This window comes from Lygodium microphyllum, chromosome 16, assembly GCF_053477565.2.
Source record: "Lygodium microphyllum isolate KBCC chromosome 16, Lygodium_microphyllum_v1.1.10, whole genome shotgun sequence".
NCBI lineage: Eukaryota > Viridiplantae > Streptophyta > Polypodiopsida > Schizaeales > Lygodiaceae > Lygodium > Lygodium microphyllum.
In genome coordinates, this window is record NC_141150.1 from 52,487,106 (window position 1) to 52,631,284 (window position 144,179).

At 41.0% G+C, this 144,179-nt stretch overlaps 1 protein-coding gene across 4 annotated transcripts; it reads left to right on the forward strand.

Moving 5' to 3' along the window:
• Positions 1-48,528: 48,528 nt before the first annotated feature.
• On the forward strand, positions 48,529-108,763 carry LOC148022825 (uncharacterized). 4 transcript variants are annotated; one of them, XM_087695748.1, is made up of 12 exons: positions 48,530-48,976; positions 53,148-53,277; positions 55,385-55,540; positions 55,688-55,834; positions 56,040-56,183; positions 80,054-80,239; positions 80,901-80,996; positions 81,095-81,250; positions 84,346-84,468; positions 84,570-84,725; positions 107,558-107,663; positions 107,794-108,760. In XM_087695748.1, exons 1-12 carry the CDS (start codon positions 48,690-48,692, stop codon positions 107,802-107,804), a joined length of 1,698 nt encoding a protein of 565 aa, XP_087551874.1. In that variant the 5' UTR covers positions 48,530-48,689; the 3' UTR covers positions 107,805-108,760. The 4 variants fall into 4 exon arrangements, with proteins under 4 accessions (XP_087551875.1, XP_087551874.1, XP_087551877.1 ...); XM_087695751.1 differs by having other exon boundaries at positions 48,863-48,976; positions 53,209-53,277; positions 55,368-55,540; positions 107,794-108,761; XM_087695750.1 differs by having other exon boundaries at positions 48,863-48,976; positions 53,209-53,277; positions 107,794-108,761.
• Positions 108,764-144,179: the final 35,416 nt, after the last annotated feature.

Here is a 144,179-nt window from a genome sequence, read left to right on the forward strand (position 1 = left end):
CATCTTCCAATATAGGCTTATCATCCTTCAAGTGCTCTTGGGCTTTTTTCACCCACTCCTTGACCTTTTTGATGGCCTCGAATTGGTGTTTCAAGTTGGTGGCCGACCTTAACACTCCCCTTCTCGGCCATCTTTGGAGCTAGCATTTTTGCCTCTGCATTTGTTCCTTTTTTCCAGTAGGTAGCATCGTGCCACTCTCTATTTTTAGCAGGACCTTTGCGTCAGCTTTCTTTCTCCTTTGCCTCTAACTTTTCTTTCTGATTGAGGCTGCATCTAACTTGCTAGGTCCAAGTAGTGATATGTTGGTATGCTTTGTTTGCACACAAGTCATGACATGCAGCGGGATGGGTGTGTCCTCTCTATTAAATGTCTAAACTCCAAATAGCCCCAATGGTAAGATGGCTTATTTGCCACAATAGAGGATGTTCTTTGTCTCTAGCATTTAGCAAACAAGTGAGTGATTCCACACTCTGGGAAGCTAAGGTCGGCCTTTCCCCGATGACTAGGCTACTCCCGTTCAAGACAATGTGAAAAGATATGTCATGGGTGTCCACAAGTCCTTGGTTCTTAGGTTTGCCCTCCAAAGCCTCTGCCTCTACCTCTACTACCTAATGCCATCATCGGTACACGTCAGTAATCCATAAGTGTTAACCCTAAGACGAACAAGGTGGAAAATCGGGAAAACCTAAAGTAGAAGATAAGGTCAAGTGGGAGACAAAGGCACGCCAGGAGAAATATGGAAACACAAGAAGTGCAAAAAAGTCCTGAATCAAGGAGAAAGGCACACAAGAAAAAGCGCAAGTCAATGCTTTTGTAAAAGAATGCAAGATGCCCCATGATTTATGTTAAGAGTGCATGTGCAAAATGTAAAGATAGATGGACGATAGAAAGGAAGCTAAGAAGATAGGAGGACAATGGAAAAAAGGGCCTAGCCTATGGCCGGCCATGTAAAAAAGGGATGACCGCCCAAATGGGATTTAGGGCTTTGTATATAAAGTTCAAAAGATGAATGAGAAGCTCACTCTTGTGTGTGGCCAAAAGTAGCTCTCTTCTTCTACTTGTTCTTGCTTGCTTGAGCTTGTGCTTGAGAGAGGAAGTGTGAGGGTGTGTGGGAGTGAGTGTGTGAGGGTGAGGGACCGTGGTGGAGAAGCTCTCCATCTTCTCCTCCCTTCTTCTCTTCTCTTCTCTTATCTTCTCTTCTCTTCTCTTCTCTTCTCTTCTCTTCTCTTCTCTTGCTCGTGGCAATGGAGCTTGGAGCATGGGGCTTGAGGATGGAGTTTACTTTAAGCTTGCACTTGGATCATGGAGCTACTAGAGTGCTCGAGAGAGGAGACAACTCAATTAGGCATGGAGGTAAGCTCACTACACCCATAGAGATGGATAGCGCGTCAGCTATGTGAAAGGTAGCCATTAGTGCTCGGCTTGGAATGCTTGAAACAATAAGCAGTCCATGCGTCTTGGTGGTTGATCGCCCCTCCATTTTGGTTCCGTTGTGCCAAGACCAACGGATTCAAGCCTTGAGCACTTGCCCGCTTCAAATCAAGCATTGAAGTAGGGTTTTCCCGAACCGATGCTTGAGGTAGATAGGAGATTTAGGCGTATTAATCATCGAAAACAAGTAAGTAATTTTGGGTTTGGATGTGTGGATGAGTAGGCTAAAGAAGCATGAATGCTATATGGTTATTTTTTTATTGCATTAGGTAGGATAGGATTAAAAGAGTGTGAGCACACATTAGGGTTTTTCTGTTGTATTAACAGGCTAAAACAAGGAAAAGAAGGGCAAAAAAAAAAACACTGGGTTAAACATTGGTAAGAGGAGCTAGATTAAGGTGAATGTAGACCTAGGCAACAAGGCAATAAGAGGCCAAGAATGGCAAGGAAGACCTCATTTTGCATTGGAGAGAGAGAAAGAGAGACCTGTTGATCACAAAGGAGATCACACACTTTGATTTCTTTGTTTTCGACAAATCCAGGTACGTAAGGATCTTCTTTATATGCTATTGATGTGATCTGGAAGGTATGACAAGAGGCCATGATGAGTGCTAGGAGAAATCGGGCAAAAATCATCATGTTGCCCCGTTAGGTTCTCGTAGTCAGACCACCATGTCCTGGTCCGACTCCAAGAGTCGGTCAATCAAGCCAACTCAAAGTCAAACCACTCGGACAAACCTACTTGGTCCGATCGGACACCCTGTCAGATTTTGAAAATCGGGTAACCCATAATCGGACACGCAACCCGTCCGACCCATCCGATCACAACGCTCGGACCACAGAGTCAAACCAACCCATCTTGTTCGATTGAACACACCCTGTCCAATTTTGAAAATCATGCATTCCATAATCGGACCATCTAGAATAAGAGGACTCAAAAGCAGACACCTATCAAATCAAATGTCCGATACTTGGAATCGGATGCACAAAAATCATACCAAAAACTGCAATCAAACCACACGAATAGTTGAACCACCTTTCAAGATCGGACCAAACCAGTATACCACCTAGGATCGGACCGTCTGATTCTGGGAATCAAAACAATTGGGCAGAAGACAAGGGCAAGAGATAGACAAACTAGGAGTAGGACCACCCCCGGGGCAAGACCTATTGGGACACATTTCCGAACACCTCAAGAAACCCACCCTAGCTCACCAAAGCTAGGAACTAGAGGAAACCGTGACTATGCCTCTTAGAGGTGGACTCTAGGAGCCTGGTGGCATAGCCAACTAGGCTTGTAGGCCAAGGATTGGCTTCTAGACTGTAACCCAGCCTTGATAGAGCATAGAGGGAGCAGCATAGACCCCGTACAACCCTCAAGGGCGACCGCGTGCAGAGCCATATTAGGTCGTAGATACGAAAGGGGGATAGCTAGAATTGTATAATCATGTCACAGATGCACCCCACACAGTGATTTCTTCCACAAAAGTGCACTGGAAAAGGACAGAAAGCTGGATTTTTCACCATACACAATGGAACACCCATCATTGAGTGTACATAAGTTGAGGATTGTTTTCAATAACAAGGAATGCAGTCAGACGACTTAATAACTTAAGGAACACACCAATAGGAGAGGACCTCATAACATAGTCATATGATTTGGAGCCCCATCAATAGGACCCTCAAAAATGGCGGTGGGACCAAAAGGACAACAAAACTGAGGAAAAAGCACTACCAGAGCTGCTAGGACTAATTGCTAACATCGTGGAGTGAGAAGCAGGAATGATGTCACTAGCGAACGCAGACCAGGGAGGCGACCAACTGGACCTTGTGTGGTAAATTCCTGATCGCAGTCCAAGACATGGTCAACAAGTATGACATGCTAACCAAGACAATAATCCATGGTAGGCCGGTAGAGGAGGTAGTGACAAGCCTGGAGAAAGAGAGGAACACAGTTAGGAGAGCACTGCAGGGCATAGCTACCTACAACCACGAGCAGAGAACTAGGAAGCTACAACAAGACATGAATTTTCATAAGGCTTGACATGTGCTAGCCTTAGCCGGCAAAAACAATGAAGGACCAACTACGGAGAAAGAGAAAGCACTGGAGGCAAATCTCACTCTGAGCAAGCTTGTGACCAAGCGCCTCATCGACAACACAGCTCTGCTGAACAGAGTATGGCAGCATTAGCGACCACACTACTCTCTGGCCTAAGAATTACTCAAGGGGTGAAGAGCCAATCAAAAATCCCTACAATAGCTAAGCAGATGGCCTAGTAGTGACCCATACAATTTCATGGAGCAATTTGAGCAAGTTTGCAAGGCCAACGATCTCATGGACCTAGCACAATGTTCCCAAGAATTTGGGCTCTACTTAGGCAATAAAGGTAAGACATGGTACATCAGCTTGGATATGGCAGAGCGAGCAAACTTTGCCCGACTAAAAGATCTCTTCATTAAGAGATTCTTAGAAGCAGGATACTCTAACAACCTCATAGTCCAACTGATGAACATGAGTCAAAAGGACAATAAGGATATAAGAGACTACGTCACTCATATATGCATAGCCCCTTCAAGAGAATCCCCACAAATGAGCAACCAAATGAAAGAGCAGTCTCCACCGTGTTCATGAACGGAATCCACAGTGAGGAGTTGTACAAGGCTTTGGCAAGCAACTCTAGTTTGCAATGAGACATGTTAGCTAGGGTCTTTGATGAAGCGATTAGGGTGGATAACTAGCTGAGAGAGAGAAGCTCTCGAAGCTCAAACTGCGATAGCTCCAGTCAGAGGACCACAACCTCAAGCAAGGGATCAACCCCTAGCATGCAGGATAGGGGGAAGAATGTAGATGAGGGCCAGGATCTCACCGAGGTGAGAATGGAGCTAGCACGGCTACAGGAATTGGTGAGGAAACCAAGGCGATTGCATGTCCAACGTGTGCATTGTGGCAGCAACCACCTCCCAGCCAAGTGCTAAGATCCTAGGTCTAGGCCTTGCATGAATTGTGGTAGATTCAGCCACAATGCCATGCATTGTAGGTTGCCTAAGAGATTCCCCTATGTTCATTAGTACAACCCACCATACTTGGGGAACAGGCCGTCAAATTTCCTTGGAAGAGGAGCCCAGCTACCACTTCCAGCACCAAATGATCCAAAGCCCATCATCCCTAAAATGGAGATCAACCTGGCATGCATATCGTAGCCACCATGAAGGAGAATATGACAATGTCTGCTCATTTGAGCCAGTTCCATGCCATTCTCAAGAACTTGACTTCATAAGGCATTACATTCAATGATGAGGTTACTCCATTGTTTTTGCTTGGGAATCTGAGTGAGTCATGGGATGTACTCCGCACTGCCTTATGTGCTCGTGCTACTATTCTGAACTTGCCTAATGTAGAGAGTGCTCTTCTGCAAGAAGAGATCAACCGTAAGAACTTGGATGCTTCTCATGTGTTGCATGCTTTGACTCTTAGAGGTAGAGATGGTAATGGAAAGAATGACCGTGGGAATGGCCGTGGCAGAGACTTGTAGAAGTCTAGGTCTAAGTCATGTGGTAAGTCATGCAGCAAGTCTCTTGGGAGAAATGCTGATATGACATGTCATCATTGCGGCAACAAGGGTCGCATGCACCCACAATGTCATCAGTTGCACAATGAGAAGTGCAAAGAGAGGGAAAGACAAAGTACAAGAAAATTCCTCTGATCGCAACATGGTACCTGTGAAATCTAGTGTGAAAATCAAGGAAATAAATGTCATGCAAATTGATGACTCTAATGGGGAGTACATACTAACAACTATTCATGTGATGCTACATCATTGAGAGCAAGGTTCACTCTACATATGCGCAATGCTAGATTTTGGATTCTGGTGCTTCATTTCATGTTATACCATGCCATGAGTGGTTTCATTCCTACCACACTCGTTCAGTTCGCTTGGATGATGACAAGTCACTTGCTATTTTTGGTCTTGAAGATGTACGATTGCAGTTCTCTACTGGCAATACTTTTCTGTTACAAGATGTATGTCATGTACATGCGCTTACACACAATCTTATGTCTCCAGGGCAGCTTGATGATGCTGGATTTCATATTTCATTTGGGGATTTTGCTTGGAAGATCACCCATATGGCAGACTTGTGCTTGCTAGAGGTGCCAAGGCTGGTAGCCTCTATCCTCTTGTAGTTGATGGGTCCTCTGTTGACCATGATTTTTTAGTCAATTCCATCCCACATTTATCTCTTTGGCATGCCCATTTGGGCCATATGTCCTTGAAGGGGATGAAAATGCTTTCTAGTTTGCAATAATTACCGCCCCTTGACTATGCATGTTTTGATTCATATGATCATTGTCTTTATGGCAAATAGACTAGGAATATGCAGCATAAGAAGTTTGGTAGGACACACATGAGTGAGCCCCTGGCTTTGGTACATTTGGATGTCTATGGGCCCATGCCCTATCATTCTATGGGTGGTGCAAAGTATTTTGTGACATTTATTGACGATTTTTCGCGTAAAGTCTGGGCTTACCCCATTAAGCTTAAGTCTGATGTACTGGATGTGTTTCAGAGATGGCTCGCATTTGTTGAGAATCAGACTAGGCATTGGTGACTGAAATGCCTTATGACTGACAATGGGGAAGAATATATGTCACGTGCCTTTGAGCAGCTATGTGATGAGAGAGGCATTAAGCATCAGTTGATCGCCCCCTATACCCCACCCCAAAATGGTTTTGCTGAGCGGATGAATAGAACCATCTAGGAGCTTGTATATAGTATGATTAGCCATGCATGCCTACCACAGAGCTTTTGGGCTGAGGCAGTCAGTATTGTTGTGCATGTCATCAATCGATCACCTTCCAGTGGTTTGGATTTCCAGGTTCTAGAGGAGGTATGGACTAGGAAACCTCCTGTCTTATGCGCATATATGTATCTTTGGATGTGAGGAATTCTGCCACGTGCCCAAAGATAAGAGGACTAAGTTGGATCCTAAGAGTGTCAAATGCATTTTCCTTGGCTATGGAGATGCAGGCGAGATGGGTTACTGCCTCTGGGATCCGCAAGTATAGAAAGTCATCCGTAGCCATGATATAGTCTTCCATGAAGATAAGATGCATAGACAGCTTGAGAAGGTGGTAGAGATGCGTAGGGTTATATTCCAGGAGGAGCCACGTGCTCCTGCACATCCAGTTAGACAACTTGTAGCAGCAGTTGGTACACATGGCTAGGGTGTTGGACAGGATGCTAGACATGCAGTAGAGCTTGCAGTGAGATGGTCTACTAGAGCTAGATATCCACCTGATAGATTTGAGCTGTCGATGCATTATGTCTTCATTACAGATGCACGAGAGCCTCTCACCTATGATGAGGCTATGTGTAGGGGTGGTAGTCACTCCTGGGAGAGGGCTATGTAGTCTAAGATGGACTCCTTGTATAAGAATATGATTTGGGATTTGGTTTCCTTGTCTGCTGGCAAGAAGGCTCTGCCATGCAAGTGGGTATACAAGCTGAAAAGTACCCCTAGACACCCCAAGCTGGCTTATAAGGCAAGACTTGTTGCTAAGGGTTTTAAGCAGAAGCATAGAGTTGACTTTGATGAAGTATTTTCTCATTTGGTCAAGGTGAACACCCTACTCTTGGTTTTGGCCTTAGTCGCACGGCTTAACTTGGACATGTATCAAATGGATGTCAAGACTGCATTCTTGCATGGGGATTTGCATGATGAGATATACATGGAGCAATCTAAGGGCTTTGCAAAACCTAGTAGGGAGCACCTAGTGTGTAAGTTGAAGAAAAGTCTTTATGGCTTGATGCAGACACCTAGGGACTGGTATCATAAGTTTGATGTCTTTATGCAGTCACAGGGCTACAGTAGGAGTGCTATGGATCCGTGTCTTTATATGAAGAAAGCTTGTGATGGCTCATTGCTTATTTTGGTACTTTATGTGGATAATATGCTGATAGTAGGGAAAGCTCATGATGAGTTGAATGTGTTAGAATATCAAGCTCCCGCTACTCTTGAGTTAGTCTATCTTTATGTGTGTGACTAGCTAGATATAGTTGTACACGTGTGTGACATTTCGGTGTAGTCAGTGACTTAACCACAATTAGTCTTGGTTAGTCATACCTATGTGTGTAAGTCTCTTTCAGTTAGTATGATGGAAAAATAATGGAAGAAGAACAATAATGAGCTAAGGCTCATCTTCTGCTCCACTCTTCTCTCTTACTCTCTTCCAACATGGTATCAAAGCTTGAATGCCTAAAACTTGAAGGCTTGGCAATGGCCATTTGGCATCAAGACATCAAATCTGAAGAAAACATCATCAAAGAAGATTGTGCATGTAGCCCTTTTTTTTTGCATAAGCTATATCTTGCTGCGAAAATGGTTTTTGGAGAAACGGCCCCAAAATTCCTAACCGTTTAGATGTGGTCTACAACTTTGCTGACGAAACTTTTTTCAAATTCCTCACAAATTTTGAGATAGCATCATTGCTTGACTGATAGCATCATTGCTTGACTGAGAGCTTGATTGAGAGCTCATCTAGGAGCTCGAAGAACTGATTACAGATCTAAAATAACAATGGTCTCATGTATACCAACAACCTACATCATGTATGCACCTCTAACATAAGCTTGGAACTCTCAAACCTATTCAAGAGTATCATTCAAGCATAGATATATGCTAGGAAGTCATATGGACTTGATGTCATGCATTAGAGACGGGATTTTATGCCAAAAAATATTCAAATCTAGAATTTCTTAATGGCTGAAAATTGTCACTAAATGTAGGTAACAAGGATTGTCTCTTACTGAAGCATTACATGTCATTTTGGAGCTCCTTGTCATTTGTATGACCTAACATATGTATGTTGAATGTTTGGAAGACTAAAGAGAGTATTGGATGCAATTAAGGATTGAAATCTAAAGATGAAACAAATGCCTTGACATCTACTTGGCTGGTCATTTACAATAAAAATACAGTATATGGCATTGCCTCTCTACACTCCTAAAGAAAATAGCATCATTTATCACTCAAGATCTCAAAGGAGTTGATTTCCTAAATGTCAGGAAGATACCTGAATGTTAGGTTGCAGGTTTTAGACTGTATATTCTCTTCACTGCAGTAAGAATACATGAGACAGAGATACAGTACTTGCACAATCTATGTATTGACTAAAACACTTATAGGTTATCCCACATGCTTGTGGATGTTTTTGAGGTTGTAAAGGGCTGAAATACCCTGTTTCTTTGGTGCATAAAATAACTGAAGGAAAATTGTTCCTAAATTGCAGGAAAACTGCTCTTGAACCGCAAGAAAACTGTCCTAAATTGTAGAAAACCATCCTGGTCTTCAGGAAACTATCTTGACTCTATAGAAAAACTGTCCTGAATTGAAACTGTCTTGAATTGCAAGAAATTGTTTTGAATAGCATGAAATTGGTCTTGAACTATAGGAAAATGAGTCAGATACTTACAGGTTATATATATCACTGAATACCTAAGTTGCAACTATAGCAAATGCTCAAGGCACTGACAATATCACTCAAATTGTGGGAGAAAAGCTAGACAACAAAAATTTTGCTTTATGGAAGCTCCATATGAAGGATTTTTTGGTTGGCAAAGGTTATTAGGACTTATGTACAAGTGATGAGGCTGAACCTGAAATGCATGAAAGGAATCTATCAAAAAATGGCTCATAAGCTATGGACTGAGAGAGCATGCAAGGTGTTACATTGGTTTTCCTTATGTATATCAGATGCTATGGTTATACAAATTACTGGATGCACAGGACATACTCATGAAGAATTATGGAAATGTAACACATGCAAGAAAGATTCAGCTGAAGTAATTGTTCAATAACATGTCTAGGAATGGAAGAAGCATTTAGGCCTACACTATAGAGATCAAGAACATAGTGGATCAGCTTGCCACCATTGGATCTTCAATGTCTGAGGATGATATGATTGCAGTGACATTAAATGGACTTGGCAAATAGTATAAAGCATTTGATACATCTATTTTTGTGAGAGCTCAATCCCCTGATTGGGATGAGCCGATTGCTTTGCTGCTGCATGAGGAAGTTAAGCTTGGGCTGAGTATAGGTTCTAGTACATCTCAAAGCAAAGACACTGTTCTTTACTCTAGCCAACGTGGCAGAGGCGGCAAAGGCCATGGCTCTTTTTGAGGTCGAGGAGACACTCAAAACACTTATGGACAGCATTAGTAGAATGCCTAGCATGGCACAAATACACAAGGCCAACGTGGATCTGGAAGCTTTAGAGGCAGGAGGAGATCACCCCATGATAGAGGTGGTGGATCTGGTTCATGGAAGTCAAATGATTAGTCAAACAGAGATAAAGATTGTCATTATTGCAGTAGATATGGACACATTACAAAGGATTGTCATAAGAAGCAGGCTGACATGAAAGCCAAGGGTAGATAGCATGGAAATTATGCTTTATCTAGCGGAGTTCCTGATGATCAGGGTGACAAGTTGTTTGCCATGCAGCATGTATCTAAGAATGCATCTAGGTAGAACAGAGATGAGAGATGGTACATTGATTCAGGGACTTCAAATCATATGACACCCCATGGAGAATAGTTTGATGAGATAGTTGTAGGTTCACATGGACATGTTTGTATTGGGGATGACACCCAACATACTATTCAGCATAAAGAAGTTGTACCTTTGTTGATGCTTGACGGTAAGAAAAAGAGCCTACATGATGTACTACATGTACCTACAATAATCAAGAATCTTTTGTCAATTGGACAGATGATAGAACAGAATCTATAAGTGAGATTTAATAGAGATGGATGCTTTGTTGAAGAATATGGTAGTGGCTACAAATTGATTGCTAGAGGTCGAAGAGATGGCAAAATGTTTACTCTTGATGCATCAATTCCAGAATTGAAAGCACCCATGTTTGCACATGATGATGATGCTATACGGGATGTTGAGATATGGCATAAGCGGATTGGCCATGTGAATGTATAAAAGCTGAAATCTATGCAGCAGAAGGAGATTGTGCAGATTGCCTAAGTTCAAGTATCTTGAATTTTGACATGTATTTGATGCATGTCAATTTGGAAAGCAAGCACTGTTTTCATTTATGAGACATGTACGGAATAGCTCGCGACCCTTGTAGTTGGTACATTCAGATGTATGGGATTCATCCCATAATACTTTGTTTGGTGGTGCTTGTTACTATGTATCTTTCATTGATGATTTCAAAAGGTACACTTCGCTTTACATGCTGAAACATAAGGATGATGTGTTTGATGCATTTAAAGACTTCAAGAAGCATGTTGAAAATGAGTTGAGCTATAAAAATTAATGTCTTAGATCAGATGGAGGTGGAGAATATGTCTCTAATTACTTTGATAGGTACCTTGCTAAATATGGAATTAGAAGACAGTTAACTTGTAGCTATACACTGCAGCAAAATGGTGTAGCAGAAAGGAAAAATAGGGTACTGATGGAATCAGAAAAAGCTATGCTAAATGAGAAGAGTTTTCCAAATGGTTATTGAAGCAATAGTGATTGCTGTCTATGTGCTGAATAGAATCCCTATAGCAAGGATTCATGATGTAACTCCATATGAGAGGTTGTATGGTCATAATCCCAACATTTCACACTTGAAGGTATTTGGCAACATTGCATATGTGCATGTTCCTGATGAAAAGAGGAAGAATCCTAAAGCTGTCAAGAGTGTGTTCCTTGATTATGCACAAGACCGGAAAGCTTACAAGTGTTATGTACCATCTACACATGAGACATTGATTACAGAGATGTTATTTTTTATGAGCTGGCATTGTGGTATGGTAATCCTGTTGCAGTGGCTATTGATGGATCAGTCAGCACTAGTAATGCTGAAAATACACCTATAGTGAGGACATCTACAAGTGGTCCTATAGATGATGGGTCACTGGTGCGCAGATCGGTCGCAGATAGCTCACGTGGTGAATCCCGGAAGGTCCCCAAGAACAAAGTACTCTACTTTTTAGCACAAAAACCCATGTAAAAGCAAGCACGACATGAGACAAGAGACAAATTGGGTTTAATCTCCCCCATGCCTTGTGTGAGCGCTTCACAAAGCATGTATTTAATATATATTTCCAATCTTTATGCTCAAAAATAGCCCAATTACAAAAATATGACAAGCTTTTAGCTTTTGAGTTTGCTTTCTACCAAAAATATGAAAATAAAGCTAATGGACGGTGCCCATAGAGTTTGGCACGCCCAATCTCAATGTCCAAATAGAAATAACATATCCAGGCGCATAAGCGCATACAAAATAATAATAAATAATCGATGTCTCTATAGACATAACAAAATATAGGCGTGGCGCCTATCAAAATCTAATCCAAAGTCGAAAACCCGCTAGACTCCAATGCTTTCCTCCGCCACTGCTGCTATCTCTACACATCAACTGAAGCATTCACAATTGTTAGTAAAATAACACAATTAAACCGACAAAAGTGAATACCTAGCAGTCTTCAGCTACATAAATAAATCAACTGGTTAGAAATAAATCCTAACCTTAATTTATTACGAGTGCGCACTCTAAACTCATAAACGCTTATTAATTTAATATGCATTTTGCGGAATCACCCGCTATGGAATCACCCATGTACACACTAAATTAATGAAACGCCCGAAAAGGACAGCTGTCCCCATCAACTTCTCGCACAAAGAATCCTCTTTGCGTATGAGCCCCGGTCATCTAAGTTTACGGAATCCACCGTAAAACCTCACGGAATCCACCGTGGAATATGCCTCCTGGCATCATACCCCTGGGGTGGGATAGCAATTGACCTCAATTGCTATTAGCTCAATGTGGAGCTAACAGAGTGGGGAAAGCATTTAGGTCTCTAGCGTGCACCCATTGTGCTTCCTCTACAGGATGGTTCTTAAATTTTACTAGATATCTAGAATACCTTCGGCCAATTCTAGTGGTCATGTAGTCAGTGTCTATAATGGCTTCTGGTTCAAGTATTTCAGTCTCTTCTTCTATTAAAGGTGGGTTTTCATAGACAGGGTGAATAGGTAATTGTCCTCTAAATGGTCTCAATAAACTAATATGAAATGTATTATGAATTTTCCAATGGGATGGGAGTTCTAACTTGAATGCATTGTCATTAATCTTATGAATGATTCTAAATGGTTGGTAGAATCTAGGGGCTAATTTGACAACTGGATGTCTATCTACACTTTGTAGTCTACGCTTTTCTATTCTAAGCCAAACATAATCATCAACTTTGAAATTCATGGCTTGTCTTTTCTTGTTGGCTTGTTTGGTATATGATTGTTGGTCTTTAGCAATCATATCCTTGACCTCATCAAAAATAGTGTTATGCATAACGGCAATATCATCGGCACTTTGTATTTTATTAGACAAAGAGGCAACAGGTGTAGATAATCTATGTCCATAAATAACTTCAAAAGGTGCTTTCTTTGTAGATGTGTGCGGTGTATTATTGTAAGCAAACTGTAATAAATGCAAATGAGTATCCCATGTCTGAGGTTTAGAGATAGTGTATGCATGTAAAAGATCTAGAATAGTGCTATTTGTGGCTTCTGTTTGTCCATTTGTTTCTGGATGAAATGCAGATGAGAAATCAATCTTTGTGCCTAGATTTGCAAACAGTGTAATCCAAAAATTATTACAAAATCTAGAATCTCTATCTGAAATAATCATTTTCGGCAATCCATGGTTAGTAAAAATAGTTTTCAAAAATAACTGTGCTGCTTGTGATACTGTTAAAGTTTTCTTACATGCAATGAAATATGCTTGCTTACTAAATCTATCTACAATTGTCCAAATCATGTCATGGTTAGATTTAGTATTTGGTAAACCAGTAATGAAATCCATAGATATATGTTCCCAAGGTTTAGATGGAATAGATAAAGGCATTAATAATCCGTACTATTTACCATGATGTCTTTTTATTCTTTGACAAATCAAACATTCAGAAACAAAATTAGATACATCTGCATCCATATGCGGCCAATAAAAATCTTCAGTTAACATGCGTAATGTAGAAATGATACCTCTATGACCTTGATATGGGGGACAATGAATTTCATTCAAAACAAAAGATCGGAATGGAATAGTAACACACAGTCTCTTTTCAAAGAACATGAATCCATCATTATATGATAATGAATCAACAGGAATGAAATTATTTTGAAGTAATTTTTGCCAATCAGAATGAAAAGTAATATCCTGGTGATATGTGTCTTTCATAGCAATTAAAGAATCAAAAGATATGATAGATATATTATGAATTGCAGGTCTTCTACTCAATGCATCAGCAACTACATTTTCTTTTTCAGGTTGGTATTGAATAATAGGATGGAAACTTTGAATGAATGAAGCCCATTTGATATGACGGTCAGAAATTTGGGGTTGGCTAAGTAGATGTCTAATGCTTTGCTGGTCAGTCTTTATCATGAATTCTGAACCCATTAAATAATGCTTCCATTGTTTTAATGCTTGGACAACTGCTAAGAGTTCCTTGTCATAAGTGGAATATTTGAGCTCAGAGGGTTTCAGCTTAGAACTAGAATATGCTATTGGATGGTTGTCTTGCATAAGCACGGCTCCTATTCCTGATCCGCTAGCATCGGTCACAACTAGAAAGAATGGTCTGTTAAAGTCAGGCAATTGTAGAACAGGGGCATTGGTCAATGCACGTTTGAGTAAATCAAAGGATTTCTGCTGGTTTTCAGTCCATTGATAAACAATGCCTTTCTTAAGAAGTTTGGTCAATGGTAAAGCAAGTAAGGAGAAATTACGTACAAACTTCCTATAGAAACTAGCAAGACCAAGGAATGAGCGTAGTTCATGTACATTTTTAGGAATAGGCCAATGCAATATTGCATCAATTTTCTTAGGATCAACTTTAATTCCTTCTTTTGATACAATATGACCTAGATATTCTATTTCTGTCTTAAAGAATTCACTCTTGTCAGGATTTGCAAACAATTGATTTTCTTTCAGTAATTGAAAAACTAATGATAAATGCTCATAATGCTCTTTTTCACTTTGACTGAACACTAAAATATCATCAAAGAAAACAATCACACAATATTGATATTTTAGAAAAATACGGTTCATCATTCTACTGAAAGTAGCAGGTGCATTAGTTAACCCAAATGGCATAACTAAGAATTCGTAATGGCCAAATTGTGTCCTGAATGCAGTCTTAAATATGTCGGATCTCTCTAGCCTCACCTGATGATATCCAGATTTAAGGTCAATTTTACTAAATATAAAAGATCCTTGCAGTTTGTCCATAAGGTCATCAACTCTAGGTATAGGATACCTATTCTTTACAGTTATCTTGTTTAATGCTCGGTAGTCAATACACATCCGATAAGTATTATTCTTTTTCTTGACTAAGAGCACAGGTGCACCGAATGGAGAACTGCTAGGTCGAATTAAGCCTCTATTTAGTAATTCTTCTACTTGACTCTGGATTTCTTTTTGCTCTATTTGATTGTGCCTATATGGGGCTTTGCAAGGTGGTTGTGTGCCAGGTATTAGGTCAATCTTATGGTCTTCTGGACGTGATGGAGGTAAACCTGGTGGTAGGTCTTCTGCAAAATAATCCTTAAAATATGCGAGAAATTCCTTATGCCTAGGGTGCATATGAGTTTATTTTGCATGCAATTCATTCACCCAAATGAGATATGATTTAGTGTTCTTGCATAGTGCACGTTTTGCTTGAGTATGCGAAAGCAGTGGAAACATATGAGATGCATGCATACCAAATAATGTAATAGATTTTCCTTGAAAATTAATATTCATTGTGTGTGTGGAATAATCTATATTGGGATTATGTTGGTGTCTCCATGGCATTCCTAGAATAATGTCGTTAGACTGTAATGGGACAACTAAGAAATTTCTTCTTTCAATATATGGACCAATTTGAATTTCTAAATCTTGAACTTCTTGTGTGCCATTGTACCTAGTGCCTAAAAATGCAGCTTTTATGCGATAGTGCGTAGGTACTGTATGCAGTTTCAATTCCTTTACCAATTTTGCTGAAATAAAGTCATGCGTACTACCGTCATCATGCAGTATAGTTCTTTCTTTTCCATGCACCATACATTTCATAGTCAACAATGAATGTGAAGTAGGCATACTTGGTAAAGTGTCGGAAGTAGTAGTAGGATCATCTTCTTCTTCAGTGAAATCTGGCATATCCTCATGCTCGTCTTCGTCCATAGCTCCAAGGTAGTTTATATGTGCTGATGGCTTCTTTGAATGACAATTTGCTGCGAGATGCCCTGGCTGGTGACACTTGTAGCATACGATGGGCTTGGTTTTGGTCACATTATTTGCAATGGCTGGGAGTCTGGGTATATTTGGATTTGCTTGTTGGATAGGCTTAGGATTTGGATTGACAGTAGATGGTAATGCAGGTGGTTTAGGCCAATTCTTGCGGAAAGATGGTGATGAAAAACGACCTGGATTAAACCTTCTGAAATTGGAATTGAATTGTTTAGATCCATAATTACCGTTTGCTTGGAATGGCTGTGGTCGTCGATCTCTTCCGCGTAACTTATCTTCAGTGTCATGAGCTAAGGAGATGGCGTCTTCAAGGGTAGCAGGCTTGAACATATTCACTTCAGCATAGTAATGTCCAAGAAGTCCAGACATGTACTTCCGCTTATGGGTCGTCTCTGGTACGTCTTCAAGCATGCGTAGCTGTAGGAGCGCATTCCAAAAACGCTCTGTATACTGTGGAATAGGCTCACGGTCGCGCTGTTGAAGTAAATCCCATTGCTTGATAGCCTTCTCATGAAATTGCGGTGGAAGGAAGTTTTGCATGAACTTCTTCTTGAAATCTTCCCATGTAGCAGGACATTCTATGCTCTTGCGGACTACAGTCCACCAAAGTGATGCTCTGTCTATCAGATGATTAGTAACACACTTGATTTTATCTTTCTCTGGATAAGTTTCCTCATGGAAATAGTCATCAAACTGGCTAATGAATGATAAAACAGTCTTTCCTTCTCTTATGCCATTGAAAGTGCGAAACTTGAAACTTCGTTTACTTATCTTGGATTCCTTGTGAATGGTTTGTGCTTCAAGAGTGGCATCGATGGTACGGCGAATCAGATCTTCAGCTTGAGGTTCTTCTTTGTCAGTGGACGCTCCTTGTAGCTTTGTCAATTGCACTTGCAAGGCTTGCCTAGCTCTTCGCTCTTCTTCCAATTGCAGCATGATAAGATCCAGTTTTTGTTCCATGGTAGGCTCGGGTAGATCGTCTTCAGCCATAGGATCATCCATATGTGGGGTAGTCATCCTGTAAAACTCAACAAACCTTTCTCACTCAAAATCAGTTAGCGGGATGAGCGTAGCTCAAATTGGGGGTTACAAGGCTATGTATTTTTGGGTATTTTCTTCTTCAATTTTCAGAAATTCTGAAATATTTCTGTCTTCGTTTGCTGAAAGTACTTTAACAAACTTGTAGATAGGTAAAACAGCTTGCTGCGAACAACTTTCCAGTTCAGAGTTTTTGCATACGAACAAGTCTTCTATGAGTTTTAAGCGTTAGTCAGTTCTGATTTAGTCTGACTTGCAGAGTTGCAGACTTAGCAGACTTGCAGGGTTGTTGACTTGCTGGACTTAGCCGATTTGCAGGACTTGATTCCAAGTGACTTACTGAACTTGACTTCTGTAGTGCGAGACCCGGAGTATTTTGACTTCTCTGCCCTGTGTAACTTGCAGAGATTTGTATGATTTAGCTTAATTAGTCTTAGTGATTAAGCTTAAGAGCTTAATGGTGGAATAGCAGGCCGCCGTTTTTGATCGTGAGGGGGGGGGGCCGTTTTTCTCCACGCGGATTTTTCGGACTTCTCCTCTTGCTAATCGATTTGACGATTTGAAGCTTTATGAGCTTCTTAAGCTTAAGACTAAGCTTTAAGGTCAAACTAAACTTGATTAAGAAGAAATATTATCTCTGTTTGCAACGACTTGATGAAGAACATGTATGAGTGGTCCTCCGCCGACAGAGATTGGTCCTTCGCGATCTGACAGTGGAAATAGGGGTTCTTGATCGCCAGAAATCTGCCTGTATCGACGGTTCGCGACGAGATTGACTGTAGAGGCCGTTTGTTCCTGGAGCTCCGCCTTCGCCCGAGATTGGTAGCGATTGGAAGCCCTTGATCTCTGCTCCGCTCTGATACCACTAGTGCGCAGATCGGTCGCAGATAGCTCACGTGGTGAATCCCGGAAGGTCCCCAAGAACAAAGTACTCTACTTTTTAGCACAAAAACCCATGTAAAAGCAAGCACGACATGAGACAAGAGACAAATTGGGTTTAATCTCCCCCATGCCTTGTGTGAGCGCTTCACAAAGCATGTATTTAATATATATTTCCAATCTTTATGCTCAAAAATAGCCCAATTACAAAAATATGACAAGCTTTTAGCTTTTGAGTTTGCTTTCTACCAAAAATAGGAAAATAAAGCTAATGGACGGTGCCCATAGAGTTTGGCACGCCCAATCTCAATGTCCAAATAGAAATAACATATCCAGGCGCATAAGCGCATACAAAATAATAATAAATAATCGATGTCTCTATAGACATAACAAAATATAGGCGTGGCGCCTATCAAAATCTAATCCAAAGTCGAAAACCCGCTAGACTCCAATGCTTTCCTCCGCCACTGCTGCTATCTCTACACATCAACTGAAGCATTCACAATTGTTAGTAAAATAACACAATTAAACCGACAAAAGTGAATACCTAGCAGTCTTCAGCTACATAAATAAATCAACTGGTTAGAAATAAATCCTAACCTTAATTTATTACGAGTGCGCACTCTAAACTCATAAACGCTTATTAATTTAATATGCATTTTGCGGAATCACCCGCTATGGAATCACCCATGTACACACTAAATTAATGAAACGCCCGAAAAGGACAGCTGTCCCCATCAACTTCTCGCACAAAGAATCCTCTTTGCGTATGAGCCCCGGTCATCTAAGTTTACGGAATCCACCGTAAAACCTCACGGAATCCACCGTGGAATATGCCTCCTGGCATCAGTCACCTACAGTAAGTCCTTGGTCAGGACACTTGCGGAGTCGTACTCCTACATCAACTGACACAAATATGTCAGTGAGGGGGAGATTGGATAAAGGAAAAGAATATATGCTTGAGGATGTGATAGGTCCACTTACAACAGGTTATGAGTCATCCAGCAATGATAGTTTGGATAGTGATTTGGCCATTCCATCTGTTATGACACCTGGAGCAAGGCAAAGATGTTATTTACCGCCTCATGAGAGGCAAGTTCAGAGTGAGCCACAGTTACGGAGATCTAAGAGAGTCAAAAAACCAATTGATAGGTTTACATACACTTATTATTCAACGTGCCATTATGCATATATGGCTAGTGTGATAGGTTACAAAGAACCTACAAATTTTTATGATGCAGTTATAGATGATAAATGGTGTGCTGCCATGGATGAGGAGTATGCAGCCTTGGCTGAAAATGAGACATGGAAATTGGTTGAGTTGCTTGAAAGGAAAGTCCCCATTGGTTGGAAATGGGTGTACAAGGTTAAGTGCAAGTCAGATGGTTCAATAGAATGCTATAAGATCATGTTGGTTGCAAAAGGGTATGCACAATAGTATGGCCTTGACTATGTTCAGTTTTGTGGCTAAAATGGCAACAATCAGAACTGTCATTGCTTTGGCAGCATGCAAAGGCTAGAAATTATAGCAAATGGACATCAAGAATGCTTTCTTGAACAGTGATTTGGTTGAGGAAGTATATATGGAGCAGCCTGAAGGCTATGTTCACCCGAACTTTCCTACACATGTATGTAAGCTGAAAAGGGCCTTATATGGACTAAAACAAGCACCTACAGCATGGAATGCTCAGATCAGTAGTTACTTAGAGCAACATGGATTTAGATTGGGTGATGCAAATCACAGTCTGTTCACGAAGAAGACAGATCATGGATATGTGTTTCTAGTGGTTTATGTAGATTATCTTATCATCACTGGAGATGATGAAGAGGGCATTGCTAAAATTAAATCATGTTTACATGCTGAATTTAGAGTCAAAGACCTTGGTGAGCTAAGGTATTTTCTTGGAATTGAGGTAGTCTCTATGCCTCAAGGTATATGACTGCTACATAAGCAATATGCTCATGACATGTTACAGAAGTATGGTATGGCTGAATGCAAGCCTATGGAGACAACTCTTGATCAGAATGTCAAGCTGCAGATTGATGTTGGAATGACATAGAGAATGTGACCATGTATCGACAGATGGTGGGCAGCTTGATATACTTGACTATTATCCATCTTGACTTATGTTATGCAGTGGGGCTGATTAGTCAATTCATGTAGAAGCCTTGCAAACCACATTTAGATGCAGCCAGGAGGATCATAAGATATGTAAAGGGTACTACTGATTATGGGGTATTTTATGCATATGGACAATCCCTTGACTTAACAGGGTTTATTGATGTTGAGATTGGGTTGTGTGTGCCTATGATAGGAGGTCAACCAATGGTTATGCATTTGGATTGGGCAGCAATATGATCAGTTGGCAGAGTAAGAAACAGCCTATTGTTGCATTGTCTAGTAAAGCAGCTGAGTACAAAGGAGCTGCCTTAGCAACTTGCGAAGCGGTTTGGTTTATGAAACTGCTTAAAGACTTGGGAATACAACTGGAAAGTAGAATGAGATTGCATTGTGATAAACTCAGCAGTTTTATGTTGGCTAGCAATCATGTCTACCATGCTAGGTCCAAACATATTGAGGTTCACTACCATTTCATCAGAGAAATGGTTCTTACAGGACAGATTGACTTGATTCATGTGAAGACTGAAGACCAGGTAGCATATATATTTACCATGTCTCTTAGTAAAGAAAAGTTCATATACTTAAGACAACTACTTGGAGTTTATCAGATGGTATGAGCTTGAGGGGGAGTGTTAGAATATCAAGCTCCCGCCACTCTTCAGTCAATCTATCTTTATGTGTGTGACCGACATTAGCTTGATACAATGTACACTTGTGTGACATTCAATAAGTCAGTGTAGTCAGTGACTTAACCACAGTTAGTCTTGGTTAGTCATACCTATGTGTGTAAGTCTCTTTCAATTAATATGATGGAAGAATAATGGAAGAACAACAACAATGAGCTAAGGCTCATCTTCTGCTCCACTCTGTCTCTCTCCCTCTCTTCCAACAGGATGCTCTTAAATCTCAGCTGAAGGAGAGCTTTGAGATGAAGGATTTGGGACAGGCCTCTCACATTCTTGGTATACGCATTAAGCATGACATGCATCATGGACTACTCTACCTCTCACAAAGGGAGTACATTCAATGAGTGTTTTTACATGTAGGATGTGAAGCCTATTGGCTGTCCATTACCTTCTTATGTGAAGGTCTCATAGGCCAATTGTCTGCAAACACTTGAGTAGAGAGCCAAGATGGCCAAGATCCCTTATGCATCAGCCATGGGCAGTTTGATGTATGCCATGATAGCCACTCATCTAGATATTGCCTTTACAGTTGGTATTGTGGCACGCTGTATGGCTACACCTGGCAAGAAACATTGGGATGTCATGAAGGGTATCATGAGATACTTGAAGGGCAAAACAGATATGTGTATTTGCTATGGTAACTAGGCTACAGGAGTTGTGGGCTATACAAACTCCGATTATGCAGGACATGCAGATAGTAGGAAGTCCACTTCTAGCTATGTATTCACCTATGCTGGAGGTGTTGTCTCTTGGATGTCCAAGGTTCAGAAATGTACGGCTCTCTCTACCACTAAGGCCGAGTATGTTGTAACTACTGAGGCTTGCAAGGAGGTCATATGGTTGGGCTATTTGGTTCATGACCTTGGGATTGATACCACCTACACTACATTTAGATTCTATGAGTGCTATTCAGTTAGCCAAGAATTTGGTCTTCCATGCGAAGACGAAACACATTGAGGTGAGGTATCACTTCATACGTGGGATCGTGGAGGACAAGCCTGTTGACCTTGTCAAGATCTCCATTTACGAAAATCCTACAGATCTACTCACAAAAAGCCTCACTACTGAGGGCTTTGCCTTCCTCAGGAGATTGATGGGCGTTGGATGAGATGATGTTTTTCCTCATCTTATTGTACATGTGTACATTGTACTGTCTTTTCATTTTCTTTTCACTCCTCACTCGGGCACATTCGCCTTTAAGTGGGAGGTTGTTGGGGGTAAAGGCCCCTCCGCCTAGCCACCCATGTATTACTACACTGATAGTACCCACCACTTCACACTACAGGTGGCGGGCGCCCGTCACCGTCATTTATTCTTTATTCTTTTAGTGACAGTTTGAATAAAGAAAGGCCCGATCACACATTGTGACTGTCGGAGTCCCCATTTGGTCTCTCTCTCTTTCTTGCTCTTACTCTCCCGCCAAAGCTCTTCCAAGCAAGCTTCAATCCTTCTCACCTTTCAAAAGAAAACCAAAAAATATAATGATATAATAATTTCCTGCAAAACACGAAAAACCCGCAAGTTGTGATTTTATAAAAATAATGAAATTTGGAATTTTCGTTGAGTGTTTTGGGTTCATATGAGATGAAAATAAATATGGAAATAATGTTGAGTATACTTGATCAAGAAAAACCAATAACTTTGAAATAACACATTTTTATGAAGAAATAAATGGAAAAAAATAGAAAAAATAAGAAAATCTTTAATTTTTTCATCTAAAAAATTAGAGAAAAATGCATTTTATATTTTTGAACGTATAGCAAGGCTGGAGCATGAGGATTAAGCCCCAATCAAGCCTTATTTCCATGTTATAGTATGTTGTCATAGATTTTTATATAAAAAATTACATAAAAATTAACCCTACACCTACCCAACGAATGCAAAACCTAAACGGTAGGAGGGAAGAGGGTTTGTGAAAGTGGTTAGTTGCTAAAAATGATTCAAATTTTGATCTATTTGGCTATGCATAACCATATCGATCTGCATACCAAACATAGTGACTAGTACACTACTGAATAGTGATCTTCTGGCAAACATATTGTTCAGCTACAATACCTTGAATATATGCTAAATACATTCGATATCCTCTACTTCTAGAGCTATTCATTACTTAGGAGTGGAGGTGCTAGCTCCCTCACAAGCATCAGGTAATACTCTCAACCTCTGCTGTGTTGAACCTGATTGAGCCCAAACTGGAAAGCATCAAGGTAAAGCTGCAATAACTGAGGATGGTCTGCCAAGTCATCCTCCTCCATCCATTTGGCATCCATTTGTGAATAATTTTGAAACTTCACCAAGTACCTTTTGGAACCCTTGCCCCTGATCTTCCTCTCTTTGTGTGGCAAAATCTGCTCTGGTACCAGTATTTCATTGAGCTCTTTAACCTCTGGCTGAATTTCAGCAAATACATCCACTGGCACATCTCCATGAAAAGGTCTAAGCAAGCTCACATGAAAGGCATTGTGTCTTCGCCAGTGTGGAGGCAATTTTAGCCTATAGCATGCATCACTGATCCTCTCCAACACTTGAAATGGCCCATAGATCCAAAAGATATACATCAATATTTGCTTGCAAGGGTTCAAGGGATGTAAGTTGATTATGAAGATCTTTGGACTTTGGTTTATGGATACCTCAATGAAGATCTGAACACCATAATTTGCTTTGTGATAGACTTGATAAGAGATGGGCTCATCATGTAGGCATATGATGTATTGCAATTGGAACTTGATAATGGTAGAGTGAAACAATGGTGAGAGAAAAGAATAAGATATCGCATTTGTAGATGGAGAGATTATCTCAATGTGACTAGATGCCATAGTAAGAGAGAGATTGATAAGATGCTTGTGCCTTGATATTTTGAAAGGTTGTTGAATAGTACAAAGGTGTAAAATAGCAAGTGATTGACAAGGAATTTCAAGCATGTTTTCTTTAAGAGGACTCCAAGAGTTGTGCGTAATATCTTCAATAGTGTGCTCATTTATCCATACAAAGTAATTTATCCAAATGTGCTCATGTGTTATTTTGTACTTTATCCATTCATTTTTTCCCCTTTGGAAATTCCAGATAGTTGGACGATTTGAGAAAGATATAATTTGTAGGTGATGATTTGAGTAAGATAAGTGGTAGAACATTTCATAATGATATTGAGAAAAAAAAAGGAATAGAAAGTACTTGTGATTGTTGATGAGGTGGTTGCTATGTAAGGTAGAATGATGATTGAGGTTTGGGTATACAACTAGAGCAAGATGATTGTAGAAGGAAGATAACTATACAGATGGTTGGATAGGATATGATAGAAAGAAATTATGATTTTATGGAATGGGGTTGATGGGAGATAAATAAGCATAATGTGAATGGAATGTGATGGTAGGATAAGGTCATATGTCAGGATTTAGGATTGCACATTAAGAAGTAGTGATGTGATATAAGGTACGAAGGGCATCCCCTTCTTCAATTGTTGTTCCAATTGAGATTATGATGGAGTCTTCTATTTCAGGATTTAAGAGGAGAAAATGAAAAGGGTGAGAATCATTGTAGTATTGAAAGTGACCAAAAGAGCTAGAACATGCTTGGATGGATGAGCTGAGAGCATGAGAGCACAAAATGGAAGAGTCATGTGAGAGAGATGGATGTGAGAGGCCTTCATTTGGTAGAGAATTGGGGTTCTCCATCAAAGAATTTTCTATATAGTCCATTAGGTTACAGGAGAGAGTGAACAATGGACTTAATAAGGATACAAGGATGGAACATATATGTTGCATGATGTGATAGAAATTTCTTATGATGATAGATGATATGAGAGAAAGACTGTAGATAAGAGAGAATAGTTGAAGTTTAACAAAAGAGGAGAGAGTAATAGAATAGTGTATGTGAGTGATGATAAGATTAGAGATAAGGCTTATAGATAGATGTAGATAAGGCTCAAATAGGAGGTGGGGATAAATGAGGCTAATGAGAAGCCACAAAGGGGAGATAGTATTAATGGAGGATATGATTGGGATTCTATTCAATAGAGGAAAAGTGGTGGGATTAAGTTCTAAAGGTTAGTAAACCTTTAAATACTTATCTACTCTATTGATCCTCCCAATGAGTTGTACTAGTCATGTTGGTTCCTTGATTGTGCTAGTAGATGTTGGATTGGTGAGCTTTACATGTGATTGTCAAGCTAGAGTCTAAACAGATGTTGCTGACTAGAGTATGGCGTATTAATGCTGACGTGAAGTGTTACTAGTTGAAGTGTCAATAGAGAGTTAGAGATTTGATCCAGATCATGACAAGCTAGTTGTTATGATTACTTTTGTTTTATATTGGTTTGGTAGGTAAGGCCTTAAATCTTGCCCAAAATGTCAATAAATGGAGCTCACTTGTTGAGATTGAAGCCTTGTAAGGCCTTAATAAAGTAAAAATAATCTCTCTCTCTCTCTCTCTCTCTCTCTCTCTCTCTCTCTCTCTCTCTCTCTCTCTCTCTCTCTCTCTCTCTCTCACCTGCTATTAGCAACTTCGACGACTGCTACTACATCCCAAGATAGTATATCTCCCTGCATCTGTTACATATACACATTGCACCACTTTATCACAGCCGACAGTTGTTCCCCTATCACAGCCGACATTTGTTCCCCTTTTGTAGCCATTATCTGGAGTACCAGAGCTACATACGCACATACACATATACGACACTTATCACACTCACAGCACCGTATTTTCAGTTTCCAGTTTTTAGTTTTTCATTCACACTTTTATTTTGGATAGCTTGACCTCATCAGTTGTATCACAGTTTGTCTCATAGGCCAGTTTTGGTCTTTAGAAGACGTTAATATAACTCTCTCTCTCTCTCTCTCTCTCTCTCTCTCTCTCTCTCTCTCTCTCTCTCTCTCTCTCTCTCTCTCTCTCTCTCTCTCTCTCTCTCTCTCTCTCTCTCTCTCTCTCTCTCTCTCTCTCTCTCTCTCTCTCTCTCTCTCTCTCTCTCTCTCTCTCACACACACAATAAAGGAATAAGGCAAGATAGGAGAGAAGAAGGAGGAGAGAGAAAATAAAAAGGATAAAAATAGGTAAAGAAGTAGGTGGATATGATAAGAATGAGCTCAACATAATGAGGGTCTGTCTCTCTCCTCCAACCTTGTCACTAATCTACATGTCCATCTCTCTCCTTCCTCCAACCTACATTTATCTCTCTCCATCCATCTCTCTTTGTCTCTCTCATTCAACCTACATTTGTCTCTCTCTGTCCATCTCTCTTCGTCTCTCTCCATCCATCTCTCTTTGTCTCTCTCCATCCATCTCTCTTCTTCCTAATATGTCACTAACATCACTATTCCTTCCTAATATATCAATAATCCATCGTTAATTTGTCACTAATAATTCCTAATCACTTTTTCCTCCTCTCTCATTTGTTCCTAATCTTTGTTTTTGCTCTCTAGACTTCTTTTTCAAGCTCATAATAGCCTCCTACTATTGCTCATTAGCATGCTACAACATGACACATAAGTTACTAATCTCTAATCTAAGTTTTCATTTAGTAGTATTAAAATTTTGAGTTTTACTTCTGTTCAAAGCAACAAGCTAGAAGAACTTACTTGGTTAGAGAGAGTGTGTCTTTATGATAACATAGAATTGGGATTATATTGTGAAACCTCCACACTATATGACTAGCTTTTAGGCAATCACAACTAGTACCCTTACACTTTTAAGTGAGGCTTGGGAGTTTCAACCTCTCTATACTAGCTCAAACTCACAAGTATTATTCTTTATTAAGGTAACATAAACCAAAAAGTGAGGTTCAATATCAAGTGAGGCTTGAGCCTATGTATGAGCCTCAATAATAAATTGTACCTATTAAGATATCAGATTAACCCTAAAACCTAACTTTGAATCTACCAATCCCAACTAGTTTATGATTGCAAGTTGGGCTCGGAGCTTTAAGTTTGAGCCTCATTCCATGTAATAGTAAAACCCTAGTAAGTTTGAGCCTCATTCCATGTAATAGTAAAACCCTAGTAAGTGAGCTAGAAAGTTAGCCTTGATCAAGGGCAGAGCTAGAAAGTTAGCCTTGATAGAGCATTCCCTTCATGTGCTAATGTAGCTCTCTCACCTCCCTCTGCTAGTGTAGAGGAAGCAATTCAAGCTCAAGAGCCTCACCTCTATATTCTAACACAAAGCTATCAAGTGAGTCTCACACTTAAGATTGAGCCTTACCTCCATATGCTAGTGTAGTAGTAGCAAGTGAGGCTTAAACTTAAGTGAGCATTGCATTCATGGTCAAGGGTAGAGCTAGAAAGGGAGCCTCCATAGAGTATTCTCTTTATGTGCTTGTGTTTCTCTAGCAATTGAACCATGAACTTAAGTTTGGGCCTCATCTCCCTCCACAAGTGCGGTTTGAGCTTAAGTTTGAGCCTCAACTCCATGTGCTACACTAGAGCTTCCAAGTGAGGCTCAAATGTGAGTTTGAACCTTGCCTTTGGATGCTAGTGTAGAAGTAGCAAGTAAGGCTCAAACTTAGGTTTGAGCCTCATCTTCATGTGCAAGGGTAGAACTAGAAAGCTAGGCTAAAGCTTAATACAAGCTAAACCTACATGCTTACGATTCTCACGAGATGTAGTCTCCATTGAAGTTGTCCATTTTGAGATTTTTGATTCAATTAGAGAGTTGTTGTAGCCAATATTATTAAGTGTTAGGGGTGTAAATCCCTAGGCGCCTTGAATTCCATTTATGACCTTAATCTCTTACTTTTCATATAAGGATATAATGGTTTGAGATCAGCCTATGTGATTGTGCCTTTAAATGTCATAGGACAAGATATCTGTATTTCAAGTGCGCTGCTTTTGGTATGCAGGTGGTTGTATTTTCTTGAAAAGAGTTGCATGATTTCAATATACAAAGAGAGTCAACACCAAGTCTTCATGGTCGCTACAGGCTATTCTCAACCTTTTTGTCATGCTCTTTAAGTATTTGAATCTCTATTTATGTATTCTAGAACCATAAATGATTTCTGGTTATGGGGGCTGAAGTTTATGTAGAGAATATGTCTATGTTTGTGTTCTTCATTCTAGTGCCATGGTGTGTTTATGTATTCTTTGCTTCCTTCTTGTAAATGTCCAAAACACTTTGGCAATCCCTGCCAGTTTCAGGGAACTAATCTCTTGATTTAGGCACAGATTTGGAATTAATCTCTAGGAAATTCAGTGGCATGATCAAGCGGTAGGAATGCTAATGGCATTGGCAATGTATCAGGTGCATCCTATGGGTAGCATTTATGTCAGACAATTATCCTTATTTATCCAATCCCATCCTTACTAGGAGTAGATCGCGAGAATTAAGGGAGGCATTGGCACGACCACAGCAACATGAAGGTTTTCATAATGATGCAGAGGTAGTTGCAGCATTAGGTAGGCTGGATGAAGAACAAGATATACCTGATAGTCAGGGAGATCAGGATGTGGGTCCCTTTGGCGGTACAACAACTATTTATAATTCTCCTGCTGATTTTGAAGAGTCTTTTCCAACTCCTTCAATCTCACCTAATGTTTCAAAATATGAGGAACCATTACCACCACCCTAAAGATTAGGAAACTCCTCCTAAGCAGGCACTGGAGAGGCTGCAACATATAGTGCTTGGGAGATCAGTTTTACTAAGAAGTACAGCATTTCGAGTTAAGAAGTCTTTAAAATTTAATCCATTACCATCGTTGCATAGGCCTCATAAGCCAAACATAATGAATCCCAATCAGCTTGTCAACCCAAAGGTTAGAGCTTCTAAGTTTTCAGGAAAGAAAAAAGAAGACCCTAATTGTCATGTAGCCCAGTTTGAAACTAGGTGGATATAAGTGGGTTTAACCAGATGCATGGTAATCAAGTTAAGGAGCAGCAATTTGCAGCCACATTTCAAGGAAAAGCTATGGATTGGTTTAGTAGTTATGGAATGGGAGCATTCAATACATAGGATGCACTGAAAATTGCATTTTTAAGCAGCTTTAGAAAATGATAAAACTCCTAGAAAAGATCAAGAAGATTAAGCAAAAGAGTATGCTGGTTGAGGATTATGCTCAGAAGTTTAAAAATCTCCTTAACAAGTTGGATGTTGTTGATGTACTATCCATAGAAATGCATATTACTTACTTTATCAAGGGTCTTAGAAGTTAGGTGAGGAACCCTATAGTCAATTTGGAACTTGGTTAGAATGATACTTTGGATACTATGATTAGAGCTACTATGAGAGTGGAAAAGAGGTTGGGCACTTCTAAGTCAAAGTCCTGGAAATATGATTCTTTAGATACAGACTCAGATTCAGATTCAGATTTGGATTCAAGAGCAAAGATGACACGGGAGAAGAGGAAAGTGATTTTAATTTGGATTCAGAATATGATTTCAGTGATTCAAAGGATGAGGATGATTCAAAAAAAAAGAAGTATAAGAAAAAGAAATCCCTTTCAATTAAAAGTAAAGGTAAGAAAGCAAAAGACAAAATAAAAGCAAAGGTTATGGAAAGTAAAGTAGACAAGAAGATTAAACATAAGCTACAATATTTGGGTCTTTTTAATATTAAGAAGAAAGACAAGTATTGTGATATTTGCCAGAGAAATGGCCATGAGACTTGGAATTGCTGGTATAATCCTAATGTCAATGTAGCACAGTAGGTTCCAATGATGCAGCCTAGGCCTAGACCTATGTAGCCAGCTATAGTTAATCTGATTATGTCTAATATAGTACCTCAAAGACCTTTTAGGGGACCCAAAAGAATGCAGGCAAGACAACCTTGGGGAAATTTTCAGGCATAGCAACAACCTGCACAAATGGGGGCATGCCATTATTGTGGTGGCCAAGGGCATTTTGTTGGACCCAATTGTGAACTTTGGGCAAGGCATAGGACTGAGAGAGGAATGCTAGTAGCAAGGTCATGCAATGACAGAAGACTTGCGGGAGCACCTCATCCATAGCAACCACCTGCCTCGGTCGCAATAGTTCTCATAGAGCTTTCTGACCAACTAGAGCAAAGGCAACCTTTGGAAGATTCAAATGTTGTTGGTTATGAGGAAAGGTATCCTAAAACAGTTCCCAAAGGGTCATAAAATGGGTCAAGAATATCAAACACTATAAGTTTACATGTTGAATGTGATTGTTCTAATTGCATTCAAGTGGAAGAATGTCCTGATGAAGCATTGGTACTAGCAGTCACTAGAGTCAAGTAGGCCCAAAGTTGGACTGGCAGGAACAAGAGAATACAAGAAAAAAATCCATAAAGCAAGTTAAAAAGTTTCAAAAGCTTGCTGAAAAGTCTCAATTGGATCAGTTGGATGATAGTAGAGGTTTTGAAATGTAGTCTCGTGAACTGCAGGAACAATGTTGTGAACTGCAGGCACACTCTCCTGAATTGCAGGAACAGTCTCCTGAATTGCAAGAGTAGTTTCTTGAACTGCATGAGCACTGCCCTAAATATCATGAACAATTTTCTAAAGGCTTAGTTTTTGAAAAGTCACAGCAAGATGGCTCTAAGGAGTTATTTCATGCTTTAGCAAAGTGTTCCTTGGACTTAACCCTAGAACAAATCTTGGATTTAATTCCTGGTTTTAAGGAAAAGCTATTGTTGAAGCTCAAACAAAAACATGAATGATAGTACAGTAGTGCATGATCAAGAATTTCTTGATTGTCAAGCAGTTATTCCAATTCAACAAGAGGTGATGGACTATCGAGTTCCTACAATTCAGGTGGAATATTCTAGAAGAAATCTTGAAGATGTATTGATGGATGGTGGTTTGGGAGTGAATATACTACCTGAGCATACATATTTGGCAACAACAAAGCAAGAGCAATTGCTACCAGCACCATTTCAGGTTAGAATGGCAGATCAGAGAAGACTATAACCTTTGGGTATTCTACGAAATCAATTGATCAAAGTGGCAGGCTTGAAGTCCAAAGTAAGCTTTGTCGTTCTAAGAATGTAAAAAATAGGAGATTCTTACAAGATGTTTTTGGGTAGACCTTGGTTTAAGTTGGCTAAGTTGAAACAGAATTGGGAAAATGATTATGTTTGTATTCCTAGGGGCATTAAGGAGGTTAGGTTGTCTACATTGAATAAAGTTATGTTGAAAAGTTCATTCAAACCTATAGTGGCTCAAACCATTAATTTGGTGGATGAAGTGGAAGATGATGAGGAGGAATTATTTTTGCAAGCAATCCTTCTGTAGTCCGAGTTTTTGAGATTGATGTTGATGGTATTATTCAAGGATATCAAGAGTTTCCTCTGGTGAAGGGGAATGCAGGTTTGGAGCAACAAACTGTTTATTCTGCAGTCTCAAAACTATCTCGATAGCAATCTATAACTATTCCTAAAGAGCAAAATCAACCTGATGTTCAAGAGAGGCTAGGAATTGATCAGGGAAAAGTGATTCGTGATTACCCAGGAAGTAGTTCCCTTGAAAACAAATTCAGCATTGGATCTAAAAATCAACAATTGACAGAGGATTAGCAAAAGGATGATCCTAATATACAAGAAGAGGAAGGGTAGAAAGCTATTCTTCAAGCTAAACAGAGGTACGAGCATACCATGAAAAGATCTGCAAGGGTAGTTGAAGATGAGGTGCAAGAAGTTAATTTGAATGAACAAGGGGAAGGAAAACCTATCAAAAAGAGCATTTATGTAGATGAGATATTCAAATTGGACCTTATTAAATTATGTCTAGAATTTCATGATATTTTTGCTTGGGATTATATAGACATGAAAGGGTTTTGACCAACTAGTGTGTCAGTATAGAATCAACTTGAAGAAGGATGCTAAATCAATTATTCAAAAGCGATATCAAATGAATACTAACTATGTTAAGCACGTCAAGGAGGAAATTGATAAGTTGTTGAGAGTTGGATTCATTAAACAGATTAATGAGGTAACTTGGTTGTCCCCCATTGTTGTTGTACCTAAGAAGAATGGCAAGATTAGAGTTTGTGTGGATTATAGGAAGTTGAATGCAACTACGGTTATTGATCCCTTCCCACTACCTTTTATTGATTCCTTGCTTGATGATGTAGCAAGACATGAAATGTATAGTTTTTTGGATGGATTTTCAGGTTATAATCAGATCAGAATGCATCTTGATGATATGGATAAAACTACTTTTATCACTGAATGGGGAGCTTATGTCAATATAGTGATGAATTTGGACTTGAAGAATGGTCCTCCTGAATTTCAAGGAGCTGCTCATAAAAACTTTGAACCTTATCTGATAATTTTTACGAGGGTCTTTATTGATGATTTTTGTGTGTTTGGTCTAAAAAGTGATCATTTGAAGCATCTTCGACAATGTTTTGAAATATGTAAGAAATTTGGTATGTCTTTGAATCCTTTTAAATCTGTTTTTGCTACAAAGCGGGGAGTACTTCTTAGGCATATTCTTTCTAAAGAAGGTGTGGCCATAGATCCAAGGAAAATTGCTATGATTCAGAAAGCAAAAGCTCCAACTAATGTGCATGAAGTTATGAGATTTGTGGGCCAAGTGAAATGGCATAGAAGATATTTGAGATATTTGTCTCATATTCATTTTCCTCTTACTACATTGACCAAGAAGGGTGTGTAATTTGTGTGGAGGTCTAATCAGAACAAGGCTTTTAATGTTCTTAAAAATATGCTTGTAATGGCTTCAATATTACAACCTCCAATATGGGATTTACCTTTTCATGTATTTGTGGATGCTTCTGATATTGCGTGGGAGTAGTGCTTATGCAGGATAAAGTATCATGCTGGTTTAGACCAATTTACTATGCTAACAGGAGGTTGAGTGGTGCTAAATGGAATTACTTAGTTACGGAAAGAGAAGCACTTCGTATGATTTTTTCTTTGCAGAAATTTCGGCATTATTTGTTGGGGAACCAAGTGATTTTTCATGTGGATCATCAGGCATTGTTGTTCTTGATTAACAAACCTCAATTAACTGGAAGGTTAGCCAGATGGATGTTGCTGTTACAAGAGTTTGATTTTTAAGGTTATTCATACTCTTGGCAAAGAGCATGCAATTTGACAGATTATCTAAGTAGACTGGATAATGATGATCCTGAAGTTGGGGTTCCTGATCAGCTTCCAGATGCTGAACTATTTGAAGTACAGGTTCTTAATCCTGATTCATATTATGATCAATTGTTGCGTTTCCTAAATGAAGGAGTTATGCCCGCACACCTTACTGCAGATCAAAGAAGAAGTTTGGCATTAAAAAGTTTATCATTTCATGTTATTATGAATGTTTTGTATAAAAGAGGAGTAAATAATGTTATGAGAAGATGTGTCCCTAAATATAAATAGCTAGCAGTTCTGCATGAGGCCCATTCTGGACTATCATGTGGTCATTTTTTAGGGGAAATAACAGGTAGGAAAATATTGCAGGTAAATCTATGGTGGCCTACTGTGTTGAAGGATGCTCATTAGTATGCTAAAGAATGTTTACAATGTTTGAAAGAAGGTCAGCCTCTTGACAAGGATAGAATGCAAGATCATCCTGTCTTACCACTTGAGCCTTTTCAAAAGTGGGAAATTGATTTTGTGGGGCCGATTAAGCGAGTAGCTAAAGAAAATTGGTAACAAATATATTTTGGTTTGTACGGATTACTATACTAAATGGGTGGAAGCTCAAGCATTGAAGAACAATAAAGCAGTTAGTGTGGCCAAATTTATGTATTCTAACATTATGACCAAGATTGGTTGTCCTATTGAGTTGATAAGTGATCAGGGAAAATATTTTTCGAATCAAGTTATCAGGGAATTGACTATTAGGCACTTGATTTTTCATAAGAAGTCTACTCCTTATCATCCTCAGACAGGGATGATTGGGATGCAAAACTTGATTTAGTATTGTGGGCGCTTTTAGGATAGCATACAAGGTTTCAACAAGGCTTACACCTTTTAGGCTTGTTTATGGTTTGGAAGCCGTAGTACCTATGGAGTTTGTAGTAACAAGTCTAAGGATTGCAATAACACACATAAATTGAATCCTCAGGAATCAGTGAACCACAGATTAGGGCAACTCCTGAAGTTAGAGGAGGATAGGGTTCTTGCTGCCTATATTTCAAGAAGAGACAAGCTTGGGTGAACATGCATATCAGAAAGAAAATATTTCAGGAAGGTGATTGGGTTGTGGTGTATAATTCTTGACTCGATAAGTTTTTGGGTAAATTAAATCTCCGTTATGCATGTCCATTTGTGATATTTAAGGACATTGGGCATGGCACATTTTTGCTCAAAGATTTGCAGGGCAAGGTGCTGCAGCCTATAGTCAATGGATTCAAACTTAAAAGATTGATTCAACCATATTATGCACAGACTAATTTTATCTTATCATGGTTTGTTAACTTAAGTGTGACATGCAGTGATTGGGTGGAGTGGTTTAAGGTGTGTCATGTTGAAATGACAATTGGCACAAAAAGGCTCAAACTTAAAGAGGACTTGGACTTCAATTTCAAGATGGAGTTGAAGAGTTCTTCTTTTGTTTCCTCTTCTTTCTCTCCATCTTCGTCTGTGTGTTGACCTGCATTGCCAACATACTCAACGTACATCCACCAAAGCATTTTCCAGGAAGAAAAGAGCTCGTGTGAAGGATGATGACAACACCGAGTATGATCCGCATGAGGAGGAGCGCTCGGAGCTTGGTAGCGACATCAACACCGAGGTCTTCACCTAAGGTACTTACTTCGAGTGCTGCGTCTACACCGTTTGTAGATTCTACTTTGGCGTTGGATGTTGAGCATGCATTTACCAAGGCATTGCTAGAAAGAATCGAGTTGTATCAATTTGCATGCCTTCCTTGGGATTCTTGGGCTGTCAATATACATGCTTCAATTCAACTGGATATCCTGCGATCCAGGTTAAAATTGTAGGTCGCCTTGAGCTTACAATGGCTGTTGTAAACCATGTTTTTGCATTACCAATGAATGTAAACCCAACATTGTGGAGATGCTCTGATGAGAAAATGCATGAGGCATTGGAAGATGTCACAGGTCCATGCAAGGTGTATGTTATGAAACACATTGATGCTGATCGTGCAAAATGCATCTTTTGTGGTTCATGGAGAAGTTCGTAATGTTTATTAAGACTGGTTCCATAGCTCGAGAGACTTATGGCTTAATTTATTATGTTGAGAATGTGGATATGCTAAATTGGACTGGGGTTTTGCATGACAGGTTAATGATAGAGATCAAAGTGTTGAAGACTAAGAAGGTTTCTCATAAATCCCGAATGGGTTGTTTCTTGGCAGCCCTATATGAGTATGATTTTAGGCACTATCCTGGTTTGACTATGAAGTCCTTATTGACTTGGACACCTAATTCTATGTCTCAAGATGTAGGGCATGTTGATAATGGATACTAGTAATGGGAAAGATAGTGTTGATACTTTTGATATTTTTGGTGGTGATGAAGAGAGATTAGCTATTTACAAAGATTTGTTACAGGTAGGTTATCAGAAGCCTTATGCAAGACAAGTTGTTATGGATTTTGTAAAGGATCATGGGAAGTCAATGCATGATGAGAAGATGGAGCATTTGGATGCAAGGGTTGTAGGGGATGTATTAAAATGTGTAGGTAATATAGGAAAAAAGAAGGAAAAGATAGGTAACTTTTGGCTAAGGGGTAAATGCAATATGGATGAGCAGCCAAAATAGGTGTCAGCTGATGCTTTCAATATTTTTAAAAAGGCTTTACATGTAGTTTTGAGTGTGTGCATGCACCTCCTACTCCTTTGGTCTTGGGTGACATGGATACTGATGTTTCTTAGCTTACTAGTATGTCTGATGTCATAAGGATGATACAAAAAATCATGGTTTATGTGGGATAGCATGATTGAGATCATTCACGTACTGCAACATAGGTTTTAAGTGTCCAGCATCAGTTGAATGTTGAGAGGATGAGGGCTGAGGATTTGGATCAACAGTTAAAGTAGAGAATAGTAGATTATGATGCTCTATTTGCTAAACATCATAAACAGGTGTTACCATTGCAGCACCAGATAGAGCATAACAAAATTTATGTCAATGTCTTTGAAAAATGAACTGAAGAATTGAAATCTCTGTGTTTGGATAATATGTAGAATTTCATGGATATGTATGTATAGTTACAAGTTGATCATAAACTTTTACGGGACAAGTTTGCTCCTTTGAAAATGGTTGAGTAGCAAATTCTTCAAAATTTGAATGTGGATGTAGATGGGGCAATAGTGTTTCTCAACCATATGCCATGTCTAAGGATGTGTTTATGGTAAAACAGTTGGTTGAGGTTAATGAGGATGTAGGATTACATGAGAAGGTGTCTATGCTTGAAGAAAAATGTCATGATTTGGAATGTAGACTGCATGAGGCTTTGGAAGCTAAAAGACATAGTGAGGAGTACATTGCCACTTTGTTGCAGGAGAAGCATTTTCATGCTGGTGACAGCAATGATGTGGTGCAGGAGGTTGTGCATGAAGTGCATGAGGAATTCCAGGAGATGAGAGGAGCTGTACCTACTAGACATGATGATCCATCTTTTGGAATGCAGATATCCTCCTACAGGGATATCATCGTTTATGTCTCGATTACTTTCTAGTTGCTCATAGTGTTATGCTGTTACTTGTTTTTTGAGTTTGTACTTCATTCATCTTTTTGATTGGCTTTAGGACTACTTATGCAATTGCACAAGAGGATTATGAGTATCTCAGAGGAGCTCTACTCATGATAACTCAGTGTGGCCTATAAGTATGTTATTTATGTCATGCAATCTCTTACTCTATGCTTGTGGGTTTAGGTCATGCATGTGCCAATGGGCTGTGTAAGGTGTTAGGGGCGTAAATCCCTCGGCCTTGAATTCCATTTATGCCCTTAGTCTCTTACTTTTGTATAAGGATATAATGGTTTGAGATCAACCTATGTGATTGTGCCTTTAAATGTCATAGGATAGGATACCTGTATTTCAGTTGCTAACTCTGATATACAAGTAGTTGTATTTTCTTAAAAAGAGTCGCATGCTTTCAATATACAAAGAGAGTCAATGCCAAGTCTTCATGGCTGCTGCAAGCTGTTCTCAATGTTTTTGTCATGCCCTTTAAGTATTTGAATCTCTGTTTGTGTATTCTGGAACCATAAATGATTTCTAGTTATGGGGGCTAAAGTTTATGCAAAGAATACGTCTATGTTTGTGTTCTTCATTCTAGTGCCATGGTGTGTTTATGTATTCTTTGCTTCCTTCTTGCAAATGCCCAAAACATTAAGCTTGAAATACTTCTTTCTTTTTCACAAGAATGGATTCTAGTGGCTACCTTGCAATCACATGGAGAAGTATTTACATTGGATGCTCTTGAAATAGTGAACCAAATCAAAATCACTACTCCTAGAATCAAGGTGGATAAAACTTACTAAATGACTAAAGAAGAAGCAGTGAAGTGGATTGTGGATAGCTATGATGCCAAACGAAACTTCAAAGGTGATCTTCATCTCTACCTTTCTATCTTGAGCTCTAATGAAGGAGACACCCCAAAGAAACGAGTAGTGTCTCGTGCTTCTAAAAGGAGTAAGAAGGAAACAAAAATGATAGAAACCTAGATGAAGTAGCACACTGAGAATATTCAAAGTACCATATTGTAGTCATTTGTTGAACAAATATAGGAAATAAGCCACATGCCTCTCCCAGCAAATTCAAGATTTCATGATAGAGAAAGAGGAAGGTAACTCGAGTAAGGAAAGAGAAAAAGTTGTTGAAAGTTTGCAAAACCTTGACCCATCAATAGAGCTAGTGGTGCAAATACATGGCTTAAAAAACAAAATCACTAATTTGGAGAAGGTTAAACCCACCAAACAAGTCATACCCATCTCAGAAGGTCACAAACAATGCCATGCAAAGTCTAGCTCGGGCTCATGAGAGCGTGGTCTTGTACAACATGGTGGTACAACATGGAATTTGGATGCCATGAACTTCAAGAGGATAAAATGGAAGCACTTCAAAGTAAATAAGGGCTTTATGATAGAGTAGATGACATCTAGGAAGCCTACATGAGGTTTATAGTTCAAACCAACCATCATTTGTGGTCTAGTACAACATGGAATTTGGATGCCCTAGAGCATGGTCTAGTACAACACGGAATTCGGATGCCCTAGAGCTGTTGAGAAATGTGCAATCACATCCACCATAGACTCTTTGTATGGGATAAGCAAGGCAAAGAAACAAACTGCAAATAAAGCCTTAGACTAGGTCATGTATGCACGGTTTATTAAAACCACGGTTGTTGAATACCATGGTCCCTTTTCAGCTACCTCCACCTACCTATACCACCTATTGTAAGCCTATAAGAGGCACTCATCCCCACACTCAATCTATCAGTCATTATCAATCAGTTGTACTTGCATTATGCTTGAATAATATTAGTTGTTCTTCTTTATCAATGCTTCTGTCTTATTATGATTGTCTATTTGCTCATTAGTGATCCTCCATAGCATGCATTCTCAGTATTTTAACATGGTATCAGAGAGTGTTTTAAGTCAGTGAGTGATCATGCCACAAATTTGAGTCACTTTAGTTTGAATTTCTAGCTCCCTCCACTTTTCCTTGGATCTCTCACCTACCTCCATAGCTACCCACCTTCATTGGAGGACTTGTAGCTCCCAATCTAGGCCATTTCAGCTCGTGTTTTCTTCTAGGCAAACCTTCTCTGACTCAAGGCGCTCCTCCTTGTTACCTCAAATCATGACATTGCTGACTCCATGCACCAAAATTGTGCCATCATTCAGTTGCTGCATTTTCTACGCCCTATGTTGTTCGTACAGTTGATTCTGCCTACACTCTTCACGATGCTAACGAGCATCATAGGGATTTGATAGCTTGCTTTCTAAGCTTCATTTCTATCAAGAAAGTTTTGAAAATGATCATATATTCAATTCACAGGAAGGGAAAAACCAGGCTGCCCCCAAAAACCCTAATGCAGACTACATAGCCATCAACCTCAAAGCTCAATTTTCTCTTCATTTTCCTATTTTCTTTGGCTCAGTATTGTCACTGACCCTCTGATCTACTACAACACTGATTTTTCCCAACCAAGTTACCACTTCAAATCAGCAAGAAGAAGAATCAACATCAAGTGTCAACTACATTTGTATCTCTTAATACTAGTGTTGATTAACACTAATCCTCCTGTATCCTTTGACACACTCAAATTCAACACTTCTGCTCGACTATTCTCAGTTCCTCTTTGTAACTCCACCATCAAATCAAGGAGGGGAAGACTCAGACTTACAAGATCTTGAAGATTCCAACCCCAAGGGCATCATAGTCACTAATTCATCTAGTATCTCTTGATACTAATCATCTAGTGCTTCTTAGCACTTGCTCAATTGAAATCTGAAGTGTTTTGGAGCTGATTTGCTGCTGATCTTGCAATCTCAAAATGGGCAAGGATTAACCGACATCCCGATTCAATGGTGTTGGATTCCATGCATGGCAAAATAGGATCAAATTGATCCTAATGAAGAAAGGCTTGTGGTCAATCATAAGTGGTCAAGAGAAGAAACCAAGGGAAGCTGCACTTTTAGTTGTATGGGATAAAAATGATGATAAGGCTCAAGCTATTATCAAGCTCGAACTTGATGACAGCTACATTCATCATGTTAATGATTGTGAAACCTCTTACGCAACATGGAATAGATTAGAGACCTTATTTGGAGCTCATTCCAAATCCTCAAAATATGGTTTACTAATTGAATTTTTTAGGCTCGACATGCAAAGTAATATCTCACTTGCAACCCATTTGAATTATATGGAAAGCTTGTTGACACAACTTGTAGGGATCAACTTGAAGATGGATGAAGACATTTGCATTGGAGTGCTTCTCAAAAGTCTTCCACCTGAGTTTAACAATGTGTCTACCACATTAATCAACATGCCAAAACCAAAACTTGTGGACATCAAAGCCTCTCTCCTGGAAGAGGAAAAGAAGAACAAGAACAAAGGAGAAACAAGCATCCCAAGAGGAGACCAACAACTCCTCTGTGTGAAAAGGAAGAAGAGTGTAGTCTGTTACTTTTGTAAGAAACCTGGGCATACTGAGAAATTCTACTATGCTAAGAAAAAATCTCAAAGAGTATATCTTGCTATAGTCAAAGAAGATGAAGACAACATTGAAGAAGAAGGAGAAGAAGAAACCCAAGATCAAAAGGATAAGACTCACCAGTCCCTCTTTTGTAGCTCATTTTTTGATGATAGAATATTTTAAAGTTCAACATGTGGACTTGCCTTATGTTCCCACCATAAGCTCCTAAAACTCCTCATGTAGCCTCTACACACTTAGTGAGGCCTTGTAACAGCCTCTAGCTTTTTATGGTTGTTTTTTTCTTCCATGTCTACACTTAGCAAGGTTCTACTCACAATAGCCTCTGTATACTCAATGTCTTTTACCGTTGTGATTGAGGAGGGGTGTTGAGAAATGTGCAATCACATCCACCATAGCCTCTTTGTATGGGATAAACAAGGCAAAGAAACAAACTACAAATAAAGCCTTAGACTAGGTCATGTATGCATGGTTTATTAAAACCATGGTTGCTGAATACCATGGTCCCTTTTCACCTACCTCCTCCTACCTATACCACCTACTGCAAGCCTATAAAAGGCACTCATCCACACATTCAATCTATCAGTCATTATCAATCAGTTGTACTTGCATTATGCTTTAATAATATTAGGTGTTTTTCTTTATCAAATGCTATTGCCTCATTATGATTGTCTATTTGCTCATCAGTGATCCTCCATAGCATGCATTCTCAGTATTTTAACAAGAGCTACTATGGGATGAAATTCAAAATGATAAAATGGAAGCACTTCAAAGTAAATAGGAGCTTTAGGATAGACTAGATGACATCTAGGAAGCCTACATGAGGTTTATAGTTCAAACCAACCATCATTTGTGGGATCTCCTGATACAATTGATGGAAGGAGACCTGGAATTAGAATCAAAATATAGGAAATTGGAAGAGCTATTAAGAAATAAGAAGAAGCATAGGATAAAGTGGAAAACCTAATAATCTAATTAGAGCAGGAGAAATCTAAGGCAATTTTGTGTAAAAGAGAGATCCAAGAGAGTCAGTAGGCCTAAGAATAATTAAAGGCAACTTATACCTATCTATAACAAACCATTGGTACAAGTTTAATCAATGCAGTATCTCCAACTAAGAATGAAGTGAAGAAAAACTTGGGGGAAGCATTAAGAAAGCTTATGGATAAACTAGGAAATTCACAAAGTAGAGAAAGATAGCTTAAAGGGCAAGCAAATGTGTATATGTTTGTAATATCACAACAACAAGGGATCTATGTTGGGGTAAAGGTGCATGTGCCTTGCAGCCCATGTATTACTACATTGACAGTATCCACACGCTTGTATGCTACAAGTGGTGGGTGCCTATGCCTCTGCTCTCATGCTTCCACGCCAGGCTCACTCCCTTGAAATGGTACTAGAGAGCTCATGGCATTGCTTCAACTTCCATGTGAATACCTATAGTTCATAGGTTTCATGGTAGCCATGGCTTCACTTCTTGAGGTTTGTATTGGTCTTCCATTGCTTCAACATTCCTCAAGACCGTTTGAGGCTTGATCTAGGGCCATGTTAGAGACCATTGAGCATTGTCACAAGGCCTATTAAGGCCAGCATTTGAAGTAGCCCCTCCATCAATAGTCCACGTGTTTGTGCTTATTTAGACAGCTCCTATCCCTTATCAAATTTGATACCTTTCCCACATTCTATGTGGCCTTTCGCATTTGGATAATCATATTGAGCACCCTTGGCATTGGGATTGTGCATTGGACATGAGATTTGAGCTCATACACTCCAGTTCTCTAATGTATACAATGGTAGACCTATTGCTTACAGGTCTATGAAGACTTTACTTCAATTGGTTGTAACTCGTACATGCTTCCTGAGATGCACGTATACACATGTATTGATGCTCAATACTTGGGGGATGATATGGCATTTATGTGAGATGCTATTGAACTGATTTGAGCACACTTTTGTCTCAAATTTTTCAGAGATTACATTGCTTGAGAACCAATCTGGGTATAGGCTAAAATGCATAAGGTCAGATAATGGGGATGAGTATGTCTCAAAAGCTTTTGAGCAGTTTTGTGATGAGCAAGGTATTATGCATCACTTGACCGCCCCCTATACCCCTTTCCAAAATGATATTGCCGAACACATGAATAGGATGATTCAAGAGAGAGTCCACATTATGCTTAGCAAGGTAGGCTTATCCTAGCACTTTTAGGTAGAAGGCCCTTACTATCTACTATTGTACCCTTGATCAACCGGACCCCTTGCACTGCTATTGATTGCAAGATTGCAGAGTAGGTTTGGAGTGGGAAACCTCCATCATATGGTCATTTGCGTGTCTTTGCTAATGAGGCATTCTTACGTGTTCCCAAAAACAAGCACAATAAGTTGGATCTTAAGTCAGTGAAATGCATTTTTCTTGGTTATGGGGATGCAAGTGAGATGGGCTATTGCCTATGGGATCCTTAAATTTGTAAGGTTATCTATAGCCATGATGTCATTTTCATGAGGAAAAGATTCATAAGCAGCCTGAGCAGGTGGTTGAGGTACATAGATTGATCTTTCAAGAGGAGCCTCTTGCTCTCGTATAGCTAATTAGACAATCTACAACAGTTGATGCTCTAGTGGCCCAGGCCCCACCTGTTGTGTAGGACACTCTACTAAAGCTAGACGTTAGCCTGCTGAGCACTTTACGCCCTCCATGGATTATGTTATGGTGATAGATGCAAGTGAGCCTCTCTCTTACGATGAGGCCATGCACAGAGATGACAGTCACTCATGGGATAGGGATATGCAATTGGAGTTTAACTCTTTACAAACTAACCATATGAGGGATTTGGTTCCTTTGCTTGGTGGCAAGAAGGCATTGCTATACAAGTGGGTATACAAGTTGAAAAGTATACTTAGCTGCCTAAGTCTGCTTAAAAGGCCAAATTGGTAGCTAAGGGTTTCAAACAAGAATATGGTGCTGACTTTGATAAGTATTTTCTCATGTGGTCAAAATGACAACTCTATGCTTGGCGCTAGCAATCGGTTACTTAGCTAGATATGGACCTTTATCATGTGGATGTAAATATGGTCTTTTAACATGGAGACTTGCATGATGAGATCTATATGTAGCAACCTAAGGGCTTTGAAAAAAATGGCAAGGAACACCTAGTATGCAAGTTGAGAAAAGTCTTTATGGCCTTAAGCAGGCACCTAGGGAATAGTACCATAAGTTTGATGCTTTTATGAATTCATAAGGATATAGCTATAGTGATATGGATCTATGTTTATGCACAAAGAAGCCTCGTGATGGTAGCCTTATACATTGTAGGTGCCGCATGCCCATCACTATCACTTCGTTCTTTATTCTTTCAGTGACATTTGAATAAAGGGAAGGCCGGTCACACATTGTGATTGTTGGAGTTCCCACATCTTGTGTCTCTTACTATTGCTCCTTCCACCATAGCTCCTGCTTCCACTCTGACCTCACTCCCTTACCTTCTTTTTGCAAATTCCTTAAGAAATTTACCAATTTCCGTGACCCTACCTTCATCACCACATGTTATTATACTCGCCTTCTGATCAAGTTGCTAGAACAAGTCCTAATCCCCTATGAACATGGATATCCCCTACTATTCCTTAACATCAATGTGGGCATAGAGGAAGTGGCCATGATGTTCCTTCACCTTACAACACACTCTTTCCATCCTACTATATTCTAATGCTGGAAGACATGGTGGATAGCTAGTTTGCTCTTTGTATCCACCCCTTCTATCCAAAGTCCTCCATCGAGGTACAAGATGGTTGAAAAGAGTATATGCTTAGCAAGGGATATCTCAATCATAACTTGCAACTACTCCCAAATGAATAAAGATATTTTCAAAAAAGAAGAAGCTAAAAGGAGAAAATAAAAGAGAGAAAAACTCAAAATTAGATAGAGCACTACATTATACCTAGGGGTTCTCAAGTTAGAAGTGTTCAATAACCTCAATCAGTCGGCTCTACCTCAAAACCCCTTAGCCCTTTCCTCATAACACCATCTTAAGGTGCATCAAGGGCAAGACACCCTGTGCTTGTTTGAACAACCTATCTCCCTAAGCCTTACACCACACAATAAAACCATGTGCACTAATTGGGTCCACAAGTATGGGATGATGCCTTAAGCCAACTTGGAGCTTGACCCATCTCCTAGTTACACTTACATGAGCACCAACACTACACTATAAGGTAGTCACACCCCTAGGGAGAGCACTTTAAATGCAAGTTGCTAAAGATCATTTGAAGATCCAATGATATTGGTGGCCAAATCATCCTTTACAACAAAGCTACATCCATGGAGCCTTCTTCTACATCCTTGAACACCATCACCATGTTGCAACAACAATCTGGATATCCCTCAAGAATGACTCCCAATTTCTAGAAGAACCACCTCACATGACCATCCCTTAGCACAATGCTTGATACTACTACATGACATGGGACTAGCCTACATCTAGCAGGAGGGTAATGTTAACGCTCTTCATGAAGTAAGCATTAAATTGTTGCAACATGTTGTAATTATTTTTCCAAGAACTTTTGTCAATGTAAAATCAAGGGCCATGTGCAAGTTGTAACTATTTCTTGTTAAAGATGAGTGAGTCACTTGTAAGTTCCAAGATGCATGTAATGTAAGGTAGTCAAGAGGCCAATTATGTGGGTTGGATTTCCAAAAGGGGTGGAAACCCTAGAACCATTTTAAAAAAAGGATGAGAAATAATAGAAGAAGTGCAACAATATAGTTTATACAACCACAAAATTCATTCTCAATATGCATCCCAATCTTAGCACAATCACTTGTGGAGAAGTTTCATCTTTAGATGTTGAAATATTCATACAAAACATTCAACATAGTAATACAATTCTTTGATTATAATCAAGTTTCATGTCTTCTTGTCATCCTATTTAATTTCAAGATTTTTAATATCAAAGATCCATCCCTAAGCTACACAACACTCAAGATACTTTAACTTACAAAGTGTGCATCACAATGTAGCATATATTTGATACCCAGATTATAGAAATTGCTTGAAGATCACATTACCAATTCTATTGGCTTGTGCCCGTGAAGCCTATGCATAGCAAGGAGCACTTGTGGCAACCAAATGAGTATCCATGGTGGCTATAGGAGCTCCTAAGGCAAGAAAGATACCCCAAATGTCCCTTAGGATGATGGAATAAATGCACCATTGAAAATGGTTTCGATGTTGAAACAAACACATCATCCAAAATATGAGCATTTTCATACCTAGAATAGCTTGTTTGCATGTAAATATACATGCTTGTAACTTGTATGCTATTCAACCGTAAATGGTAGACTAAATTTTCATGCAAGCAGATTAGGATGTCTTAGTTCGGGTTTCAAAGTAGATTGGGTATGAGGTTAAACAAGTACTTCCTTAAGCACGTGAGAGGGAGGGAATAAGTGAGCGAATGAGATGCAAAGAATAGAGCAATGATTGAGGCTTTTCTCATGGTTGCAATTAGAAATCATGGTGTGATTGTAGGAGATAGGGTAGCATAGAAGTCCAATATTGAGGCCATCAACGATGGAAAGAAAGCCATAAGGTATGCTTTAAGAAGTTTGCAATGGATACAATACAATGGGAGAAATGTAGTTTATTGTGAGAGCATGCACAATTGGTAGGTTCTTCTCCCATCTCACATTGATCCCTAAGTTCTAATGGTTGAAGCTTAGTGGAGGTTGATGAAGACACTAAGGCTTGCATCACAAAGAGTGCTTGATAGTCACTTTTTTTGTGGTCATTGGAACCTAGAATCAACCATGCTCTAAAATAAAAAGAGTGACCACATAGTTTTCAAATCAGGATGTCTAAAATGATCCTAGCCCTAAAAGTGATATAGAGTCCATAGGAATGAAAATAGTAACATAATTGCTTTGGCTCCAAGAAGGGCATGTTTTACTACCTCCTTAGTTCCATAAGTCTAGCTAGAATCTTATAATTGCAACATTCTTGGCTAATGGTTGAGACAATTTAAGGATCAACTAGGCCTTCCTCTAGTGGCACACCATTGGGTTGAAACTTTGTCGAGATTTATTAGTTGTATTTCTTAGCTACAAAATGCCTTTTGCTTATTCTACCTAAATGAGGGATCCTTAAGTTTGCATCTCTCTTATTTCTATGTTTTCCCTTCTTTGTATATCTACACGAAATGTACATCCATTAGTTGATGTCATCTAAGATGTCACCATCTTGTAGTTTGAATGTCCTACCAAGATATATAACACCACAAATTATAGTTTCTTCTTTATTACATATGGGTTGAGATGCTATTGGCTCTTCCTAATGCAGTTGTTTGCAATGCTTGAATCATATCCATTTGGGGATTGAGGTGCCATTAGCTCTTGCTAGTGTACTTTGTGTGCCATGTTCTACTCATATTCATTCATGGGAGACTCTTTGGTTTAATAAAGGGTTCATTTTGACCATTTCACCTTGAAAGATATAATTCTAGGTTGAGTTTGAGATAAAGCAGAACATTAAAAGAATAAGGCTCATGCCTTTAACAAAATGAACAAAAAATATGAAACAACAAAAAAGCTTGAAACTAATATCACCTAAGCTTGTTGGCTTTAAGCACTTGTTTATTAAAAGTTTTCATATTTTTAAAAGATTTTAGTACTAGAAAAAAGTTTATCAAAGGTTTTTCTTGTTGTTTTCAAGATTTAAGTGTTTAAAAAATGTTGGTCCTTGTCTCAATCCAACTTACAAAGTGTTGTTGGCTCTTGAAAGGTTGCATCTAGCCTCTCAAAAGCATATTCAATTATTTTGAATTTGATTAACTAGAAACTTTGTTTGAATTGATTGTGTTGTCCCTCAACTTGCCTAACAATGTAACAAATAAGTTTTCTTCTTGTAAACTTGTGAGAAGGCATCCAAAAAGACTCAAAATTATATTAACTTGGCATCAGTTACAAAATAGGTGAAGTAAACTTCCCTAATTCCCATAAGTGCAAAGTCAACTCCTTCCCCATAGTTTCTATTCATAGGTTCCTTTAGTAAAATAGAAGCTACCAATAGTATTATCCCATCCCTTAAGTGTTAAAGAGGGCTCCAAATATTGTAAATCAAATTTCTAACCGACTTATTCAAAAGTTAGCCTGAGATTCATGGCTTGGTTAGCCAAATTTCAAGTAACAATAGTAGACTTCTCATTACATCATTTGCTAATCCCAAACTTACTAGGCTTGATGTATGGCAATATCCAAGCAATGCTAATATGATGTGACAATGGTTGTATTATAGTCCTAGCATGATGTATGGGCTCATCACACTAGATGTGTTGCTTTTGCCATTGCTAAAAAAAATGTTCATGCATGCATTATTACATACAAGCATGGATGTAGAACAAATCATGACTCCTCTCAAGTTCTCAAAGGAGATATGTAAGTTTTCTCATCATTAATAAGTAAATTAATCTAGGATATCCCTACTCTAGCAATGGCCCTACGTTGTCTTCCCAAAACCTTAGCTAAATAGTCAAGTTTTATGTCTCTACAATGCGTGCTTTTATCACTAGAGGAAAAACGTTCTTTCCCAAATGGACAAGTTTTTGTTGATTTAAAGAGAAAGAACCAAAATAGAAACCAATCTCTATGTCCTTGTCCATCAGTAAGTAAACATGTCAAAGAATCATGCTTAGACCACAATTTAGATTTGAATTCTATATTGTGAAACTCTATGTAACTTAGAATTTCAATGTATGATTATGAATTGTTTCCATGTGCCCCTTGTCTCATATAGGAGATGCACATTTGGAAAGCACTAGGGACTATATATGAGAAGCTAAGACATTTTTAAGTCTCTTATTCTACATTAGCTTACTTGTTTTGCCATCTAGTTAGGAAATTCATGGTTGTTATGAGTGTCATTTTTACCATAAGAATTGAAGTTGGTTGATTGGTAGTATATTTATTTTAAACATAATTTAGGATCATATTGTTGATGCACATTACACCTTTAATACACAAATTACACAACTAGATAACATTCATGTAGTTTTTCCTTACTAGTACATTAAGTGCAACTTAATCTAAAACATTGTGTTAATTGGATTGTGTGATGCTTAAACTTTAGAATGGTAATAAAAAAGGAAAACACATTTGTATCTTAATCCCTTAATCAAACTCTTTTTGTTTAGTCTCCTTATAGAGGTAAATTGGAATTTGAGTATTATGAGAGGCTTGATTTCTTAATGAAACAATTTTTGTAAAAGTTTTTGGAGACATGTGTTGTGTTTTCCTAGACAAAAGCAATCATAATGTTGTGCATAGGCTCCCAATTAGAAGCATAAAGAGAACCTTACAAATCCATGAATGCTTACTTGAAGCTTGAGTGTACCCTCAAATGACTTACAATATCAACATTTTAATATATGTGGTAGCTTTTATAAACATGATAGAGCATTATCTAGAGTGCCCCATCAATTCTTCACTTTACATTCATTGACCCATAAGCATTTGAATAAATCCTAGCACATTGAGCTACCTTTATCTATATTGCAAAAATAGAACAAAGGCTTTCGCAACATAATGGAGCATTATCTTGAGTGCCCCAACAACTCTTTACCGCACATCATTGACCCCTACATGTTCAAATAAAATCCTAGCACAACTGACTGATGGTAAACGGGTGAAGAGCTTTATGGGTACTAGAAACAACATACCATGTGGGCTTATAGTGTGATTTAAAGAAAAGAAAAACACTAGGAACTTTCTTTAGGTGTCAATTGAGGATTTGAAAGCAGAGTGATATTAGATCTCTGTGAAAATCCACAAAAAAAAAGTATTTATAAGTCTATGAATAACATAGGCAAACTAATAATTTCAACATTAGACTCATTTGATTCGATTCTCTTGGCATCGCCTACATATAGTAGCATCTAAACTTTTCAAAAGCTCAGAATGTGAAATCCCTCGTCACACCAAAGTGATATAATTTTCGTTAAATAAAGATGTGACATGTACTCCTAACATGGTTGGCAACATTGGTAATCACGCTTCGTGAGGTTGGCATCATTGTGAAACTCTCGAGGCTATGTTTTTGTAAGAGAAGGGAAGCAAATGTGACACAAAAAACCTTAATTCCATTTGCTTCAAAAGACCTTACACTTGTCTCCATTTTCAAAGGACCCTCACTGTCTCTCGTATCTGTTGGTACGATGCTAGCATTATCAGCCTCGGCACCGTCTTGCCAGGGGAAGGTAACCCCAGGCTGGCATATCACTTGCTCCCATGGCTCTTCTCGTTCTGTAGAGGAGACGACAGTTCTTGCCTTTGATCGGGGGGTATTCAGAAGTCTCAGGATGGACTCGACCAGTCCCAAGGCAAAGAGCAGGCGTCAATCCCTTCCACATGACAACATTTGCCATGCTTCAATCGAGTATATACCTCCCAACTTCGACACCAATCACAAACGGGACGATGAATCTGAGGAAGACAAATATAGGTACTCCCCCATTGGCCCATTCCCGATGCTACATTTCAACAGGGTCTGCTCGTTTGGCTCGTGGACATGTGCTTATTAGCAATACTCTCTGCTATTCACAACACCATCATCAGCACAACGTTTGCTAGTTTGTATTAGAGCATATTGGAAGAATTTTGAGACACTGTGAATTCCCAGGAACTCGGACAACAATACCACGAGCTTCTGCAAGGGAAATACCATTTACCTTGCCTGTTGGTTGCACTGAGGCACCTCATACCTCACTGCAGTGGGTGAGGTATATTGTGGCTATTAATGATAACAACTAATATGGCCGCACCATATTTTATTTTGAACAAGAGTGTTGAAACATGCACACAAATAATCTTAATGTTAAAGAAGTGGCCGAAAATGGAAAGATCTGCTACACAGCTATAACATTAACTGGTAATAGGAGGTAAATAGTGGAACAAAAAGAGCTAAGTAATTGTGACTTAACAAGCTCACATGTAAAAATCTTGGGGGCCTAAACTCTAGAACTAAGGTCAGTAAAGTTAGAGAATGGTCTACAAAAGTTGGAGAATACACCATATGAGATATCTAGAGTGGCATTCGCATTAGGGAATTTGATATTCACTGCATATAGGGGTGATCTATTTTCCAATCCCGTTAGTAGCAGGGAGAGTGTCCCCATTGTAACATAACCAAAGTAGGCTTGGGCTTGGTTAGGATCTAAAGAAGAAGAAAGTGGTAAATGCAATTGTGGACAATGTTTTCTTTCATAAAAACATTTTGTTCTGTGCTGCTAGGTTGGAGGATTTCAAAGTGATGTCATATATGCATAAAGATTGGGAGTATAGCTTTGCCTACATACCTCAAACATTGTAGACATTGCCTACCACTTTGCTTGACAAGAAGAAGTGCTTTGTTGAGCAACCAATAGAGACCAAAAAGAGGTTATGGGTAAAAAATGGGATCGTAGTGTGTAAATGGTTCTAGTTACACATGAAGAGATCCATTATTACTTGGTTGGTTAGTGATTTATTCATTCACATGATGCTTTTAGGACAACCAAGGGTGCATAGATACTTGTGGCATTCAGATGGTTGGCCTAGAGCTTATTGTGATTTGTAAAAATTACACAGTGTAGTGTACAGAATTTGAGCAAGGAATATTTAGTACACAACAAACAAAAGAAAAATAGGGATTTCTTTAATTCCAAACAGATTGATACAAGATGGCTTTGTGCATCCATGTACTCATTTGGAGCTCATTGTTACTAGATAGAGCTCTATGTTTTACACATAGCCATAGCTAGTTTTCTTTCTTATTTTGCTTTGTACTACATATTTTGCCCAGACAGTTGTACCATCATACACATGATTGTAACTCATGGTCTCATAGGTCATTTTGGCCTTTTGTAGACGTTAATATATCATTTTATTTCATTTCATTTCTCTCTATCACACTCCCTCACTCCCTCACTCAAGCATAAGCAAGGAGACGAGAAGAGAAGAAGAAGAAGAAGAAGCTTTTTGCCACACACCAAGAATGAGCTTTCATTCATTTTTTGAACTTTATATACAAAACCCTAAATCCTTTTTGGGCGGTCATTCCCTTATCCCCCTTTTCTTACATGGCCGGCTATGGCTTAGGCCCTTTTCTTACATGTCCGGTTGTGGCTTAGGCCCTTTTTCCCATTGTCCGCCTCTCTTCCTAGCTTAGTCCTATTGCCCGTTCATGGTTACAAATTGCACAGGAGGGAGCCTGGTGCTCTTTTACAGAGGTTTTGGCTGCGCCTTTATATTTAAAGGTGCGCCTCTTACTTTTGGCTTCTTGCGGCTTCCATGGTTGCGTCTTGTACTCCTGGTCGTTGTTCCCATGCTTTTAGATTTCTTCTGGTCCCACTTTCTTGTAGGGTGCCTTTTTCTTTTTTCCGCTTTGTGCTTTTTCTCTTGATGCCTCGTTTTTCACTTCCTTCGCTTTGTAGTAAACACTCATATCTTGCCACATCCCCCATAATTGGAGCATGGCTTGATGTAGAGATGAGCTAAAGAGCCGCTGGTAAGAGAGGAAACTGCCAGGAGAAGGAGCTAGCCACCACAAGCACATTCAAAGGAGGAGCTTCAACCAGTTGTTGTTTTAATATTAGAAAGAATTTATTGAAGGTTTATGCTTTGATTTGAATTGGGTATGCTTGGTTGGCTAGGAAAGGGTTGATTGCACTAAAGAAAGAGAGAGTGGGGGCAGGGGGAAGGGCCATTGACACCTTGTATCCTCTCTTTTCCACCTTGTTTACAAGGGAGGGAATAGAGTGAAGATTCAAGGTAGAGAAGGTAATACTCAGTGCGTCTGCCTGTATATGCTACATCAAAGTGATGGTTATTTTCATTCTTGAAGTCTGTGAATTTTTATTGTTTTGGCCTCTATGTGCATTGCATAGTACACTCCATTGTGTATTGTGCACCAAACTCAAACCTTGTGCATTGGCATGTGCATTGACACATGCATCGGCACTTGCATTGACTTACGCATCGTGTGCACTCGTATGTATGCACACTTGCATTGCGCTTGTGTGCACTTGAACCTTGCACACCCTCCACTACACACCACCCTGCACATGTACAATTGTAGGTGGAAAACCTTCCCATACAAGAGGGAAAAGGCTAAAGGGCATTTATAGGTTGGTGGAACCTCATTGTAGCATGGAGAGAGCGGAAGCGAGGAGGAGAGAGGCCAAGTTGTTGCAGATTCACCACTCCTATAGGCTTGCAATATCAAAATTGATCGTCCTAGAGGTTGATGATTGCATTTTGGCCATTTTGGGCTCCAATGTGGGTTTGTTGGCTGTAGTCAATCAGCCATCCACAGCATGGTAGCATTAAATTTCAGCCAATTTTGGCGATGAAACTTTGAAATTTCCCTCTCTCGAGCTTCCTCACTATTCTCTTAGCCAATTCACAGCTTCCCTAAAGAGATCTTAGCAAATTTAGTCCTTGGAGGTTGCAATTGAAAAATTTCTATCGATAAATCTAAATTTACAACGGAAATTAGGGTTTGATAGTCCCCTCATGCAGAGTGCTGAGAAATTGGGGCCTAGTACTTGAAATTCAGCAGCTTCCCTCAAGAGATCTTAACAAATTTAGTCCCCAGAGGTTGCAATTGAAATTTTTTTGTTGCTAAACCTTAATTTACAGTAGAAATTAGGGTTTGATAGTCATCTCGTGCAGAGTGCTTAGAAATTGGGGCCTAGTATTTGAATTTCAAAGAATTTCAAGAGGCTAGCCAGCCAACATTAAGTTTGGGGGAGAGTTTGTCTTCGGAGGAGCAAATTGCAGGCCAATCCCTAAGCAAACCAAGTGGCAAATTGGTTTGAAGGCTTGCTGGTTGCAATGGACAGCAAGATATGTTGAAGATCAAAGGAGATCATGCTGCGTCTGACTGTACTTCAACCTTTAGCAATGTAAGTTAAAGAAATACCGCAAGGGATGCCAATTTTTGGGGCCACTAGTGTGTCCAATGTCCAAGATTAAGCTGTAAAGTGTGTATTTCCAGATTTGTGTATTTTATGCTTGTTGTAATCAGTGTTAAATTAGGTTATCTACCACCCTATTCGAGAAGGAAATCTGGTTTCACCATGGCTGTTGGTTATACCCATTGTGTTTTGGTGATGCCCAACAATTCATGTGCTTTGTGGTGCCCAGTTGCTAATGTTGTAACTCCTTGCATATGTCTACTTCCTGCTACTTGAAACCACGAAACAAGAAGTCAAATAGCTTACGTGGGGACTTCTCAAATTCACATATTCGATTGAGGTTTTTGTCATATGTAGAAGGCAGTGAAATACATGCTATATGGAACTTTCAAGTCTCACATTCCAAATTGTAGTGTTTGTAATATTCACAATCAATATTATGGAGCACTAAAAGTAAATTGTTGCACATTCAACAAAGCATGAACAATGTTGAACTTTAACTTCAATGTTGAATGCATAAAAGCAGACTTAGGATGGCCTAAGAGTACAAAACTCGTTTTGTTCCTCCCATAATCACAATGAATAATCTTTAGAGTGCGGGCTTAAGAAACTTAAATATAATAATACGAAATTACCAATGGTTGCAAGTAGAAGCTACTTTGTAACATGTCTTGTGCTACTAATTTGAATTTTTCCCAAAATTCTGTAAGTGTGCAGGTTGCCTTTGTTACTTGTGCCATCGATATCGATTGATGCTCATACAGGTATAGAACCGCAGGTTCATTTATTTGAAGCTGTTGAGAAGGACATTGAGAAACTTGAAGATGCTTTATCCAGATATGAAGAGGTTTGCACTTGCCATTTCTATCAACTAATTACAAATGACGCCCATAAATTTGGGCTTATCAAGCTCTATTTATCTTTTTGTTAGTGAAACATACATTTTTAGTGGTATATGTTTATATACGCTCTCTTTTCATCATATATGTGATGTATACATGTTACATGAAAGTGTGTGTATGCTTGCACACATCATTTTAAAGTAAATTGAGCTGCTATTTTGAGACCACGTGTGTGTGAGCCTATTTCTCATCCGATGAGACTCTGAATCAGGTTGTCTATTTTATCTTTGTGAAGAGATACCAGGAGGATTCTTTTTCTTCACCACAAAATTTGAACAGGAAAGAATAAGGCTTCTAATATTTCTGTGCATATGCTTTGCTGGAATAGCCACTGTAAGGATTTTTAAGATTGATCATTTCCTAGTTGCACATAAAACAGGGCCTTGCTTGATATGAGGAGATTACCAGACAACTGAATGGTTTGATTTGACACAGTTCACTAATAAAAGGGATTCAAAAGTTGGATTTATGAAGCTACCTAGCAATTCCTGAGATCATTAAATCATGTTGATGTTTAGGTTGGAGCTGTAAACATTGGAGAATCATATAGCAATTCATGTCAGCTTGTCAAAGCCATATTTAAACAGCCAGTATAGAGAAACTTCAAAAGCTGATAATGAGTTGAAGTCCTTCAAATCTGAACAGATGCCGGATGTAAAGATAGGAAGCTACTTAGACATAAAGTACTTAAGTCTACTTGAAATTCAAGAGCTATCCCCAAGTTGATGCTAAAATGGAAGGGGTGAAATGAGCTTAAGTTTTTATCTGGAAATTTTCGAAGCCATTCATGGAATGCTTTTTAAGTTCTGATCTTTGCTTAGATTTGAAAAAGCCGTACCTCCACCCTCCTGAGCTGCTGCTGTTTGCGCTCGTCCTCCGTACCTGCAGCTGCCGCTGCTTTTCCCCTTGTCATGTGCTCTTTCTGCCCTGCTACATCCCTAGCTGTCCCTGCCTCTCCTGTGCTGCCTTTCCTGCGCTGCCCTGCCTTGCCACCTGTCCCCCAGGTGCCTCCCTGCTGCCTCTTTGTTTCTGCCCTGGCAATCAGCTGGCCCCCTGGTGCCATTCTTCTGCCGCCTAGACGCCTGCCCTGAAGCCTGCTGCCCCAGCCACCTTAATCCTTCATGCCGCCTCCCCTCTCTTGGAAGGTTGTTATGTCCTTAGAAGTGCTGCCAGCAAAAACAGGGAGGGGGGATGTTTGAGAAGACGGACACACTGCTTACAGATGGTACAGATGGCAGCGCCAATTGAGTATTGTCAAATGTGCAGCCTAGTCCAATGAAAGAAGTGAAACAAAATGAGAATGTTGCAACTGCAGTGTGTGAAATCAGAAATAGAGTTGAGGTGATGGGTCACAGTGAGCTAGAGGTAGGTGGGCCCTCATGTCTCTCCTTATAGTGTTCAACTTTGCCCTCAGGAACAATAAGTACAGGACTTTTGGGACCTTCAACTGGTGCCATAGACCTTGTTAAGCTGGTACTCTCCCTTAGATATACAAAATGCAAATGCCTCTAGCTTCCAATGCTGTCACTGATATTGCCAATCTTAGGGAACTGTAAAGATAGCAAAAGGCACCACCAACTGATTCGTGTATGCTGAACTCCAACTCAAAGTCCCCATATTATTGGCAAACAGGTCGCCATGAAGATGGAAGACTTCCACCTGCAGTTGGCAGCCAATAGAGGCGGTATATCATGTCACCATGTATGCCACGAAATTGGATGCAGAGGTATGAATCATGAGATACAGTGCCAGCACAAGCTAGGATGTTGATAGGAGAAACCAGCACACATGGAGACTGGGAGGCAAAAGCCTACACTTTCCCAGGATGGCAAACCAAGTTACTGGTCACAGTCCATTCACTTTCCCAGGACAGCAAACCAAGTAGCTGATATGACCAGTCACTAAAGTGACCTCCTGGCCTGATCTATTACTTTACAGCTGAGCTTGACAATTTCTCAGTTTCAGTTAAACTTTGCTTCATGTTTTAGTTTTTGTACATGCAGCTTCTTTGTTTTGCTCATGTTTACTATGTCAGACTACCATTGTGTTCAGGAAAACTACGTTAGTGGCACAGAATCTTTCAGCTTATGGGAGATTGAAAACAAGATGGATAGACTCAAGCAAGAAGTATGCCAGATGCAGACAGAGCTGGATTTTAAAGAGAAGTGTCTGAATGTTGCTTTGCATGAAGCAAGAGGTCTTCAAAATGTGTGTATGATTGATTTCATTTATTGCTTTAGCGCTCAAATTCTCTCCTCTCCAGGCTGGAATATTGTGGTCCTAGAAGATTTCTATCTCTTTTTTCTGCAGAATGGACAAGTTTGCATTTTAAGCAGTTGCTATCTGTGGTGACAGCAATTGAGAGAGGCACAGAATCAGATCTTGTCATTAACAATCTTAAAGGAGGGATTAGAGGCAAGAAAAACTGAGGAAGATTTGGAGATGGAAACATCCTTCAAAAGTTTCTTGCAAATCCTGGATGAGCATTTGTTTACAATTGAGGTATGTCAATCCAATCATGCTTCACATAACGAGCTGTATCCCAATGTCAGTCTATACACATATTAAGTGCAAACTGCAGGCCCTTACTTTTTCATCAAAGATGGTGCTTGTGATTTTCTTTTCCTATTGGAGAATTTATTTAAACTTCCGTAGCATGTAGTTCTGTGTTGAGCTGAATTTTCTCAAAAGAGCCTACACCATACAGGCTATGAATAGCACACAAGCATCAGTATGGAAGTTTGAAGAAACTATTCATAATCTGCGAGTCAGCTCAGTGGATCAACAGATTGTAAAAGTTTTGGAGAAGGAAGCTCATTTCTTAAATGTGGCATTCCTTGCAGCCACACAGGTAATACTACGCTGATTCATTTTGTCTAGCTGCATTTTATCAGAGTGCTTTTAATCAGAATATGTGAATGAAACATTGAGTTGATTAAGGACAATGACCAGATGAGCTTGGGTTGCTACATGTTAATAATTTCTTTGGGATGTAGTTTTGCCTGCACTATAAACTGAAATTAGATTTCTCCTCTAAAGTCTGAAGGATGTCAGCGCACAGCTGAAGCTGGAAAAATTTCTACTGGATCCCTTGTGGCGTTAACACTAGATAATCTTGAATACAATAAAGAACAATGGCCTGCTTACAACCAAGAACATGTCACTGTAAGGATGTTATGATTTCACATTGCTCATGATGGTAACTAGATTTAGATGCAAAGCTCTCATATTAGATTTCATGTGCAGTATGCTATGCAAACTAGTGCTGTCTAATGCATTGTACACATCTCTTTGCATGTGTATATGTTAACTTTGTCATATGCATGTAGTAAAAATGGATGTAGTTGTGCACACGTGTTGTACAAACCATGATATACATAAACTTGCAATATACGCGGGCTTCCTTTTGCCTGCTGCAGGTGCTGCTATCACATCATTCTTCGCGCCCTCACTGCCACCATCTCACCTCACCTACCTGCTTCATGCTGTTGCCTATGGCTCGCCACATGGCTGTCTCTCCTGTTGCCTGCCTCTTCCTCCTGGCCACCTGCAGGTCCTGGCCGCCTGCCCCTTCTCAGCCCCTTCTGCCAGCATGTTCTGCCTTGGCCTCTTTTCCTGCTGCCACCTCGCCTCCTGTCTGCCACCCTTGCAGCCAGCTGTAAGCCTGTAGCCACAGCTGATCTTCTTGCTGCCTCCCTGCCCCTTTTCCCAGTTGTGTCCATACCGCTCCCAAATTCTGTAGCAGCCCTCCCCCCATGTTTTGGTCTGCCAATTGCTCGCTCAGGAGTAGGGAGGTCCTAGAGAAGGGCATGCAATGGAAACCTCATGTCCACCGACAGTGGTTGTCACCAACATGAGAAATGGACTTAACAAATTGATTAAAATGAACTCTTAAATTTGGTATCCCTAGCCCTTGGAACAGTGACCATCACACAAATAGTGAAAGATTTGACATTGGCATGCAATGGACAAATGTATAGGCTATGTGGTGCAAGGACAAGGCAAAAGGAACAAGGTGCAATATGAAACTTTCATTAAATATTGCGTTACACACATCTATTGTACTTTACGCATTCATTCCTAGGGTATCCATTGCACCTTCTAGGACCACTTCCCCGTCTCGTTGTATGTGATGGTGACCACACACTTACTTAGCCTTTCCCCTTTTTTCCATTGGATACTTACATACTCATTGCATTGCACTTAGCTTTGGTTTCTTTTATTTTATTTTCAGTTTCGTTTTTTGGAGAATCTCACTATTTACCTTTGTGCTTGTAGATTTTGATCTCTTTTGCAAGGTTTTGTATTTCAGTGTAGGGCTAACATATAGGCTTGTACCAATCCTTCTTGAGCTAGAGGTAGGAGATGTGTGCCGTTTCTTTCATGGTTCCATATACTTGGAGTTTTGCTATTCTACTAGCATGGAGGTTTCTCCTCCCTAGGTGGATCTTGCAAGATCTTTCCCAATGCTATCATAGCGGTGAATTCTATCCTTGGTTTTCTACTAGAGATGCTTCATCATCTTCATTCTCAGGGTTCTCGGCACCACATGAAGATTGACATCCTTAGGCTTCTCTTCCTTCTTCGGCATCGCCATCCAAGTTGAGAGGGGGTTTCTATTCTTCTTGGTAATCTATAGGTTTTGGCATCTGTCTTTGACATCAACCTTTTCCCCCTGTTGTACCTTTACTTATGCATTGCATGATTTTATTATCTTTGTACTAGGACGCTTGGGCAAGTGAACAATTTTTCCACAAGGGACACTGTCCAAGTGGCACCTGTTATATGAGCACTCTTCAGTATGTAGCATACTATGCATCCCATTGTGCAAAGTCTCACTCCCGTCCACTTCAAATATCTTACTCCTTGGTAGGCCAATGAATACGCCTTTGATTAGCATGACTTTGACTATCTCTCATAGACCACCACTTATGTTTTATTACTCAATGAAGGTGAGAATCCCCATGTAGTCAAAGTGGAGGTTGAAGAGCATGTGGGAGGCTTGTTGAAGGATGTATCTAATCCAAAGCCTTCAACAATGGATGATACTAGAGAGAAAGCAAAGGCTACAAAAGCAGTAAAAGCTCTAGATATTATGGTCGATAGGGCTATAATTGCTATGAATAGTACCTCAAGAGGTGGCTCAGGGAAGCAAGAGGCCATACCCTCTACTCTCAATGTAGATTGTCACATTGATAACATGGGTGAAGTTTTCATCACGATAATAAAGAATTTGTGTTTCTCCATGGTATGGATAAATTTCTTGGAGTGAGGGAGGATGAGGCATTGTGAATGCTAGCAATTTCTTACGACTTTCCCCTCATCTTTGATGATTTTCCTATGGAGTACAACTTGAATTTGGAAGATATAGATTGCACAATCACTACTCTTGGAGATGCCATGGACTTGGTGGAGCATGATACACTTAGCAAGTGGGTGTAGGACCCTCCAATAGTAAATGTAGATCAGCCAATAATCTGCATAATCATGTACATTCCATTGTTGCCGCGTGAAGGCTGCCCTATACTCAGCCTTACAAGGCGAGGTAGCCATATAGGTTGTTTCTTGCTTAGCCATGAAATGCATGAACGACCCAAAAAGAAATAGTGTCCACTAGTAGACTACCTAGCATCTACTTCACCAGTCTAATCTGAATCACTATAAGCCTCTAATTACAAGTCTCCCTCCTTGGGAAATAATAATTCATGTGACTGAGTAGTGAGTACCTTGCAAGTATCTAAAGATCCGCTTAAGAGCTTGCCAATGTATAATCCATGGGCTCTGCATATACCTACTCACCTAAGATAGTGCATACTGAATGTCAGGGCATGCGTTAATACACTTTCTAATAGGGGCTGAATTCAAAGAGGAAAACAAATACTTCTTAGAAGTGATGTGCTTTGAAACTCCACTGTTAAAATACCATGTTCGTTGCATTTTAGCAGTATTAAATGCTGAATTGACCATTGAAGAATCATAACTGCAAGCCAGAAATGCATAGTCCTCATCCACAAAGTTGGCTGAAGCATCACCATCAGTAGATTTGCTGGCTGATGTCTCTTGGACAACCAAACGAGAGTCCTTTTTCTTCTCTTTGGCTAATCTATTGTGGCATTCATCAATATAGTGATCTGGCTTCTTGCAATAATGACATTTCCTCTTATTTTTAGACTTTTCTATGTTTTGGATAGCCTTATTTGATGGCTGTCCAGCATCACCCTTTCGTTGATTTTTTGCATTTTGCTTGACTTTTCTATGTTTTGGACACCCTTATTTGATGGCTGTCGAGCATCACCCTTTTGTTGATTTTTTGCATTTTGCTTGACTTTTCCTTTGCCTTTAAACTTAGAAAGCATAGTCACATCTCCCGAACGCAATGCAACATTCTTTCGAGTCAGTTCCTCTTGCAACAAGAGGCCTTCTAACTCCACAAATGTAAGGGGCTGTTGCTTCCCTTCCCCCCAAAAAAAAATAAATAATAAAAATCAAAGACTATCAAAGAGGTGTGGAAACCAAGATACGACTTTGGAAGAGATTTCAGTGTGATGTTTACCAATTCAACATCCCGAATGACTTCATTCACATTGAGCAATTGCCCATGCAAATCTTGTATGTGAGTAAGGTGATTTGTCATGCTATTATCCTCATCCATATTCACATTGGCCAACTCTCTATAGAGATAATATATTTTGGCCTTGTTACGTGTTGCAAACATACGCTCAAGTACATTCCATGCTGATTTTGAGGTCTTACAAGACCGGATGTATGGAATGATCGATCTTTTCACTGACAAGGCAATAAAAAAAGGTGCATGTGTATCTTTCGAGTTCCATCTCCTTTGATCCTTGATCGGAGGGGAAGGAGGGGTAGGAGCACCAATAGCCTGTTCTCTAACATTATACTGAGGTGTTCGAGGTGCAAGAACTCCGAAAGAAGAAGCTTGGAGATGTATCTTTGCTAGGAAATAAAAAGCCCCTATGCCATATGATAGATCTCCAATCCAAGGAGGAAGTGTAGGATGCCAAGACTTGTCATGTCGATAAATCTCCTGTAACCGGCCTGTTCACTGGGAAGGGCGGTAGGGTACAACCAAAATATAAAAATGCTTTCACCCGATTCACAGTCGCCCACTTTACCTGAACTTAAAGACACAAAATCAAGAAGAAATACAGGAAGCTAGAATGCTCCTGTTGCAACACAGACACCCTGTTGGCCCCTAAGTTAGGCGCCCCTTGCGGTATTTCTTTATCTTTAGAAAGAGAGAAATTACAATGAGCTGTCTTTCACCTATTCTGGGTGAAATTTGGCAGCATAACAGTACAATTATTGACCCAAAACAAGTTGACCAGGAGGGGAAACTCTACCCAAGTCTGAAACTTTTGGTTGGAGTGTAGATTTGACCATTTCAGACTGCTGTAATTACTGGTTCAGACCTGTTCTGAGACCTGTTTTCAACTCATACTGTTTCCTGTACTGTTCAGCCCACAGTAAATACTGGTTCACCTGTTCTGAAACCTGTTTTCAGCTCATATTGATCCCTGTACTGTCCTGCATCATCAGTGCCAAGTGCCCCTTGATTCTGACATCAATTGGGCTCTGAAATACCCTTTGAACAGTCTAGAATCAGTTTTGGTTCAGTGTTGTTTCAGACACTTGCTTGGTGAGGTTACCACCCTCACCTGTTCCTGCTTGTGGGCAGCAAACAACTGCTCCTGTTCTTGGAGAAAGGAGGCTCTTGCCTCATGCAAAAACAGCATATTCCACACAGTTGTACCTGAATCAGAAGAAAGGCCCTTGATTCTGCAGCATAACCATACTGTCAGGGAGAGAGAGAGAAAGTAGGGAGCAAGCCCAGCCCTCTGTGCATCATAGACAAGGTAGGCCAGCTCTCAAGAGCTCTCCATCTGCAGCTGTTCATCACAAATGAGCCCCTTTTTTCCAAAAACTTTACGCCAGCCCTCTTTAAAGAGGTAAGTGCACAACTTTGTGCCAAGTGGCAACACTGGAAGATATTTCCCGTTCCAACCTTCCGGTCTAAAATTCTCCATCCTTGGTTCAAAATTTGGCCTCGGCACAGACCAGAGGATTAATCCTCGTACAAAAACGAAGATAATGACGCGAACAGATTCTGAGGTCCAAAAATAGTAACTCCCTAAATTTTAGGAGTTGCTTCCATTGCATCCCACTAGTCTTTTGACCATCTTTGCAGACTATGGCTACATCCAAATTTGCAATGTAGCTCAACTGAAAGTGAATTTCCACTGATGACCCCACATGGACTAATCTCTTGGAGATTTGACCATCTTCACTTTGAACTAGTCTCTTCCAGGCTAGTTCTTTAACACACTTGTCCATATACACTTTCACAAGTCTCTTCCAGGCTTGCCAATCTACAGTGCCATCAGTCTCTTTCAGACTTGTATTGGACCTTAACTGTCCAGTCTTGACTCACAAGACATTCCTGTTTGTTTCACATATTGGCCATGCAACTCAGGCGTTTAGATTTCAAGAGGGATCCTTTCAAAAAGAAAAACCAAATAAAATATGTAATAAAGAAATCAACAAAAAGGTAATAGTTGTTACAGTCTTGTGACATACCTCCCTCTCGAAATTGCAAACGTCCTCGTTTGCATGAATGTCATGCATGCTTCCAGCTAACCCAGTGAACTTACACTTGGCAGCACATGTACAACACATACATGCTATCAATCAACATTGTGTACTGAACACATTGTTAATACATGTATGTTCTAACTGTGAAACATGGCAGACTATCATCATGTGACTCCACATCACTGTTTCCAGATATAGTGGCCGGTATACCACAATGATATCCCCATAGTGGCAAATTCTCATTTGATGACTCCACATCACCCTGACTAGAGATCTAGTGGCCGGTACATCAAAATGATATCCCCACTGAGTCAATTCACAGAATACATGCCCGATCGAGTAACCATTGTTACAACATGTGTTCAATTCAATAGAAGTAAAAACTGTATTCTTGCAAGCAATACTTACTTCTTTAGCATTGAGAAAACCATATGGACACAATAAGTGTTAACCTGTACAAAATCTGTTTCTGTACATAATTTCTTTCTTAAGCAATTGTCACTTTGACGATCTATTTCAGCTTAGAGATATAAGGGGTCAAGGTAGGTTGCAAGCGAAATGCTTCAAGGTAAAGTTCCAACACATTAGGTGACTCTGCAAGTTCACTTTCGTCCATCCACTTAGCATCTATAGCTGGATAGTTCTTGAACTTAACCAAATACCTTCTAGCAATTTGGCCTTTCACTTTCCTTTCTTTGTGTGCCAATACCTGTTCTGGAACAAGAATTTCATCAAGTTTCTCAACTTCGGGCTGTTCCTCAGCTGGCATATCTTCTGGCACATCACCCACATAGGATCTAAGAAGACTTACATGGAAAACATTATGAATCTTCCAATTGTTAGGCAATTTCAGCCTATAGCTGACATCACTAATCTTCTCTGTTACTTGAAAAGGCCCATAGTATCGCATACTAAGCTTAGTAAAAAGACTTTTCTTGCCTTTCCGCTTCTTTAAGCGTGCCTTTTCAAACCGCAACAGTACCCAATCACCAAGTGAAAATATCAATTCACGACGGTGATGATCAGTAGCTTTCTTTTGCTTTGCCTGAGTCCTTTCAAGGGCATGCTTAACTTTCTGATCAACAATTTCAAAAGGGGCTTTGCCTGTTGACGAATGCACAGTATTGTTGTATGCATACTCGACCAAAGGTAAATACTGCTCCCACTTTGACTTGTGCTCTAACACATAGCACTTAAGCAGATCCAAGACAGTAGAATTTGCCTCTTCTGACTGTCCATCAGTCTGTGGATGAAATGACGATGAGAACTTAAGCGTTGTGCCCATGTTCTCAAATATGCCTCTCTAGAATAGACTTGTCATCCGTGGATCACGGTCACTGACAATAGACTGTGGCATACCATGATACTTGAAGACATTGCACATAAACAAACGTGCCATCTGATCTGGTTTTATCTTCTTCCTGACAGGAATGAAATGAGCCTGTTTGCTAAACTTGCAAATAATAGTCCATATCCCATCATTTTCTGTCTGTGTCCTTGGAAGATCAAAGATAAAATCCATAGCTATGCTTTCCCATGGTTTATCTGGAATAGGCAATGGCTCTAAAAGCCCTAGTGCTTTTTGCTTGTCAAACTTGACCTTCTGGCAAATCAAACACTGCCGCACAAAAGCATCCACGTCTCTTCTCAAAGTAGGCCAATAAAAGAATGTCTCTACTGCTTTGATTGTTGCATCAATACCACGATGCCCTGCATACGGGGGAGAATGACTCTCTGTCATAACTTTGCGTCTCAATGGCATAGTCACACATAGTCTACCATGCATCAACATGAAACCATCCTTGAGAAGATAATGCTCATGATGTTGTCCATTGACAAGCTGATCAAAGATCCTTGCAAAATCTTCATCATCAGCACACTGTTCCTTCATATCATCAAGCTCATGATGATAAGGAATTGACACAGTTGAAATTTGTGGCTTCCTTGACAAAGCATTAGCCACCACATTCTTTTTGCCTTTCACATGCACAATCTGAAAATGGAACATTGACAAAAAGTTTACCCAACGCATATGCTTTTCTGACAGCTTAGTCTGAGTTAAGAAACAACGCAATGTCTGATAATCTGTCTGGACAACAAAATCTGCCCCAAGTAGGTAGTGTTTCCAACTAGAAAGCGCATGAATCACAGCCAGCAATTCTTTCTCATAGACCTGCATAGTCTTCTCTGGCCCTCGCAAGATTCTGCTTTCATAAGCCACTACCCGGCCATCCTGCATTAGCACTGCACCAATGCTATTGCCACAGGCATCACACTGGACAACAAATGACTTCCTAAGATCTGGCAGAATGATCACTGGACTAGAAGTCATCTTTTCTTTAAGAAGGTTAAAAGATGAAATCTCTTTCTGTGTCCACTGGAAAGAGACTCCTTTCTTCTGTAAAGCATGTAAAGGTGAAGCAATCTCTGCAAAATTGCGAATGAACCTCCTGTAGTAAGAATACAAACCCAAGAAGCTTCTAACATCATGGACAGTCTTCAAATCTGGCCATGTTCTAATTGCTTCAACTTTAGCAGGATCCATTCGGACACCATCCTTTGACACTATGTGCCCCAAAAACTGGATTTTTTCCAAGAAGAACTCACTCTTCTTGCCATTGATAAGCAACCTATTACTGTAAAGCTCATCAAAGGCTGCTTTCAAGTGTTCTCTATGCTCCTGTTCATTCTTTGAAAAGACAATCATGTCATCAAAGAATGTACCAACAAACTGCCTGTATGGAGCATTAGTAAGTCCAAATGGCATTACCAAGAACTCATAGAGACCAAACGTGGTCCTAAATGCAGTCTTATGCACATCCTCTTGCTTAATCCTGATCTGATGGTATCCACTCTTCAAATCTATCCTGCTGAAAATTGATGCTCCTTCCAAACGGTCAACGATGTCATCAATTCTTGGAATGGGGAACTTGTTCTTGATGGTACTCTTGTTCAACGCTCGATAATCTATGCACATGCGCCAAGAGCCATCCTTCTTCTGCACTAAGAGCACTAGTGAGCAAAAAGGAGATGAACTTGGCTGAATCAGCCCTTTTTCTAAGAGCTCATTCACCTGGCTCAATATCTCTTTCTGTTGGGCTGCACCAACCCTATACGGAGGTCTATTTGGTGGGCTACTGCTTGGCACCAAATCTATTGCATGATCCTCAGACCTTTCTGGTGGCAACTGTGATGGTAATGAGTCAGAAAAACAATCACTGAGCTGAGACAAGAAAGCAGACCTGTCTCTATTTAACATAGAGAAATTTGACTCATCATTATCCTTGACATCATGTGCAAAAATCAAGTACGTAGAAAGATGATTCTTTATTATAGATGTAATGGGAGAAGCCGATATAACAGGTACAGACTCTCCTTTAAGCTTCACATCAAGCACATGAATCTTTCCCCTATGTTCCAAAGTCAGTGTCTTGTTAAAGGCATCCATCACACCATGCTTTCTGAACATCCATGGCATTCCCAACAAGACATCACAGCCTTCAAGTGGCATGATATAAAATTCTTCTGCATCAACATAAGACTGTATATGAAGACGCAGCTTTCCAAGAATGGGTGTCACAGACTCTGAGTGACCAGGACATGCCAACCCTGCCTCTGCTGTGTAGCCCATCTCATCTGCTCTGATGCCCAAAGTAGAAGCCAACTCTGGTGAGATAAAGTTTGCCTTAGCTCCTGGATCAAAGAAAATGAGTACATGTTGATCCCTAACTACAAAGCTCATTAGCATCCGAGTGTGGCTTGTCTCCCAGCATATTTGGCACTAAACCTGCTGAAGGTTTGGGCTTCTTTCCTTTCCTGTCCTCTTTATCATCATCAACTGATCTCTTATTCTTGTCCGGACAGTTAGACGCAATATGACTAGTTTGCTCACAGATAAAGCACTTCTTCTCAGCCATTAAAGCCTTTCTCTCTTCATTTTATCCACACTTTTGCTCCATTTTTCGTTCCTCTATGCTGTGGTAAACAAATACATCATCTCCTCACTACAATACTCAATAATGGCACTTCATAATCCCTCTTAGGTCGTGGATGCACCTCCCAAGAGGTATGGGAGGTATGAAAGGGCACCAGAGCCACTACAGTGTCTCTTCATAGCTCACTATTTTGCGCACAAAAGGTTTCTTCTGGTCCTTTGGCTGCTGTCCAAAGAACTTGCCTGGCTTCTTCTTGAACTGCCAAGATTTACCTGTGCTTTGAGAAATCTGAGAAACCTGTTTACCAAATGGGTTCTTTGCTGAAAATTTTTCAGATTTGTCCTGTTTAATGCTGCCCCCAAAACCACTTGACTGTCCCAACAATAATGCATTTCCTGTGGTAGCATTCTCAATTAACCGAGTCAAAGTGGTGACCTTTGTCTTTGTACAATAATTCCGAAGTTCCTTGGGCAGCCCACATCAATATTTCTCTATCTGCTCAGTCAATGGCATAACCCTGTAAGAAGTGACTGGAAGCAAAGCCTCCCAAAACTTCTTGTTATAGTCTTCCAGATCCTTGCATTTAGATGCATCCAAATTGTGCCAAACTGACATAACATCAATCTCAAATTCATTGGTCAACCAAGCAGAAGCAAATACTTGCTTAAAGTAAGTCCAAGTGGCAGGAGCCTGTCCTTGCATCAACAGTGTACTCCACCAGTGACTAGCATTGTCCTTAAGAAAAGTGGCAGCTTTCCGGACCTTAGAAGGCTCTGTAAAGTTTCCTCCTGCAAATGCGGCATCAAAATGCTGGAAGAAAGAGAGAGCCTTAGTCCTATCTTCAAATCCTCGAAAGATGTCAAACTATACGGCTGCACCACCTTCCTTGTATGGATTTGGCTTCTCGTGAGCCATCAAAGGATCCGTAGGATATGCCTGCAATATAGGAACACTAACAGATGGCATGGAAGTTGCCAGACCACTGACTACAGGGCTTGTAGACACAATACTTGCTTGCTGATTTTGATAACCAGCCATACCAAAAGTGCCATGTGGCATGCCAAAACTGCCCTGAACACCTTGAAATCCAGGCTGCATGCCTATATTGCCATACATGGGGTTTGGCATAAAACCCTGTGCACCCCCAAACACTGTTCCTGGTACATAAATCTGATTTCCAGGTGCATAACCAGCCATACTCTGAAATACAGATCCACCTCCAAAGTATCCAGGATGTACAGAGGTCGGTGGGAAACCTGTGGTAAAGCCTGAAAACTGTTGCCCTGTCCATTTAAGCCAACATTTGGCTGTTGTAAAGTGGCGAGCTGAACTGGCAATGCCTGTGTAACTAGCGTTTCCATCACCTGTTCCTGGACAGTCGGAACCAATCTTGGAGTCTCCATTGACTCCGCAAGCTGCCTTGGTGTTTCCACTGAATCTGCAGCATGCTTACCCTTATCCTGGACCTCTACTGGATCCGAAATCTTTGCAGATTGCCCCTGTAAAGGAAGGGAAGGCTGCAAAAATGCCAAAAACCTTGGATTCTGCATCACTTGAGTAAACATACTCACAGCAGCAACTAACTGAGTCTTGAAAATGCCTTCATCCATAGAAGAAGCCGTAAGAACTTGTGGCTCAACCATAACAGGAGGAGTAACAAACTGTGGAGGTCTAGAGGACTCTCCCACCTCATGAACAATAGGGATCTCCTGTGATGAAGACGCTTCCTCTCTGGTGTCTTCCTTTCTATCAGCCATAATGCACAATTCTGTGTCTTACACCCAAACAAACCTTGGCTCACTCTTTAGGGAAAAAGTGATTCGATCCCGGCAATGGAACCATGTAACCGGCCTGTTCACTGGGAAGGGCGGCAGGGTACAACCAAAATATAAAAATGCTTTCACCCAATTCACAGTTGCCCACTTTACCTGAACTTAAAGACACAGAATCAAGAAGAAATACAGGAAGCTAGAATGCTCCTGTTGCAACATAGACACCCTGTTGGCCCCTAAGTTAGGCGCCCTTTGCGGTATTTCTTTATCTTTAGAAAGAGAGAAATTACAATGAGCTGTCTTTCACCTATTCTGGGTGAAATTTGGCAGCATAACAGTACAATTACTGACCCAAAACAAGTTGATCAGGAGGGGAAACTCTGCCCAAGTCTGAAACTTCTGGTTGGAGTGCAGATTTGACCATTTCAGACTGCTGTAATTACTGGTTCAGACCTGTTCTGAGACCTGTTTTCAACTCATACTGTTTCCTGTACTGTTCAGCCCACAGTAAATACTGGTTCAGACTTGTTCTGAAACCTGTTTTCAGCTCATATTGATCCCTGTACTGTCCTGCATCATCAGTGCCAAGTGCCCCTTGATTCTGACATCAATTGGGCTCTGAAATACCCTTTGAACAGTCCAGAATCAGTTTTGGTTCAGTGCTGTTTCAGACACTTGCTTGGTGAGGTTACCACCCTCACCTGTTCCTGCTTGTGGGCAGCAAACAACTGCTCCTGTTCTTGGAGAAAGGAGACTCTTGCCTCATGCAAAAACAGCATATTCCACACAGCTGTACCTGAATTAGAAGAAAGGCCCTTGATTCTGCAGCATAACCATACTGTCAGGGAGAGAGAGAGAAAGTAGGGAGCAAGCCCAGCCCTCTGTGCATCATAGACAAGGTAGGCCAGCTCTCAAGAGCTCTCCATCTACAGCTGTTCATCACAAATGAGCCCCTTTTTTCCAAAAACTGCACGCCAGCCCTCTTTAAAGAGGTAAGTGCACAACTTTGTGCCAAGTGGCAACACTGGAAGATATTTCCCGTTCCAACCTTCCGGTCTAAAATTCTCCATCCTTGGTTCAAAATTTGGCCTCGGCACAGACCAGAGGATTAATCCTCGTACAAAAACGAAGATAATGATGCGAACAGATTCTGAGGTCCAAAAATAGTAACTCCCTAAATTTTAGGAGTTGCTTCCATTGCATCCCACTAGTCTTCTGACCATCTTTGCAGACTATGGCTACATCCAAATTTGCAATGTAGCTCAACTGAAAGTGAATTTCCACTGATGACCCCACATGGACTAATCTCTTGGAGATTTGACCATCTTCACTTTGAACTAGTCTCTTCCAGGCTAGTTCTTTAACACACTTGTCCATATACACTTTCACAAGTCTCTTCCAGGCTTGGTCAATCTACAGTGCCATCAGTCTCTTCCAGACTTGTACTGGACCTTAACTGTCCAGTCTTGACTCACTAGACATTCCTTTCTGTTTCACATATTGGACATGCAACTCAGGTGTTAAGATTTCAAGAGGGATCCTTCCAAAAAGAAAAACCAAATAAAATATGTAATAAAGAAATCAACAAAAAGATAATAGTTGTCACAGTCTTGTTACATCTCCTTCTCCACGATGCCATTTAGAAAGGAAAACTTCACGTCCATCTGACAAACTGGCCAATGGTGATGAGTGGCTAAGGCCAATGTAGATTGAATAGTGGACATCTGAGTTGTTAGTGCGAAAGTCTCAAAGTGATCCAAGTTTGCTTGCTGAGAGAATCCGTTGGCAACAAGTTGTGCCATATGCTTATGCAAGGTCCTACCTTCCGCTTCTTTAGATAAGGAACCAATTGCCAAGTCTAGTTCCGCTCGATAGAATCAAGCTCAGCTTGCATAAGCTTGCACTAAACATCTTGTACAAGAGCCTTATCAATTGTAGTAGACTAATGGTCCTAAAGAATTTGTGACATAAGGGCATAGTTCATGCAGAGTGAACTATCCCGACTGATCTGTGCGGGCCAAGAGGTGTCTCAGGAAATTGAGTAATCCTTGAATCTTTTATGAGCCATTGGTACTACGAAAAGATGATAGGCTCAGCTTGTAGCGAATGATACTGAGAGGCCTTTGGTACTTGTAAAGCACATGTTTGTGGTAAGGACTTCCCCTCACTAAGGGAAGGTAGATCCTCCTCATTCGGTGAATAAGACTCTCCCGTTGATGGCTCAATCCCCCTAAAAGAAACTTGAGGAGATGGGAAAGGGGTAGAAATACTCAAGGATGAAGTAGTAGATGAAGGAGCCATCGAGGGTGGAAGGGGAGAAGGTGAGGAAGAAGGCGAAGGAGGGGAAGGAGTTGCAAACGAAGAAGAGGTAACTTGGAAGGAAGAGGAGGGGCTGATTGGGGGGAGGGGGAGCCAGTTGATGACAAAGAACCACTGGTAACAGAAGAACCACCAATTGGATCTTCGAAGGCCGCAACCTCATCGAAGATCACATCCGTGCTCATCTCGATCTTTCAAGTCTTTGGATCATAGAGCCAATGGCCCTTCGTGGTCGTATTGTAATTAATGAAGATAAGCTTTTTTGACTTGGGGTCAAGTCTGCTCCCTCATTTCTTCTTGTCTACGTGGCCATATGCTTGCACCAAAGATGGAAAGTGGGAAATTGAAGGCTTCTTTCCAAAGAGGGCTTGGTAGGGAGTCATATCCTTCAATGTTGAAGTAGGTGAGCTATTGCAAATATGTATCGCAGTAGTCATTGGCTCATTCCATAAGGAATGGGGAAGAATCCTATACTCCAAACCATTTCAAGCATGGTTTGATTGTGAAGAAAACTGCTAGGGTTTGCACTGAGGACACACAGAGTGTACGACCATGACAGAAACACAAAGAGACAGACACAGACACTCAAACTCTAAACGCAAAACTCAAAACTCAAACATAGAAACTCAAACACAAACAGATGAAGGGAGAGAGAGAACACAACTCTGAAGTGAATGAATGCTGTAAATGAATGCTGTAAATGAATGTAAGAGTGTACAATGTGCTCAAGGGCAGAGCAATGTCGGAGTGTGACGTCCACCGGAGATGGATCCCGAGTCTATGACCACCAGTCAGAGTGTGAAGAGAGAGGAAACTGCAAAACGTTGACACCAGGATTTGCCAAAGACAGAGGCGATAGTTGCAGAGTGGCGAGATGACACTAGGCAGCTCCAGAAGGATGCAAACATAGGTTGTAGATGTCACCCGATGTTGGAGATGCTTGCGATGGCAGCTAGAGGCCAAACGCAGCCTGGGAGATGGCGCCTGATAGTGGGCTACAGCTGGAAGAAGGCGCCAGGGCACTGCAAGGCTGGAGGGAGAGGTGGCAGCAGTTGCGAGGGCTGGAAGCCACTGGAGGGAGACTGATGACTGAAATCTGCACTGGAGAGTGTGAAACCTGCACAGACGGAATGAATCTGAATGGGGGCAGCCTGTCTATTTATAGATGTGGAAGGGCGCCCCAAAAATTAGGGTTTCCATTGAACTCTCTCGAATCGCTTCCCGTTTTAGTGTTTTTACTCTAAAAGAGCATTTTTAGTGTGTTTTGGGGCTGTTTAAGAGGCTAATCAGCAAGTAATGCATATTTTAGCTCAACATTGATTGGCACGCTCCACCATACAATTTTTTGATGGTGTGTTCGGATGTGAGAGTGCGCAATGAAAGAGAGAACACAAAGAAACAAAGAGAGAGAAAGAGAGGAAGCAGAAGATGAATGAAGGATACTGCATTGACTGAAGAAAAATGCTGATAATATTGTGGTCCCTATAAAACTTAGAAAATAGATTAGAAGAAAACTCTCCGCCATGATTTGCTCGAACATTGAACTTTGAAGAAGGTTTGCTTCTTTTGAAACAAAAAGTGCGAGTATGCCTTGCTCTTGTACTCCAAGGAATATGGCCACACACGACGACTAAAGTCAACAATTAGCATAAGGTACTTGGCCTTCCCAAGGGAGGCCATGCCCATAGGTTTGCAAAGGTCCGTGTGAACCAACTCTAGTGGGGTAGAAGCCCTCCGAGTAGCAACTTATGGATGAGGTTGCCTATGCTACTTGCCCCTTAAGCAGCTAGGGTATAGGGTGTAAACAAGAGGGAAATTTGGAAGTCACTCCACCATCTTTTTTGGAGAAGCCTGACGAATAGCATTAAGGTTTAGATACCCATAACGAGCATGCCAAAGTAGCCTGAGCTTGTGGGAAGACTGCACAACAAGGGTTGTGATTGTGTAAAGTCCACCCTCTTGTGTACCTGTCCATAAAGTAGCTCCGAAAGATGCATCCTTCACTTTGATTGCATCTTGGGTAAAGATGACCCGAGTACCTAGCTATGTAAGACAGTAGATAGACGAGAGGTTAAAGCCCAAATTTGATACATAGAGGACTTTGGCCAAAGAAGAATGTGAATTGGGCAACAAGGGAATGGTCCCTACCCTAGGCATGGGGATTGAAGAATTGTCACCAATGGTGATGGATCCCCCTCTGGATCTCATGTCCTAAAGCCAATCCTAGCGATAAGTCATGTGGGAAGAGGCCCCACTATCCACGAGCGAAGGCTTCTCCTTCTCCAAAGAAGCAAGTGCCATATCCTCCACCTCAAACAAGTCTGCAAAGACAGACTCTATGGTAGTGGATGTGGCCTTCGAATCCTTGGACCTGTCCTTGGGCTTCAAATGGGGGTACATTTGCCAGCATTTCTCCTCAGGATAAGTGGCCTTCCCATAGTGTGAGTACTTGGGCTTCTTCTTCTCATTGTTGGAATCATCCTTCTTGTTCTTTTGTTTCTTAGCCTAGGGCTTCCCCTTCTTCCCTCTCCTTGAACTTGTAGTAACATCCTTTTTGGAGTTGGATCCATGGGTATCTATATCTCTGAGTTGCTTGTCATGTTCCAAGACTAGTGGGGCAAGATCCTCCCAAAGAAGTGTATCTCGTGTCCTTGAAGTAAAAAGACTGGTGTAGAATATATCAAACTTTGGAGATGGCAACTGAGTTAGTAGAATCATGGCTGTGTCCTTGGAAGATATAGTCCATCCAAGAGATGCAAGCTTATCTCTCATGTCCTCCAATTCCTTGATGTGGTCCTTCATGGAAGGAGAACCATCCACACTGAGCATCTAAAGTTTCTTCTCAAGGGATATGCAGTGAGCAAACGTCTTTTGATGGTAGAGAGATGCGAGCTTTTTTCAAACCTCCGTTGCAGTCTTCAATTTACGAACATGCACTGGGACAAAATCTTGTAAGCTCATGAAAAGAAATGATGTAGTGCGAGAGCTGAGCCGATCACATAAGACAGCAGGGTCCATTGTAGATCCCAATGCGGGATCCTCCACGGGACGGGGTATGGGATGAGAAACAAACTCCCAAAGGTCGAAGGTGTCGAGAATATACTCTACCTTTCATGATCACAATGAATGGTTGGAACCATCCAAGTGGTCCTCCTTGGGCAAAGAAGGAAGCACAAGTATCTATAGAGAGTGTGCCATGGGGGGCATCTTAAGGTCGTGGTTATGGGTCTTGTGTGAAACATGAAGGGAGGGAAGAGGAGAAGGCTCCTGTACAAACAGGCTTGGTGACCTCCGTGCCTCTCGATCTTCATGCGGACTAGCATGATAATCTCTCTATCTCTTAGAGGAATGATGAGAGGCCTCATCCTCTTGAGTTATCAAAGCTGAAAAAGGGTGATGAGACATCTTCAATAACTTGCAAAAGAACTGGAAAACCTGCTTTTGCAATTGGCAGCTCCTAGTGAGGTGAAAACAGCTATAGGTTCACGGAGGGAATGGTGTAGATGGTCCGCCAGGAGGAGAAAACCGGTTGCTTGTGGAAAATCGCCACGTGGACAGCAAAAACACTGATTAGGGACAGTCCATGAGCACTTGTGGGGCTGTGTTTACAATAAAAACGCAGGCTGATGGCTGTCGCCTGGCTCTAGAGGGGCTGCGTTTTAGCAGAATAAGGCTTGGGAAAGCTGGTGCAGCAGTTTGAGAAGTGTCCTTGATGGTAAGCAGCTCCGTGTTCTCTCTTTTGGTGATGATACCATGTGAGTGCACAATGGAAGAAGGAACACGAACATAGAGAGAGAGAGAGACAGTAGAAAGGAGGAGGAAGAAAGAAATCTGCATTGACTGAAATAGATGCTGAATACAAATGGAGGGATTGATTAGCCCCTGTACGCAGCCTGAGGTGTTAGTGAGGGCACTAGATTAGGCTGGATATGAGGATGGCAGCAGCAGCACTGGAGATGGAGGAGTATGCCCAAAGTCAAAGGAGCAACTTGTAGAACATAATGGCCAAAGTGAGGAGAGATCAGCTAGAAATAGCTGAAGTCCCAATCTGGCGACCCACCACAAATGACCAAAAAATTGGCCGACCTATTGGAAACGACCATAGGGATGCAATAAATATAGTTTGGCTGCATAGGAAAATGTGACAAATAATGACATGGCATCGTGGACAGTCGTGAAGGAGGTAGGCGTTGGCAAGAGGTGTCAACTGATGGATAGACATAGGAAAAGGGCCTAAAACAAGAGAAATGCACACTAAATTGCCAGAGCTCCCATGTTTCTGTTAGACTTTGATAAGAGCTTAAAATTGGGAGATGACAAATTGACCACACTAAGATAAGGCAGGCTAACAATTTCAGCAAAATTGCATACATACTTCATGTAATAGGAGTATAGATCCAAAAAGCTGCAGATCTCATGTACATTCCTCGAAGGTGGCCATGAACATATTGCCTCAACCTTTGCAAGGTTCATACAAATACCATCAACCGACACTATGTGCCCCCAAAAGTGGATCTCAAGCAAGAAAAAATTGCACTTCTTGTCATTAATGACCAGTCTATGCTTACATAGCTCATTGAAACACAATGTCCAAATGCTTTCTATGCTTTGCCCCATTCTTTGAGTAGACAATCATGTCATCAAAGAAGGTGTCCACAAATCCCCTATGTGGTGTAAAGATGCGATCCATTGTTCGATTAAAAGTGGTAGGGGTATTTGTAAGTCCAAAAGGCATGACAATAAATTGATACAACCCAAAAGGTGACTTGAAAGCTATCTTAGGCACATCCTCCAGTCTAATGCGAGACTGATAATACCCACTTTTTAAATCTATATGGTTGAATATGGCTACCCCTTGTAATCTATCCATGGCATAATCGATCCAAGGGATGGAGAACTAATTCTTTATCTTGATTTTATTTAAAGTACGATAGTCAATGTATGTGGAACTAGCCTTCCTCCTCCAATAGGGTGGTAATAGCTTGATCAAATTGAAAGTGCACACTTTACCACTTTAATCTTGGACAATGGATAGCGTGTTGGCCCCAAAACTGGCACCTCTTGGTAGTATTTCTTTAGCTTTTATCGCAAATGGATGGTGTAGAATTAATATGCTTTGATCTCCTCTGCGAATCTAAGTGCCTCTTGTTGTCAAAAGTGACCAAGCCTTCAAATCAATTTGCCCCTTGGTTTGCTTGGGGATTGGCCTTCACCTTGCTCCTTCTGAGACAAATTTAGCCCTAAATTTGACATTGGCTGGTTGGCCTCTTGAATCTCCATGATATTCATTAATTTTAGGCATTTAAATTTAAGTTCTGGGCCCTCAATTATGAGCATGCATCCCGAGGTGACTGTCAAACCCTAATTTTTATTGTAAATTAGGGTTTACAACAAAGATTCAATGCATTTCCCTTCAAGAAAATGGCTGCCTTTTGAATCTTAGAGGATTTGGTGAAGTTTTCCCCGAATAGGCTACATTAAATTGTTGAATAAAAATCAAGGCATTCAACTTATCTTGTGTACCATTGAAGGCTGAAACTTCACCCCCTTTTCCACCCTCATTGTAGTCTTTTGTTGCCCCTTTGGGAGTCAACTTGTCATATATTGGCTATGGCAAAAAGGGTGCATTTTTTGTATTTGCATCGTGACCAACACAAATAGAAGCATTTGTATGACCAACACTGAATCCTTGAGTCCCATAAGCGCTTGGGGGTGCAGATGCATTACCAAACATGCCACTTTGTGCCCCAAGCATCAAGCCAATATGGCCATACATAGGGTTATGCATATTACTAGCTATACTTGGATACATTGGGCCTTGTACACCATGCATTGGCTGCTGCATACTATAAGGAGTTGTGCCATGCATTTCCGTATGTGGTCCGTGACCCACCATAGCATGAGAAGTAGTGCCACTACCAAAGTATCTTGGCTGCCCCATTTACACATATGCCCAACTGTCCAAAACCCATTGGATTGGCACTAACAAGAGGGCCTTGCATTTGGGTATCCAATTTCATTGGTACCATTTACTCATCCCCAACCTTGGGTACGTCTTTAGGTTGTAGTGGCTGTCCTTTGGAAGCTTCTTGCTGCCCAAAGGCCTTTGAAGATGACATCTTCTTCTTGCCCTTGTTGTCCTTTTTGGGAGAATTCAAAAATCTCCAAGTTGTGGATCTTTGGCCAATCGAACAAAGATGTCAGCTGCTTCCTTCAACCAAGCCTTGAACTGGTCATCATATTCTTCATCTCCTTGTTGGTCATTAGCATCTTGTGGCCTTCAAGGACGAGCTTCTTGGTCAATAGCCATATTTTCTCCTGGTTATCCATGCTATAAGCCTGTTCCAAGATTAGGCATTGCATTTTCCCATTATATGCATTTTCAAAATGAGATGCATTATTATTGCTTGATCCCATCTCACTATAAGATGACATAGTTTGGAACGGGAGTAGAAATGGGAATGGGGACGTAAATGGGAATGAGAATTTCAAAAGGGCAAAACGGCAACAGGAATGCTACATCATCAAGGGAAGACGAGGCTTACATGATATCCTAGTTATAAGGTTAAAGACTTATACTTTAAGAACTTAAATTTATCATATGCAAGAACTTATAGTTCAAAGATGTTAATAAAGCTATAAGAAAGAAAGAAAGAAATATTAACATCTATATAAGGCCAATGTGGCCTATGAGACAAAATCCAGAGTACGTCCATGTCTAATGTCATCTCATCAGTAATGTAAAGATGGGGTCGTCGTGCTCGACGAAGGGAAGTGGCTCTATCCAATGTGATACCACGGTGTGGCCTGTAAGGTGTCTGGCGGGGTGGTTCTGTCTCTGCTAGGTTGGTAGTGTTAGTAGGGTCGGCCCTGTAGAAGAAGTCTGTCACTACTCTCTGTGTGTATCCCTCTGGGTGAGCTGGCCTCCTGTCTCGCAGTAGTGTAGTTCGGCGCCTTTCGAGCTCCAGGAGGAAAAGACCTAGGCAACTTTGGTCCTCGTACTTCATGACGTGACGAAGGGATCTAAATCCATCACGGAAGAGGCAGTGGTACCGTCCTCGTATGTCATAGTATACTGTGCATCCGCATATGTAGTGCTCCTCCGTCTCAGGCTCTCAACCACAAAGCTGGCAAGTCCTATCCGTCTCAAGCATGAGAGAGAGAGAGAGAGAGAGAGAGAGAGAGAGAGAGAGAGAGAGAGAGAGAGAGAGAGAGAGAGAGAGAGAGATTGATTGTAGTTGGAACCTAATCGTGGCCATGATCCTTATTTTAGTTGTTTGTTTTTAATGTTCGTATGTGGAAGAATCACAATTTTACTTTTATAAAAGGTAATTATTGAAAGAGTGGATCCTTTTTTGCTTATAAAAGGTTGTGATTGAAATGGCTGATTTGATTTCACTTGATCAACACTCAAAATGGCACATTTGTGGCCTAAAATAGATTATGCTTTCTTAAAAGGGCATAAACTTTCAACTTTGGACCATACACATTGCATCCTATTCCATACTCCCTTTTATGTGCCGAAATGTTTTGGGTTTGGCTTGAACTACCACGTGGTGCCGTTTGCGATTATGAAACGTTTGGGTCTAGGAAACACATTTTAAGAGATTTTGACCTTGTTTCGATGTTTTGTCACTTTCTAAGTACCGTTTCAGGCTGTTTCGCATAACTATGACCTCGTGCCCACCAAGTCAAGGGATTTGATGCTATCTGGGCAATGGAACCTTGAAAGTGGCCTTCCTCCTTAGATAGGGGGTAAATAACTTGATTAAGCACGAATTACAACAAGTAAATAAATCACATAAACTGAAACACATACTTTACCACTTTAATCTTGCACAATGGACAGCTTGTTGCCCCTAAAACTCGCACCCCTTGTGGTATTTCTTTAGTTTGTATTGCAAATGGATGGAGTACAACTGAGACTTTTTGCTCTCCTCCTCTAATCCAAGTACCCCTTGCTGTCAAAACTGACCAGCAAGTCTTCAAACCAATTTGCCTCTTGGTTTGCTTGGGGATTGGGCTTCACAATGCTATTAAGCCTTAAGTCTAATATGGATTGGCTGGCCTCTTGAATCTCCCTAAAATTCTTTAATTTCAGCTGTTGGAATTCAAGTCCCAAGTCATCAATTGTGAGCACGCATCTTCAGGTTGTCAACCCCTAATTTTTATTGTAAATCAGGGTCTACAACAAAGATTAGTCAAAATCTTCACTTCTAGTGGTTGATTTTGTTGGAAATTGCTGAGAGAGGATGAGAATAGATTGGAGGATGAGAGAGAATGCTGAAGAGAGAGAAAATTTCATACTTCCATTGCGAGAAATAGAAGAAATTAACTGCTACATTGTCTAGACAGCCATGAAAGTCGTCTCCACTGAAGAAACACCCTGAATATAATGTTGCTTGGTTGAAACAACCGTTAAACTGCTATCACCTATTGTTGTAGACTCCTTTGGGTATGCCTCCATTGCATGGTCTCTTGTTGGCTAGAAATGAACTGTCAACCGTTGTAGCAACAACCTTCTCTCTTTTTTTTTTTTCGTAAACCTTCTCTCTCTCTCTCTCTCTCTCTCTCTCTCTCTCTCTCTTTGTGTCCTCCCAGCCTTAAAAATGTCTTTTACACTTGCATGGGCAAGTTTCGCTAAGTGGCAGTCTTCTAATCCCATTTTTTAACATTATCCAGCTTATTAATTTAATTTTTAGAATATTAATTTTAAAAATTAATTTAATAATTATTCTAGTACTCAAAAAATTAATTTCATCAGCCCATAAATAAATTGGCTAGGCCAATTTGTCTCCGAAGAATCCTTGATCAGTTATTGATCCTTAGACCAATATTAATCAATTAATTAATACCTAGTCTCTAATGTGACCCATTGATCTTAGTAGCCAATAAATTGGTCAAGGCCCAAGTCTGACACTAGACACCACCTAGTTCCTACCAAGCATAACTTATTATAACTTTTGCCTTTGATGCTAACTGACATCTCGAAGGAAGGAGCAGCTGACATGATCAAAAGTCTTTTCAATATCCAATTGAATCATAATAACCTGCTGACTAGAGGCTTTGTGCATGATATGCCGTCCCTTAATGAAACCATATTGTGACGGGTGAATCAAGTGCGGGAAAACTTTTTTGCAGTCTATTAATGACGATCTTAGAGCAGAGTTTATACAAGGATCCCATAACTGAAATGGGCCTCCACTACTTCAAACTTTGGGATGAGGGAATCGTTAGTAATATATGAAGCACTGCAATCTTCCAATTCAAAGGCATGCAACTGGATCTCCAAAGTTGTTGATAAAGTCGGGCCAACGGGTCCTTAAGCTGGTCAATATATGCTAAGAACAATTCATTAAGCAAGCCATCCCAACCAGAGCGAACGATTGTGTGTGTGTGTGCTCTCTCACCTTGATGGATTTCCATCCACCTTAGATGCTCTCCATCTTCGTGAGCTCCATCACCCAACATTGCTTAGTGGTATGGTGCTTTGATGCTTGGTCTTTTAGGGGTTGACTTGAGAGGGATTTCTTCACTTTTTGAATAGCACAAAAAGTATACATTCAGTCAGGAAGCTGCCAGAGCGTGGCTCCACTACTGCGACCTGATTAACAAGTTTTTGGTTTATCTTAGCAGAACCCTTCCATTCTCCTCTTGATATTTGTTTCTTGGAACCTGAATGACCTAGCTGCTAAGGAATTGGGATGCATCCGATATGGGCAAATCTAAGGTGGGACTGTTGTGCAATTTCTATAAGTGCTGCCATTCTCAATTCTAATGGAATGCAAATCTCAAGTGGGAAAACATATATTGCAGTTGAGACTCTGTAACTTCATGTGAAATTGTCATCCTTCTTACATTTTCCATGTACAAAGAAATGAATGTGTGTCATATACCTCTAAATGTTCCTTGATGTTGCCTCCCTATACTACATGTAGACATTGTCACCCTTTATTCTCGAAGGTGCTAATATTTTCAAAAATCTAGTGAAAGGCAGCAACAAGCTAGCCCTTGAAGTTACTTTGCCAATCTCCATGTACTGATTTTTTATGTGAAAAATGACCTTTTGAGGTATTGTGTAGGCACTTGCAAAAGCTGAAGGAGACTTATCAGTGCTTGCCCAGGAGTTGATACATGCAGGCAAAGCATTAGAAAAAGAGAAAGAAGCTTCTCAAAAAACCCGGGAGTGGGTAGAGAAATTGGAGAAGACACTGGAAGCAGAAGAGGCACAAGTCGCTAATCTCTTTGAAGAGGTTTCTTCCTTGAAGGTCTGATTTCTTCTCTATGGCCTACACCTCTGCTACGTTTCATGTGGATGCATTGTGTATCCACATGGTGAATATGGCATGCACTCATGCACACAAGTTGCCTACATATCATCGCATAGTTTCATGTCCACATACCTGCAAATATATCAAGACATCTTTGCACATATGTAGATGATATGTATATGAATGAGAACCTTTTGTGGTAGATATATGATATGAGAACATGTCATATATTGATGCACATAATCTTGACATAGGTTCACGACCACTTGGCATGCATTTAATTCTGCATGTGTACATGGAAACATAATATGCTCTAGTATAGATACTTTGATACCCATGATAATGCATGTACTCACTGCATGTGCACGCTTCTGCATAACAATGTACATATGTACACGAGGTGTAATTAAGAATGCCAGAGATTGCATGAACAAATGAGGGTTTACTTCACTTCTTGGGGTGTGCATCAATTGCATTTCGAAGCAGCCAGGTTGCCTTTGCATTAACATCCATTGTCTTTGTCATAAGTCTAGCCAAGATGAGTGGTAGCATTAAAGGTTTGGTTTCCAAGAGAGCTTAACAATGCTTTTTCTGCTTGGGTCATTTATTTTCTGATGGGAAACCTGTGAACATTATGCTATGGTTCCACTCTTTTCAGGCGCAATTAGATGAAAAAGAAAAAGTGCTGCAGGAATTGTCAGGAGTAACCATACAAAACAGAGAGCTATTAGAAACCAGAAAGAAAACTCATGATGTGAGGATGCTTTCTTGTAATTCTAAGTTGCTATTGCAGGTGTATTAAGTTGATAATTTCCTACAGAAGTTTGTAAGTTCACCTTTGTATTTGATCAGGCTCTTCATCAGTCAAATAAAAAAGTGGAGCAGTTGGTTGCACAATGCCATCTTTTGGAGAGTCAAATAGAGTCAAGGGATCTTCTTTTGAAAGAGATTAAAGAAGAAACTCTTAAAAGTACAGAGGCCTTGAGGTTTGCAGCTCAGATAAAACAGGTTAGACATGTAGGCAATAGGCACTACTTTTTACATATAAAATACTAATTTTGTATTCAAATACAGATGTTGAAAGTCAATGTTTTTATGGCAAGTTGAATGTTTACCACATGATTTTGCATTATAGATTTCTTGACATGTCCTAGGAAAGAGTAGAGACACTTAGGTGCTCCTGTGTATAAACTTTGTACTTAACGCTATTGCTACATCCTAAAAGTTTGTTCCTAGGGTATTGATACTTCTTATCTCCCATGCAAGTATGCATGGCATGCTGGGAAGATGCAGATTTTGGTGCTTCTTTGGCAAGAGTCAGCTATTGGAAGATAAGGAGAACTCATCCTGATTTTTTCTCCACATTTGCTTGTTTCTTATACTTTCCCATTGAAGGTGGGATTTTGCTTAATAGCACAAAATGAATGAGCCCCTTCTTCACTTGTTTCTTTCTTCTACCTCACCCTTTATTCGCAGATGGGTTGTGGAACCCAAGTTATAACTCTATTCAGTCGTAGTCAGATCAATAAAGTTGTGTATGAAGGTTATCTGTTCCAGATTCACTTTGACTTGTGCAATGAGAGTACCCATACCATCTTTTCTGGTATGCAGAGTTCTTGGAATACGTGAAAAGGTTTCTTAAAAACCATGAAATGACAAACTTACGTTTGTTTGTTTCATACATGCTGTCTAAATAACAGCTTTCAAGAAAAGATGTCAAGTCTACTTGCCTGATGGGCTGCTGTCTAGCCCCTCTGCATGGGAGCTGAGGTGCATCCCCAAGGTAGCACTTGTGATTTTTTCTTGGATGTTTACGAGGATCTTTTCCAAGGCTACCATAAACAATGGTTTCTGTTTTATCATCTGGCTATCCTAGTATATCTAGCACTTCCGAACTCCTTTGATAGCCTGACTTCCAGCCTTCCGTCTGCCACCTGTATTGCTGTAAGATAGTCTCCCAAGTATATCTTGGTGTGTTGCAATCTGGGGTATTTTTTCATGGACATTGTAGTATATCTAGCACTTCCGAACTCCTTTGATAGCCTGACTTCCAGCCTTCCATCTGCCACCTGTATTGCTATAAGATAGTCTCCCAAGTATATCTTGGTGTGTTGCAATCTGGGGTATTTTTTCATGGACATTGTCTAGACGGATTGCCTTGGAACTTTAGGATTATAGGGCATTGTTGGGGTATTCCTCCTGGCAATAGTCTTGACTCTGAACAAAAACACTCTGGACAATTGTGGCCCACACATATAAATGATGAATCTATCAGATTTTTGCTTTAGATGAGTCCATCTCATGGCCCTTTGTCCCACTTCCTGGATGGTTTAGGTCTTAAGCTGATTGCCTTTGTGGCTTCTTCCATCTCTTGAAGTAGCTGCAAATATATCTCCTTTAATTGGCTGATTTTAGTGCATAGTGAATTCCCATTCTTTTCCTCATATTCTTGTCAACCTTGGACCCCTAAGTGAGGAATTTGACCATCATTGGTTGTAACTCAGCTGTGAAGTCACCACTCAAGTGGATAATCTGGTCCTGGATACAGATATTTAAACCTTTTTTTTTCTTCCTTAATAACAGTGTCAGGGAAGAATTGCATTGGTATCATCAGAAAAGTCAGCATTTGTCTGTCCATCCTCTTCTCAGCATTTGAACCCTTCTAAGCTATTTAGCATAGGAACCCTGCTGTTTCAAGGTAAGTTTTCAAGTTAATTCTAGATTATTAAATTGTGAGCCATTCCTTGATTGCCTCAGAGAAAAATCTGGTCAGCTTGCTATTTCAGCTGATACTCATTCAGCATGGCAGGGTCCTTGTCAAGGATGCCATTTTTGCTCTCAAATCCCAGATTTGACAGTACAGTGGTATGAATGGGGTTGATCTGCAAGTTTGATTGTATGTGCTGAGCATCAGAATTCTGTAATGTATAGAGCAGTTGCATCCATCTGATCCACCTAGATCTGTCTCCTTTGTCCCTCTTCTATATGTAAGCTAAGGCTTCAACTGATGTCTGATCAAGATTGCCATCCACTTGACCTTGTTCTGATAATGCCTTTTTGTCCAGTCTTCCATTTATAGCTGCATACTTCATAGGCCTCTCTTTGTATGCCATCCTGTAGTATTTGAGATCTATGATCTTTTCCTTAAATGTTTACATGAAACCCCTATGATTTAACCAAAGAGAACCTTTTTATTAGTACTGCCATCCTAAAGATTGACATTTTCCGAGTCCCCAGACCATCACAACCGAGTGGTGGTTCCTATTCTGTCTCTAGGCATGCCTTGCCACTTGCTAAAACCTCAAGAACTTGAGCTTTCTTGTTTCTCACTCGCATGGATGTGTGATCATCCCCTAGATATCTTTATGCCTTGCAGTTTGGGTGGTTTTCATGAACTCGATTTTTGACAGATGGTCTGGAAACATGGAAGTGAGAGAATTCCCTCCCATGGTGTCCTTTCCTACTCTCAAAGCATTAGGGAAAGCTACCATCTGGATTCTTGAACCCTTGGGCATGACAACTTCACCATGTACCATTTGGAAATATGAAAATGAGAGGGTTTTTTATAGTGGTGTTCTTTCCTGCTGTTGAAGCACTGGTGAAAGCCACGGCCTCAACTTCTGGGTTTTCCCTTGACAAGTGAAGGTACCTTCCTCAATGAAAGTTACCCTGAAATTTAGTGCCAACATCGGCTTAAGTGCACACACCCAATAATCCACAAAGAGGTCAACAAGACTATCATAAAACAGGCTGAAATAGCTAGAATGAATAGTGATGAGAAGCTGGTAAAATAGTAAGAAATAGCAAAAAGGACATATTAGATCAGTGTAAGAGAAGCAAATAAGGGGGGGGGGTGCCTTTAATGGCCTTCTGGGTCTCTTCTAGTTCCCCTTATGGGTGGTGCTTTTTCATTTGTAACTGAATAATTCAATCTTGAGAGCTTGATTTGATTCTTCCCCCTTTTCCTTCTCCATCTGCATGGAAGCCACTTTTGTATTGTTCTGCTCAATTGAAGGCAAGAAGGAGGGAGAGAAGGGAGAATGGGATGACTTTATTGTTTATTGTTATGTGAAGGATCTGAATACGTCCCTTGTTATGTGAAGGATCTGAATACGTCCCGGCAAACAGAGCTGGAGCTTCTTCAGGAGCTGGAGAAACAAAAAGCTATTGCCATGGAACTGCAGCAGGAATTGAATGAAAATCATCGTGCTATGAAAGCAGAAGTGGTAGGGTTTTCTTTTCAATGACGTGTTAGAGTTGGGGATGAATTGTCTGTTTGGATGCTGCTTTGGTCTGGAGGTTAAGATGAAACAAAACATTTTTATAGGCTTTACGACAAGCCGAAAAGAGTGCAAGGGAGCTTGCAGCAGAAGTCACGATTCTAAAGAAAGGAATACAGTCCAGGGATGAGGTCATCAAGCTGATGCAAGATGAGTTGGATACCAACATTCATGTTCTCAACAGTGCTGCAGAAAATAGAGAGGTATTTTTAATCTTTAGGCTTAGTTCATTTTTCCAACTATTTTGATGGCATTTTTTTGGTAGTCCTCTTGTATAATTGTTTGTGTGCTTTGAATCTGTAAGTCTCTTGCTTTTCCCATCATGTCAATGAATGAAAGGCTGCCAGCTTTGCTTGAAGCCTTATAGATGGAACTGTCACTAAAAATGTAACAGAAGATTGCCTCAGCAAAATGACATAATTAATGCATTAGGTACTATTAAGTAGCCAGGCGATCTTGGAAGATGACACTTCTTTAGCTTCTATGTGGAAATGACTTTCATCACATATATCTATGTGGGAAGGATTTGTACCACGTCATAAATCCAGATGTTAGACGACTTCCATGCCTATTGTAGTTAGTATTATTTTCTTAGTCCAATGGTTGGTAACTATGCAAATTAGCTTTTGGGCAGTAGTCAGGTATGATCTGTCTGATCTGTCTAGTCCACGGGCTTAGTATGGTACCAAACATACACAAAAAAATGTCTGTTAAGGTGTTTCGTACGGTCATTAAAAATATACGTAAGAAATTAAGGGTTAATCTAGTAAATGTTACTTGCTTCAACATGAGAGTTATGACCCAAGAAATAGTGTCAGGAGGCATTATCTATTTAGTACTAACTTTGACCTTGTTACTTCAATAGGGAACCGGACAAGAGTTGAGATCAAATGTAAATACTTTAACCCAATGAGTACCAATAAAGATAGGGTGGTAACTTGTAAGAGAGGTACGGGAAAACTCAAGAGGAAGGTGGTGAGAGAGAAGAAGGGCAAGAGGAGGTTGTAAGAGAGGTGGTGATGGAGCTAGAGGAATAGGAGGTGGTAGAAGAGAGGTAGAGGAAGAGGAAGAGGAGGAGAATGAGGAATAGGTGGTGAGAAGAGGAGTACAGAAAGAGGAGTTGGTAAGGGAGGTAGAGGAAGAGGAAGATTTTCAATTTGTCCCTCTTTTTTTCACAAATTGGCAAGGCCTTTTTAGTTTTGTCCAGTCCAGACCAGATGGATTAGATGGATCTGACCAGATTAGATGGATTCGTTCCATCCGTGGATGGAATGCAACCTTGCTTTTGGGCTGTAGCATTAATCTAACATGCCAATTCGGGTTCAATGAAATGTAAGAGCACAATGATTGCAAGAAATGTTTTTGAGCTTATATGAGTAGTTCGAAGAATCGGTATTTACATCTGCACTCATGAGCGTTACTTAAGGACTAGTGAAGCTTATTGAGAATTTGTTTCTAGGGAAAGAGGATCGAACTCAAAGTGCAGCAAGTCTACCGACCAAGATATTGTTGTAACATTTGAGATGTGGTGGATTTGTTAGTGTAGACTTTTAAGTATGATGTGTCACATGGAGTGCCATGTGGCTTGGGCCATATGTTTTATTAAATTATTGGCTACATATTTGGGCCCTATGAAGGAGCAACTCATGTAATCTCTTTACTTTTTGCCACAAGTTTGTGGCCTGCATCTCCACTTACCCACCCAAACTACCCCCTATCTCCCCCCCCCCCCCCCCCCCCCCCCCCCCCCCCAAAAAAAAAAAAAGAAATCGGAAGCCCAAAAACAAGCCCGCTATGAAAAGGAGTTGTACAAGCTCTTGATGAGCTGAAACTACAACAAAGCTTTGAAGAGATTCCAAGAGCACGATCACATGATCCGTATTACCTCACGAAAGGTTTGATGCATGTATGGTCACTCTCTTATACGCACTTGATCAGCTCTTCCTCCCTTACCCCCCAGCACCCCAACCTACCTACTCATTCTTCTTCCACAACAGTATGACAAGGGGAGCTATTGATCAACTACAGAATTGGCAAGGTGGAAGATCACAATGCACTATTTCTTGTTCACTTGTCACATGGGTAGGACTTGCTTGCATCCCTCTAGCACACATGTTTAATAGAGCCTTATATGAGGGATTCCTACGCGGTTGGGCGACCAACACTGTTGACATGTTCACAAAGTAGGAGACCCCATAGAACCTAGCAACTATAGGAGGATCATGATTGGCCACATATCGGCTAAGATTTGTGGTTCTATCTTTGAGCATGAGTTGAGCAAATGGGTTGAGAGCCATAAGCATAGAGTAGCTAGCCAGGTTGGTTTCAGACGAGGATACTCCACCTTTGACCATATTTTTACCCTCCGTGCTATCATTGGCGGGTCGGGCACATAAACCGAGGATGCATTGCTGCTTTATGGATTAAAGATTTCTTGAAGGCATTTCATTTAGTACCATGGGCGAAACTCTTAACACCATCAGAAATGTTTTTCCCTGGCTGTTTCAGAAATGTCTCTTGGCCATTTCTTTGCATTTTTGACATTTCGGCAATACCTGTGGGTTTCTAGGACCTGACCCTGGTCTTTGCTGGTGACTATCAAGTTGACTTCAAGAAGATCCCCAGGTGCCACTAACTCCAAACAACATGCTGCAGGAGGCGACACAAGATGTGCATGGCTGAGAGACAATAGCGTCCAGATTGATGCCCTATCACCATTCCAATATAGTCTAGACGCACCCAACTATGCAGCTCAGCCACACCGAGGTAAATCATGTCAGCAGGACAGACATTGTGTGGATGGACAATGAGAGGATATGGATTTCCCAAGACCCACCCATTCATACGAAGATGGCCTTATAGAAGGACCTTCTCTCCAGCTTTTCAATGATGGCTTCATCGTTAGGCCAGGATACATGGTTGTGCACCTGTCATCTGAGATGCATTGTGCCATAAGAAAGATGTGGTCCTTTTCACACCAGCTCCTAAGTTGAGAGAGGTAGATACTTGGGGGATGCCTTGGAGGATGGGATATAGCAGTTGTCAGTTAGAGGTGGAGAAAGAGGAGCATTACATATATGTAGATACCCTGTCTACTGTGAGACATGAGGGTGCTACCATTGCCTTTTTCATGAGGTATTTTGGTTGTCTTTGCTGGATCAAGGCATTCCCCAATCAGAGATGGTTATTAGGACCCTATGTATAGGAGCTTCGGGGACACAGATTCACTGATCCGCCCTTGGCCAGCAGCGGCAAGTACACATGGCAGCAGACCTCAAACATATATTGCCTCACCACATTTAGAAGAGTCTTCACCACCTACCCCATTGAGTTGAGGACCACCTGTGGTGACTCCTGACAGAGCCACATAGCTGTGAGGATAGTAGCCTTTGTATTCCATCACCACTGGACTTTGTTAGAGAGCCTCACTCCAAGGGATGCCATCATGGATGTATTGACATCCTTGCATAGTGTTGTGCTAAGAATTGCTCTTAGCCACTTAAACAGCCCCAAAACATGCTTATTTTAGGCTTATTTTAGCCAAAACCCTAAAACGGGGAGTAGATTGAGAGAGTTAAGTGGGAGAGGATCTAGAACCCTAATTTTGTATAAATTGGTAGCCAGCCCTCCACTCTTTCCTCAATCTCGTTTTTGCAGGTTTTAGGTGTTATCAGCTTGCTGCCCACACCCCGTTCACGAAGGACATCTTAGCCCTTGCTGTCCATCACTGTTCCCTACAGTCTGGCGCCTGTTTCCAGCCATCCACACGCTGATTGCTGCTGTTTCTGCGTAGCAACTGACTGCTGGTCATCTGCACTGCTGTCGTACAGCCTGCCATGTCAGCAAACTGTTGCGTTTGCAGGCCCCAATTGCCGCCCTGACAGTTTTCTCTCTCTTGCTATAGTCACTGCAGTCTTTCTCTCACCTGTCAGCTGTCGTCTGCAGTTTTCTCTCTCCTCACAGCTGCGTTTGGCAGTTTTCTCTCTCTACCTGCTGCGCCTGACAATTTTTCTCTCTCCTCAGCTGTCGCCAGCCTCCACACTGCCTGCGTTTGCTGTCTACCTCCCTCTACAGCCTGCGTTTTCTGCACACTCTCTAGACTGCAGTCTGCATCAGATCCAGCTCACATTGCTGCGTTTGCTGGTGTTCGACATCCGAAGACTGCCTTGCTGCGATTCGGGATCCGTTCGGAGTACGACACACTCTCCAGATCATTACCCCTGCCCTGATCCTTGAGATACAAGAGTTCAAGGTTCAGTATTCATTCAGTGCATTATGTGTTTGCTGCATGAGCATCGTATTATTAGTAGTCATATCATTTCATTTATTCACTGTGTTCAAAAGAATCTGCACCTCATATACCTTACTTTCAAAACCTACTCATCCCACCACATTCTTCCGCTGCTTTACCACTTCCATTTACACCATTTACATTTCCATTTCAGACACCTCATGTCGCACCGCACATCACATCGGGGGGTTGTGGAAACATAGGCACATCCTTTAGGACCTCATCCTTTCCTCAGCTGGGTGGTGTTCCATCTCCCTTATACACACTTTCGGGATCATTGCAGTCTGGGTATCCCACTCAGTCTCTCCCGAGTGTGGATCAGATACCTCCACAGTTTGCCTCCATGGCATTACCAAGTGGACCTTTTGGTCATATTGCTATGTCCCAGTCTCACTTTGGATAAGGTTACCGTGTCCCAGTGTCTCCACCTACACCGGCACCTTATGGAAACATTCATATTCCAGTACCTCCATATCAATCAGCACTCATTGGACACTCACAGCCTGTTTCTGCCTACACACCTCTTCCCCCTCCCTCTTTCTCTTATCCGACACACCTACCTCCACCATCTTTCCCACCATCATCTTACACCACCTACTCAACACCTCATGGTTCTAACTCATCTGCCAAGAATGCATTTAATGACAAGACTTGTTTTAACGGGTTAAATTTTACTACTTGGTCGAATTTGATGAGACATGTCCTTGACTCACAAAACCTATGGGATCTTATGCAGGGGTTGGAACCCCAACCCGATCCTGCATTTGTTCCATACAAGGCCGTCCGCTCATGGAAGGCTAGGAATGCCTTCACTATTGTTGAGCTGATGTAGGACTTATTGCCTGAGTTTCATTCTCAGCTTCAGCATTTTGACTTAGCGTCAGAGCAATGGGCACACTTGACTGACCGCTATGCAGCTCGGGATAAGACCTGCCGTATTAATCTTGACCATGAGCTTCAACTTTTCAAAATCATTGACCGGGATAACTTGAAAGTCAAGTTGGCTGAGTATCGGCGTCTCCTCGCTGAATTCTCCACTATGGGGACTTCCAAGTCCTCTGATGATCAGGTCACCTTGTTCCTCAATAAACTCCCCAAGAAATACTTCAATTTTATGGAAGGAATAGTTTCAAAGTCTACCATGCCTACATTCTATGAATTTGAGTGTCAACTGTTACGTTATGCACGATTGTTCGATTGGTTTCATATGAATTCCTCTTCAGAGGGGGATTCTTCTTGCTCATTCTCAGAAAGGGCAACAAGGGAAGGGCAAACCAAACCAAATCTCCACTTAAAATCAAAATCAAACTCAATCTAGGGATTCTCAAGGAAATTCCCAGCCACAACTTAAACCAGGGTGGCAGAATGTACCTAAAAAGAATAGGTATTGTCAACATTGTCAAAAGGCTGGCCATTTTGATGACGAGTGTCGATTAAAGGCACCATGCACAACACCAAAACCTAAGTCTCAAACCCTCGCCCCACAGTCGGGCGTAACCCCTAGTAGGGGAGGCAAGGTGATGATGGCAAGGGGCAGTTTAAGGTCAGACTCACACTACCACTGCACAGCCATCTTAGTCGACAATGTTCTCAACTTCAGAGAGCTTGTCTGACTGGTCTGCAGATGCCCACATCGTCTCCGTTGAGACATCCGATGTGAGTCTTGTCCACATCTGTGAGTTGCCTCTTGACGAGGTTAGACCCACTTGTCACATCCGAGCACTTCAGCTCTAGTTTGGGTTGTGGACAGTGGAGCTCCACATCACATGACTCCTATAGAGGACATTTTCCATAGCCGAGCCCTTGCAACCGGCCGGGTCCGTGTAGGAAACAACTCCTCGGTCAAGATTCAGGCTCAAGGTTATGTCAGTTTTGCCACTGAAAAGGATTCGGATCCGGCTTCGTTGGACAATGTATATCATGTCCCTCAGCTTGGGGTGAACTTGTTATCTATTTAGCAACTTTGCCGGTTGGGGCGTGCAGTTTTCTTTACAACAACCACAGTCGAGGTCCTTGACTCTCAGACTAGTTTAGTGATTGCTTGCAGTGAGGCACAGTCTAATGGCCTATACGACATGACTCACTTTCTCACCGAGCCGACTGTCGAGGGCTTCGCATTCTATAGCTTCCAAGCCTTAGCCACATCTCGGGAGCCTACGCACAATGAGCGTCTTTGGCATTTTCGCTTAGGGCATCTTGGTTATGACTCACTTTATGAGTTGTCACGCCGTGAGCTGGTTGAGGGCCTTCCATGCCTAAAGCTAGCTTGAGAAGTTTGTAAAGCGTGTTAGCTCGACAAGTAGCACTGTACCTCATTTCCTCAACAGTCTACAAATAGAGTTGAGAAGCCTCTTAGATTGATTCACATTGATCTTTGCGGGCCGACATCCACTGCTGCTTTAAACGGTGCGCTGTACTTCTTTTTGATAGTGGATGATCATTCTCGATACATGTGGGTGTACTTCCTCAAGCATAAGTCTGATGCTTTCACATATTTTTTGCTTGGGTGCTGCTGGTTCATAACCAGATAGGTCGTCGTGTCGGGTGCATGAGGAGTGATAGCAGTGGTGAGTTTATCTCCCACGAGTTTTTCGAGTTTCTATAGAAGCATGGCATTCTCGCTAGCTCACCTTTGCCAACTCCCCCTCTCAGATAGGAGTCGTAGAGCGTAAGAACCGCACAGTCATGGAAATGGCACGCTCTATGCTGTTCGCAATAGAGCTTCCTGAGCGCCTTTGGGTCGAGGCTGTTAACACTTCGGTGAACATTCTCAACCGGTGCCTTACTGCGGCTCTTCCTCAGAAGACCTCGTATGAGGCTTTTTTTGGCTCTCGGCCTGTTATTTCCCATTTCAAAGTCTTTGGATGTCATTTGTACACACACATGCCTGATGACAAGATAGGTAAGCTTAATCCCTGAGCTGATCTCCTTATTTTTGTGGGATATTCCTCTAAAGCAAAAGCCTATCGTGTGTTTGATTCTCGGACAAATAAGGTGATCATTAGGCAGGAAGTCATTTTTGATGAGAGGGATATTATGCAGTTTTCTGCACCGGATTCTGTTCCGTTTCCTTCTTTCACATCATCAGAGATTGTGTCCACTGAGCCTGGTCTACTTCCCGCTCCTGACATTCCTGCATTTTCTTCAGCTCCCAGGCCCCCTTCGCGAGACCCGTTACCTTGCTGGTACCAGCAGACCATGTGGGTTCGGGGATCCTACCACCTGATTCCACTCCGGAGGGACCTAGAAGATCTACCCAGCTTGCTCCTCAAGCATCATTTGCAACGTTGTTTACAGCTGATTACATAGCGCATTCTAAGCTGGATATATGGCAGGAGGCTCTTCAGTATCCTCAATGGCGAGAGGCCATGGAAAAGGAGCTAGAGAGTATTAACCGAAATGAGACTTGGACATTGATGGATCGTCCGCGCCACAAGAAAGTCATCGGGACAAAGTGGATTTTTAGGACAAAGCTAAAAGCTGATGGGACTTTAGACAAGTACAAGGCTCGCCTTGTAGTGCAAGGGTTTCAATAAAAGCACAGTATTGATTATGAAGAGACTTTTGCCCCTACTACACGGTTGACTTCCTTTCGGTTGCTACTCGCGCTCGCTGCTCACCACGGCTGGCCGATACATCAGATGGATATCAAGAGTGCCTTCCTGAACGGATACTTGGAGGAGGAAGTCTATGTGGAGCAGCCACCGGGCTTTCGTTCAGGGAGCCCTAGGGATCAGGTATTCCGCTTGTAGAAAGCTCTTTATGGGCTGAAGCAAGCGCCTCGGTCTTGGTTCCATAGAATGGATGAGTTCTTACGGACTCATGGATTCCATTCTACTCCTTATGACCCGAACTTATATGTTCGATCCACACCAGAGGGGGTTAGTTATATCTTGCTATATGTTGATGACTTACTCATCACAGGTTCAGATTCTACTGCCATAGCGGAAATTAAGGCTAAGCTTAAAGCTACATTTGAAATGACAGACCTTGGTTTTGTTGTCCTATTTTTTAAGGATGGAGATAGTTCGTTTTGGAGGATGTATTTTTGTGTCACAGCAGAAGTATGCACTTCAGCTTGTGGATCAGTATACTTCGGATTAGACTCGGCCAGTGGCCACGCCTCTTGATTCTACTGTCCACTTGTCGAAGAATACCCTAGGACAACCCTTCGATGCACACATCTATCGTTCTAACAGACCTTGGTTTGTTATCCTATTTTTTGGGGATGGAGGTCGTTCTGGAGGATGCATTTTTGTGTCACAGCAGAAGTACGCACTTCAGATTGTGGTCAGTACACTTCGGATCAGACTCGGTCAGTGGCTATGCCTCTTGATCCTACTGTCTACTTGTCGAAGAATACCCTAGGACAGTCCTTCGATGCACACACCTATCGTTCTGTTGTAGGAAAACTTCTTTGGTTTATTCATGCTAGGCTAGATTTAGCTTACTCAGTTAGCATACTTAGTCAGTATTTCACAATACCTAGGATGTCACATTGAATTGCATGTCTTCGTGAGCTGCATTATTTGCGGTGTACTTTTTCTTATGGCTTGACATATGGTTCTAGTTTATGTTTGCAGGGGTAGAATGATTCTGATTGGGCAGGAGATCCTGACTCCTAGCGTTCCCATGGCGGCTACCTCTTTACCTTGGGCACGGCTCCCATTTCTTGGTCCAGCCGTAAGCAAGAGATTGTGGCGGCTTCCACGGCCGAGGCTGAGTACCAGGCTCTCTTCGATGGCACCGCCGAGGCCATCTATCTGAGGAGTTTACTAGCGGTGCTTCATTATCCATGTGACTCTCCTACTGTTGTCTACTGCGACAACCAGAGTGCCATTGCCCTTGCGGACAATCCGATCATCACACCACGGACACGGCATGTGGGAATCCACTTTCACTTTTCCAGAGAGCAGGTTGAGCTAGGCACTATTTGTCTTGAGTTTGTGCCTTCATCAGATAATTTTGTAGATATCTTGATCAATGGTCAACCGACCGGTTCTTCAATACCTGCTACCCAGGATCGGCTTGGGTACACCCTCCCCTACTTTTTCAGCTTGACGGGGAGAGGGTGCTTCCCTCTTGCTTTCCCTTCCAGTTTGAGAGGGGGCGACTTCTACTCTTGATCGTGACAGTGATGATGCTTATAGTTTTTAGACATTACATTCACTTATTCTTTTGTATTATATTATGGGCATTTGTAACTTCATCCGCAATGTTAGGATGACCTGATTGTAAAAGGGCACTTGGACAAGTGAACAATTCCTCTATGAGGGCATTGTCCCAGTGGCACCATTGCATAGCATATTGCATGAGCATGACATCTTGCATCTCCCTTTGCATTAACCCATGCATTGGCATTCTATTCATGTAAACATGCATCTGTGCACATTTATCCCTTTTCGGTCTTTTGGAGTGGTTGACTCTGGGATCCACCATATTTGTAGCATAACACTTGGCATTTCTCTTAAAGGCAGTTTTCCTACCCTTGCTTGCTTGCTTGTTTTGCTTGTCTTGCTACGCCCATCATCTTCTTTTTTACCTTTTCACATATTCACCACATGCTTGGCACATACACACACTTTTTCTCATCCTTAGGCACTTATCCTAGTCAGTGTGAGGGATTGGTTTGCTAGTTTTGTGCTTGACTTGGGTTTAAAACTCTTTTTATCTTTTCCTATCTGTCATTTAATGAGCCGCTTCCCCTATATTACTTATGTATTAAAAAAAAAAAAAAGTCCATTGATTCCATCCGCCTTTGTAGGACTTGGTAGGCCCTTGGGCAGCCGCTGAGCACCCTTGGTTCGATGCCCTGGCCTCTCTGGGATAATCACTTGGGCTCCCTTGGTAAGTTAACCATCGCCTCTGTAGTCTTGGTAGGCCACTGGGCAGCCGACGTGCACCCTTTGTCTGATGCCTTGGCTGCTTTGGGGTAGGACGCCTTGGGGTAAATCAAAATTTAGGCTGGCCTTCTTTTCTTGCCCTATTTTGGGCCTGAGAGAGCGTGTTGTGCTAAGAATTGCTCTTAGCCACTTAAACAACCCCAAAACATGCTTATTTTAAGCCTATTTTAGCCAAAACCCTAAAACGGGGTGCGGATCGAGAGAGTTAAGTGGGAGAGGATCTAGAACCCTAATTTTCTATAAATTGGCAGCCAGCCGTCCACTCTTTCCTCAATCTCGTTTTTGATGGTTTCAGGTGTTATCAGCTTGCTGCCCACACCCTGTTCACGGAGGACATCTTAGCCCTTGCTGTCCATCACTGTTCCCTACAGTCTGGTGCCTGTTTTCAGCTCTCCACACGCTGATTGCTGTTGTTTTTGCCTGGCGACTAATTGCTGGTCATCTGCACTGTTGTCCTACAGCCTGCCACGTCAGCAAACTGCTGCGTTTGCAGGCCCCAACTGCCGCCCTGATAGTTTTCTCTCTCCTGCTGCAGTCGGTGCAGTCTTTCTCTCACCTATCAGCTGTCGTCTGCAGTTTTCTCTCTCCTCACAGCTGCGTTTGGCAGTTTTCTCTCTCTACCTGCTGCGCTTGACACTTTTTCTCTCCTCTCAGCTGTTGCCAGCCTCCACACTGTTTGTGTTTGCTGTCTACCTCCATCTACAGCCTGCATTTTCTACACACTCTCTCTCTAGACTGCAGTCTGCATCAGATCCAGCTCACATTGTTGCGTTTGCTGGTGTTTGACATCTGGAGGCTGCCTTGCCGCGATTCGGGATCCGTTCGGAGTACGACTAACTCTCCAGCTCATTACCCCTGTCCTGATCCTTGAGATATAGGAGTTCGAGGTTCAGTATTCATTCACTGCATTGTGTGTTTGCTGCATGAGCATTGTATTATTAGTAGTCATATCATTTCATTTATTCACTGTGTTCATTGTCTCTGAGTTACCCTAACCCTAACCCTAACCCTAACCGTGTTCTTTTATCAGTCTGTGCTTTGTCGTACAGTTTCTGCTTATGCTTTTGTGTTAGGGTATTTTCTTTACACATAGTAGCCCTATTCTAGATATTTTAGATAAAAGGAGAGCCAGGAGCTCTTGTACACTTATGTGAGTCCACTTGTTGTTTACTCATTTTATCCATAAGTAGACATTCTCTGGATTAGTTATAATTAGTTACAATCAGCATGTTGGTCTCATAGGTCATTTTGCCTTTTTGTGTGTGTGTAACTACATACGATACGCATGCACATGGATGTGCGATATTTTCCACACAAACAATAAGTGTCCATGTGTTCATGCATGCATGTGTATAAAAGTTTTTCACTAATGGCATATGATCATTTCCTTTTCTGGAGGAATTTACATATTGTATGGCTGCAAAGAAATTGCATTTGCCTCATGAAGAGTGTTGCTCTTGAGTATATTCGTTAGTGGTTGGATAATTCGTTTTGAAGTGTAAGTAATGAAGCAAGTTAGTCAATGCAAGTGCAAACATCTGGAGTGGATTTTCATTTCCTATGCAAAATGTTTTTCTGGATTGTGCTTGGAGTTGAGCAACAAAGGGTTGCTTAAGTGAAGGATATTCAGTGATTTCACATAATTGTCATGATAGGCTATTGGATGAATTAGACTATGAGAAACTGCTGCAAGCACGGAATATTATTATTCACATTAATGATGAGAGAGAACTTCAGAATGGCAGGTGAGAGCTAGATAGAAACCTTTGATAAATAGAGGTTGTTCGTCAAACCCTTCAGGTTTGCATACTTCCAAGTCAAAGGCATACCATTCAAATAATGAAAACGTGGAATGGGCAATGGGGTGACAATGATGAGCTTGAATCTGATTGGTGTCAATGAATTACTTCTTCTTTATTGATACTGTCATATCCCCATCAGTTTGTAACATCCCCATCAGTTGGTGATTGGTGTACAAGAATTCTTGCTTCAAATCATATCTTCTATTGTTTTCTGTGATCAAGCTAAAACCATGGAATTTGAACCACTACAATTGCACATGTTGCATACATTGGGCAAATAGAAATCTCCAGGATGATGGACTTAATAGCTGAATTGTGTGTTCCCTATTGGGATTTATTGAGGAATCACATACTTTATATGGTTGGTAAATGGAAGTTCTCCCTGAGAGCTGGAAAGGAGGGTTGGTTAGATTAACCCCAAAAAGCAGTTGTGTGATTTGAGTGCAGATTGCCATCCAGAATCATTCATGCCAGCTGTATGCGAATTGACAGCTAAATGGCAACAATACGCTTGAAAGATGTACTTTTTGATGGCATTCAACCTGCGCAATACACTGTACTGCAGTGTCCAATTATGTATATGACCACCATCTCTAACATTGAAATTGGATATTCAAAATCTATAGATCAGGAAGGCAATCACCATGCAAAATTGATACTGAAAAAGCCTTTTTATATTATACAATTGCAAACCTAGATAGGCTAGGATTTGAGCCTAAAACAAAAAATTATTATGTTATGATTGAGCTTTAGCCTAACATATACAAGTGATGATCAGTTTTCTGCTGCTTGGCCACTTGCAAACGTTGACCAGATCTTTGTATGAAACACGATTTAAATAGACAAAATTTTTGTTCGTGAAGGTTATGTTGACATTTCTTTATTTTTTTCCCAACAAAACTCAAAATGACAGGCTGCAATTATTGACGCTTTGTGTCCATATGGCAATTGGTGGTTGGGAGTCAGGAGTCCTTAATTCTGAATTTTCTGGGGCTACTTTTGCTGAAGCAAAGTCGATAAGGTGGCTTTGCATTCTATTATATGTTGGTGATATTGAACATGTTCAGTCATCCATGCACTCTGTTAGTGTGCAAATAAAATATATTTTCCAAAGCCTTTTAAGCATTCTTGTCATCTTCAGTCCACCAAAGGCATTGCAAAGCCTTGAAAAGAATGGTTGTAACTGTTACACCTTGGAGCGTGAGGATCAAGACACGCAATGCTTTCTCACAGCAGAGAGACAGAGAGAGAGAGTGCAGAGTAGAGAGGAGAGTGAGCACGATGTTCTTGGTACAATGACGAGTGTACCTTTTTAGGTTTTTAGACAGATATATATATATATATATATATATATATATATATATGAAAGTACAAATGTGCTAAGGGTGTGTTCACACCCGTGCACATGTAAAAGGCATGATGGCCCTTTATTCCCAACAACCTCTCACCTAAAGGCAATGTGCCTTAAGGGGAGAAAAGAATCAACTAAGTCTAGGTATGTACAAAGCTGAAATACATATATCTATCCAACTTTCATCATCTGCGGCAATGAGCAAACCGCTCTGCTGGAAGAACCTTCGTGAGAAGATCTGCAGGATTATCATTTGTATGCACTTTGACAAGCTCAATGCTCTTACTGTCAAGTACATCTCTAATGAAGTGATACTTCACATGTATGTGCTTTGTCTTTGCATGAAAGACGGGATTCCGTGCTAGCATGATAGCACTCTGACTATCACAATGGAGAACAGGTAACTCTGTAATGCCAAGCTCTCCTACTAGACATGAAAGCCATAAAGCCTCCTTGGATACCTCAGTGGCAGCCACATACTCTGCCTCTATGGTAGACAATGCAACACACTTTTGTAGTGTGGAGATCCAAGAGATTGCTCCTCATGTGAAGGTAAAGGCATACCTAGAAGTGGACTTTTTGCAGTCCGCATGACCAGCATAGTCTGCATCCGTAAAGCCAACGACAGATGCCTTATGCTTTCCAAAGCAGATGCACAAATCCTTTGTGCCTTTGAGGTATCTCATAATACCTTTCATTGCTTCCCAATGCTTTTTACCAGGGTTTGCCATGTATCTGCTAACCACTCCCACTGCAAAGGCAATGCCAGGTTGTGTAGCAACCATAGCATACATCAAACTGCCAACAACTGAAGCGTTTGGTATCTTGGCCATTTCAGCCTTTTCATCATCCGATGCAGGGATGTCCTCTGCACTGAGTTTCACATATAGAGACAATGGAACTTAATTAATTTTTCCCCCTCCATATTGAAATGCTGCAAAACTTTGGAGATATACCCCTGCCAAGATAGATAAAGTAATTCTTTTGACCTATCTCTGAGTATTCGCATGCCAATAATGTGATTTGCATCACCAAGTTCCTTCATGTCAAAGCTGCCATGAAGACTTCGTTTCAGTGAGTCCAAGGCATGAGTATCCCTGCCAGCAATCAGCATGTCATCAACATACAGAACCAAGATAATTAGGCTGCCATCTGTTGCCTTCTTGGTATACAAGCAATGATCCACTTGACTTCTATAAAAACCTTGAGACCGTATAAATGTATCAAGCTTATGATACCATTCTCTTGGTGCTTGTTTCAGTCCATATAAACTCCTTTTGAGTTTACATACCATCTTTTCTTTCCCTTGTGCCATAAACCCTTCAGGCTACTGCATATATATGTCTTCATGCAAATCACCATGTAAGAATGCAGTCTTTAGATCCATCTGTATGAGTTCCATATCTTCAGCTGCAATCAAACCCAAAATGATTCTCAATGTAGTCATCTTGACTACATTTCTCATTCTCGTTCTCCTTTTTTTTTTTTCCTTCTTTTTCTTCTTTTTTTTTTCTTCTCCTTCTTCTTCTCCTCCTCCTTTAATCCATTACCTAGGCTCTAAAGGCTAATCATATCATGGCGCCGGACCCATATTAGAGGTATATTTCTCCAATTAAGGGATACGAGGGCTTCGACGGATCAAAGAAGTGGCGGTGCAACTATTGTGGATTGGAGAAATCGAGGAGTGTAATGCGCGTGAAAGACTACTTGGCATGCGTTTCCAACAAAGATATCGGACCTTGCACAAATGTGCCGACAGAAATAATAGTAAGTCTCTATCGTTGGCGCCGAAAGTGTATGGGTATTGAGCTAGAAGAGCATGAATTCTCTCATCCAACACCACATTGGGCTAATGAAGCACAAGTGGGGCAAAGAGAGGTTAGTAGACCTAGTGGCGGTAGCTAAATTGGAGGTGCCAGTGGCTTATTAAAAAGAGATGCATTCATATCCGTATCGGGTCCAAGTGCAAAAAAGATCCCGTTGCTATCTTCTAGTGGTGGTGGGCAAAAGGGCTCCTTGCATGGTGCAAGTGTCTATGCAAGACTTCAGAGGTAAGTAATTGTGGAGGCAACTAGGAAACTCACATGCTTATTTATTCGGTGTGCTATCCCTTTGAATGTGGCCACTACACATCAATGGAAGAAGACAATCAGGGTAGTAAGCCGCATAGGGTGTGAGTGGAAAGGCCCATTTGCCGATGCATTACACATATAGGAGCTTCGAAAGGAGAAAGCATCCATAGAGGCTCAATTGGAGCCCTTGAAGGAGACATGGGTGAAATATGGATGTACATATTATGTGATGGATGGTTAGATATGCGTCGAAGGAATGTTTACAATGTTTTGGTGTCTTCATGTAAAGGCACCATGTTCATTAAGGCTATCGATGCCTCTGCCTCAGGTCTTACCATCACAGGAGCTTTCATTTGGGAGCACATGTGATAGGTCATCATGGACGTAGGAGTCCAAAATGTGGTGCAGGTGGTGACAGATAATGGAAGCAATTGTGTGGCTATGGGACGTATGCTTATGGAGTAGTTTCCTAGTATAGTATGGACTCTATGTGCATCCCATTACCTTGATTTGCTTATTGAAGATGTTGGGCAAATATCTTGGGTGGATGACATTTTTAAGACAATAACAAGCATGGCAAGATTTGCGAAGAAGAGGCTATCTGTCACAAGCATGTTTCGAGCCAATAGCACACTTGAGCTATTGAAGCCCTCCACTACTAGATTTGCTTATATGTTTATTGTATTGGAGAGATTGATACGGGTCCATCCAAATTTGATACGGACCGTTGCATGCTAGGAATGACTCACATGGAGTGAGAGAGAGTCTCCAAAGGCTCTTTCTTTTAGATGCAATATTTTAAATGAGAGTTGGTGGGTTAAGGCAAAGGCATTGGTGAAAAGTCTCACTCCTATTTACATTGTATTGTGTATCACTGATATGGAGGGGAGTACTTTGGGACTTCTATATGAGTATAGGGATAAAATTGACGAGGCCTTGCTTCACAATAGCTTTTTGTTCCAAGACAAGTAAGTTTTTGTTTAACTTTTACACATGTAATTATTTGGTATTAATGACTCCTTGATGATTGATTAAAATTCTAACTTCTAAGTTTTTAATTTATTTTATCTATAGGGTTGATGAGATTCGAGTAGTGTGGAATGCACGATGGGATTGGTTTCATAAACCAATCCATGTTGTCGCACATATCTTGTATCTTCTTTGGTGTAGTGAGGAGCAGTAGACTAGGGAGAAATTAGAGGAGGGCTTCATGGAGTAGATGAGGCGCCTCACATGGAATGATATAGATATGATGAGAAGAGTAGAGGATGATTTGCTAGGATTCCGCAATCATTCTCTTCATTTTGGCTGACCCACAGCTAGGCTTCGAAAGATACCGGTTCAGCCTGTCTCGATGTGGGAGAAATACGGCAATTGTGCTCCTACTTTGATATGTGGCTGGTGACTTTTATATTTTGAATCTTGATTATCTAATGTATTATGCAACCTAGGTGACAAGTTTTATAATCTATTACCCACTCAAATGTTGATTTTGCGGCATGCATATTAGCAATTGCCAATTACTTAACCTTAATCTCTTAAATTTGAATAGAAATGCATTGCCATTCGGGTCCTCTCGCAATATTGTAGTTCAGGGCTGAGTGAGAGGAACTGGAGCACATAGGCCCTCTTCCACACCAAAAAGAGAAACAAGCTCACAACTACCCAGTTGGAGCGTTTAGTGTTTTGCCATTGCAATCTTTAGCTTCTTAAGAGGACCGCTCTGTCCCCTGAGCCTTCGTAGGTAAATTGGTAATGATTAGTATTATGTATAATTAACTTTTTAACCTTGGGTCCTTGACACTTGACATTGCTAATTTGCTTGGAAGTTGGATTGTAAATTGTGATATTTATGAACATTGAACATATTGAATCTCCTCTCATATGATATATCTTTGTCTCGTTCATCTTTACAGGTGAATGTTGACAAGATTGATATAGAGAAGGTGCATGACATTCCGTAGAGACCACAGGAGTGGGATATCTACTCCATGCTCTATGAGGAGCTATCGGCACTGGTGCATGAGACTCGTGCACAGAGGAGGGTTAGAGTGAGGGCCACATGTGGTCATGCATCACATGCAGAGTCAGAGACAGAGTTTGAGGATGAGGTTGAGGTTGCTTCATTAACTTCTCAATCAGGGTCCTCGGAGTCGGACAAGGAGATGGTGCACAGATCCTCAGAGTTCGGATGAGTCATGACTCATGACTGGTGATATATAGGAGTCAGTTTAGCAGTGTAGAGTCCAGACTAGAGTTGCCAGTCGTTCATTGATGTTGATACTTATAGCCTCACTGGACTTTGGATTTTTGACAGATTATTCACATGACATAGTTACTATCATTGTATCTTGATTCCGCTTATTATGCATCTTGATTCTTGTTCCATTGTTCTTGATATCAATCTTCACTGCTCTTTGGAAAATAGATTATACATGTCACATGAGTCATAAATTCTAATTCATTTTGTTGCCTTAAGTGTTAAAAATTGAGTCTTAATTGTATTAAGCTGTCTTAAGTTTCAACCATTGAGTCCTCAGTCTTGACTCCTCAATCTTCACTCGTGAGTCGTGACTCGTAAGTCATGAAATGTGTAGTGAATCATGATTTCAATCATATGACATAAAGACTCAAAGTTTTGTATGAAATTTGGGCACATGTTGTTGTAGGCATTGATATATTTACATACCCACATAATACTGTATTTTTTTTAGTGTACAATCCGAAATGACGTTTTCCCCGTTTCCAAAATTCGGTTAAAACTCTGAAACTCCGGTTTTTTTCGTTTCCCTTTCCCTCGTTTCCAAAACTCCCCCGTTCTATGGTCAATGTGACATAATCAACCACATTGTTTGCACCAGGAACGAATCTATTAGGTTGTCTAGTAGCCCTAGACGATCTCCTAACCCAATGATCATTATTTGCTGGCTGTCCTGCAAATTTCAATTTTTAGCTTGCTGTCCTGGCATTTCAACCTGCAAATCAGCATAAACAGCTTGCTGTCTTGGCTGTTCCTGCACATTCATTGGCTCATCATTATGCGCAATAGCTGGCTGATCATTTCCAGCATTATTTTCTGCATTTCCAGGTTCATTTACAACAAGTATTTGCTGCTGTACAGTGGGCACTTTTTACTGTCCAAAAGTTATTTCTTCTTGGAATACAACCCTACGGACCTTCTCAGTCTTTTCGGGCTGTTTATACATGCGATCTTCTCGGAAGATAACATCATTGTTGTATACAACTTTCCTTTTCTCGGGATCCCATAATCTATACCCCATTTCACTTTCATCACCATATCCTAGGAAAATACATTTATAGGACTTTGGCTCAAGTTTGTTGCGTTTTTGCTTTTACGTATGTGCACAAATTCTTCGCAGCCAAACACTTTCAAGTGTGCATACGAAGGTGGCTTGCCCGACTACGCTTCTTGGGGAACCCCCCCCCCCCCCCCCCCCCCGGAAAAAAAAAAAACCTGTTTGATGACCGATTAACCAAGTGTACGGTTATCATAACAACCTCTGTCCAAATACCATGAGGTAAAGCAGCATGAGACAGCATTGTACGGACCTTATCCTATATGGTCCGATTCATACGCTCTACAACTCCATTTTGGGGTGGATTATGAGGGGCTGTGAGCTCCCGGTTTATCCCTTTGCTGTCACAAAATGCTTGAAAGGCCTTGGGACACATGTTCCCCCGTCATTGTCAGAGCGAAGACACTTAAGTGTCTTATCAGTCTGATCCTCAACCAATGCCAAGAATTTTTGAAACTTGTCAAGCACTTCATCCTTGCTACAAATAGGATAAACCCTAGCTTCCGTGTAGTATCATTGACAAAGGTGACAAAGTATTTCTTTTTCCCTAAAGATAGTCTTGGCATTTGACATACATTGGAATGTACTAACTCTAGAGAAGAAGATTTCAGCGAAAGAGAATTTTTATGAGACGTCTGTGCATGTTTATCGTAAACACAATGATCACAATGCTCAAAATCAGGACTTTCATTCCAGTTTGACTCATATGTCCCAACCGGCCATACCACAAAGAAACACTTGGCTACTCGGTCACAACAACAATATGATCACTCACACTAGATACATGAAGAGGATACAAGGTATCACTTTTACAACCTCTGGCAATCACACTCGATCGCTTACAGATCTTCCATTTCCCATTACCAGAGGTGGTATGAAATCCATTATCATCTAGCTGCCCTGTGCTAATTAGGCTCTTCTTGAGCTGAGGTACATGTTGTACATGTTGAAGTGTGAAGACAGAACTGTGATGAAATTGCAACTGCACACTGCTAATACCTGTAATGTCACATGCATAGTTGTTCCCAAGATGGACAACACCATGTCGATTCCCTGTTTAGTCAGAAAACCACTCACGATGAGGGGTGACATGAAAGGAAGCATCTGAATCTAGAATCCAAGTATGCATGTGATCATCCGTATCTGCATGTAAAGCATGTGTACTAAAGTGTGAAGAGACAAAGAGTATGTTATTCCTACTGTCATTGTCATGAGTGACTATATTCACCTCTTCAATTTTGACAATGCTTTTCTTAGGCTGACTCTCTTTCTTCTCTTCCTTGCTATCATCTGTCTTCTTCCCCTTTACTTTCTCTTTCTTCCATTTGTAGCATTCACGTTTAAAGTGACCCTTCTTACCACAATGATGGCATTCAACATCCTTACCACTTGATTTACTGGGTCCCTTGCTATCAGATTTGCCTTTCTGTTGTGATCTACCCCTACTATGCAAAGCACTGGAAGACTTATTGGATGCATTGTTCTGCCGATTCATTTCTTTCATGAGTAGAGCACTCTCTACATTAGCATACAAAAGCATCGCATTAGAATTGCTCATAGCAGTCCTGAATGTATCCCAACACTTTGGTAGAGTGCAAAGCAATAAAGTAGCCTTAAATTCCTCATTAATCATGAACTTCAAGGCAACCAGCTGGCTGAAAATGGAGTTAAACTCACTTAATTGAGTAGACATTGCTGTACCCTCTTTCATAAGCAAATCCATAAGCTTTTTCAGCCAATAAACTTTGCTCGCAGCACTCTTCAGTGCATACAGTTCTTCCAGTCGAGTCCAAATAGCATAGGCAGAATCCAGACCTTCAATGTTAAACAGCAAGGCATTAGAAATCGCTAGCTCAATGGTTGAGCCTGCAAGGTCATTTAACTCATCCCAATCTTCCTGTTCCATATCTACGGGCTTTGCCCCCTTGGTTTTAATCGGCTTTGCTTGCTTCTTCTGCAACAGGATATTGTAGCATTGTTTTCGCCAGACTGCAAATTTATGTGCTCCTTCAAGTTTCTTAATGTGCAAGATTTGACTGCTGTTACTTCTGCCAGCCATGATTTTCAGCCCAAATGTGACAAAAAAATTCAGTAAGTGCAGGCCCAAACTATCACACAAGTGACCAAGGTACAAACAAGTACCAACCAGCAATAAATGAGCACGTAAAAGCAGAAAATTCAGACCCGCAAATAAATTTCAAAAGCACTAAACCTTGTGCTGCAGCACTCCACAACTAATTACAGCTGTTCCAAGGACAAATAAATCACATTACATGAGAAGTCCCAAATTTTAGCTGCAATTTCTATTGAGCATGCACCCAAGGCACAAAATTTGACACGCATGGTCAAAAGCCCCAAAATTTTTGTGCTCAAAGCATCAATTATACATCTGCATTGTCTTTGACATTCAGAGAATAGACCAATTTTGCCAAAATATAGCAATTTCAGCAAAACTTCCAAATTTTTTAAGTGCTAGATGTCCCAATTGCATGGAATTAAACCCACATGTACATAAAATGACCATATGGCGCACAAATTTTGCCCAAACAGCAAAAGCCCCAAATTGCACGGGGTCTAATGCGCATCAATGTCGAGAAATTGGGTAAATTTCAGCCCAATTCTTGCATGTACATCAAAAACCCCAAATGTTAGAGGCAAAATGTCACAAATCCGTGCAACGTTTGAGATAGATATCATTGTTCTGTCTTGCTCACATCAAATCTGCCAAATTTCTCAGGTCCGGTGTGCACAAATTTTAGTGAAATTTAAAAAAATTACTAAAATGTGAAAAGCCCCAAAATTCCCGGGCAAATGTGCACTAATTTTGCAATTTTTTGAGTCAGATTGTCCAGTTTTGCATTAAGGTCCCCAAATCTGGGAAAAGCCCCAATTTTTCCAGGTCAAAATTGCACATTGTGCTTGTGCATATGAACGCTTGGCAAAGGGGAGAAGGAAAAATTTCAAGAATTTGACAAAAAATGACGAGGAAAAAAAGTCCGTCTTGTCTGGCACTTGTCCGCGTGTCGTGTCCCCTTTGGCGCCTGTCAGCATGTGTCATCAGCTTGCCTGCCCGTCAGTTGCTGTGCGTCAGCTGCTTGACCCATCCGCCTGGCAGCGCGTCACTCAGCCTAACGATTGTTAATGACTCTGGAAAGTGTGCACGACTTGTGAGCCCTGATACCAGTTTGTTATGCCTTGGAGCGCGAGGATCGAGACATGCAATGCTTTCTCACAGGAGAGAGAGAGAGAGAGAGAGAGAGAGAGAGAGAGAGAGAGAGAGAGAGTGCAGAGTAGAGAGGAGACTGAGCACGACGTTCTTGGGTACAATGATGAGTGTACCTCTTTAGGTTTTTAGATAGATATATATACGAAAGTACAAATGTGCTAAGGGTGTGTTCACACCTGTGCACATGTAAACGGCACGATGGCCCTTTATTCCCAACACTAACATATATCTAGAACCATGTAATCAGATATAAATGGAGTTGCAGATTTGACATTTTGCACTATCTCTGAGTGAACGTGGAGTGGTCAGTTCAGCTTTCAATAATAAGGTGCAGGGGATGGTAGAGACTGGGGGTAGTGGGAGAGGAAAGAGAGTAAGCAATGGTTGCAGGCAGCACAAGTGAATGAAGAGAAGGCAGCTTGATTTGCGCATATCTTCATAGATTCCCTCCAAAAGTGACCCTTCCAAGCTGGCCTGCATTGATCACATCTGAAGATGCTTTTATCTTGGTCTTCTAGTTTGCTTTGTATGTGACTGAATCATAGTGGATTGGTTGATGCAAACCTTAGATGATGCAAATTATTATGCACTTAGGACACTTCATTGTGTTATCGAGTTTGACAGGGTGCTTCACGTATTAGAGTCATTCAGTTAGAGGTGATTCTACGTGGTAGAAGTCCGAAAAATGCATGTGCCTCATTAAAGGTTATTAAGTTCGGTAATCCTTGTGTGCGAAGGTGTTCACATAATTTTATGCATACTGAACAGCTCATTTTCATACGCAATTAGTTTTTCACTTAATGAAAAAATTGCACGTTAGAACGTGCTCTACTGAAATTTGTTCATGCGTTTGCATTGTTTGCTATTTTAATGGCTATATTCTACTGAAATAGGCCTTATTGTCTTCAGAGTTTAAAATTTTCTTGATGATACAGATATAATTGGGTTGGTTAGATTCTGATCAGTGGTTATAAAAGAGGCAGAGGGTTTTCTATGTTTCTCTGGAAGTCATTTCTTTACTGCTTGATTAGAAGAAGCCCCAGAGGGTAACAGCTTCTTTACATGCCCAGCAGACAATGCAGAAGATGCAGGTTTACATTGAAAATCTGGAGTCCAAATTGAAGAACGTGAACAACGTTCTTGACTCAAAAGCAGATTTCAATGGAGGAAAGAATCAAGGTGAGTAGCTTTAGGGAGAACAGATTCTAAGTCGAGTAATTTTGAATCTTCAAGATCATGAAGTGAGATGCCTGTTAGACTCTCTCTCGAACGTGTCATGATGGGTGAGCTGTGTTGCATGAATCTACAGGATTGAAATAGCTTTTTCGGCATATGGTTTTGATGGGTACAGAGCTTAACAAAAGTGTTTGCAGCGCATGAATTTTGTGCATGTATCATGGATCACCGGCTCATACATAGGGTCATTGGATGGCTTGATTCGTCCTCTAGTGTCTTAATAACATCAAATGTTAAATAGCTATGCAGGGGGTTTACATCCGATAGATTCAATGCCGTGCTTCAAAACTGAGTTACTGTTAAGGACTGTCTTGCTTTTTATAGTTTGAGTGAAATTCTGAGGTTATCAAAGTGGTAGGTTAGTGGCTAGGACTCGATAAATGGCTTGTACATACTAACAAAAAGAGTCACCGTTTTGAATAGCATCAACGACATTGATAACCAATTGAAATCTTGCAATGAATTACAAATGTTGTCTCTTGATTACCCATTGACAAGTGCCATATCTTTTGATACAAGGATTCTTTCAAAGCTACTTATCATTAGTCATGTCAATTTTTTACTGCGTCCTAGTAAATATATATGCAATGTAAGTGGCCTTTGGGAAATCATTTGTAGTTGCACAATAACATCTTTTGATCTGTTTACATCCTTTCCTCTGGATTTTAACCTTCAATTTGGAGTTTTATCCTCGATCAGAGGAAGTTGTATCGAACTTTAATCTGGACTTGCATTTGAAAAGAAGTGTGAAGTTGGATTGGTGGTATCACCAAACTTAAGATTACCTAGATGGACAGATTTTCAAGTCGTACCATAGAGCTCCTTTGGCAAGAGCTGTGTGCGCTCTTTGTATGACCTCCTTTTTCTCTCCTCTTGTAGAACAGCACATGACGTCTGTATGTTGTTCTAGAGGGGAGTGAGTTGTGATTGATGTAACTGTCTCCAAAACCTATAGAGATTCACTCACTCATAAAAAGAACACTGCGTACCTAGATGACTGTAAATGATGAATTCCAAATGTAACTAGAATAGTGACACATTGAATGAATCATGATAAAAGAAATGGGCCTTAATTGCAAGATTTAAAATTTAGCAATGCTTTACTATATAACTGTATTGTTATGTTGTCAAACAAATTACTATATAATGCTATTGTTATGTTGCCTTATTGGCAGTGGTTATCCTTTGAGTTGTGCTAGTGTGAGTTCATTGGTGATCTAATGCTTTGTTCCCTTGATTGACTTAATGCTTCATATTCTCTCTAAATGCCAAAGTTTCAATATGGTTGTTTTTTGGTCTCTACATGACATGACTATGAAGATGCTTGGCTAATCATCTAGTTTCTCATATTACTTCATGCCACCCATTTGGAGGGCTTCTAGATTGCATGTGATTTAATGATCTTGTGGACTTAATATGATCGCTTTCACATCTTGTTTGTTTCTCTCTCTTTCTTGTCTTCATTTTTTTCTTATGCCTCTTTCACTTTTTGTTGTCATTTTCTTTCCTCAATCTTCAACCTTCATTGTCATCATTGTCATTGTAATTTTCATATTGGCTAAGCCAAGTGTGTGGGTTTTGTTAAGTGTTTTTCTCTTCTTTGAGGTTGGAAACCCACTACATGGATATTCTTTTTGTGGGCTTCATCTGTTGGTGATACTCCCTTTGAAAAAGTCTTGGGTTACCCTTGCATTGTATGCAAGGTGATGGGACTATGAGTTGGTATGAACTAACGTTAGCATCAGTTTGGGGGGGTGGTTTTTTTTTTTTTTGGAGGGATAAAAAGCATGCTTTGTACATTTGCATTTGCAAGACACCAAATCGACATTTAAGAGAGATACGTTCGATACTTAAAAAACTATTATGTTTCTCAATAGAGCAATTTTAAAAAATAATTGCAAATGGATATCTAGTTAGGAAGTAACAAATTGTGTGTATGCACAGAGAGAGAGAGAGAGAGAGAGAGAGAGAGAGAGAGAGAGAGAGAGAGAGAGATGAAATTAAATGTTAATGTTTGCAAAAGGCTAAAATGACCTATGCGACCATGAGCTAGAAATATGTGTATGATGGTTCAACTTTGAGAGTAAGGTATGTATCACAAAGTAAATAAGAAGGAAACTAACTAAGGCTATGGGTAAATATAGGACTCTATATAGCTTTTGATGGTAATAATCTCATGTAGATACAGAGCGCCTAGCTCTAGCATGAGCAATATCTCTTGTATTTGCCTATGAAGGTGTTATCCATGTCTTTGTTGAGGCCTAGGACGTATGGATTGAGCTAAGTTGAATGGTTTAATCAATCAGTAGTACTTGTTTGTGTGTGGACTTTGAGTGTCTCTTGTGTGGACTAGGGTTGTAACTATATTGAGGTCTCTTGAGTTTTTCTCGCAAAGAAGTTTGTGAGTTGTCTTTGTGAAGGGTCTTGATGTCTTGGAGTAGCTATACTCTTGAGAAACATGTCACAGCGTTGTCATATCTCAAGGAAGAAGAGGCCAAGGTATTGCAGATCAATAAAATCCATGATTTTGCATAGTGGTCCGAATTTGTCTCTAAATAGATAGTGGAAGCGGCTACGGACCTCACTATAAGCTAGGTAGCGGTAGATGTAATGCTCCTTCATCTTTGGCTTTAATGGGCATATTTGGCATATATACTCCGCTGATGGGATGAATCTGTGAGTCTCAATCTCTAACTAATGTGAGGTGTGTTGTCAATCAATAGTACATTTGATCCCATACGAAAGGTGATTGTCCATGTATATTGGGCAAACAATAAACACATCATTTGTAGTATGAAGAGAATACTTGTGGTTAAAAAAGCTATATATATTTCCAACTCTTGCATTGGCATCAATGATGTCTACTTGATATCCAACTGGGTAAGATCCATCCTGATATCCTAGGAATCTTTGGCCTACTCAAATCAAGAGATGGTGCATTAAGGAAGTAATGGAAGGTAGGTAATTTGTCCATGCTAAAGCCATGTAGCTCAAACAAGGCCGATATTTGTGGATACTAGGATGAAGTATCACCTTCTCGGGCAAGCTGCGTGGAGAATTTAAGAGCCAATCGTGCATATTTGTGTCTCGATAAGTTTCATAGGCTATGTATGTATGTGACTGATCAAGCAAGGGTCTCTACCACAATTGATGTAATCGCTAGCTCAGCTTTGATGATCTCATGTGACACTGAGACCGTACATATGATCATCGTAGATATCATGGACACTAGGGTCTCTTCATCAATCTCCATCCGTCATAAGTGCATCCAAATATGTTGCAATGGTCAAGATTGGGCCCCCATATTTGTACTCCATAGAGTAGTGAGGATGTAACCAATGTATTGAATAGCCATAGCTTGGTGCGGGGTTCTTGGAATTGCACGTAGGAGTACATCCTCCCCAGACCTCCTAGTGTTATGTATTTGCGAGTCGATCTAGCATCTAAGAAACACTTCCGTCGGCCATGGGCCCTTCCCTCCTCAATGATTGCTTTGAGTGTGAGGATGTGATCCAATGTGGAAAAGCCTCTCCTGAAGCCAACCTATGCCTATGCTCTAAGACCCCACCTCTCTACCCACTTGCTCAACTCATGCTTAAGGATAGATGCATGTAGCTTGGTCAATGTATGCCTAGCCATGATAGTTCGATAATTACTGGGTAAAATAGGTCCCTTGACTCTAGGATAAACACAATAGTGTTCATGCTCCAGCTCTCTAGGAGGCCTTTGCACATGCATTCATTAAACATGTAAGGTAGGAATCTTGCCACCAAATCTCTAGCATGAATCAGGTGCTCAGCTATTAATCCATCATGATCATGTGTCTTTTCTCTACTAAGTCTGTCAATAGCCTCTCGGACCCTACTCTCTGTAAAGAAAGTGGTGGAAGGCTTAGGTGGATTAGGAAGAGATGGTTGACCCTCCAGTATTAAGGCTAGTTCCATACTCCTCCCATGTAGTAGTGGACGCAATAGGTGTGGCCAAGAAGTGCTCTTTGAAAACCCTCCAAGCCTCTCTAGAATTTTGGCTCAAGAACAATTGATGTAGGTCTCACTCGAGTTGGGCCAAGAAGGTTGTCTTCTTTCATTGTGTGAGGCATCTAACTTTTGTGGTTTTCTTACACACTTTCCAAGCGGAGACATGTGTGTCTTTCTTGATGTTCATTAATGTGTATAGCTCCTTGGTGTCCTCTTGCACTTTTCCATGCGTCTTCTTTGCAATTTGAATCCATTGCTTCGTATCCTCTACTTGCTGTTGGGTTTTCTTGAGTATCTTTGTCCGAGAAATGATCTCCTCCATCATCTCCTCTTCTTGTTTTGGAGCTGGTGTGCCTCCTCTTTGATGCGGGTGAGCTCCTTGGTCATGCTGGGTTGAATTTCTCATTCTTCTAGCCTGGGGCTGAGTTGAACTTCAGTCAGTTGCTGCCTAAGTGATTGAATCTCCTCATCTTGGGCTTTGATCTTCAACTCCAGCCTTTTGATCTTATCATTCAATTGCCTGTTCACTATACTCGGTCTATCAGCCTACAACTTCTTGACTTTATTGATGGCATTGCTAATCATCTTCTCTATCTGGACCTTCATTTTCTGGGCGAACTTCTGACTGTGTTGCGCCTATGGCAGAGCACAATTCAGACGACCATTTCAGTGTGCAACCCTTTCCATGCCAGGTTTACTTTTAATGGGGGGCTGAATGGCAGTAGACAGGAGGAACTGGGGGTTTGGGGGGTGTCAACAGGGAACTAGGAGCTAGAGGTGGGGGACTGGCAGCTGAGGGATGGCGGGAGTGGGTGAGGATCAGGGAGACGGCAACTGTGGGCTAAAGGTGGGGGACTGGAGGCTAGAGGTGGGAGCTGGAGAATGGCGAGGGAGGCTGGCGCTGCAGGTGGCGTTGGGTTTTTGGGGGGGCGGGGGGCGGGACGGGGAGATGGGGGCTGGCGACAAGAGCTGACAGGCGGGGGAGCTCGACAGCTGTCCGAGGTTGATCAAGCTGACGTGCAGGGCCGAAGTTGACAGACAGGCGCGACCTGAGGTGGAGCTGTCCAATGCGAAAGGTTGACCCATTGTTCACGAAAAACGGAGGTTTAATGTAAAATGAATTGCAAATTTATAAAAATTACCTTTAAAAATATAGGTAAAAGGTTTGGTGAATTTCATACAAAAGAGGATAAAAATTAATTGTATGTAAAATAATATTTAAAACAATAAATAACTAAAAGTTTATCGAATATAAATTTTTCAACTTGATATTATATTAGTAAAACTTATTTAAATGACATATATTATAAAAATAATTTCTAATTATTGTTATTTTACTTAATATATAATTATGAGGCATAACTCATGAGTCATGACTTAGCAAGAGTTAGGACTCAGTTGACAGGTCATAAGTGAGAATATTTAGTGTATTGTGTGAGTACTACTAGTAATTAGGAACTACATAGAATTTACTTTATTTAAATGAGTCATGAATCATGACTTGGAGGTTGGAAATTGGGCCTTGGCATAGAAATTAGAATGAATAAAATTTAATTATTAAATGAGTTAATAGTAACTACTAATGGGTAGCTAGGGCTCAAGCATGTAGCACGTTTCAACTTTCAACTATCTTCCTCATCTTTTTCTTCGAGTCTCCCCCTCCATTTCCATCTCCATCTCCATCTCGCCCTCCATCGTGACTTGCGAGTCCCCCTCCATCTCCCCTTGTGGCTTGCCCTTCATCCCACCTTGTGGCTCCATATCGCTCTTCCACTTCGATCCCCCTCCTTCGACACCTCCTCTAGGCAGCACCTCCTGAGTCCTCCTTCAGCGCTGCCGAGTCCTTCTCTAGCGCTGCCGCCTGGCCCTTGTGTTGCGCCTCCTTGTCCATCTCCCCCAACACACTCCAGCGGCGATCTCCAAGCGGCAACTCCCTTTCTCCAAGCGGTGATCTCGTCCCTCGCTCCTCCGTGATCTCCTCCAACACTCCTCCATCACTTCTCCCCACAACAATCTCCTCCAACGCTATTGCAGCCGCCCTCTCTAGCGCTCCTCCACATAGCACTCCTCCTCACAACGGCTCCTCCTCCACGATCTCCAGCTCTCGTAGGTGGCTCCCCTAGTGATCTAGGGGACAGTGGCTCCAGCTCCCCTAGGTGGCTCCTCCATGATCTCGAGCTCTCGTAGGTCGCTCCCCTAGTGATCTCCCCCACCAATAGCCCAACTTCTCCAAGTAGCCCAACTTCTCCTGGCACCAATGCTGCCATTGGCAACTCTAGCCAGTTGAGGTCATTCAACTATGTTTCTTTCTTTATGCTCTATGTGATCACTAGATTAGAGAAGCCCCCTAGGTTATAATAAATCCCATGAACCTTTACATTCGTCATTTTCCAGATTGCATATTTAAGTCCTTGCAAAACAGAGGCCTATACAACAAAGCTTTTATATTTTCTCTTTTCGTCTTATGACATGTGTATGCTAGTATGGAGCCTTTACTAAAATTATGTATTAGTTACCCTATATAGATGAGACATGTGACAAAGTGTTGACAATGTTTTATTAAGGGTATAATTAGAGTTTTCTAAAAGATGAGCCTTTACTGGTTCTATTGGAGCATGGATGGATGAAAATGTTGCTAATTATCAATTAATCTTTGCAACGGTCTCCAATGATCTTATGAGGAGGCCTTAATACTGATGGGATAAGCATTTGAAATTAAAATAATAGCAATCTTAATTTTCTTTTTTTTAATTGCAAAAAATGAAAGATACTTAGCAAAAAAACAAGCAAAGGCAAACATCACTCTTAATTGTACTAGGTTTTACATCAATGAAAGTAGAAAACTCTAAGCACTCGAATGTTGAAAGCAATGGTAGTACCTTGGAAGTAGATTCATGTATTGCAAACAATTTGGGTGAGGAAGAGGCAATTCGTAATAAAAAGGCAAGGCGTGCATGGAATGAATCTTGCGTAGTTCTCTTTAAGTGGGCATGTTTTGATAAATCACTAGTAAGAGTGTTTTGTAACATATGCAAAAATCATAAGAAGTGTAAAAGTGAGTATGGCACTACCGGGTCCATGAATATTCAACTTAGTGCAATAAAGCGACATGCAGACTCCAAGGCACATAAGTTTGCAACTTATGTGCAAGTACACAATCAAAAGACATTCGAAAATGGGTTACAAAGACAACAAGATAATGCAAATGATAGTGTGCTATGTTTGTTTAGAGCAGCTTATGTCATTGCAAAGCATAATATGTCTTTCTTGAAATTTGCTCGACAATTGGAACTATTGCTTTGTTGTGGTGCTGAAAATGTTCAAGAATACATGTATAACAATGACAAGGCTGCAGCCATGTTTGTGTCTTATATTGCTGACTCTATGAAAAATGATATTATTGACAAGGTGAAGCAGTCTTCTTTCTTTGGGCTGTACGTAGATGAGTCTACAGATATCTTAGCTACTTCGCATATGATTGTGTATGTCACCTACATGTGGAGACATGAGCCACATGTTTTTTTTTTTTTGGTTTGCTAGAAGTATATGACAAGTTAGCAAAAGGGTTGTATGCATTGCTTTTAGAATTCTTTGTAAAACATGGAGTTGATGTGTTAAAGATGGTTGGTTTTGGATTAGATGGTGTATCAGTAATGGTGGGAAAAGAAAATGGCCTTGCTACTGTGTTAAAGAAAGGTAGTCCATTTCTTATTGCAATCCATTGTGTTGCACATCTAGTGCATCTATGTGCAGGTGATGCAATGAGGGGAAGTGATTATGCACACAAAGTAGATATGATTCTTAATGAAATTGGTACCTTCATAAAACGAAGTCCTTTACGTATAAAAATGTTAGAACAATTAGAGCAAGAGTTTGATTGGTCTACACTTCATGTAAAGAACATTCATAAGATTATATGGATAAGCCGACACAAAGTTCTTCAAACCATCTATGAGGTTTTGGAGCCACTTTTGGAATTTTTGCGTGTTCAAAATCCATCTCCTTATGAGCAAGTATCATGCTTTGAGTTCGTTTACGGCGTGCATTTTCTTGTTGATTTGTTGGAACATGTATCACATTTGAGCTACACATTTCACAGTGATTTTGTGGATGTCACAACCATTCCTAGTATTATTAATGCTGCTATTGAGGCCATTGAGTTAGAGTTTATTATTGATCTAGTTGTGGATGTTAATGCTTGGAATCATGATAGCAAAGGATATCTTATTAAACCTGATTATGCCTCTAAGACCAGTCACTTGGCATCATTGAGGTCATCCATAAAAGGTGATTGTTTTCGTGGTGTGAAGCTACAAAGTTGTGCAATAGGGACTCATTTGCATATTGCTCTTACTTTTCAAAAAGAGTATTGCTCTCAATTGTTGGGTGCTTTGAGAGAGAGGTTTGAAGACAACTCTATCTTGAAGAACTTAAACATATTATGTCCCTCTTCCTTCCCCGTTGGACAACTTTTTAAGATGTATGGGATTGAATTCATGCATCTCCTAAAACAATTGATAGTCGTATACGAAGGCGTGATTGATGGTATGAGCTTGAGGAGGGAATTTCCGATTTTGAAAGTTCAAGGTTCCTTGGATTGGAAAAACCTAGCTTTAAAAGATTCTTGGACTTGAATTAGCTTCAATCTAGTGCTATGCGAGAAGTATCAAAACTTATTAAAGCTTAGTCAAATTGCATTATTGCAATGTTCAAGTATTGCAATTTGTGAAAGAGGCTTTTCCATTTAAAACCTAATCAAGACATGCAATAGAAATCAGCTAGATACAGTTCATATGGAAGCTTTAATGATGATTTCTATTAAGGGCGGTACTCTACCAGAGATGGACTTTACCAGAGCAATTGAAGCATGGAAAAATTGCAAAACATCAAGGCATATCTATGGTGCTCCTCAACCTTAATTTGTGAGGTTTTTAATGCTCTATATTTTGTTATATTTACATTCATGTTATTTTAAAGTATATTTATGTAACTATTACTTATGTTTGAGCTTTCAAATTATGTATTTTGCAGGACATGTGGACTTGCTCACCGATTGGCTTCTTCATCTCCTACTTAAGGAGTCGAGTCTTTCCATTCTCTTTATACATGTTTGAGATATTTAAAAAGGTGTTTTGAAGCTCACATAACCTCTTTTTTTAATGCGCATGTGATACTTTTTTGCTTGAAGATGACTCATAACATGGATTGTATAAGAATATTTACATGTGGACTATGTGACTCATCCAATGTCAAAAAGACAATAGTTAAACTTCTAGCATGCACTTGATATAGCTTCGAGGTAGTAGCAACTACCTTATTTTTGTAGTACGAACAAAGCTACCTTGTATGATTCATTCGCTCTCTCTATTATCTTGGATCCATGTTCGTCATTGAGAATGCCAACTATTAGACAATGGCAACTCATTTTGTGATAAGCTCTATCTTGCAAATTAAAATTTTTGGAATGCAAGATTATTTGGTGCAAGGTTATTGATAGTTAGATTATGAACTTGAAAGTATAATACCTTAAAATTTTAGGTAGTAAATTTGTGAATTATAAATATTGAGAAAAATTACATTTTCACAAGTCTAGAGGTTTTTGTATTGCCTTTAAAAAATGTTTTTCGTGAACCTTGGTGCCTTTGTCGCTCTCTCTCTATGCCACCAATCTCTCTCTCTCTCTCTCTCTCTCTTTCTTTATTTACCTTTGTCACTTTCTCTCTCTGTCGCCAAAGGACAGGGGACCTATCACTTTTCGTCACCATAGGTGAAATTGATGTCGAACTTGACGTCGCCACTAGACTGCCACATGCATGAGCCACCAATGCCCAGGTCAACCCAGTGTTCACGAAAAACATTTTTTTCGAGCAATACAAAAACCTTTAGACTTGTGAAAATGTAGTTTTTTCTTAATACTTATAATTCACAAATTTATTACTTAAACGTTTAAGGTATTATACATTCAAGTTCGTAATCTAACTATCAATAACCTTGCACCAAATAATCTTGCTTTCTAAAAATTTTAATTTGCAAGATAGAGCTTATCACAAAATAAGTTGCCTTTGTATTATAGTTGGCATGCTCAATGACAAACATGGATCCAAGATAATAGAGAGAGAGCAAATGAATCATACAAGGTAGCTTTGTTCGTACTAGAAAAATAAGGTAGCTGCTACTAACTCGAAGCTATATTAGGTGCATGCTAGAAGTTTAACAATTGTCTTTTGACATTGGATGAGTCACATAGTCCACATGTAAATTTTCTTATACAATCCATGTTAGGAGTCATCTTCAAGAAAAAAAGCATCACCTACACATAAAAGAGAGAGGTTATGTGAGCTTCAAAACACCTTTTCAAATATCTCAAACATGTATAAAGAGAATGGAAAGACTCAACTCGTTAAGTAGGAGATGAAGAACCCAATCGGTGAGCAAGTCCACATGTCCTACAAAATACATAATTTGAAAGCTCAAACATAAGTAATAGTTACATAAGTGTACTTTAAAATAACATGAATGTAAATATAACAAAATATAGAGCATTAAAAACCTTACAAATTAAGGTTGAGGAGCACCATAGATATGGCTTGATGTTTTGCAATTTTTCCATGCTTCAATTGCTCTGGTAAAGTCCATCTCTGGTAGAGTACTGCCCTCAATAGAAATCATCATTAAAGCTTCCATATGAGCTACATCTAGCTGATTTCTATTGCATGTCTTGATTAGGTTTTGAATGGAAAAGCCTCTTTCACAAATGGCAGTGCTTGAACATTGCAATAATGCAATTTGACTAAACTTTAATAAGTTTTGATACTTCTAGCATAACACTAGATTGAAGCTAATTTGAGTCTAAGTATCTTTTAAAGCTAAGTTTTTCCAATCCAAGGAACCTTGAACTTTCAAAATCTGAAATTCCCTTCTCAAGCTCATACCATCAATCACACCTTCGTATACATGACTCTATCAATTGTTTTAGGAGATGCATAAAAGTCAATCAAGGCATTCATTTCTTCAATCCCACACATCTTAAAAAGTTGTCCAATGGGGAAGGAAGAGGGACATAATATGTTTAAGTTCTTCAAGATGGAGTTTTCTTCAAACCTCTCTCTCAAAGCACCCAATAATTGAGAGCAATACTCTTTTTGAAAAGTAAGAGCAATATGCAAATGAGTCCATATCTCACATCTTTGTAGCTTCACACCACGAAAACAATCACCTTTTATAGATGACCTCAAAGATGCCAAGTGACCGGTCTTAAAGCCATAATCAAGAATAATAGGATATCCTTTGCTATCATGATTCCAAGCATGAACATCCACAACTTGATCAATAATAAACTCTAACTCAATGGCCCCAATAGCAGCATTAATAATACTAGGAATGGTTGTGACAACCACAAAATCACTCTGAAATGTGTAGCTCAAATGTGGTACATGTTCCAACAAATCAACAAGAAAATGCACGCCGCAAACGAACTCAAAGCATGATACTTGCTCATAAGATGGATTTTGAACACGCAAAAATTCCAAAAACTGGCTCAAAAACCTTGCAAATGGTTCGAAGAACTTTGTGTTGGATTAGCCATCTAATCTTATGAATGTTCTTTACGTGAAGTGTAGACCAATCAAACTCTTGCTCTAATTGTTCTAACATTTTTATACGTGAAGGACTTGGTTTTATGAAGGTACCAATTTCATTAAGAATCATATCTACTTTGTGTGCATAATCACTTCCCCTCATTGCATCGCCTGCACATAGATGCACTCGATGTGCAACACAATGGATTGCAGCAAGAAATGGACTACCTTTCTTTAACATATAGCAAGGTCATATTCTTTTCCCACCATTACCGATGCACCATCTGATCCAATACTAACCATCTTTGACACATCAACTCCATGTTTTACAAAAAATTCTGAAAGCAATGCATACAATCCTTTTGCTGACTTGTCATATACTTCTAGCAAACCAAGAAAAGAAACATGTGGTTCATGTCTCCACATGTAGGTGACATACACAATCATATGCGAAGTAGCCGAGATATCTGTAGACTCATCTACATATATCCCAAAGAAAGAAGACTACTTCACCTTGTCAATAATATCATTTTTCATAGAGTCAGCAATATAAGACACAAACATGGCTGCAGCCTTGTCATTGTTATACATGTATTCTGGAACATTTTCAGCACCACAACAACGTACTAGTTCCAATTGTCGAGCAAATTTCAAGAAAGACATATTATGCTTTGCAATGAAATAAGCTACTCTAACATAGCACACTATCATTTGCATTATCTTGTTGTCTTTGTAACCCATTTTCGAATGCCTTTTGATTGTGTCCTTGCACATAAGCTGCAAACTTATGTGCCTTGGAGTCCGCATGTTGCTTTATTGCACTAAGTTGAATATTCATGGACCCGGTAGTGCCATACTCACTTTTACACTTCTTATGATTTTTGCATATGTTACAAAACACTCTTCCTAGTGATTTATCAAAACATGCCCACTCAAAGAGAACTGTGCAGGATTCATTCCATGCAGACCTTGCCTTTTTAATGTGAATTGCCTCTTCCTCACCCACATTTTTTGCAATACATGAATCTACTTCCAAGGTACTACCATTGCTTTCAACATTCGAGTGCTTAGAGTTTTCTACTTTCATTGATGTAAAACCTAGTACAGTTAAGAGTGATGTTTGCCTTTGCTTGTTTTTTTGCTGAGTATCTTTCATTTTTTGCAATTAAAAAAAAGAAAATTAAGATTGCTATTATTTCAATTTCAAATGCTCATCCCATTAGTATTAAGGCCTCCTCATAAGATCATTGGAGACCATTGCAAAGATTAGTGCAAAGATTAATTGATAATTAGCAACATTTTCATCCATCCATGCTCCAATAGAACCAGTAAAGGCTCATCTTTTAGAAAACTCTAATTATACCCTTAATAAAACATTGTCAACACTTTGTCACATGTCTCATCTATATAGGGTAACTAATACATAATTTTAGTAAAGGCTCCATACTAGCATACACATGTCATTAGACAAAAAGAGAAAATATAAAAGCTTTGTTGTATAGGCCTTTGTTTTGCAATAACTTAAATATGCAATCTGGAAAATGATGAATGTAAAGGTTCATGGGATTTATTATAACCTAGGGGGCTTCTTTAATCTAGTGATCACATAGAGCATAAAGAAAGAAACATAGTTGAATCACCTCAACTAGCTAGAGTTGCCAATGGCAGCATTGGCGCCTGGAGAAGATGGGCTACTTGGAGAAGTTGGGCTGTTGGGGGAGATCAACGGGGGAGCGACCTATGGGAGCTCGAGATCATGGAGGAGCCGTTATGTGGAGGAGCCACCTAGGGGAGCTGGAGTCATTGTCCCCCAGATCACTGGGGGAGCCACCTATGAGACCTGGAGATCATGGAGGAGGAGCCACTGTGAGGAGGAGTGCTGTGTGGAGGAGCGCTGGAGAGGGCGGTTGCAGCAACGTTGGAGGAGATTGTTGTGGGGAGGAGTGGTGGAGGAGATCACGGAGGAGGAGCGAGGGACGAGATCACCGCTTGGAGAAAGGGGGTTGTCACTTGGAGATCACCATTGGAGTGTGTTGGGAGAGATGGAAAAGGAGGGGCAACATAGGCACGAGGCGATAGCGCTGGAGAAGGACTCGGCAGTGTTGGAGAAGGACTCAGGAGGAGGTGCCGCCTAGAGGAAGTGCTAGAGGAGGAGGTGTCGAAGGAGGGGGATCGAGGTGGAAGAGCAATATGGAGCCACAAGGCGGGATGAAGGGCGAGCCACAAGGGGAGATGGAGGGGGACTCGCGAGTCACGATGGAGGGCGAGATGGAGATGGAGGGGGAGACTCGAAGAAAAAGATGAGGAAGAAAGTTGAAAGTTGAAACGTACTACATGCTTGAGCCCCCTTGCTGCTTGTTAGTAGTTACTATTAACTCATTTAACAATAAAATTTTATTTATTCTAATTTCTGTGCCAAGGCCCAATTTCCAACTTCCAAGTCATGATTCATGACTCATTTAAATAAATTAAATTCTACGTAGTTACTAGTTACTAGTAGTAGTCACACAATACACTAAATATTCTCACACTTGTGACTTGTCACCTGAGTCTGACTCCTGCTAAGTCATGACTCATGAGTTATGCCTCATAATTATATATTAAATAAAATAATAGTAATTAAAAATTATATTTATAATATATTTCATTTAAATAAGTTTTACTAATATAATATCAAGTCAAAATATTCATATTTGATAAAATTATTTTATTATTATTAATTTTAAATATTATTTTACATGCAAGTAAATTTTATCCTCTTTTTTATGAAATTCACCAAACCTTTTACCTATATATTTAAAGGTGATTTTTATAAATTTGCAATTAATTTTACATTAAACCTCGGTTTTTCGTGAACAGAGAGAGAGAGAGAGAGAGAGAGAGAGAGAGAGAGAGAGAGAGAGAGAGAGAGAGAGAGAGAGAGAGAGAGAGAGAGAGAGAGAGAGAGTACGTATATACTAAAAAGAACATGTAGAGAAGACAACCACGGAAATAATAAAGGCAATGAATCCCAAATTTACTTGTTATGAATAAGAAAGAATGTCATTATAGAAGCCCTTGTATGTGTGCCTTACATGTCTTAGAGGAAGCCAAACTAGCTGACTACAACAAATAAGAAAGAATGTTGATCAAACAACCCTTACTCTTTGTGTGCCTTGGCATATAGTGAGGGTACTTGAGTGAAGGGATGGCAGAGATCTAATGGAGAGATGATAGAGAAGATGACTGACCATGGTGCAATAGGCTGGAGATAGCATATGAGCTATAAATAGCCCACATGATCAATAATTGATACATTGATGAGGGGAAAATCTTGATAGATTCACATAATTGGAAGGTCACTAGTAGAAGATGAACATAGAAGACAATAGATAAACTTGTGTCAATATGATTGGAATGTCACTAATAGGACATGAACATAGCATATAATAGATAAACTTGTATGCAACACCCTCTCTCGGATTTTGGGTGGGGTTGAGTGAATCTGATGGAAGATTAGAACATGTTGATGGCCATATAGTCAGATGATGATGAAAATCTACTAATTAGCATGGCATGTGTCCACATGAGAACAAAAGAAACAAGCAGCAAAAATATGCTAATGGGAGTTGAGACATGAATGAGTGACAATAATAGTATCTTGTCAGGAATGGATGGACCCAAGTGATAATAACAAGGAGCTCCCAAAGGTGCCAAAGAGGATTTGTACTAGAGGTGAATGTCATGGACAAAAGGGAACAAGATGGCATGCTAAGTATCAGGGTGGCCCCGTGGCTAGAACCAAATTAGGTGCGACTTGTGAGCTCTTTTGTCCAAGTCTCTCTCTCTCTCTCTCTCTCTCTCTCTCTCTCTCTCTCTCTCTCTCTCTCTCTCTCTCTCTCTCTCTCTCTCTCTCTCTCTCTCTCTCTTGTGGCTCTCTCTCTCTGGCTCTGTGTCTTGACTCCTCTGTCTCTCTCAAGAAGACTCCCTTAAGGGTATGGCAATTTGCTCTCTTTGGAGTCAAGGACACCCCCCCCTTCTCTCTCTTTGACACAAATCTCTCTTCTCCTTCCCCTAGGGCCCTCTTAGAGAACAGGGAATGTAGCCATTGTATGATGAAAAGGCCTTAGGAAAATATCAAACCTTGGAAAAGCCTCTCATGATCTTGGATAGGTAGCTATTCGTACTTGTTTATAACTATGCTAGCAATTGTTGATGAACGTATATGCTCTTAGGTCCACCATTCGCACTTGGGGAAAGTTTAGGGTACTTCAAGAGCTTATTCTTGGGATGTGAGGTCTTCCCATAATGAGGATCAATCTACAAATAAATGCTCAAACGTAGAAGATAAACACAAACAAATGACAAAGCACAAAGTGATAACAGTAAAACTTGGAGGTGAAGTGTAACCCAATGACAATGAAGGTGGAAGAATGAAAGATGAATATTGCAATGCTCAACGCAATAAACACACTATGCAAAGTGAATACAAAGTGCAAAACTCTCATGTATTTGAAAGGATGGAAGAAGAGAGATGAGTTGGAGAGTGTCACACACTCTGAATAGATCTTGAACTGGAGTAGATAGTCTCTAAACAATGACCAAATACAATAAATGGTAGACCATACCTATGCATGATACACTATCCCAAAAATGTAGGGATGAAAATGTAGACAATGATTTGCATGCGATTGAAAACAAACAATGAATTGACAACACTTAGCTTCGAGAGTGACTATGTAAGCTAGGTGGTACTTGAAAGAGGGCTAAAAATGTAGTTTTTTGGAGGCTCATGATGGGAGACAACTGAGAAAGAAGACTAGATGAAGACTAGGAAATTGGCACACATGGTTGGTGGACAACAACACCAACTAAGGTATTTGCTTGGGAAAGGGTATAGACTGTAGTAAATAGGCCACCAATAAACTGCAAGAAAAGATAACTTGAGGGGAAGGGTAGCATCCTATTTATAGGTGTGGATCCTCCCATAACAGGGTTTGGCTTATGGCAAACTACACACTCTTTAGGAAAGTTTGGAAATTTTAATGCAAGTTTGGTAATAACATGTTTTGGGGTTGTTTTAAAGAGCTAAGTGAATGATCTAAGTTAGGAATGCATTTCTAAGATCAAGATCAACACCTCCTCTTAGACCCAAAATTGGGACCCAAGTGGGACTGCAAAGCATAGCTTAGCACATAATACCCCCAGGCATCTCACCCCAAAGCAGCAAAGGCATCCAATATAGGGGTTACTTCTACTTCCCAATGGCCTACCAAGATTACAAAGGCAATGGTTATCTTGGCTTAGGAGCCTAAAAGGTCACCTCGAGAGGCCAAGGCATTGGACAAAGGATCCATCATCAATTGCCTAGTAGTCTACAAAGACCTCTAAAGGCGATTATATTGCTTTGAACTTCCTTTTTTTTGCCCTATCAGTATTGGTTCCCTTGGCGGGGAATAAGGGATAGTTAGATCCAATGTCACAAAAATAGAAAGCTATCCCAACCACCCAAGGGTGTTGGTGATGAAGAAATTATAGAGGGTGTTGGTATACATGTCTTGTCATGGAGACTACCATATGAGTTGCCACAGATATGATGGATCCAAGTCAACCACTCTTTGATGAAGGAAAATAGGTAAAATATGCATAAATGCACATTTATAAGAATAGAATACCAATCATGGGGTAATGCGAGGGATAATGAAAAGTTTCATGCTCAAGCAAAATGCAATGCAATGGTACCACTTGGACAATATATCTTCCGCACATATATTTGGTTTTGATATTATTTTATATTCATCATCTATGTATTGTTTATTCTCCATTTAGTTAGTCATAGCATTAGATGACAACTATGTTGGAAATCGGAAAAATTTATTGAATTTTAGATATAAAATTTTGATATCGTAGATTGATTTGGCCTTTGTAGACGTTAATATAACTTTTATTAACTTATTTCTTTGTCACACTCTCCCTCATTTTCTCTCTTACAGTTGAAAGGAAGAAAGCACACATAAAGTTTGCACATACATGAATAGCCTTTTCCATTAGTTCTCTTCATTTTATATAAGAAGTTTAGGGTTAGGGTTTTCCCATGTTCCTTGGGCATGCCACCCCTTTTTGGCTTTTTTGGTTGGCCATGGCTTCTATTCATGTTTGTAGATCTCATTATCTAATTGAGAATTGACAAATACACTAGGACAATCAAAGTATTTGCTTGCTTATTACAATTTGCATGGGTAGAAGCCCAAACCTTATCAAAATAATAACCTAATATGTTGCAAAAACTATTTCTTTGTCAAAAATTTGTGGTCCTCTTTTCTCTCTTTCCTCCTTGTAGTTGACATTATCCCCTCTCCTAAATAAGTGTGAGTCCCATGGCACTTACATCAAATGTATGGTGCTGCTCTACTTGTGAGAGGCTTTGGGATGTCTAATGAGGGATTTGGTAGGGAAGGATGGCGTGTTATGGAAAAAGATGGAGTGGGCTTAATGTAGTGGTGCTAAGAAAATCCAAGCTCAATGTAGTGGTCAATGCTAGGGGGGTCATCATGGTTGCAGGCCATTGATGTTGATGGGTCCTATGGAGCTTCACTTTACTTGTTATGTCACTTATACTCTTCCTATGAGGTGTATCCACCTTACTTATGTAATGGATTGTACGTGTGTAAGCGCAACTAGGAGTTGGGTTGAATTGTAAGTAGGCTTTGAATGTTGTTTCACACTTGAGGATCGAGTTGGTGAGATATTATGGTGTTTTTCTATTGTCAAGGTGATAGGTCATTTGAATAGGCCTAGGATATCTTCCCCTTGATGTGCCTTGAGGTTGTGACATGGGGAAGGCCTAGGACACTACAAGTGCAGCAAGTGTGTATGTGTTTTCCTTTTTTTTTCCTTCCTTTTCTTTTCTTTTCTCTCATTAAAAAAAAAATACATAACAAGGTATAAGTGATGAATGAGGAGAAACAAATTACTCGAGAAGTGGCTTGGGCATGCGTTGTTGAAGACATCCCTTGCAGAGTAGATATTCTTTGATGGGCTCACACGACTATAATGGTGAATCTAGGTAGAAAGGATGTATGCACATGGCAAACTTGCTATCCACCATGTCCTCCAACAAATGGGTACAGAAAGTTGACAGGAGTAGGTATTGGATATATATATGAGAACCATCACCACTCTATCGATTCTAACATTGGCATAAAAAAAGTGTGGTGATAGCCCATCTTCATAAGGTGTTACTGGTTGTTGTAGGAACTTGATGAGGAGTCAGAGGTAATTACATGTAGTGATGAAGAAAGAATCATGATAGTTGGTGATTTCTTTTACAAAATAACCAAAGGATATGACTAGATCAATAGTTTTGGAATAAGTAGGTCTTATCGACATGGGTTGCTTTGATGTTAGATATCTTTGAAAAGTTGTACCTACCATAATCTTTCTCCTCATACTCGTGGCCATGTCTTTGTGTGGTGCGTAGGGGAAAAGGAATATATTTACTTGCTCTTCTTTCTAGGAGTAGATTAAGGCTTCCTAAGCCCTCTTGTTGCCTTCCAGAATGGGTTAGCTCCATTCTGGTAAGCCTCACCACACTTCTCTAGGCTTCAACTTTAAGTACATTTTCTTGATTCCTTGGAATCTACTGGGTTTTTGATAGGGCTCGACATCCCATGGATCTAACCACTTCATTGTGATATTTTCAGCTATTTGTATGAGCAGCCATATTGTGTGCAATGGAAGTGGCCTTTTGAATATGCTATCTTCATTGACCTTGAAGTCAATTGTTATAAAAGTGCTAGACTCCCACTTTTATTGGTAGCTCTGCACTATTTCTTTGGGGCTCTCTTTCTCTTCATATGAGAGAAGCTTAGAGGGAGTGGGGGCGTTTTATTATCTTTTGCGAGACTAAGCTCTCAATGTTCGCATCATGATTGAGTATTCCTCCTTTAGCTCTAGATCTTTCTGTTTTTTAGTAGGGCACATGTCTATACCAAAATCTAGTAGCTCAGGCATGTCCATTGGGGGCATCATGATAGTAAGTGGCTCTAAGGTGAGAGGAGAGGTTGACATAGGTTTGTCTAGCTATATGAAACCTACAGCTTTCAACTCATACTCCGCATAACCTTTCTCCCTAAGATGAAAAGGAAATCCTCCTTGGTCATTAGGGCACTCTCTTTGATTCTTTCTATGCTTTTCAAGATATTTGAGATCGATCCTAGTTGAGCTTTGAGCTCCTATGGGTCAACAATGCGGGGTTGTGGGCCATTAATGCTACCTCCTTGAAAAGCTCCTAGTACTTAGCCATGACAAACTTATAAGCCTCTAACTGTACTTTGTGCTGGCTTTCACTATATAACACTACACCTAGGTCATTGGAGAGCTTTATCAAAGCTATTTCATATAGCCTTTTTGTTTTACTCTCTACCTAGCCCAGAGCTCCTCTCAGGCTATAAGAGATTGTTTCTTGTAACCCAATATAAGCATCCTTCCATTGGCCTTGTGCATGTTGCTATTGCAATATCTTCGCTTCATACAATCTTATCTTAGCTTTCTCCTAGTTCACAACTCTAGAGAAGTCTCTATCCATTTCTACTTTATGTCCATAATTTTCTTGCATAGTTTGTCTATGTCTTGCTCCTTGACTATGAGTATCCTTCTCTTGAAACTTTGAGTCTTTTTCCTTTACGAATGATTTGAGGTCTGAGTTTCATCTAGTCTTTTTGGTATGTCCTATGTAGTTGATATGGCTTTAATCTTATCTCTTTTGAGCTCATCACATAATCATTCCAAAGCTTGCATCCTACATGTTGCACTCTATCATGTAGGTGGTTCATGGGTGCTTTCACATGATTCTTTTAGGGCATGGTATGATATCCTGGCTTAACATTGTGGTTTTATTTGCCCTCTAAGCTCATCAATTTTTGCTTTCACACTTCCATGTCGAGCCATTGATTCACGAATTCTAGGCCTTCTCTTTCTCTTCGAGTGATTCTTCTTTCTTGACCAAGATCTACATTACCTATTGAGAGATGGCTTGATCTTTTTTGCACAAGACCTCCTCAAGGAAAGCCTAAAGTGCCCTCTCATGTTCCTCTTGACTTTATTTCATTCTAGCCTCTAGCCTTTTCCACTCATTTCTTGATCTTCTCTTTGTAGCTCTCAAGATTATTCATTATTCTTGTGTTTCACCTTTGCTTGATTCTCTTGCGATGAAGATGACGAGCTAAGTTTAGTCTCCTTTCTTTGTTTCTATTTTCTCCCTATATCTATTCCGATTTTCTTGTATGTTATGCTCTCTAATATTTTTCCATGCTAGTGGTTGTTGTGGTGACAATCTTGAGTGGCATAATATCCTACAAGGACGCATCCATATTGATTGCAATGACTTAGATTAGTGTACTACCATAGTTGATAATGTTGTTGCATACCTATGTCTGATTGAGTTTTTGGTTGAGGTATTTCAGGGGGACTTTATTTACTTTGGTTAAGGACTCAGTTATAAATTCTAGGAAGATGACATTTAAATCAAGATTGACAATATTCAATGTTATGATATCTTACAGTAACCACTTGGGGACTCTAAGTGGGATCATGGTGGCTTTATTGTAGGTGAAGAGGTGATGGAATGCCTATGCAATGACTCAAGGGTCATCATTTGTAATGGCTTTTAGCAACACCCCTTTGTTGTTTATGATAGTGTGTTGTCCCACCTTTGTGTTACTTGTCGTGTTTTTTGTGCCCTAATGTAATTTATTGATTTTACTTTTAAGCCAAGGGTATCTTCTATTGATTGTGGACCAAATTCAAGGTTACTACCTTCTCCACAAACCTATCACCCTATTTTACCGCATAGGAGAACTTGCTAGATCTAGTATCTAGATTGTAGAGGCGAGCACGAGCTCTACCACCAAGACCCACAGACCGCTTATTGTTCAAGCGTTTCAAGTGAGCACTAATGGCTACCTCTCACATAACCGACGTGCCATCCCTCTCGACGAGTGTAGTGAGCTTACCTTGATGCCCAATAGAGTTGCTTCCTCTCTCAAGCACTCCGATAGCTCCACGATTCTTGATGCAAGCTCAATCATCCTCAAACCTCCATCTCCAAGCTCCATCCTCCATAGCCATGCGTGAGGCGAGAGAAGAGAAGAGAAGAAGAAGAGAAGAGATGGAGGAGGGCTTCACCTCCAAGATCTCTCACCCTCACACACTCCCTTACTCACTCACTCACAAGCAAGAAAGAGAAGAGAAGAAGAAGAGAAGAGAGAGTCCACCTTGCCACAAACCAAAGAATGAGCTCTCATTCATCTTTTGAACTTTGTATACAAATCCCTACATCCCCTTTGGGCAGTCATCCCCTTTTTACACGGTCGGCCATAGCCTAGGCCCCTTTTTCCATTGTCCTCCTATCTTCCTAGCTTCCTTCCTACCACCCATCTACCTTTACAATTTGCATGGGTGAGAGCTCGGCACTCTTAAAATAAATCATGGTGTGCCTTGCACTCTTTTACAAAAGTATCGACTTACACTTTTTTTAATGTGCATTTCTCCTTGATTTAGGACTTTTCAGCACTTCTTGTGTTTTCATATTTTTCTTGGCATGCCTTCGTCTTCCATTTCACTTTTGCCTTGGCCTTATCTTGTACTTGAGATTTTCCCGATTTTTCACCTTGTTTGCCTTGGCACTTACTAGTGGTGAGGGGGACGGTGGTGCGAGGTGGCTAGGGGCTTCTTGAGATTGTGGACATACCGTGTTGGGGCTGTATTGGAGGGATTTCTAGAACTGGAAGGCTCTTGAGTTTGGAATGAGCCCTGGTCTTGGAGGGATTTATGGAACTGAAAGGCCCTTGACTTGGGTAGGGGCCCAAGTATTGGAGGGATTTATGGAGCTGGAAGGCCCTTGAGTTGGGTAGGGGCCCTAGTATTGGAGGGGTTTATGGAATTGAAAGGCCCTAGCATTGGATATGATCCCTGGTGCTGAAGGGATTTATGGACCTATTAGAGGGATTTATGGAATTGAAAGGCCTTGGAATTGGATATAATCCATGGTGTTGGAGGGAGGTTGAGGGGTGGGCCCATCTTTGAAATTAAAAATGATGTTAGATGGCTCCATCATTTGACCCTCCATGGTTGAGTTCACTTGCACTATTCCCAATGAGCTTCTTTATTCACTTTTTGATTGTGGTTGTTGCGTCCGTCCCTTGGTTGGTTGTGCTTTGCTTGATGGCATATGGCATAGGATGGGGAGTGGATTGCATGGATGATGGGGTCTTTGAAGCTGGTGGTGGGGCCTTCAGTTGGACTTGGAAAGAAAAGAAAGGTGCATTACTTGTGGGTGTGTGCCATTGTCATGTGGTGCATTGTGCGCATGCTAGTGGGATGGAGCTTAGGGTGACAGGTCTAACCACATGCGACGAGTGTCATATCCTTTGGGTGTTTTTTGCCCTTGATGTGCCCTAGGAGGGACGTGGGGGATCAAAATGAGGCTAGGGGGTTAGGGGCGGAGCTAGCCAACTGAAGTCATCGAACACTCCTAACTTGAGGACCCCTAGGTGCAGTAGTTATGATTGATGTGTTTTTTTTTTGCCACAAGTTACATAGTTGTGACAGAAGTTAGGCCTCATCATCAGAGTGGGGTGAAGAAGGGGGCTTAATAGATTTACTAAGGAATTGGCGGCTTTGGAGATACCCCTTGAGGTTTAGGCAGACTTGAAGGGTGGTGGTGGAGAGGAATGGATGATTTCAGTGGATGAAGCGGCTATCATTCATGTCCTCTAGTAGAGCTAAGAAAAATAAAGATAATAGAGTGGCTTGCATCATTAGCCAAGCCATCGCACAACTATCTATAGCATAAGGATCCAAATGGAGCACTAGGAGGCCGCTGTGCTCCTGCGGGGTAGGGTCCTGCCTAAGGAGTATCCTAAGCAATCTAAGGTAATTAAAAGTGGTAATAAAGGCGGGATCAGGGCATGAAGAAAATTTGTTAGTGAATTGGATTAGAGTATCATACAAGTTCTCTGACATGAAGATGAGGGCATCTTCATATGTAGTACAATGAGAATTATAGATTATAGGGAAGTCATAATGGCCGTGGACATTGGAGTCAAAATCCACTCCCACCCTTCAAGGGTAGGGCATAAAGGTTGGGTCATTCCGCTCAAAGGGTTGAGTGTTGCAAAAGGCCATCCGAGTGTCCAGGTTGGTGTCGCAGACCCTTCTTCTCCATGTGGGTTTGCATTCGTAGTCGGGCGCGGACCATGGTACTTCTTTGCGTGGTTTCTCTCTCTCTCCTCCAACCATCTTTGTCCGAGCTTGCTTTCGACATTAAAAATCACCTCCTCCATCACCTTGATGGATAACACTCTATGCAAGTTGGTGGGGAATTGAAAGTTGAGGTTGAAGGGGCTCCTTGCCATTTCTTACCTCTCCCAAATTATGAGGTTAGAGTGGAAGCTTGCTGGGTGTCGTCCGCACATGGTGGGATAGGTGCCTGGGGTGCCCTCACTCCTCTGGCATTCCATTTTCTCCTTGTCTCCTCCACCATTTGCTTCCTTAAAAGAGGTGTCTACGTTTTGTTTCTCTTCAAGGCTCAGGGAAGGAGGTGGTGGGACAAGCTCTTCTTCATGTGGTCCCATTTCAAAGTTCACGTCCATCTCCCTCTGCCAGCTTGGCTCTTGCTGCTCCTCTTCGAGGAACCAGAGTGCATGCACTTCTTGTGAGGTTAGGCCTGCCAATAGAAGATAATGGTGGTGTTTATCTAGGCTTGGGCCAACTCCACTAGGTTGTGGCAGAATCTAGAGTTCAGCCTTTAGTGCCCTACGAGCCATTCTTAGTTTCTTTTTCATTGCCTCCATGGACTCTCCCTCCTCTTCTTGGGTGACGTCAAATAGGGTTTCTAGGAAGACGTGTTGTTGGGTGTGGAAGCTCACATGGGTGGTCTTTGCTTTGCTTTTGGTGAGTATCTTTTCTTTTTCAGCTTGAGCAAGGTGATGTGCCAAGGCTTTGACCCTTTTTTCATTTTGATTGGCCCATTCTTCCGCCCTCTTGTTCATGTCTTCGAGGCTTTCCCCTTGCCTCTAGGCTAGTAATGCCAGCTTTCATTCTTGATCTTCCATTTCTGCCCTTAGCTTCTGCTGCTCCTCCTGTGCCGAGGTAGCCTTTTGAGTTAGTCTCTCCACCTCTCTTTCATACCTGCAAGCTCTTTCCTCCCTCAGCTCCTCTAGCTCTTTCGTGGATTTAGTGTTTTTCTCCATTTGAGCTTGTATATTTTTATAGAGTGCCACAATCTCTTCATTATGTTGATGTAGGTGTCGTGTGGCCTCGGCTTTTTTGTTCAAGCACTCCTGCCATTCATCTTTTGCCTCCTCTTTAGCTTGTAGCTACTCTTTCAATTCGCATGGCCATTTCGCGTGTTCTCTCCAACTGGAGTGCAGCCATGGCCTCCTTTTCAGCTTCTAGCTTTGCTACTGCAGTTCTCTTCTCCTCCTTGGCTCTTTCTAATTGAGAGAGGATCTCCCTAACGTACTCATCATATTCTTTGGGTGGCCTCTCTATTGTGGGAATGGAGGTTGTAGAGCCTGCCACCTTTTGCTTCTTGGGTCTTGCCTCGACTCGGCGTTTGCCACCGCAGTCGGCCTTTTGGTACTTAGCAGGGGGGTTCCTTCTCCTACTCCTTGGTCCATTTCTTTATTCAAAAAGTAATGGACCCAATCCATTAGGTTGTTGGAGTCCACTTGGGTCTTAGAATTGGAAGTGGAGATGGTGGTGGTAGTAGCGAGCGTTAGGAGGATAGGGATGGGGGTGATCGGAGCCTTGCCCTTGCCTTCTTGCACTGCAGGTGGCATGAACTCAGGCACATAGGCACTTGAGCTCGGCCCTTCATTTTTGATGGGGCTCGCGGGTTTTGGATCATCATACTTGGACTGCTGCTTGATGGACCTGTTTGTGGCAAGGGCCATGTCTTCCTCCTTTTTCCTCAGCTCCTCCTCCTCTTCTTCCTGCTTTTTCTTCCTCTCCTCCTTGGCCCTTTTGAACTCCCTACGGGCCTTTTGCAAGTCCACCTTTTCTTGTTTCCTTCTCTCCTCCTCCTGTTGTTCTTGTGCAGTTTTCTTCTTTGTCTTCCTAGCCTGTCCCCGGCTAGTTTTCTCTTCTTGTTCCTTGCCTTCGTCTTCTTCACTCAGTGTCCTTTCACCGGAATGTGCCTCTCGTTCCTGGTGGGGTGGCAACTTGCTTGGTGTTTTGTCCACCCCTTCTTCTTCTTTTTCCTGCTCCTACCCCAAGGCTTCCCTGATGATCGCGGTGAGGACCTCACCAAATCTGATGGTTGTAGCCTTTGAAGACAAATCTCTCCTTTTAGACTTGGTGGCAGGAGATTCTCCTCTAGCAGGTTTCCCTCTCATTGCCAAGGATCTTGCTGAGGTCTCAATGGTCTTCTTCACTAACTCGTTGAGGTTGACCTCATCCAGCGACCTTGCTGTGACACTCTCTAGTAGGGGGACGTTGATGCGGCTCATTATGAAGTTGTATCTTTGGCTAGAAAATAATGCAGGCACCATCTTGGCTTGGAGTTGGATTTTGGGATCAGGAATATCCACCAAGTTGATGCCATCATTGGTGTGGACTTTTACCTTGTCCATCCCTAGTAAGGCATATACGTCTCTCTTTAGCTTCTTTTCTACTTTATTTGCCAGGCCTAATGCCTTTTTCACCAACTCCAAGGTCAATTCAATTTGCAGTTGGCGAGTTTCCTCTCCCTCATGCACAGTTATGGTGCCGCGGTTTCTGTGGAAAGCCCTTAGGAACTCTGCATAGTGGAAGTAGTCCACCCCCGGTTCACTGCTTCCACGTATTTTTGCAGATTTCATTGCTCGATGATCTACCTCACCGCCCATTCTTCAATGGCCATGTCTTCTAGGTTGAAGATATGCCGGAATTTGAATTGGTTGAAGGCTCGCGTTTCCACTGAAAGTCTATACTTTGCTTGTTCTTCCTCTGAAAAAGGCAATTTCCTAGCCTTTTCTTGGCCTGCCATGATGGGTGCCTGCCATGAAGCCATATTCGCAATTAGTGCTTTTCAAAATAATTACAAGCAACAGGAAACGATTACATGTTTGTTGAATTGAAATGCTTGCGTGCAGAAGTACACTTTTTCCTCCTAGTAGTCTATTGATTTTAACTTTTTTTGACCTATTTCTTAATCACAAGTTGTTGCATTTTACCCTTGCAATGTGTACTTTTTCTTTATTGTTTTCTTTATGTGTTTGGTTTGATTTGCCTTACCCCTTCCCCCTTTGCAATGAAAAGAATCCTTCCTAGGATGAAAGGGTCTAAGGATGGATGGCCTTTAGCACACAATCTTAGTGTTTTACTTTCACATGAGCTAGGCGTAGAAACTCAGATTATATTCTAACCAAGCATAGCCATCCATATCGAAAGGGCGGATGCCCACATGTGTAATGTAAGTGAGGACATCCAGTAAGAAGTCACCAGAGGCCACTCGGCTAGCAACGTGCAACTCCTCCTCAATGAGGATGCGATCTAAATAAGGGTGTTCTTTAATGTGGTCTTCCATGGGTCGATTACGAAGAGTAGTCAACATCCTATATGAAGTCGGGGCGACATAGGTTGGGTCATGTTCAGATGCTTTGATTGTGCATTGCTGTTCAGTGTTGTTCATTATTTGGCATCCCTCTAGTTCCCATTACAATCATAGAGTGTACCATTTCCACAAGAAGGGGGAATTTTTGTCAGCAAGCCGTTGCAACTTCTTGATTTCCTGGTTTGTGGCCATGATCATGTTCTTGCTGTACAACGAGATGAGACGTTGTTTGACTGGTTGTTCCTTGGATATCTTGGCTGCAATGAACTCCACAGTTGCTTTGGAAGCTCTAACAAATACAAATTCCGACTCCTCCCAAGAGCAATGGAGTGTTCGTACTTTCGTTGCTATAGGTTCTTCCAAGAGTCCTAGATGTAGTCGATTGTAGCTTTTAGCCAATGTCATGAAAGTAGCATCCAAGCATCAGAGGCAAGCAACCAAGTCATCCCCAGTATTTTTAGCTAAATCCACTACCAAGGTTTGAATTGAGCGCCACTCATAAGAGGGTTTAAGACAAGCGAGTGGTTGGGGTTTGACCATGCTAGAGAGGTCAACAACTAATGTTTGTCGCTTGGTTTGCTCCTAAGGTTGTAGCTTGGCCTTATGTTCGATGGGTGCGGTTGTGGTTGTGGTTGACATGCTACTCGGTGCGTTTGAGAGTTGAGGAGGGGTATCACCAGGACTAAATGTGGTCGGTTTCTTAGTAATAGGTTGTGGTTTCAGGTGATATATTGGCTTATGCCTTGCTAAGCTAGGCTTTAGAGGTTCCATGGATTTAGTGGCTTGAGTCTCTTGTGGTTTGAGTGGTTCTGACGGGACGTTTCGTGTGTTCAAGTTTGAAGATGGCGTTTGAGTAGGGCCCTTGGATGTTTGGGCTTTAGGTAGCGAAACCTAGGTGTTACCTGCATACTAGCCTTGCGCTTGCAATAAGGTCTTGGTGGTACATCGCGGATTGACTGTGCATTGATGTTTGTGGTTCGGCCATGGCTTCCTCAGTTTTGGGTGTAGATGGTTAGCCTTGCAAGGCCGTGGGTTTCTATTCCTAGGTGGTGCTCCCTGTTTAGGCACCCATTTGATTTGGATTCATGGGCTTCAGTGTTGGTTCTAGTGGTTTGCTGGCCTCAAGGCTGGGTAGGCTATGACAAGTCACGATCCCCCTCATGAGACTTGGTGGTGGGTTTCTCTACTGGTGGCTTTGTAGACATGGAAGGAGTCACGCCACCCTTGTTGAAAGCTATAACAATGCGGATGTTACCCATGGCTAGGTGGATGCATTGCAACTCATAGTTGACATTGCAATGAGCTTGCTTCTTGAAGGTTCGTCCTAACAATGATTCTGTGCATGCATCCTTAGTGTTGGGCAACACATAGAAGGTTATTGGTATGCTCTCAGACTCGATAGAAATTGCAACCTTGTACTTTTCCAAAAGTTTGTGGGGTTGGCCTCCATAAGGGGTGAGACTAGCATTAGTGGGCTGCAATAGCGGTTTGCCAATTTGGGTCCAATGGTCATGGGTTAAGATATTAAAATCAGCTCCCTCATCAATCAATGCATTGATGGTGCATGTGTGCTTAGCGGCAACCATCATGTTGAGGTAGGCTGGTTCTACCACTTCCTCATCCTCATTGTCTATCTTAGTGATGGTGGCTACTCGTATGGAAACACCACGTGCAAGCATTGGGGACTCATGCAATGGGTGTGTGGGAGGGAATTACTTCTTTATGTGGCTGCCATTGAAGAAGCCTATGCCCTCACCCTCTAGGGTTTCGAGTTCTACGTTTCCTATGTGACTAATGGTTTAGACCTTAAAAGGTCCTAGCCCTGGAAACTTTAGTTTTTGTTTATATCCTTTGATTGAGTACATTAGTACCAAGTCACCCTATTCAAAGTTGCACTGCTTGATACCTATCAAACCAGCTTTTGCATCTTGCCTTTTCACACATTAGCGCATGGGTGGCGAGAAGCTGGGTTTTCGTTAAGTGTTTGAGCTTGATCAGGCATTCCGTCCATGCCCCCCTTCCATCCCGTCTTTCTTGAAGTGTGATTCTGAGGCTTGGTATGAAGAATTCCAAGGGAAGGATTGCCTCTGTACCATATGTCAATCTAAAGGGGGTTTGTCCTACAGCAGTCTTGTAAGCCGTGTGGTAGGCCGTAAGGCCACCATCAACTTGTTATCCCAATCACTGAGTGAAGTAGAGACAACCTTAGTCAAGGCATTTATTAGGATTTTATTTGTTGATTTGACTTGATCGTTTTCCTATGGATAATAAGGCGAGGATTTCCAATGGATGATTAGGAAGGAGGACAGGAGGTGAGCAATCACTTCGTTGATGAAGTGGGTGCCTTGGTTGCTAACTAATTCGATGGGGTAGCCGAATCGTGAGATCACTTGCTCCCATAGGAACTTAGCAGTAGTCCTAGAGTCATTCTTTCTCATGGCTTGTGCTTTTGCCCATTTTGTGAGATAGTCAGTGGTGGCTACAATGATGTATTTGGCTTGTGAATACTGTGCCGCAAGACTAATGGGCCCGATGAAGTCAATCACCCATTTCTCGAAGGGTTGTCGTGCGATAATTGGGGTTAGCTCCATGTGACTCTTATGAATCAGAACTTTAGTCCGTTAACACTCATCACAATGATTCACAAATCGTGTCGCATCTTGTAAGAGGGTAGGCCACCACAGCTGGGATTGCGGCACCTTGTGGGTTGTCGCATCTCCACTAAAATGTCATTCTGCAATTCCACCGTGTGCCTTTGTCAGAGTACATCATGCATCTCATGCTCACACATGCATCTGCGCAGAAACCCGTTTTGCCGTAGCCTATAAAGTTGGCCTGCTATCAGTTAATATGGTTGGATCTTTAGGATGAGCTGCCTAAGTCGGGCTTTTTCTATCAATCGTTTAGGTAGTCCGTGTTGAAGCACTTGAACTATGTCGTCTGCCTAATAGAATGTCAAATAAGCTTTAAACAAATCTTGTTCGCTGGATAAGCGGAATAAATGCGCATCTGGTAGCTCATCTATAATGCCCTGTCCAATCGCTTCTCCCGTGGGGACGCGAGACAGATGGTTAGCCATGTAATGTTTCTTCCCTTTATGCACCATCACCGAGAAGTCAAACTCCAAAATAAAAAGAAGCCATTTAGCAATGCATGCGCACAGTTTTTTAACAAGATACAACAAGGCTTGATGGTCAACAAAGAAAGTAAAAGGCGTAGCCAAAAGATAATGTTGGAATTTCTTTACAGTAAAAACCATGGTCAAGACCTCTCTCTCCGTTGTTGAATAATTCATTTTGGTCTTAGTGAGTTGTCTACTAGCAAAGCTCACTGGGTAATCCTGGTTGTGTTCACTAGGTTGGCACAACATAGCTCCTACTGCGAATTTTGAAGCATCAATGTGCACGTGGAATGTGAGTGTCCAGTTTGGGGCTCGTAGTGTTGATGTGGTGGTTAGAGCATTTTTTAGTTCCTCATATGCGTGTTGGCATTCCATAGTCCATTTGAATGCAGTCAATAGCTTGTATAGAGGTCTAGCAATCAATGCATAGTTTAACACAAACCGATGATTGTATTTGGTATGTCCTAAGAAGCATGTCCTAAGAAGCACTGAACACCCCTGTAATTAGTTGGGGGTGGAAGATCAAAAATGGCCTTGATCATTGAGGAATCTATGGCAATGCTATTCTTTGACACCACTAACCTAGGATACATCCATGCTTCGCCCAGAACTTGCATTTCAAGGGGTTCAATGAGAGGTGGTATAGTCGACATCGTTCAAAGACCGCCTGCTCGGAGCCTTCCTAAGTGTTATTGCCAAGTAGAGTAAATGCACAAGTTATCCACAAAGACTTCTAACTCCTTCCTCTCAGCATGTCTTTGAATATTGTACACGTCAGTCATTGGAAAGTGGATGGTGCATTAGTCAATCCAAAAGGCATGACTATGTAAGCAAAGACTCCCCATTCAGTGGTGAATGCCATCTTATGCCTATTGTTAGGATGCACTTGCACCTGATTGTATCTAGAGAACTCGTCCAAAAAACTATAGGCTGCTTTGCCAACCACTCTCTCTAGCATATGCTCGGTGTACGGAAGTGGATAATTATCTCTCTTTGTAGCTGAGTTTACCTTCTTGTAATTGACACACTCGAATCTTTCCTTTTTTATTTAATACGATGACTATGGGAGAAACCCAATCCGTTTGTTCAATTTCATAGATGAATCTTTCCCTCATTAACTTATCAATTTCTTTGTTGATGGCATGGGCGTGCTTTGGATTCATGGGATACGGTCGCTGCTTGACCGGTGTTGCGCCGTGTGTCATGGGTATGTTGTGAGTCACCACACTCAAGTCTACCCCCTTGACCAAGCAAATACGTCTACATACTCTTGCAAGAGAGTAATGAGACTTGCTTCATCTTACTCAACCAAGTCATGGCTATAAAGATAGGTCATGGGGTCTCCCCTTCCCTAGCCCAATCGACCTCCTTGACCTTGGCGGGTCCCTTGATTGGTTTTCTTTCTTGTCCCTGTCATCTGGCTCCTTGAAAGACCACCACCCTATCTCCCTTTTTGAACTTTATGAATGGTTTCATCATGTCTCGCGATTTTTGCTATTCTTCTATCTACGTCTCTTTAGGTAGCTTCCGTCATTCCTCACTCAATCGTTGGCATTTGAGAGGTGGATGGGTAGGTCCCCCTTGGTGCGTCTAGTCTTAGGAGGTCGAGGTATTTCAGGATCACTATCTGAGCTAACTTCTAATTCGGAATCAAACTCTCCGTCTTCACTAGAAGAGGGGCTTTTCTTGGCGGTCGTAGCTCAGAAGGCGAGTCCGTTTGCAACAGTGGTGCATCACTTGGCGGAGCTAGGCCTGCCTGCTTGTAGTTGATTGCACCTGTGTGCTCCAACCAAGTTTGGTCACAGTCCTTGTGTCTGACTGCCTTCTCCACTCTAAGTGTGCTCCGCTTGTGCAGTCTGGGATCCACTTGTATTTATTTGATTAGTGTTGTACTCTAGGGTATCTATTTCCTTTTCGCTCTCATCGCTGAAGGAACATCAATCCTCATATTCCTAGTTGGAGATGTCTTTGTTTGGTTGCTCCTGATTCTCCTGGTTCTGACAATTCCCTACTTCTTGGTCTAGAAGTAAGGCCCAATTGTACTTCAAGTTCAAATCATGTACCTTGGACCATCGCCATTCAGGCTCATCCAAGAGATCTTGGAGTGGCTTAAGGTTTGTCTCACTGGATTGCCAACCAACTCGTTGGTTAAGTACCCTAGGATCTCTTGGAGCTTGCATCTATTGTTTGGGACTCAGAATGCAACATGATTGGGTCTTTCACATAGACTCCTGCAAACTGGCATTGAAGGTGTGTCCTTGAACTTATTAGTTGCCTTGATGGCTTGTTTTTACTCCTCAATATTTGAGAATGGTAGGTCGATGGTAGCAAGAACATGAATCTAGTCTCGCTCGTCCTTAGGACATGGGATATACTTGGTAAGAGCCCCATAAGATCCCCTAGTCTGTTCATCGCCCTTCAACATGGTGGAGATGGCATCGAGGTCGATTGATGTAGTCTTCCACATATCCATCTCTACTCTCACAGCTTTTGTTCGATTGCCCCAGAAGATAAGACCATTGCCCTAGTCTCCTACGACTCTTGCATTGCGCATCTAGGGTCGGCCTAGCAGGATATCGTAGTCCACTCCCTTCATGACTATGAAGTCAACAGAGAATTGGACCCCTATGATCTTTACTGGCCAATTTTTCAACACTCCGAACGGCTTCACCTTTATTCCATTTTCCAATGTGACGTTAAACCTAGCAGTCTTGACTAGTGGTTACCCCAAGTTTGGAGTATTGCATGGCTTAGTACACTCACTCCTACCCCTGTATCCATGATCCCCTTTTTGGTGACATCTCCCAGTGTTAGGACTAGTAGGACTGCATGCATTTTTGTGTCTTCCTAAAAGGCATTGATGTGCAGGGATTTAGGCATGGAGTGAAACATTAGACTCGATATTTGGGTTTATGCATTGTGCTCAGGCAAGTCTATGGCAATTGGCTCATTTGGTTCTTCAACAACCCACTACTTTAGCTCCAGCCATTAGCTCTAGCCATTGCTTTGGGTGTTGCCTAAGCATGTCGCCTAATCTTAGAGTTATCGGGGTGGCCACCAATGTATTGAGGAGGTTGCTAATCACTTGCCTCTCTCCTATGCCTGCGGTTCTACTGGCCTTAATTGCCTTGCTGGCCTAGAATATCTAGGCTTTGTTGAGGCAACCTAGCTCGTGGTGCCATCGCCTCCCTTGAACTTGGTCGTTGGAGAGAGATTGGCGTGCTTATGCTTGAGAGATCATCGATCTCATCCTCTAGCATGGGTTCACCATCCTTTAGGTGTTGTTGGGCCTTCTTCACCCACTCTTTCACCTTCATGATGGCTTTGAGTTGGCGCTTTGGATTGGGGTACTCTTCGACCTTAGCACTTCCCTTTTTAGTTGTCCATGGAGTCCATGTTTCTTCCTCAGCGTCAATGACTTTCCTTCCAACCGGCAGTGTTGTGGCACTTTCGGTTTTGAGGGTGACCTTAGCGTCTGGTCTTTTCTTCCTTCGTCTCTGGCTCTTCTTTCCTATTGAGGTTGTGTCAAGGTTGTTAGGCCCTAGCAATGATATGCCAGCCTGCTTCATTTGCACGCGAGTCATGACCTGCAATGGGATAGGTGTTACCTCCCCATCGAGTGTCTCGACACCAAATAGCCCCAATGGAACCAATGGCTCATTTGTCAAACCAAAGAATGGCCTTCATCTAGGGAAATCAACAAAGAGATGAGTCTTATCTCTATTCCCTTGCTCCCTCTCGGGGCAGCGCGAAGAAATGTCCTGGGTGATTGCAAGTCCAACACACGATTGGATCTTGGGCTTGCCCTCCTAGGCTTTTGCCTCTCCCTCTACCCAATGCCATCACTGGTACTAGTGGATAGTCCATGATGTTGAGATGGCAAGCTCAACACATGTGGACATGGATGATGGACCGCCTGGTTAGATGGGTCCACACGTCTACACTTAGCACGTTGGTGGTCATTATGACTCTCACATGGCCACTGACTCATTACTTATTATATTCAGGTTGTTACACCTATTTATAGCTGGCATAGTTATAGCGCCAGTCGACTAGTGTAGTCGGTTATGCATTGTTTGACTTAGTAGGCCACTTTCCTTTTATGTTGTATCTTATCTATACTTTGTGTACATTGTAAAGTGTGTAGAAGAAGAAGAAGAAATCAGCAAGAAAACGTTTTGGCCTCCATCTCTCTTCTTGTCTCTTGAGTGAGCTTCTCCTTGTGCATTCTGTGTGTGTTCGGCGCAGCATCTTGAGCATCTCCCCCCACCACGCGATTCTTGACATGGTATCAGAGCCACACCACTGAGAGAGGCTGATTTCGAAGGTTGAAGTGAAGGAGAAGAAGCAAGGTTTGAGCAAGCAAGCTACGGGTAATAATCTCTCCCATTCTTCCACTCCTTCTCTTGGATAGTGCATGTGGAGGCACCGAAAGGGCCCGTTTTAGAGCCGCAAGGTTGCGGACAGCAGTTTCGGGGTACACTGTGACTTCGACTGTATCGATCGAACATGGGTGCGCAGGTTACAGATTTCAGATCTGTAAGTTCAAAGGTGTTTATCAGTGAGTAAACACAAGGTTTATCTACAAACTGGTTGCAGATTACATGTATTGTTGAGCAGACAGTGAAAAAGGCTGTCTGGTGTATTGCTGTGCACTACAGGTCGAGGGTTGCAGAAGATTTGCTTGCTGTTTGGTATTATTCTTGTGATAATGGCAGAGAATAGTGGAAGCCCCATCATTGAGAAGCTCGACAAGAACAACTACCCTTCATGGAAGTTCCGTGTCACGAACTTTCTTATTGGAAAAGGCCTCTACGAGTTCGTTTCAGGTGAAGAAAAGGAGCCGGAGGTGAGTGATCCTCCAACTGCAGAAGAGACAAAGGCACGAAAGGAATGGAATGCAAAAGACAAGAAGGTCGTGTATTGGTTGTCTGCAGTAATTGACAATAATATGTTGGGACACATTAGAAATGCAGAGAATGCATATGCAGCTTGGACCATACTTGAAAGTATGTTTTCTGTAAATACAAAGGCACGAAAGATTCAACTCAAGCAAGAGTTGAATACATTGAAGAAAGGAAAGATGTCTATCAATGAGTATGCATTGAAGGTAAGGAGCATTGCAGATGCCTTGGCAGCAATTGATGCAATGCCCGATGATGATGATTTGGTGTCGTCTACCTTGGGTGGACTTAATAATGAAAAGGCTTGGAAGTCTTTTGTAACTTCCGTATATGTCAGAAAGCCATTTCTAGATTTCGATGAGTTGGTCTCCCTTATGATCACTGAAGAGATCAACATGCAAAGTGAGACATCTGAAAGAAGCGGTGAACAGGTCCAAGCTTTCTACTCCAGTTCAGGAAGGGGACGTGGCAGGTTCTCTTCAAGAGGCCGTGGTACATGACGTGGTAGTGACAACCAGCAAAACAGATTGAATCAGCAATTTGGCGATATGCAGGTTTCAGGAGGTCGTGGTAACTTTAGAGGTAGGGGGAGCTTTAGAGGAAGAGGTGGATGGCAGAACAGAGGTTCTAACAACTCTGGTATTGTGTGCCACTACTGTGGCAAAACAGGTCATATTGCAGCCCAATGTTATGCTAAGAGAGATGATATCCGCAGTGGTAAGTTGCAGCAAGGAAACTATGCATCGTCTTCACGACAGAATGAAGACAAAAATGAATGTTTGTTCGTTATGCAGCATATGCTGAATGCTGTTACAGGAAAGGGAACACATGAAGATGTTTGGTATGTTGATTCAGGTGCATCCAATCATATGACCAGCCATGCAGAATGGTTTGGAGAGATGCAGGATTTGCAGAATGCAGGTTATGTGCAGACGGGTGATGACTCATGCCACCCAATTTCACACATTGGAAAAGTTCCCTTGCATGATGGTAAGACAAAGAGTCTTTCAGATGTATTACATGTACCATCTATTACAAAGAACTTGGTGTCAGTCGGTCAAATGGTAGAGCAAGGGCTGCAAGTCAGATTTAATGCAAAGGGCTGCTTTGTAGAAGACTTCAATGACAAGTGCAGGTTGGTAGCAAAGGGAAGTAGAGTTGGACGTATGTTCACTCTAAATGCTGGAATTCCTATTATGAATGCGGCTATGTATGCCAAAGGAAAAGGTGTTGTTGCAGACATTGAAATTTGGCACAAACGCATTGGACATGTAAATGTACAAAGACTGAAATTAATGCAGTC

Excerpts from the sequence above, each read along its gene's own strand:
- LOC148022825 (XM_087695748.1), top strand. The coding sequence starts at position 48,690 with ATGCTAGCATTATCAGCCTCGGCACCGTCTTGCCAGGGGAAGGTAACC. Across the intron at positions 55,541-55,687 it reads AAGCAAGAGGTCTTCAAAAT|CAATTGAGAGAGGCACAGAA; the intron begins GTGTGTATGATT and ends CTGTGGTGACAG. Across the intron at positions 81,251-84,345 it reads TTGCAGCTCAGATAAAACAG|GATCTGAATACGTCCCGGCA; the intron begins GTTAGACATGTA and ends TGTTATGTGAAG.